This window comes from Hemitrygon akajei, chromosome 31 (assembly GCF_048418815.1).
Source record: "Hemitrygon akajei chromosome 31, sHemAka1.3, whole genome shotgun sequence".
NCBI lineage: Eukaryota > Metazoa > Chordata > Chondrichthyes > Myliobatiformes > Dasyatidae > Hemitrygon > Hemitrygon akajei.
This window is the reverse complement of record NC_133154.1, coordinates 21,462,417-21,603,904: the sequence shown is the minus strand read 5'-3', so window position 1 is coordinate 21,603,904 and position 141,488 is coordinate 21,462,417. Positions and strand designations below refer to the sequence as shown.

Here is a 141,488-nt window from a genome sequence, read left to right as displayed (position 1 = left end):
AATATAACAGCCCAACTCATGTACTCAATATCTCGATCTATGAAGGCCAACGTGCCATCACTTTCTATTCCCAGATCTCTGTTTTACTGCCCTGCTCGGCACCCTCCACTCACCGTGAGCTTGTCTGCATTAAATTCCATCTGCCATTTTTTTTTCAGCCGGTGCAGATCCTGCTCCAAGCTCTGATAGACTGCCTCGCCATCCACTACACAACCAATCTGCAAATGTGCTGATCCAGCTAACCACATTATCATCCACATCATTGATATAGATGACAAACAACAATGGACCCAGCACTGATCCCAGCAGCACACCATTAGTCACAGGCCTCCAGTCAGAGAGGCAAACACTCTCTGGTTTCTCCCACAAAGCCAATGTCTAATCCAATTAACAATCTCATCCTGAATGCCAAATGACGAACCTTCTTGACCAACCTCCAGTGGGGGATTTGTCAACTACATTGTTGACGTTCATGTAGACAACACCCACTGCCTGACCTTCACCAACTTTCCTCGAAAAACTATAAGGTTGGTTAGACACAACCTACCACACACAAAGCATTGCTGACTATCCTTAATCAGTCGCCATTTATCCAAATACTCATATATCCTGCCCCTCAGAATACCTCACAGTAACTTCCCCGCTACTGATATCAGGCTCGTTGGCTTATAATTTCCTGGTTTATTCTTAGAGCCTTTCTTAAACAGTGGCTATCCTCCAGTCTGTCACAAAGAATGATTTAAATATCTCTGCTCGGACTCCTGTAATTTCTGCACTGGCCTCCTACAGGGTCCAAGGGAATATCTTGCCAGGTCCTAGAAATTTGTCCACCCTAATTTGCCACAAGAAACTAGTAGGAAGATATGGCAGAAACTAAAGATGTCCTTACAGAGATAGATGCAACTCTGCCAAAGATGAAGTACTGGAAAATTGGAGTGTGGCTAAAATTGTACACTTATTTAAGAAGAGCAGCAAAGTGTTACGTACCCCGTAACTGGGTGTCTGACCAGCAGAGAAAGAAGAATCCGTTGGAGTCTGGTGATATCAAACTAAAGGTGTTTATTAGTAAACTACACAATACAATATCGAAAATGCAAATATACATATAAAACAAGTTAGCAGTAATAAACCTAAAAGTGTAGGAATAATAATAATCAATAATAAACAAGCTCTCTCGCTGTCTAGGGGTAAATATATTGTCATAAGAAAGTATAGAGTTCAGTTCATAAATGCTGATGTAGTTATGGTTGTATTGAAATCGTTGGAGAGAGAGAGAGAGAGAGTGAGCGAGATGTAACAGCAACAGCAGCCAAACCTTCCATTGCTTTCTTAATCCGTCCTATCGTTGTGGCCATTCAGTTATGACCCTTCTGGTCTTCAGCTAGACCGTTCTTCTGTGGTGGACAGTTACAAGGTTGCCAGAATGGAGCCTAAGAAGAGATTTTGGAGAGCTAGGAGGGGACATGAGAGGCCTTGGTGAGTAGGATCAGGGAAAAAGCCCATGGAGTTCTGCACATAAGTGAAGAGTAGGAAGATGATCAGAGTGAGGCAAGGACAGATCAGGGAATAAAGAGGGAACATGCCTGAATCAGAGGAGTTAGGAGTTAATACTTTGCTTCATTTTCACCAGTCAGAGGGACCTTGATGAATGTGAGGCCAGCATGGATTGGGCTTATATGCTGGAATACATCGGCGTTAAAGAAAGAGGCTAGACAGGATATACCTCAGGTTACTACGGGAAGTGAGAGAAGTGATTGTTGTGCCTTTGGTGATGATCTTTGCATCCTTTCCCTTCCAGATGCTGGGAGAGTCCAGTACCAGAGGGCATGGTTTGAGAATAAGGGGTAGGTCATTTAGGACAGAGTTAAGGAAAAACTTCTTCTCCCAGAGAGTTGTGGGGGTCTGGAATGCACTGCCTCGGAAGGTAGTGGAGGCCAATTCTCTGGATGCTTTCAAGAAAGAGCTAGATAGGTATCTTATGGATAGGGGAATCAAGGGATATGGGGACAAGGCAGGAACCGGGTATTGATAGTAATTGATCAGCCATGATCTCAAAATGGCGGTGCAGGCTCGAAGGGCCGAATGGTCTACTTCTGCACCTATTGTCTATTGTCTATAAGATAGCTTTCTAGAGCAGCTTGTGGTTGAGTCCACTAGGAGGTAGGCAATTCTGGATTGGCTGTTGTGTAATGTACCAGGTTTGATCAGGGAGCTTAAGATAAAGGAACCCTTAGGAGACAGTGATCATAATATGATAGAATTCACACTGCAATTTGAGAGGGAGAAGCTAAAGTCAAATGTATCAGTATTTCAGTGCAGTAAAGAGAACTACAGAGGCATGAGAGAGGATCTGGCCAAAGTTGACTGGAAGGGAACACTAGAAGGGATGATGGCAGAACAGCAGTGGCAAGAGTTTCTGGGGGCAATTGGAAGATGCAGAAAAGATACATCCCAAAGAAGAAGTACCCTAAAGGCAGGACGATGCAAACGTAGCTGACAAGGGAGGTTAATGACAGCATTAAAGTAAAAGTGAGGGTATATAATATTTTTAAAAATCACGAAAAGTTAAAGGACTGGGAAGCTTTTAAAAACCAACGGAAGGCACAACAAGTGTATGGGACATTGGAAAAAAAGTTGAATTTCCCCATGGGGATGAATAAAGCATCTATCTATCTATCTATCTATCTATCTATCTATCTATCTAATAAGAGCTCTAAGGAGAGGAAAGATGAAATATGAAGGTAAGTTAGCCAATAAAAGTTTTTTCAGAGAGGTGAGAGTGGACAGTGGACCACTGGAAAATAATGCATGAAAGGTAGTAATGGGGCACAAAGAAATAGTGAATGAACTTAGTAAGTATTTATTTACTCAGAGATACAGAATGGGATGGGCCCTTCCAGCCCTGTGAGCCATGCCAGCTAGCAACCAACCAATTTAACCCTAGCCTAATCACGGGTCAATTTACAATGACCAATTAACCTACGAAACCTCTTTGGACAGTGGGAGGAAACCAGAGCACCCAGAGGAGACCTACGCACACACAGGAAGGAACATACAAACTTGCTTACTAAGGATGCCAGAATGAACTCTGAAACTCCCGAGCTGTAATAGCGTTGCACTAACCACTACGCTACCGTGGGTGCCCCTATTTTGCATCAGTCTTCACTGTGAAAGACACTAGCAGTGTGTCAGGGGGCAAAAAGGTGTGTAGTTGCTATTACCAAGGAGTAGGTGCTTAGAAGATGGAAGTTCTGAAAGTAGGTGAGTCACACATACTGGATGGACTGCACCTTAGGTTTCTGAAAGAAGTGGCTGAAGAGGTTGTGGAGGTATTAATAATGATCGTTCTAGAAACGCTAGATTCTGGAATGGTTCCTGAGAACTGGAAAATTGAAAATGTGACAAAAGAGGGAGGCAGATGAAAGGAAACGATAGGCCATTTAGCCTGACTTCAGTGGTTGGGAAGATGTTGGAGTCCATTATTAATAATGTGATTTCAGATTACTCAGAAGCATGTGATAAAACAGGCCAATCTACAGGGGCCTCTTTTGGTCATCTGCTGGTGACTAATGGTGACCCGCAGGGGTTGGTGTTGGGACTGCTTCTTTTCACATTATATGTCGATGATTTGGATGAAGGAATTGATGGCTCTGTGGCCAAGTTTGCAGACGATACAAAGATGGGTGGAGGGGCAGGTAATGTTAAGGAAGCAGGGAGTCTTCAGAAGGACTTAGATAGATTGGGAGATTGGGCAAAGAAGTAGCAGATGGAATACAGTGTGGAAAGTATGTGGTCATGCACTTCGGTAGAAGGAATCAATACGTGGACTATTTTCCAAATGGGGAGAAAACTCGAAAGCAGAGGTAAAAAGGGGACTTGGGAGTCCTTGTGCAGGATTCCCTGAAGGTTAACTTGCAGGTTGAGTCGGTGGTGAGGAAGGCAAATGCAATGGAGGACTAGAATATAAAAGGAAGGATGTAATGCTGAGGCTTTATAAGGCATTGGAGTATTGTGACTCAGCATCACAATCTGTAAATGCCTGCTACGCCGCTGGTGTTTAGGGCAGCAATGAAGATCCTCCATCTCTGGCGGTGTTCAGGGCTTCCTTCATCGTGTCAGTAGCTTCCTCTTGGTTTTCACTACTGTCCGTCATGCAAGTCCCGGGTGGGGACTCAGGAATACCATCGCACTCAGATGTAGAAGGATTCTTCATTGCTGCTTCCGTAAGTTTGTTTTTGACTAGTCAGGGTTGTTAGCCCCGAGCTGAACCCTGGAACCTGGAGGACCGGTGGACCACCATTAGTCTGGCCTCTACCCTTTGAACTGTTTGGCATGGGTGACCCTAGTAAAAGCCAAAGCAAAAAGCCCTGACTCCCGTAAATATATGCATGTATATAAAATGTGTGTATGTGTGTGTGAGAGAGAGAGATAAATTAAATAAATAATGCAAAAGAGAAAAAAGTGGTGAAAAATTACAAAAAATTAGCATAAAATTACAAAAAAATTATATTTATCTATTTCCAACTTTATCGGTTAATTGGAAAATAAAATTAAAAGGGCCCATTACAGTTTAACTAGTCCAATGTGCTCATAAACATTGGAGCTCGCCTCTGTAGAAGCTGGGCGTATTGCTGTACTCACGGCGCTGAATTCCCGTCACCAAACACATCTTCCCTCGTGCCCCACTCAGCTGCTCCTGCCAGAAGCCCCCAAAGCAGACCCTCAGAAACCAGCTCTCACCCGGCACTCCAGGATGTTCCACTGGGCAGAAAGTTACAACACGCACCAAATCAACCCTGATTGCCAGGCACCACGTTTCTAAGTTGAACAACGTGGCTCCTTCTCTTTAGCCGAAGCCAAAACACTCTCACCAATAGGACACACTGCCTTTATAGAAAACTTATAAAATAAAAGTACCTCACAGCATAGCAGTAGGAACTTTACCCAAGGTGTTACATTAAAATATTACTATCTTTCCTGTGTCGTCTAGTCTTATCCTTGTTGAAGGCTAAAGATCAGGGAGTTGTGGTCACTTTTTTCCCACCAAGAGATCTCTCACCCGACCAGGTTCATGGCCTTGTACCAAATGCAAGATGGCCTCCCCTCCAGTTGGCCTGTCCACATACTGTGTCAAGAATCCTTCCTGGAGGCATCTAACAAATTCCACCCCGTCTAAACCTTTTGCGCTGAGGAGGAGCCAGTCAATATCAGGGAGTGAGTATCTCTGCTCCTTCACTGTCGCTGGGTCTGAACCTAAGAGCTAAAATGGGACAGAGAGACCCAGACATGGTACCCCGGCATTGGAGTCACACGTACAGCGGTTTGGATATTATGTTATCATATTATTACTGCTTGTTTACGGCAGCAATGAAGCTCCTCCATCTCTGTCTGTTTAGAAGGATTCCTCATTGCTGTTTCTGTAACAGTTTTGTTTACAGTCTGAACCCGGAGGACCGGTGGACCCCTCTCAGTCTGGCCTCTACCCTTTGACCTGCTTGGCACGGGAGACCCCCAGCGAGAACCAAAGCGCAAAGCCCTGACTCCAGCCGACATGGCTCTCCCGGTCACCGAGGCGCGCGAGCCTCCAAACCCGACGGCAAGGCTGTGGTCCTCCTGGAGGGTGATGTTATGTTGCCTCAATGGAGGATGGTGCTCAGTTTCGCCTGCCCTGCTATAGGGGAGCGTGCAGAGGAGATTTACGAGGATATTGCTGGGAATCGAGGCACTGAGCTATTAGAGAGGTTGGGCGGGTTGGGACATTACTCCTTAGGAGACAGGGGTAACCTTACTGAGGTGTATAAAATTAGGAGGGGCAGAGATGTGGTGAGTGCACGCAGTATTTCCCCCAGGGCCGGGGAATTAAGAACCAGAGGGCACCGGTTTAAGGGGAGAAATGAAATTTAATAGGAATTTTTAACCCAGAGTGAGCACTGAGGACAGGAGACCTCAATGTGCAAGGGTAGGACACACACTGTGAATGGTTGGGAGTATCGAAGCAAAGAGGGACCTCAATGTCCAATGGTAGGGCACACACGGTGCACGGTGGGGCGTATTAAGAAGCGGAGGGACTTCGGTGGGCTCCATGCCCTCTCTAGCCACAGGCAAGGTTCTGGAGGATGGGTGAGTGGCTGATGTTATTTAAGAAGGGAACCAGGGAAAACCCTGGGAACTATAGACCGGTGTCTTATGTCAGTTGTATGAAAATTGCTGGAGAAAGCCCTCAGGGATTGGATATATGAGCTTTTGGAAACCCATGTCAGCACGACTTTGTGCATGGCAGGTTGTGCCTTACCAACTCGATTTGAGTTTTTTTTGACAAGGTGACAAGAGAGGTTGGTGAAGGTAGGGAGGTGGATGTTGTCTACGTGGATCTTAGTAAGGCGTTTGACAAAGTCCCTCGTGGGAGGCTCATCCAGAAGATTTAATGCACGGGGTCTGCAGCGAATTGGCTGTTTGGATTCAGAACTGGCTTACACATAGAAGGGTAGTGGGTGAAGGGATTTATTCGAGCTGGAAGTCTGTAATTAGTGGAGTTCCGCAGTGATCTGTGCTGGGACCTCTGTTTGTGATGTTTATAAATAACCTGGATGAAAATGTAGATAGTGGGTTAGTAAATTTGTGGATGATACCAAGATTGGTGGAGTTGTGGATAGTGAAGAAGACCGGCAAAGAATACAGTGCGGTATAGATCAGTTGCAGATATGGGCAGAGAAATGGCAGATGGAGTTTAACCCAGATAACTGTGAGGTGTTGCACCTTGGTAGGGAAAATGCAAGGAGACTGTCTCCTGTTCAGGGCAAGACTCTAAACAGTGTTGCTGAGCAGAGGGATCTTGGGGTCCAAGTTCATAGCTCCTTGAAAGTGGCTACACAGGTCGATTGGGTGGTTAGGAAGGCTTATGGAATGTTTGCTTTTATTAGTTGAGGCATTGAGTTCAAAAGTCAGGAGGTTATGTTGCAACTTTACAAAACCCTGATTAGGCCCCACATCTGGAGTATTGAGTAACGTTCTGGTCACCCCGCAGTAGGAAGGATGTTGAGGCTTTGGAGAGTTTACCAGGATGCTGCCAGGCTTAGAGGCTTGTGCTATCACAGGAGGCTGGATAAACTTGGTTATTTGTTTATGAGTTTGTTTGTTTGCTGAGATACAGCACGGAACAGGCATTCCGGCCTTTCGAACCACTCCACCTGGAAACCCCCGATCTAATCACGGGACAATTTACAATGACCAATTAACCTACCAACCAGTACGTCTGGACTGTGGGAGGAAACCAGAGCGCCCTGTGGAAACCCACATGGCCACAGGGAGACCGTACAAACTCCTTACAGGCTGTGGTAGAAGTTGAACCCAGGTCACCTGTACTGTAAAGTTATGCTAACCACTCATTGTGCCACCTCAGTTTGGAGTGACGGAGGCTGAGGGGGAGATCTGATAGAGGTTTATAAGATTATGAGAGGCATGGATAGAGTGGACAGGGAGTATCTGTTTCCCAGGGTTGAAATGTCTAATACCAGAGGGCATGCATTGAAAGAGAGAGAGGGGCAAGGTTCAAAGGGGATGTGATGGTTGTTTTCCACTCAGAGAGTGGTGGATGTCTGGTATGGTGGTAGGGGCAAATACATTAGAGGCTTTTAAGAGACGTTTGGAGAGGCACATGGATGTGAGTAGGATGGAGGGATAGGGACATAGTGTAGGTAGGAGGGATTAATCTTGTTATTTTAAAAATTTACTTTTCAGCTGGTTCAGCACAACATTGTGGGCCGAAGGGCCTGTTCCTGTGCTATGTTCTGTGAATAGTGGGAAATACCGAGGAGCACAGATCCTCGATCGGGCCTTGGCATACAAGAGAAAGACAGACATTGTGAATGATCGAAAGTGTCGTGGGACGGGGGGAGGGGGATGCGTTCCTGTTTATTGTGTGTGTGTGTGTGTGTCTGTGTGATGAGGGTGAAATTTTGCATACGCACACTCATTTCCCTATTTCCAAGATGATATCAGCAAAGGGCAGGTCAGGGGAACAAAGAGCACTTTATCAGGGTAGGAAAATCGCTCTCAATGACGTTGCGGTGAACAAATCTTTCGATATTTCCTCAGTTACATCCGTCACTCCTTGGAGAAGGTTCCCCGACGAAGGGTTTCGGCCTGAAACATTGACTGTCTGTTCTTTCCCATAGATGCTGCCGGGCCTGCTGAGAAACCTCCAGCATTTTGTGTGTGTTCTGTCAACTCTTCCTCTGAGACGGGCATCGGACACCCCATTGTCTCTCTCTTTCTGGTCTTCCTCCTCTCTGGCTCCCTCTTCCACTCTTTACCCACTCACTCTCCCCTTCCCCCTCTCTCTCCCACCTCTATCCACCTCCACCCCCTCTCTCACTGCATCTCTTGCCCTCTCCCACAGCTTTTGCCTCTCCCCAAATCCTCTCTCTCCCCTCCCCCTTTCTCCCCACCTTCTCTCCCCCTCTATCCCACTCTTCCCTCCTCCACCTCACTCTCAAACCTCCCTCTGTCCCTATACTATTTCTCCCCTCTTTCAGTTCCTCTCTTTCCCTCACAGCTCTCTCTCCTGACTCTTACCACCCCTCTCTACTGCCTTCCTTGCCCCCCTCCCTCCCACATCTTTCCCCTTTTTCTCCCCCTCTCTCCCCGTCTCTCTCCCTCCCACACTCCCCCTTCCACCTGCCTCTCTCCCTCCTTTCGCTCACTCTCCCTCACTCTTTCCCGTTATTTCTCTTTCCCCCCCACCGCCCCCACCCTCTCTTTTCCGGCCCTTTTCTCTCTAAGTCCTCCAGCACTGTTCTTGAGGCGGAAGCTCGTGGTCTGTGGTTTTGGGGCGGGCCTGTTCCTTCACCCTGTGCCCCACGTATTGCATCAGTTTGGTGGGGGGGGGGGAACTTCCTTTAAAAGTTGCCCAGCCCTTCTCTGCCACCTCTTGCTTCGGGGGAAACCCAGCCGGGCCAGGCCTGGGGCCTTGTCTGAGTGCAGCCGCGTCGCCTTCGTCTCTGGACCCACAGAATTGGCCTGCCACCCCCCTCCGAAAATCTACTCCTGGGACCATGGCCTCCATCCAGTTCCGGGATAGCCCCCATCCCTCCCAAACCTTGAAGACCCAGCCCCAGGCTCCCGGTAACATCCAGGCCTCTGGGGCCTAAATCCAGAGGCCTGGCCTTGTTCCACCCTCCACGATCATCTCACCCTTCCCTTCCCCCCCCCCCCCCACTTTAATCCTTAATCTCATTTTAGGACTCCCCCCTGCTTGCTGAAGGGAGGGGTTAGGAAGGTGGCGTTCCTGACCAGTGGGAGGTTGGGATGACGGAGGGAAGATGAGGCCTAGTCTGAGACGGCAAAGGAGGGGCGCAAAGTGGTGAGTTCCCCAGGCTGATGCCTGCCTTCTCCTGCTCTCACCCTCTTCTCTGCCTTCTGCTGTGGTTTTGTTTACTTACGCTCTTTTATTTAACCTTCTGTCTCTCTCCCCCCTCTTCCTCCATCTCCCTCTCCCCCACCCTGACTGTATGTATCCTTCCCTCTCTATTCCTCTCTCCCCAGTACTCTCCCCTTTCCTGGCTCCCCCCACCTTCCCTTCCTTCTCTCACTGCTCTCTTCCCGCCCCTATCCCACTCCCTAACTCACGCCCCTTGTGTGTCTCTCCCTCTCTCTCCCCTTCTTTCCTGCATTTCCACCCATACTTCCCTTTCTGTCTTCCCCCTCCCCCTCTCCTCCCCAGCCCCTCTCTCCTTCCCTCCCCACTCTCCCTCTCCCTACCCCTTTCACTTTCTCTCCTCTCTCTTCTCCCTCCCTCTCCAAGTGAGGTGAATTCATTCCCCATTTCACTAACAAATTGGCTGCCACCCACCTTCCTTCCGAGAGATGTTTTGTGACCCTGGATTGTCCACGCCCTACCCCTCCGTCTCTCCTCACTGCCAGGATCTCTTCACAGTTGCCCCCAGGTCCCACACAGAGATGGGATCAGAGCTCGGAAGGCCCCCATTGTTTCCGGGAACACCAGCAAGGCCTACAGGTTTAAAACAGGCCTGCTTCCAAAAATGGCTACCCTGACAACCATTCTCCATTCTTTGGAGCCCCCCCAGGAGAGGCACAGACTTGGAGATTCCTTGGTGTAGACACAGCAGTTGCTTCCAGAAGTTTTGTTTATACTGAGGGGAGCCATTGCAAAGAGTGGAGGGTTGTGAGGCGAGGGGGCAGAGGTGAGTAGTGACTGGATGGGGAAATAGGATCTGTGCTTTGGGCCTCTTGTCTCTCCATTCCTCCCTCTCTCCCCCAGTTCTCTCTCCCAGTCTCTCTCTCTCCCCTCTCCCCTCACCCTTGCTAACCCCTCCCCCCTCCCCTCTCCATCAACCTCTCTACCCCATCTGTGTGTGAAGGTCCATATGAGGAGAGAATGTGTGAAACAAAGAGAGACTGTGTGACAGAGAGAGTGTGTGTGAGAGATTGTGTGAGTGTGTGTGTGTGTGTGAGAGATATGTGTGAGTGTGTGTGTGTGTGTGTGTGAGGAGAGAGAGTGTGTGAGAGTGAGTGTGTGAGTGCAAGAGAGTGTGTGTGTGAGAGAGAGGGTGTGAGAGTGAGTGTGTGAGAGATTATGTGTGTGTGTGTGAGAGAGTGTATGAGAGATTATGTGTGAGTGTGTGTGTGAGACAGAGAGTGAGAGAAAGTGTGTGTGTGTGTGAGAGGGATTCTGAGAGAGTATGTGTGAGAGTGAGAGAAAGTGTGTGTGTGTGTGTGAGAGAGAGAGTGAGTGTGAGAGCTGCGAATGTATGGGTCTGTGCGATTCCGTCGAGGGACGGGAGGGTGGGGCGGAGGACCAGCGACAGCGCCGGTGGGGTGGGGGACGGAGGATGGGGCGAGGGGACCAGCGACAGCGCCGGTGGGGTGGGGGACGGAGGATGGGGCGGAGACCAGCGACAGCGCCGGTGGGGTGGGGTCGGAGGATGGGGGCGGGGGGACCAGCGACAGCGCCGGTGGGGGTGGGGACGGGAGGTTGGGTCGGGGGGACGGATGGTGTGCAGCGTACCAGAGGCCAGAGTGTGGTCGGGAGGGAGAAGGTGGCGAATGACTCCTGGGGAATCGACGGTGAGGTGGGGGGGGGGGGTGCAGGAGACCATCAAGCAACAGGAAAGCTCGGGTCGGTACAGCGGGTGGTGGGGAGTGGACAGACGGGAAGGAGCGGACGGGCCCGAAGACCGGCGAGGACACAGCTACAGGAACCAACAGTGCACTCTCCCATAAAGTAGCGAGCATTACTCAGTGCCTCTGCCGTTGTAGTGTTTCCTACTTTATGGATGAGTGTACTGTGAACTTCAGATCCGAGCACAGCGGGACTCTCACCCCGGCCCTGCGACCTCCCTCGCTCTCCGCTTGTAACCCGCGGCGGTCACGTTTGAAATAAAGGTCAGTAAAGCGAACCTGGCTGTCTTCGCCGTGTTCTGGAGCTTGGCGCGTTGTCTATCACATTCCATCTTTCAAACACACACACATACACACACTCACTCTCTCTCTCTCTCACACACACACTCACTTTCACACACACACACTCACTCACACACACACACACGTAACTCGCAGACACACACACGTGATACGGAGACACAACTAGTCACACACACTGTTATTCACAGACGGTTAAGTCTGACTCACACTTACAAACACGTTTACAACCGCCAGACCCTCTTGTTTTGCACAGCCTCGGACCTCGACACGCTTGCACACACGTTTTAAAGCTCCGAGCCTTGCACACGCGTCACCACACACACTCACACACACACACACACACACAGAATGCTGGAGGAACTCAGCAGGTCGATGTCTCGGGAAGGTGGGAGGGGGTGGAAGAAGAAAGCGAGGGGAGGGGGGTCGGGGGGTGGTGATAGGTGAGACCAGATGAAGGGTGAGGTGCGGCGGGCGGTCGATGTGAGAGTCTGTTAGGTGATATGTGCAAAAGGCTGAAGAAGGAATTTGAGCGGATCATGGGGAGGAAGGGGGAGGAGGGAGGAGTTCCAGAGGGAGGTGAGGGGCAAGCGAGGAGAAAGGAGTGAGAGGAAAACGGAACGGGGAATGGAAAAAAAGAGAAGGGAAGGGGAGAAAAATCACCGGAAATTAGATAAATCGATGATCAGCTCATCTCTGTCCTAACATCAGACACAACGCACACACAAAATACCAGAAGCTCTAATTGAAACATACACACACAATCTCACACACGAAAGAGTGTCACGTACAATCTCAAAACACTCTCTAATCACGTACTTGGTCACCGAGTCACTACATCGTGTTACACGCACCGTGTACGCTCACACGGGTAGTGAAAAACTCGCGGTAGCGCATCACTTCACGGTTCAATTCCCGGCCGCCGTCCGTGAGGAGTTCGCGCGTTCTTCCCGTGGCCGCACAGGCTTCCTTCCACATGGGGAAGAAACACGTTTAGAGAGGGGAAAAAATGCATTTTAGGGGTGTGCCGGTTGGTTCAAGAACTAAGTGGGTGAAGGGAACTCGCTGTTCTTGAACCTGGTGGTGAGGGACTTCAGGCCGCTGTGTCTCCTGCCCGGTGGTAGCTGCGAGAAGACGGCGTGGTCCGGATCTTTCATGATGGACGTTTCTGTAGACGCTGCCGATGGAGAGGAGGGGTTGAGCCCTGGTCCGCTGCTCTCCGCAGCTTCACGTGTGTTTGAATTGCCGTACCAGACCATGATGCGACCAGATAGGACACTTCCGACAGAGTATCTGTAGAAGTTTGTAGAACACAGCAGGCTAGGCAGGCATCTATTGTTCTGCCAGCATTTTGTGTGTGTTGTTGTTTGAATTTCCAGCATCTGCAGATTTCCTCGTGTTTGATCTGTAGAAGTTTGTTGGTGTTCGGTGATAAACTCATACACATAGGAACAGCTTGACACAGCAACGGCAGTCTCTCTCTCTCTCTCTCTATTTCTCATTCACCCTCACTCACTCGCTTGGATCCACACGGTGCAGTAACTCTATATGGCCACTAGAGGGCGGCGTTGTCCAGCAGCTGCTCAACCTGATGAACGTTCCCAGTGTTTCAGAATCAGAATCAGACTCAGGCTTAATATCATCGGCAGGTCTCATGAAATTTGTTAACAGCGGCAGCGAGACAATGCAATACTTGATAATATAGTAAAAAAAAAAGGTAAATGACAGTAAGTATATTAAATGGTTAAATTAAATATAGTGAAAAACAGAAATAATAAAAGTGAGTTTGTGTTCATAGGTTTAATGTCCATTTAGGAATCGATGGTAGAGGGAAAGAAGCTGTTCCTGAATCGCTGAGTGTGTGCCTTCAGGCTTCTGTACCTCCTTCCTGACGGTAAGAATGAGAAGAGGTCATGCCTGGGTGGTGGGGGTCCTTAATGATGGGCACCGCCTTTCTGAGGCATGGCTCCTTAAAGATGTTTTGGATATTACGGAGGCTAGTACCCAATATGAGTTGACTAATTTTACGACAGTCTGTAATCCACTCCCCCCCCCCCCCCATACCAGACAGTGATGCAGTCTATCAGAAGGCTCTCTATGATACATCTGTAGAGCTTTTCGAGTGTTTTTAGGTGACAAACCAAATCTCCTCAAGTTCAAGTTAAGTCACTTTTATAAACTCCTAAGGAAATATAGCTGATGTCTTGCCTCCTTTGTAGCCGCATCGATATGTTGCAACTAGATTAGATCCTCTGAGATCTTGACACCCAGGAACTTGAAATGGCCCACTCTCTCCACTTCTGATCCCTCCTGTGAGGATTGGTTCTTGTTCCCCTTCTGGTCCACAATCAGCTCTTTGGTCTGACCGACGCTGAGTGAGAGGTTGTTCCTCACGCTCAGCTCTCTTCTCCACTGGGGCTGCCAGTTCAGGGGAAGGGAACCTGCTCTCAGCCCGCAGCGGTGGACCCCAAGCTCCCTTTACAATACATCACAGGCACATCCCTGCCCACCATCTGTGGTATCTACAGGAGGTGCTATCTCAACGAGGCAACGTCCATCTGCAAGGATCCTCGGTACAGCAACACCGCTAATCCTTTGCACTACAATGGACTGTTGTTCCAATTTTGTTCTTTCTTGCATAATGTTGCATGTTCCTTGTTTTTCTCTTCTAAACATTGTGCTTCTACTCTGCTGTTATCAGACTACTGAATGGTTCCCTAGTACGATAAGACAAACTCTTAACCTCACAATCTACACAATGAGGCCCCTGCACCTCACTTGCTCTGTCACAATAACACTATTCTGCATTTTCTGATTGCTTTTCCCTTGTATGACCTCGGTGCATTGATAAGTGGAATACGGCAGTACAGAAAGACGAGATTGTGCTTCGGTACCTGTGACAATAATAAACTAGAGACCCCCGCAGTTCGTCCATCTTTCTCATCCCTCGAACGACAGGGCCGCGCTTGCAGTTTTCAACCCAGAACTTGGCGAGACTTGAAGGCAAGACTTCAGCCGATGGCTCCACCGTCTCCGAAGCCAAGTCTCATAATTCCCGGCAGCTGATCTCGTTGTTAAAGAGTCCAGGCGGACAATAAGGGTCACGGTGAGGAAGATTGAGAGGTCAAGAATCCATCTGTTTGTACTAGGGAACCATTCAATAGTCTGATAACAGCGGGGTAGAAATGGGAAATTCACCGAAATTATGAAATATTATACAAGAATGAAAGAAATGGATTCAACAGTGGCTGGATGGGAGATGCCAGAGAGTAGTGGTGGATAACTGTTTGTCAGGTTGGAGGCCGGTGACTAGTGGTGTGCCTCAGGGATCTGTACTGGGTCCAATGTTGTTCGCCATATACATTAATGATCTGGATGATGGGGTGGTAAATTGGATTAGTAAGTATGCAGATGATACTAAGGTAGGTGGCATTGTGGATGATGAAGTAGGTTTTCAAAGTTTGCGGAGGAGCCGGTTAGAAGCGTGGGCTGAGCGATGGCAGATGGAGTTTAATGCTGATAAGTGTGAGGTGCTACATTTTGGTAGGACTAATCAAAATAGGACATACATGGTAAATGGTAGGGCATTGAGGAATGCAGTAGAACAGAGTGATCTAGGAATTATGGGGCATAGTTCCCTGAAGGTGGAATCTCATGTGGATGGGGTGGTGAAGAAAGCTTTTGGTATGCTGGCCTTTATAAATCAGAGTATTGAGTATAGGAGTTGGGATGTAATGTTAAAATTGTACAAGGCATTGGTGAGGCCAAATTTGGAGTACTGTGTACAGTTCTGGTCACCGAATTATAGGAAAGATGTCAACAAAATAGAGAGAGTTCAGAGGAGATTTACTAGAATGTTACCTGGGTTTCAGCACCTAAGTTACAGAGAAAGGTTGAACAAGTTAGGTCTTTATTCTTTGGAGTGTAGAAGGTTGAGGGAGGCTTGATAGAGGTATTTAAAATTATGAGGGGGATAGATAGAGCTGACATGGATAGGCTTTTTCCATTGAGAGTAGGGGAGATTCAAACTAGAGGACATGAGTTGAGAGTTAAGGGGCAAAAATTTAGGGGTAACACGAGGGGGAACTTCTTTACTCAGAGAGTGGTAGCTGTGTGGAACGAGCTTCCAGTAGAAGTGGTAGAGGCAGGTTCGGTATTGTTATTTAAAGTAAAATTGGATAGGTATATGGACCGGAAAGGAATGGAGGGTTATGGGCTGAGTGCAGGTTGGTGGAACTAGGTGAGAGTTAGCGTTTGGCACGGACTAGAAGGGCCGAGATGGCCTGTTTCCGTGCTGTAATTGTTATACGGTTATAAAGGATAAAGTTTGAATTAAAGAAATGTGCCTGCCCTGCACTTCCTCTGTAGTTGTGACACTACATTTAAACAACAGCAATTTAAAATTCCTCAGTGCAATCATTCCAGAGGGCTGTCCTGAGCCAGCAGATCTGTGTCATTACAAAGAGAGCACAGCAGAGCTTCCACTTCCTTAGGAGTTTGCGAAGATTCGGCCTGACATCTAAAACTTTGTTTAACTTCTATTGATGTGTCTTTACCGTCTGTTACACCGCTGGCGTTTCGGGCAGCAGTGAAAGTCCTCCATCTCCGGCGGAGTTCAGGGCTTCTTTCGTCGTGCCTGTAACTTCCTCTCGGTTTTCATTTCTGTCAGTCATGTAAGTCCCGGGTGGAGACTCAGGAATACCGTCATACTCAGATGTAGAAAGTGTCTTCACTGCTGTTTCTGTAACAATTTTGTTTTACTGGTCAGGGTTGTTAGCCCTGAGCTGAGCCCCCGAACCTGGAGGACCAGTGGACCACTCTTAGTCTGGCCTCTACCCTTTGACCTGTTTGGCGTGGGCGACCCCACCAAGAGCCAAGGCATAAAGCCCTGACTCCAGCCAACATAACTCTCCGGGTCATTGAGGCGCGCAAGCCTCCAAACCCAAAGACAGGGTTGTGGTCTTCTTGAAGGTATAGCTGTGTAATGGAGAGAATATTGACTGCATCGCGGTCTGGTATGGAATCGCCAATATCCTTGAATGGAAATATCCTAAAAATGTAGTGGATATGGCCCAGTCCATCACGGGTAACGCCCTCCCCACCACTGAGCACATCTGCACGGAGTGTTATTGAAGAAAGTAGCATCCATCATCGGGGGCCCCCACCACCCAAAACGTGCTCCCTTCTCACTGCTGTCATCAGGAAGAAGGTACAAGAGCCTCAGGACTCACACCATCAGGTTTTGGAACAGTTATTACCCCTCAACTATCAGACTCTTGAATCAAAGGGGGAAAACTTCACTTGCCCCACCACTGAACTGTTCCCACAACCTACGGACATACTTTCAAGGACTCTTCATCTCACGTTCTTAATATTCATTGCTTATTTATCTATTATTTTCCTTTTGCATTTGCACAGGTAGCTGTCTTTTGCACACTGGTTGAACACCCAGATTGGGTGATCTTTCATTGATTCTGTTATGGTTATTATTCTATGGATTTATTGAGTACGCCCACAAGAAAACGATTCTGAGGGTTGTATATGCTGACATACCGTGTATGTACTTGATAATAAATTTATTTCAAACTTAATTCTGCATTCTGTTATTGATTTACCTTGCACTAATTCAATGTTTCTAAGCTATACTGGCTGGTACGACTCGTCCTCGTTATGCGCCCTGTTGTATGACCTGGGTGATTCCGCTCTTTCCGTGACCGTGATTGATTTTGGCAAACTTCTCTACAGAAGTGGTTTGCCATCGTCTTCTTTCCAAGACGGGCGACCCCGGCCGTTATCAGAGATTGCTCGGCGCCAGTGGTTGGATACCACTAGGGGGCGGAAGAGCTGTGGGGGTAAGAGTAGTCTTTGAGGGATATAAAAGGGCATCATATTGGTGCAAACAGGCATCGTCTCTCAGGGTGCTGAGACAGAGAAAATGGCTCTCGGAAACCGGAAGTTCCCTCTGTTCATTAAATACATTGGCCCATTAATTGGATGAGAATTATTTTGCTTCCTTCTGTATTTACTCTTAAAAGAGCACCTCTTGCTGCTAAATCAGAGAACAAGAAGGAACGAATTTTAAAATACTTCCATTTTAACTACGTGAGGGGCAAGGCTCTGGTATATCTCGACACCTGCTGGCCAGTCATAGATCCCTGAAACTACTTGGTAACACTGACAGACAATGACTGCTTCATCTTGCTTGTGACTTTTCCCCCTGTTTCTTTCCAGTCCAGCCCCAATATCATCTGTTTATTCCTCTCCATAGATGCGACCTGACCTGCTGCGTTCCTCCAGCATTATGTATGTGCTACTCTGAGAGGCACCGGTCAGTGTACAGATCTCCCCCCCTCCCCCCCCCCTCCCCGAGAGGCACCGGTCAGTGTACAGATCTCCCCTGAGAGACACTAGGTCAGTGTACAGATCTCCCCTGAGAGACACTAGGTCAGTGTACAGATCTCCCCGAGACACCGGTCAGTGTACAGATCTCCCCCCTCCCCCCCCCTCCCCGAGAGGCACCGGTCAGTGTACAGATCTCCCCTGAGAGACACTAGGTCAGTGTACAGATCTCCCCTGAGAGACACTAGGTCAGTGTACAGATCTCCCCGAGACACCGGGTCAGTGTACAGATCTCCCCTGAGAGACACTAGGTCAGTGTACAGATCTCCCCCGAGAGGCACCGGTCAGTGTACAGATCTCCCCGAGAGACACTAGGTCAGTGTACAGATCTCCCCGAGACACCGGTCAGTGTACAGATCTCCCCTGAGAGACACTAGGTCAGTGTACAGATCTCCCCCGAGAGACACTAGGTCAGTGTACAGATCTCCCCCGAGAGACACTAGGTCAGTGTACAGATCTCCCCCGAGAGACACTAGGTCAGTGTACAGATCTCCCCCGAGAGACACTAGGTCAGTGTACAGATCTCCCCTGAGAGACACTAGGTCAGTGTACAGATCTCCCCGAGAGACACTAGGTCAGTGTACAGATCTCCCCTGAGAGATACTAGGTCAGTGTACAGATCTCCCCGAGAGACACTAGGTCAGTGTACAGATCTCCCCTGAGAGACACTAGGTCAGTGTACAGATCTCCCCGAGAGACACTAGGTCAGTGTACAGATCTCCCCTGAGAGATACTAGGTCAGTGTACAGATCTCCCGAGAGATACTAGGTCAGTGTACAGATCTCCCCGAGAGACACCGGTCAGTGTACAGATCTCCCCCCGAGAGACACTAGGTCAGTGTACAGATCTCCCCGAGAGACACTAGGTCAGTGTACAGATCTCCCCTGAGAGATACTAGGTCAGTGTACAGATCTCCCGAGAATCACCGGTCAGTGTACAGATCTCCCCGAGAGACACCGGTCAGTGTACAGATCTCCCCCGAGAGACACTAGGTCAGTGTACAGATCTCCCCTGAAAGACATCGGTCAGTGTACAGATCTCCCCCCCCCCCCCCCCCCCGAGAGGCACCGGTCAGTGTACAGATCTCCCCTGAGAGATACTAGGTCAGTGTACAGATCTCCCCTGAGAGACACTAGGTCAGTGTACAGATCTCCCCGAGAGACACTAGGTCAGTGTACAGATCTCCCCTGAGAGATACTAGGTCAGTGTACAGATCTCCCCCGAGAGACACTAGGTCAGTGTACAGATCTCCCCTGAGAGATACTAGGTCAGTGTACAGATCTCCCCTGAAAGACATCGGTCAGTGTACAGATCTCCCCCCCCCCCCCCCCCCCGAGAGGCACCGGTCAGTGTACAGATCTCCCCCCTCCCCCCCCCCCGAGAGGCACCGGTCAGTGTACAGATCTCCCCTGAGAGACACTAGGTCAGTGTACAGATCTCCCCTGAGAGACACTAGGTCAGTGTACAGATCTCCCCGAGAGACACTAGGTCAGTGTACAGATCTCCCCAGAGAGACACCTGTCAGTGTACAGATCTCCCCGAGAGACAGCAGTCAGTGTACAGATCTCCCCTGAAAGACATCAGTCAGTGCACAGATCTCCACCCCCCCCCCCCCCCCCCCGAGAGGCACCGGCCAGTGTACAGATCTCCCCGAGAGACACCGGTCAGTGTACAGATCTCCACCCCCCCCTCCCCGAGAGGCACCGGCCAGTGTACAGATCTCCCCGAGAGACAGCGGTCAGTGTACAGATCTCCCCTGAGAGACACTAGGTCAGTGTACAGATCTCCCCAGAGAGACACCGGTCAGTGTACAGATCTCCCCTGAGAGATACTAGGTCAGTGTACAGATCTCCCCGAGAGACAGCAGTCAGTGTACAGATCTCCCCTGAAAGACATCAGTCAGTGCACAGATCTCCACCCCCCCCCCCCCCCCCCCGAGAGGCACCGGCCAGTGTACAGATCTCCCCGAGAGACACCGGTCAGTGTACAGATCTCCACCCCCCCCTCCCCGAGAGGCACCGGCCAGTGTACAGATCTCCCCGAGAGACAGCGGTCAGTGTACAGATCTCCCCTGAGAGACACTAGGTCAGTGTACAGATCTCCCCAGAGAGACACCGGTCAGTGTACAGATCTCCCCTGAGAGATACTAGGTCAGTGTACAGATCTCCCCCGAGAGACACCGGTCAGTGTACAGATCTCCCCTGAGAGATACTAGGTCAGTGTACAGATCTCCCCTGAGAGACACTAGGTCAGTGTACAGATCTCCCCCGAGAGACACCGGTCAGTGTACAGATCTCCCCTGAGAGATACTAGGTCAGTGTACAGATCTCCCCTGAGAGACATCGGTCAGTGTACAGATCTCCCCTGAGAGATACTAGGTCAGTGTACAGATCTCCCCCGAGAGACATCGGTCAGTGTACAGATCTCCCCTGAGAGATACTAGGTCAGTGTACAGATCTCCCCTGAGAGACACTAGGTCAGTGTACAGATTTCCCCCGAGAGACACCGGTCAGTGTACAGATCTCCCCCGAGAGACACCGGTCAGTGTACAGATCTCCCCTGAGAGATACTAGGTCAGTGTACAGATCTCCCCTGAGAGACACTAGGTCAGTGTACAGATCCCCGAGAGGCACCGGCCAGTGTACAGATCTCCCCGAGAGACAGCGGTCAGTGTACAGATCTCCCCTGAGAGACACTAGGTCAGTGTACAGATCTCCCCAGAGAGATACTAGGTCAGTGTACAGATCTCCCCCGAGAGACACCGGTCAGTGTACAGATCTCCCCTGAGAGATACTAGGTCAGTGTACAGATCTCCCCCGAGAGACACCGGTCAGTGTACAGATCTCCCCTGAGAGATACTAGGTCAGTGTACAGATCTCCCCTGAGAGACACTAGGTCAGTGTACAGATCTCCCCCGAGAGACATCGGTCAGTGTACAGATCTCCCCTGAGAGATACTAGGTCAGTGTACAGATCTCCCCTGAGAGACACTAGGTCAGTATACAGATCTCCCCCGAGAGACACCGGTCAGTGTACAGATCTCCCCCGAGAGACACCGGTCAGTGTACAGATCTCCCCTGAGAGATACTAGGTCAGTGTACAGATCTCCCCTGAGAGACACTAGGTCAGTGTACAAATTCTCCGAGAGGCACTGGTCAGTGTACAGATCTCCCGAGAATCACCGGTCAGTGTACAGATCTCCCCGAGAGACACCGGTCAGTGTACAGATCTCCCCTGAGAGACATTAGGTCAGTGTACAGATCTCCCCTGAGAGACACTAGGTCAGTGTACAGATCTCCCCTGAGAATCACTGGTCACTGTACAGATCTCCCCTCAGGGACACTAGGTCAGTGTACAGATCTCCCCGAGAGGCACCGGTCAGTGTACAGATCTCCCTGAGACACACTGGTCAGTGTTCAGATCTCCCCTGAGACATTAGGTCAATGTTCAGATCTCCCCGAGAGACACCGGTCAGTGTACAGATATTGCGAGAGGAGAGGCGAGGAATGAAACACACACACAGACAATAATTCAATGACTTGACACCACCAACAGACACCTGTTTAAGAAAGCATTGTTCAACCTTTAACTTTTATTTGTCTTTGTGTGGTGAAGGGGGTGTTTCAGTGTTACAGGAAGGGGTAAACAACAAACTGTGGATCATACAAAATCTAAGCAAGACTGGAGCTCGGTTACTGGAGCTCCCTGTGAGGCCAGTGGTGTTTGTTGAAATCCTGCCCTCCAGTACCCACCATGTTTGGGGAGTGGGGTCGTTCGAGTCTTGACTATTCCCTCCACACCAGCCCTGTCATTGTCCACAGAACCTCTTGAATGTCTCAGGGTCTCCGTGCACAGAGGCCAGCATTTAAGAAGACAGGAAAAGGATATCTTATAAAAAATAAACAACGGGGGAAAGAAGTTAACGATACAGGATTTACTTTTCACAGTCTGGAAGGGCAAATAGTCTTTCAGCAGTCCGCCAGCACCTCGGGGCGACGATCTCCATTGCACAGAGGAGCGATTGGAGCCATTTCCCGGCCTAAGGAGACCTGGGAGAGACGACAGGGAGAGGAATCAGAAGGGTGATTGTCTCCATGCATCCCCGGCAGCTTTGTTAATGGAAGGGTCTCTATTCTATGGGCGGCCGCTCACACACACTCTCGTTCACTGTGACGCTTTCTCTCTGAGATACCCTCTTGCCGTGTCTTTGTGTGGTGAGTACACTCTTGTACACAGGTGCACACTCAAACACACGGAGGCAAGCTTCAGAAGCTGCTTCCAAGTAATCGACTTGGAGAGACACCCCTCTTGCGGGTCTCTCCACACAGCAAGGTGGCGCCGGGGCTGGGCAAAGGACCAGAGTATCAGGTTCTGTTGGTACCGGGCATGGAGCTGAAATGAAAGGAAGCAGCACACAAACAGTGTAAGGCCCTTTGTCGGCATCAAGGTACACGGGGTCCAGGTGGCTATACCAGCGGAAGATGTGCAGCCTTTAATCAGGAGGGGTGTTGAGAGTCAGAGTCAGGAAGTCATACTGCCGCTGTAGTCAGATTGCATCTGAGGCACTGCATTCACACCACCACTAACGTATTTGTGAAACACATTCAGAAAAAGTCGCCCACAGGTGATTTTGAATTTGGGTCGGGAGAATAACCAGGGCAGTCAGCTCTTTTATGGCACAGTCTGGGGGTTGGTGCAAACGGCTGGGGAACCTCCAACCCTTCAGTAATAGATGGTTGGCTGTATGGTGAGTGTGAACGGTGGGACGGGGTGGGGTCCCACTGGAAGTGTGGATGGTGGGAGTGAATGGGAAGGGGTGGGGTTCAGTGGGAGTGAATGGGAAGGGGTGGGGTCCCACTGGAAGTGTGGATGGTGGGAGTGAATGGGAAGGGGTGGGGTTCAGTGGGAGTGAATGGGAAGGGGTGGGGTCCCACTGGAAGTGTGGATGGTGGGAGTGAATGGGAAGGGGTGGGGTTCAGTGGGAGTGAAAGGGAAGGGGTGGGGTCCCATTGTAAGTGTGGACAGTGGGAGTGAATGGGAAGGGGTGGGGTCCCACTGCAAGTGTGGATGGTGGGAGTGAATGGGAAGGGGTGGGGTTCAGTGGGAGTGAAAGGGAAGGGGTGGGGTCCCATTGTAAGTGTGGACGGTGGGAGAGAATGGGAAGGGGTGGGGTCCAATGGGAGTGTGGACGGTGGGAGTGAAAGGGAAGGGGTGGGATACCACTGGGAATGAGTGGAGAGGGGAGGGTCGGGACTTGCTGGGACCCAGATCATTATTTACCTCCGGTACCTCCGCCGATCCCGAGGACTTGGGAAATCGTGATGCCTTTTCCTGGCTGGTGACTGGCTGCCCGACCGCCTGTGGCGACGCTCCCGCTCCCTGTGGGGAGAGAGGGAAAGGTGCAATCTAAAGGAGCACCCACAGCTACCTATGAACTTAACTGCCCCATCCTCAGCCCTCAGAACCCCCCTATGCTCAAACGTCCTCTACTCTCACAACACTCAACTCCCATCCTGCCCTCAATCCCCACCCTTACCTTCTGCATTCTGCTTCCAGCTTCCATATCCCATTTAGTCTGATTATCCCCTCCCCACATCTTTCAATATCCTTATTACACCGTCCAATATAAAACACCATACACTACATCTCCAATATCCCATGTCCTCAACTACCCTACCCAGTCTGATCACCATCTCCACACCCCCCAATATCTCACTCCACCCTTACACCCAATACCCCACTCCACAGATATCCTACATCCTCCGATATCCCACCCTCACAACCTCCGATATTCCACCCACACCCCCGATATCCCATCTCCACACACTTACACCCTCAAATATGCGATTCCCTGCACCCAATATCCCACACCCCACAGATAATCCTACATCCTCCGATATCCCACCCTGCGCTTTGCAGTATCCCACACCCAATATCCACAACTCTGCTATCCCACTCAATCCCAGCTCCCGCCGGGGAACCCTACCACTGCCGATGGGATTCCCTGGATGCGTGGACTCGCCCTCGTTCTACTGGTGAGTAACTGAGGGACCGGGAGTCCCTCAGCGAGTCGATGGGCTTCCTCGGGCTGCGTGACCGCCTGTGGTGGGGGAAAGAATACGTTTCCATTTAAATCCGAATGGATGTGAGCACGTCCTGAGGTAGACCCATCCACTCCTTCCCTCATGCTCCCTACCACTCACCGTCCTCGAGGAGGGGAGGGTGTCCTCCTGGGCCACTCCCTGCGCCTCCGCCGCGTCCGCGAGAGGGAGGAGGAGCTGGAGGAGGACGTGCTGCCAGTGCGGTGTCGCCTGGGGTTCCTGCTGCGGGAGCGCCGGGATCCAGCCCGACCCGGGGCCGTGCCGGCCACTCCCCCTCTCCTGGTCCCGCTGCTTGATCTCTGCCTCCCCCTGTCCTGCGACAAGCTGGGTCCCCTGCGGATGTGGTGGTGGTGGGAGTGGGGGGGGGGGGGGGGGGGGGAGAGAAACACATTGTGAAGATCACAGGGAAGTCAACTGTGGCACCCCTTCTCCACCCCTGCCGAAACTCGAGTTAACTTGAATTGTGATCACCATTCCCAAAACATTCCCCCACTGACCCACCAGTCGTCTGTGGGTGGGAATGGAGGGTGGAGTGGGAGAGCTGCTGCCAGCCTATAGTGGAGTTGACCGCTGTACCCAGCTCCCAAAGTCAGCTCGTCAATTAACTTGGGTTATGACTGCTATTCACAAATGCCCCTCCCATATTTAAGGCCAGACACCTATGGATGGGATGGGGAAGGATCAGGGAGGTAGAAACCTGCTATTAGACTGCTGGGAAGCCCATCAAAGCCACCTGCTCTCCTGAAAAATAGTTCATGAATTGACTTGAGTTGTGACTGCTATTCCCAGAATGCTCCCTCTATTGAAAAGGCAGTAAACCTTCCGGGCTCATTTCCCCCCAAAACCAGGCCAGGATTGGTCCCTCCTCTGGGTTGGACAACATACATTACTGTTGCAAGAAACTCTCTTGAATCCATGAAATTCTGCACTGCCCAAGTTTCTTGCACTAAGAAGGCCCGGTTCAATATTGAGGAAGTTAAGATCACCCACAAGGACAACTCTGTAACTTGCATACTTTCCCATAATCTGTCTGCATAACTGTACCTCTCTTCTCTCGCTAATTAGGAAATCAATGGTAATAACCCCACCAAAATGACACCTTTCATTTCTGGAGCTCAATCTTTGAGGCTCTGGAAAGGGCACGGAAGTGTCTAACAAGACGAGGTCTGAATTGACACAGAACAGTATAACAGTTATATATAAACGACCCAGATGAAGATGTGGATGGGTGGGTTAGTAAGTTTGCAGACAATACAAAAGATTGGCAGTGGTGTGGGTAGTGCAGAAGATTGCCAAAGGATACAGTGGGATATAGATCAGATGTACAGTAGATATGGGCGGAGAAATGGCAGACAGTTTAATCTGGGAAAGTATGCATTTCTGCACTGGGGGGTGGGGGGTGAAGTTTAAAGGGAGAGTACACCATTAATGGCAGGACCCTTAACAGTGCTTACAGTGGGATCTTGGGGTCCAAGACCACAAGCCCCTGAAAGTGGCTACACAGGTCAATAAAGAAGGGTAATAAAGGGGTAATAAGGGTAATAGGGTAATAAAGAAGGCCTTGTCTTTATTAGTCGAGGAACTGAGCTCAAGTCAGAAAGTTATGCTGCAGGTTTATAAAACCTTGCTCAGGGTGCATCTGGCACGCTCGCTTTTATCTGTCAAGGCACTGAGCCCAACATTTGGTAAGCCAGCTCACACTCTGAGCAGGCTTCACCTGGCCGCCCATTACAGGAAGGATGTGGGGGCTTTACAGAGGATGCTTCCTGGATCAGAGGTGAGGTCAGACAAACTCAGGTTGTTTTCTCTGGAGTGGTAGATCTGTCTACAAAGCAGCCAATATAATCAAAGACCCCAGCCACCCTGGACATTGTCTATTCTCCCCTCTTGGAAAGGCAGTACAGAAGCCCAAAAGAACATACTGTCAGGTTGAAGGACAACTTCTATCCTCTATTATAGACAGACTCTTGACCTTACAATTTACCTCGTTGTAGCCCATACATCTTGTTTGCACTTCCTCTGTAAATGATAGATAGATAGATATAGATAGATACTTTATTCATCCCCATGGATGACACTTTATTCTGCATTTTATCACTGCTTTTCCCCTGTACCACCTCAATGTACTGACAGAGTGAATGGATCTGCATGTTAACATTGTTGTGAATCTTTCTGACTTAATCCCACGTTCCTATAGTTGGGAGTCCAGAACTGCACACAGCACTCCGAGTGCAATCCCACCCACTTCTAAACGATTTGGATGAGAATGCAGGTAGACTGATTAGGAAGTTGGCAGTGACACCAAGATCGGTGGAGCTGTGGTTTGCGAGGAAGGCTGTCAAAGAGGATACAGCAGAATATGGAACAGTTGTAAATCAGGGTACAGGAATGGCAGATGACGTTTAATTGGTGAAAGTGTGAGGTGTTGCACTTTGGGAGGTTGAATGCAAGGAGAAAGTATACAGTTTATGGAAGGACCCTTAACAGCACTGATGTACAGAGGGATCTTGGGGTCCAAGTCCATAGCTTCCTGTACAAGTAGGTAAGAGTGGTGAAGAAGGCGTGTGGCATGCTTGCTTTCATCAGTCAGTGCGATGACTATGAGTCTGGAAGTCAAGCTGCAGCTGTATAAATCCTCATTCAGTCTGGTGGTCCCTGCTGTAGGGGCTTTGAAGATGGTACACGAGAGGTTGCTGCCTGGATTAGTGTTTATGAGGCTGGCAACGGTCTGTTTTCTCTGGAGCGATGAAGGCTCAGAGGGCATCTGATAGAGGTTTATAAGATTATGAGAGGCAGAGATCTTTTCCTCACATTAATGAGGAGGTAAAGGAGATGTGCGAGGCCAGTACTGTTTGTTTTTACAAAGAGTGGGTGCCTGAAATGTCTTGCCAGTGACGGTGGTGGCAGAACGAGCTACGATAGAGGTGTTTGAGAGAGTTAGATAGGCACGTAGATAGAGAATGGAGGACATGGACGTTGTGTAGGGAGATGGGTTCAGATACATTGACATTGAGGCTGGCACAGGGACAAGGGCCTGATTGCTTGCCCTACATATCACTGTTAGCCGAGAAGAGCTGGTGAGGGGAGTGCAGTGGGGAATTGGGCGTTATGAGAGTACATTACTGGAAGCTGGCAGTGGTTGTGAAATGTTGAATGGCTTCGTTTGATCCTACCTTTTGAAGCTTTAGAACTGTTTCTTTCCTGACCAAATTCATCACCTCTCTGGACATCCAAGGTTGTCTTATTTTTCTATCTCTCTCTTTCCTTCTAACAGGAACACGCCTTTCCTGCACTCTGCGCAATTGATCTTTAAACACCCTTCACATAACTGATGTGGACTTGCCAGAGAAAAGGTGTTCCCAGTTCACGTTTCTTAGTTCCTGCCTTTGGTCCAAGACCTCTGTCAGTCAAAGTTGACCATGAATATTGCATCCTAGCTGTCTAGATATGCAAGCCTGGGCAGAACGATATGGAGAGCGAGCTGTTGCCTATGTGGCAAGCTCCCCCCCCCCCACCCCCACGCATCTGATGAACCCAAATAAAACGGTAAGAGACTGATAGTTTGGCACCAGCAGCATCACAGGAGTTGCCAGTCAGCATCAAGCTCAATGTTGGACTGCCTTAGGGACTCCAGCTCCGGATATTTCCCTGAAGCCTTCTCCATGATTGGGTATAACCGCAAGGCAGCGGACGTTTGAGATCTTGAATTTTCCTTCTCCTAAATGAGCAGCCAACCCCCATCCGCTCGAAGCAGCTAGTTTTAAGGCACCAGTAACTCACCTTTGCCCCTTCTCCTGTTAGTAGAAATGGTTCCACCGGGCTTAGTAGTTATGTTACACGTGAAGGCCAGGAGCTGGACTTGGGCTGTCAGAGGTTATCTGAGGTGCACGCCATTGTGAGCATTTAACTGGTAGTGGGAGCTTGTCCCCTTTACCACCACCAGCTATCACAACTTTTAAGTACATGCCTAATGCCCTCGTAATTCGCTCTACTCCAATTTAAAACTCTTCCACAAGGACCTTATCTATCTATCTACCTTATCTATCTTATCTTATCTATCCTTATCTATATCTATCCTAAAAGTTAAGGAGTAATGGTCAGCGTTCCCTATCAGCTCACTCACTGAAAAGTCAGTCACTAGTCTGGGCTCATTATCCAACACCAGATCCAGTACGGCCTGCATACAGATTTAAGAAATCTTCCTGGATACACTTAACTCTAGATGATAATTAGGGATAGATGATAAATGTTGGCAAGCTCGCACCTAATTGAGGAATGAATTGGGCTGAACGACACTCCCTCCTTTCCCCTGCCCCATGAACTCCCCCCGCTCACCCAACTTACCGCTTCCTGTGTCTGTTGTGATCTCGGTCCCTCCTGGCAGCTGAAGGCGAGCGGCTGCTCCCCGAGGCAGGGGAGCTGGAGGAGGAGGAGGAGGAGGAAGAAGAGGAGGAGGATGAGGAGGAAGTGGAGGAGGTGGTCGTGGACGAGGAGGAAGATCCTCGGCGCTTCCTTTTGGAGGCAGTAACCTGAGGTCTGGAGTTTGGAGGTGAGGAAGGGAGACCCTGGGAGGGGCTCTCTCTGCTTGGGGTGCCATCCTGCCCTCTTCCCCGCCCTGTTGGAGAGACAGTAGGTGGAGGGCCATGGGGAACTGATGGGGATGGGTCCCCTCCTCCGCCTGTCCCTGGCAATACAGGAGGGGGGCTTCTGACAGCCGGACTCTCCCTCCGGGGTTCTGGACACACCGTCAGAGACCAGGGAGTGTCTGCCGGCTGGCTCCGGCCCCCCAGCTCCCTGGATTGTCTGGGAGAAGTGGTCTGTCGTCTGGGAGATGGGACCCATCGTCTCGGGGACTTGCTTTGATGCCTGGGAGAGGGGCTCCGGCGACTGGGAGAGGGGCTCCGGCGTCTGGGAGAGGGGCTCCGGCGACTGGGAGAGGGGCTCCGGCGCCTGGGAGAGGGGCTCCGGCGACTGGGAGAGGGGGTCCGGCGACTGGGAGAGGGGCTCTGGCGCCTGGGAGAGGGGCTCTGGCATCTGGGAGAGGGGCTCTGGCGCCTGGGAGAGGGGGTCTGGCGCCTGGGAGAGGGGGTCTGGCATCTGGGAGAGGGGCTCTGGCGCCTGGGAGAGGGGCTCTGGCGCCTGGGAGAGGAGCTCTGGCGCCTGGGAGAGGGGCTCTGGCGCCTGGGAGAGGGGCTCTGGCGTCTGGGAGAGGAGCTCTGGCGTCTGGGAGAGGAGCTCTGGCGTCTGGGAGAGGGGCTCTGGCGTCTGGGAGAGGGGCTCTGGCGTCTGGGAGAAGGGCTCTGGCGTCTGGGAGAAGGGCTCTGGCGTCTGGGAGAAGGGCTCTGGCGTCTGGCAGAAGGGACCCATTGTCTTGGGGATCTGTTCTGTCTGGGTGAAAGGCTCTGGCGTCTGGGAGAAGGGCTGTGGCGTCTGGGAGAAGGGACCCAACATCTTGGAGATCTACTCTGTCTGGGAGAGTGGCCCCGGAATCTGGGAGATGGGCTCCGATGTGTTGGGGACTTGCTCTGTCTGGAAGACGGGCACTGACGTCTAGGTGATGGGCTGCTGCATCTGGGGGATCTGCTGCGTCTGGGAGATAGGTTCTTGCGTCTGGGAGATGAGCTCTTGCGCCTAGGTGGTCTCTTGCGTCTTGCATCTATGCTCTGCCTGGGAGACTTCTTGCGTCTGGGAGATGGGCTCTTGCGTCTGGGAGATGGGCTCTTGGGTCTGGGAGATGGGCTCAGTCTGGGGTAGGGGCCTTGGCGTCTGGGAGATGGGCTCTTGCGTCTTGGGGACTTGCTCTCCCGCCTCAGAGAGGGGCTCCTGCTCCTCGGGGACTCACTACGTCTCAGTGAGGTTTTAGATTGCCTTGGTGATGACCTCTCGCGCCGTGGCGACTTGCTCTGTCTTGGCAACGACCTCTCTCGCCTCGGGGATGACTTCACTCGTTTTGGTGATGCCTTAGATTGTCTTGGCGACAACCTCTCGTGCCTTGGCGATGACCTTACTCGCCTTGGTGATGCCTTGGACTGCCTTGACGATGACCTCTCGTGCCTTGGTGATGCTTTAGATTGCCTTGGAGATGACTTCTCACGTCTTGGTGATGACTTACTGCGCCTTGGCGATGACTTTTGTCGCCTTGGTGATTCCTTAGACTGCCTTGGTGGTGAACTCTCGGGCCTTGGTGATGACCTCTTGCGCCTTGGTGATGCTCTAGACCACCTTGGCGATGAATTCTCACGTCTCGGCGATGACCTCTCACGCCTTGGCGAGGCTTTAGTTGGCCTGGATGATGACCGCCTGCGCCTCGGTGACAAGTTTTTGCGTCGCGGTGATGACCTCTCCCTCCTTGGCGACACCCGAGACTTCCTTGGTGACGACCTCAGTCGCCGCGGCGACCTTGATGATGATCTCCTGTGCGGGGGTGGCGAGATGCTCCTCCTCGGCGATGACCTCTCCCGTCGCCGCGACGACCCGTTGCTCCTGGGGGCCGGGCTGGGGCTGTGCCGTCGTGGTGACTGGCTCCTCCGGGCAGGGACCCTGGCAAGTGACCCGGCAGCGCTCGGCGATGACCTCTCCCGGCTGGTGGTGACCCCATCAGCCGTAGGGGAGGGGTGTGCCCCACGTGGGGGGCAGCTCCTCTGGCCCCTCACGGGGGAGGAGGAGCCCCGGGGCTCAGCCCAACGGGAGGAGGAAACATCCCCTCTCCTAGCTGGGGAGGGAGAGGGAGAGGGCGAGGGCGACAGGGGCAGTGATCTCCTGGCAGGCGAGAGGTCTGCTGGCTTCTGTAAGACAGAATGGGGTAGGGAGTTTGAAGGGATCAATCGCATTCACTTGGGGACCTCGATACCTCACTGAACCCCCAAATCACCTCCCCTCAGCCCTGTGCTGTCACGTCGGTGATCAACTGAATCCCCTCCTACCCCTCACTGACACTCTCACCCATCACCGACTCTACCCTCATGTACTGAATCCCCTCACAGAAACTCCCTGGAAACCTTCCCCCCCCCCCCCCATCCCACCACAGAACCCCAAACCACAGCCCATGAACACGCGCCCCATCACCAACTCTCCCCGACTGAATTCCCTAAACCGCTCCCACCACCCACTTTCCCTCATCACCGACTCTCCCTACACCCCACCTCTATGGTACCCACCTGCTTGCCCCTGGCTGTCCGGTTACTGGGGCTACGACTCCCGTTCCTTCGCCCTCTCACCGTGGCCTCCCGCTCTCCCCTCCTCGCTGCTTCGGCCCCCCGTGAGTCCCCGCCTGGCCCGGGAGCTGTCCAGGGTGAGGAGCTGCCCCCAGCAACTCTGGCTTCCTTTCGGGGGCTTCGAGACCTGGAAAAGGGAGGGGGGATCAATAAAAAGGGACACAAGTCAGAACATCGTTGGGGGGAATATTCTTTCACCATGTCTATTCTCACTTCCCATCCCACCGACACCACCACCCCCCCCCCCCCCCCAGCCCAGATGGAACCATTGCACCCCAACCCAGGATATTCCAACTCTGTAGAGGTCACATACAAGGTGTGCCCTGGGCGTGAAGCAATTAGGGAAACTGGGAGACAGTATGATCCTGAGGGCTTTGGCAGTCTGCTAAGCGGGGAGAACGAGCGAGCAGTCAGAAAACAGGTCAAAAGAATGCACGACGCTGAACGTTACACTAGAACTTTTCCTGCATTTTGCTGCAGCAACTCCCCCCCCCCCCCCCCCCCCACCACTAGCTCAGTGGATTGCTGAAAGCCTGCAGGATCTTGTCCACTCAGTGGAGAAACACTCGGCAGGTCCTGAGTGAAATCCTCCATAACCCACCAGCCTGTCTCCTCAGAGATGGGGATATGAGAGCAAGAGAACATCGAGCAGGGCAGGGGGAGGGAGCGGAAGAGTGCGTGCGGGAGGGAGGAGAGGGACGCGAGGATGCTGAGGAGATGTGGGAAGATTTGCATACCTGCTCACTGACGGAGAGGAGCTCCGAGACGACGAAGAGCCACGTGACGAGGAAGGGCTTCCTGCTCTGGGCTGCTTGCGGGGTGGGGAACGAGGCTTGCTCCTGTGGAGAAGACAGGAGAACGTGGATGGGGAGCCGACGGGGGCAGGCACTGAGCTCAAACACGGCGAGAGAGAGTATGAAAGACCGAAACAGAGATGAATAGGGATGTAGGGTGGGCAACTTCAGTCTGGGACAGAGTATGAGGGGAGATGAAAAGTCAGTCTGGGGAGAGGGTAAGGGGTGTAATGTCGGTCTGGGATGGAAGTTTAGGCGGTGTAATGTTGGTCTGGAAATGAGGGTGTGTAACATCGGTCTGGGACGGAGGGTGAGGGTGTGTAACACTGGCTTGAGTCAGGAGGGTGAGGTAGGGTGCAAAACTGGTCTGGGACCAAGGGTGGAGGGTGGCTGGTCTGGGATGGAGGGTGTGAGGGTGTAACATCGGTCGGTGATGGAGGGTGTGGGGGTGCATGGTTGTATTGTTGGTCTGGGACACAAGGTAAGGGGTGTGTAACTTTGGGCTGGGATGGAGGCTGAGTGGGGTTGTAATCCTGGTTTGGGATATCAGTGAGGGACAAGGGTGTGAAGTGCAGGGACCTCACCTCTTTCTCCTCTTTTCCTTTGCCCCTCGCTTGCTCTTGGGGCTGCTGGACCTGTGGAGCAGAAGGAGAGGGTTTAGAGCAGTGAGGCAAGGTAATAGCAAGACCTTGAAGGGCAGAGTGGTCTTCACTCTTCACCCTGATTCCATCTTCACTGTCAAGTGAATATTCCCAGCAGGTTCACACACAAAGACAATTCGAGGCTGGTAATCTCTTCGTTCTGTTTCTCACTCAGCCATGCGGCCCATCAATGATCCATTTCTTCCCTCTAACCCACTGTCTTACTCAACTGACCCCCGCTGAACCTGGGATGTGGGAGGGAACCACGGAGCGCCCAGAGGAATCGTACAGGGTCACAGGGAGAATGTGCGAACTCCACACAGATATACAGAGACGTGCATGAGGAGACACACATCACACAGAGAAACTCAAAAACACACACGCAGAGACAAACACAGACTCACGGATGTACACACATAAGCACACACACAGAAAACATGCATGAGAGACATGGAGACACACACACGCACAGGGACAGACAACTGAGCTCCCTCGCCATGTCCCTCTGAGAGGCAACTCTCACCTGTGCTTCTTCTTACTTTTTGACTTCGACTGCGACCTGGGGAGAGAAGAAAGACCATAAGACAAAGGAGTAGAATTCGGCCCATTGAGTTGTCTCTGCCATTAAATCATGGCTGATTTATTGACCCTCTCAACCCCATTCTCCTGCCTTCTCCCCATAATCTTTGACACCCTTGCTAGTCAAGAACCTATGAAACTCTGCTTTAAATATACCCAATGACTTGGCCTCCAGCCTCTGGTGGACTCACCACCCTCTGGCTGAAGAAATTCCTCCTCACCGCTGTTCTAAAGGGACATCCTTGTATTCTGAGGTGTTCCCCCTGTAAGAAACATTCGCTCCATCTCCGCTCTAGTTAGGCCTTTCAATACTTGACAGATTTCCGTGAGATCACCTCCCTCTCCTTCTAAACTCTAGCGAGTACAGTCCCAGACCATCAAACGCTCCTCATACCTCACCCCTTTCATTCCCAGGATAAGTTTCGTGAACCTTCTCTGGATCCTCTCTAATGCCAGCATATCCTTTCTTAGATAAGGGGCCCAAAATTGCTCACAATGCTCCGTGCAGTCTGACTAAGATCTCAATATGACATCCTTGTTTTTATATTGTAGTCCTCTCAAAACAAGCCTTTCATACCCAGGCTCAACCTGCAAGTTAACCTTTAGGGAATCCTGCAAGTAGACCCCCAAGTCTCTTTGCACTTCAAAGTTTTGAATTTGCTCCCTGTTTTAGAAACTTTTTTATGACTTAATTCCTTCTACTAAAGTGCTTGGCCATAGGCTTTCATACAATGTACTCCATTTGCCTCTTCTTTGCCCATTCTCCTAACAGTCTGTCCAATTCCTTCTGTAGACTCCCTGCTTCCTCAACACTGCCTACCCCTCCACCTATCCACAAAACAACTGTCATCCAAATCACTGACATACAAGGTGAGAAGAAGCAATTGTTACCAGCAGCCAACCAAAAGAGGCTCCTTTGTTCCCACTCTTTCCCTCCTGCCTCCTGCCAGTTCACCCTATGTATCTTTCCAGTAATAACATGGGCTTTTATCTTGCTAAGCAGGCCCTTATCAAAGGCCTTCTGAAAATCCAAATATACAACATCCACTGACTCTCCTTTGTCTACCCTTGTCTGTTATTTACTTAAAGAATTCCAACAGATCTGTCAGGCAAGATTTCTCCTTTAGGAAACCATGCTAATTTCAGTCTACTTTATCGTGTGTCTCCAAGGAGGAGTCAGCCCTGGGACATAACTCGCGGGGTTTCTCCGAGCAGCTGCATTCCTCAGCAGCTTCCCTCTGTTTGCCCATCTGCCCAGTGGGACGGGGGTGACAGAAAACCAAGGGGTGAGGAGCAAAAAAATACTCCCCCAGCACACACTGTGATGTCCTACACACACTCCCCATCCTTGCAATGTCCCTCCCCCCCCCTCACTGTCTCCCCCTCCTCTGCAGCTTCATCCGGGACTGCCACCCTGCAGACTGAGGGGGATGTTTGATGTGGGGACGGTTGGGGGGTGGGGGGGTTGTGCTGAGGGGAGTGTGGTGTGTGTGTGTGTGTGGGGGGGGAGAAACAGATTCTGACGTACCTGCTCTTCTTCTTTGAGCTTTTCTTCTTCTTCTCCTTGGACCGTGTGGTCACACTGGAAGACCTGGGCCCCATAAACATACATAACCTGGTTACACCATTAGGCCCCCGCATGCAGGGAGGGGGATCAGCGCGGGAGAGGGTGGGTGGGGAATCGAATTTGGTTGGGAAACACTGGGGAGAAAATCTGTGATTTGGTCAGACTGCACTGGGGAGAATCACGTGCAGCTCTGTCAACCCTGTCACAGGCAGGGTGTGGGGGTTTTGGAGGGGGTGCAGAAGGGATCACCAGGATGCTGCCTGGATTAGAGGGCATGAGCCATACAGAGAGTTGGACAAACTTTGGTTGCTTTCCCTGGAGCGGCGGAAGCTGAGGGGAGATCTGATAGAGTAGACAGGCAGAATGTTTTTCCTTCAGGGTTGAAATGTTGAATGCAAGAGGGCAAGCATTCAAGGTGAGAGGGGGTAAGTTCAAAGGAGATGTGCAGGGCAAGTTTTTTTAAACAAAGAATGCGGGATGTCTGAAAGGGGAGAGAAAGAGAGAGAAGGAGTGAGACAGAGAGAGACAGCAATGTCAGGAAGACACACTGCAACTCTATAAAACCGAGGTACTGCATTTAATTCTGGTCACCCCATTACAGGGTGGGTGTGTAGGCTTTGGAGATGGTACAGACTTGGTTCAACAGGACGGTGCCTGGATTAACACAGACTGGTACAACACAATATAGCTAATACCACCTATTCCTTTTGCCTACAGGGCAGGGGGTAAAGGGGCTGAGGAATGGCAAATGGAGTGATGGAAGGGCTGGTGGACACAAGTCGTGGGGGCTTTGAACACGGGACAAAGGGCTGGCAGCATGAAATGACAGGAGGGATGGGGGGATGGGTGTGATCACGCCGGTTCAGACTCACCGTCCACGGCTTCCTCCCTTCTTTCGCTTTTTCCGCTTGGGGGAGGGGGAACGGGACCGGCTGGGGTCCCGGATGAAGCTGCAGAGGAGGGGGGGAGACGGTGAGAGAGGGAGGGAGGGGGGAATGAAGGAGAGACAAGGGGGAGGGAGAGGGGTGAGAGATAAGAGGGGGAGGGGAGAGAGAGGGTGAGGGATAAAGGGGGATAAACAGTCACAGTAAGATAGGGCAAACTCTGGATTACAACCCATGCCGTGTGTAGCCCCCCCCCCCCCCCCCCTTAGGTTGGCAAGATGGATTGGGTGGTGGGGGAGACATTCCAGGACCTCATCGTCACCAGAACTGTAAGCCAAGGAGGACATCCTGCCTGCACCATCACCATTGCTGGACAAGACCTCAGGTGGTGCAGTGGGGGGGTGGGGGTGGCAGAAGGAGCCAGATCCATAGGTTCGATCTCTTTCCTAGACACAGAACCCAGGGAAGTGGGACGAAGAGCTTTCAGGATCTGTCACTGGGCCTGGTCCCTCAGGGGAGACCTACCCAGAGCCCTGGCTGTTCTTGGGGCTTACAGCCATACCCAACTCATAGACACACCCTTGTAGTCAACAAGAACTTAACTCAGAGTTGCCTGAAGCCTGCAACCCAGAGTCTGTGGCTGAGAGGAGAGGGACTGACTAGAGTCGGAGGTCCTGGGCTGGACCACCCTCCCCACCCAGCAATCTCAACCTCACCTACCCATGTTGCTTCTGTTGCTGAGAGTCAGGGGGAGCCTCGGTACCCTGGCCCCGGCGCCGGGGGTCAAAGGAGCTTCCGTCTACGTAGGCGTCGCTGATGCCAAAGGCGGCCCGGAGCCTCTCATTCTTCTTCTCGTTCGCCTCGGCCAGCTGGTGTGTTTCATTCACCCTGTGAGTGGGGGTCAGGGAGGGAGAGAGGTATCAGTTGGTGGGTCACGCACCCTGTGGGTGGGGGAAGCGGGATCAGGTGGCAGGTCACTTGCTCTGTGGGTGGAGGCAGAGGGGTGGGGGAGAAGGGTATACAAAACTGAGGGTATGAGGAAGGTGAATGCATGCATTCTCCTCAGGCTGGGTGAAACGAACTGAAGGTCATAGGCTCAGGGTGAATGCTGACATATTTAAGTGGAATTTGAAGGGAAACTTTTGCATTCAGAGGGTGGCGTAAGTCTGGAACCAGTTGCCAGTGCACGTGGTGGATGTTGGCTTGATTATAACATTTGAGAAGTCTGGTTCAGTATAAGACAAGAATGGTTTGAGGGGTATGTTCCAGTCTTGAGAAACGCTATGGCCTATGTGCAGGTAAATGGGACGAGGCAGATGATCAGATGGGCCCATTCCTGTGCTGTACTGCTCCAGGACTGGCCTGTCTGTGGGATGAGGTAGCTGGGTAAGTGACAGGGGATGCAATAGAATGGAAGCGGAGGGGACAAGTGCCAGAAAGGACGGGAGGTCTCAGAAAGGACGGTAGGTACTAGACGGGAAGATCCACTCACGTTGTCCGCTGTTTCGGGTCCTCCTTTCCCTGACCACAGTCTTTCTCTACCAGCATTTGTCGAAACGTGGCCACTTTTTGCTGGATTTCCTCAAGGGAATACCTGAAACAGCACATGGAGAATTGTGAGGAGAGATTATTACCCATTCATTTCCAAAGGACCCAAACCCTTCTCGTTCATTCCTGATGAACCCTATCCCTTCTTGTTCATTCACCACCCCTTTCTGTTCATTCCTAATGTACCCCATCCTTTCTCATTCATTCCTAATGACACCACCCCTTCCCATCCACACTTCCAATGGGACCCTACCCCCTTCCATTTCACTCCCACCGTCTGCACCCTCAATGGGACTCCACCCCTTCCTTTTCTATTCACCCCCACCGTCCACACTCGCAAAGGGACCCCTTCCTTTCCCATTCACTCCCACTGACCACACTTCCATTGGGGCCCCACCCCTCCCACAGCCCAGGAACCCTGTCAGATTCCTACCCCTGCTCCTCCATCATGTCCTCGAGCTCTATACAGCGGAGCTCAACACGGCGTTTGCGCTCGTGGTCGAGGATGTCCTGGTTGGGCTTGCGAACAAGGCTGTTCTCCAGTCGCTGCAGCTCCTCCGGTGAGCGATGGTCCGCCTTCTCCCGCCGCTGACGCACCGCCGACAGGTTCCTCTGCACATAACCATTGGTGCCACTGCCCCGCGGTGTGGGCAGTCCGATCCCGTTGTACATGGTGGCTGCTGGGGGTTTTGCCAATCACTGTTCCAGCCATGGGGAGGGAAGGAGGGAGAGCAGAATGAGGAAGGGGGAGGGGACAATGAGAAAGAGGAGAGAGTGAGAGATAGAGATGGAGGGAGGGAGAGAGAAGGGGGTAAGAGTTCAGTTAATCATTTCAGCGGTCGCACAGGCCCTTCAGTCCACCTTGTCTGTGCCGACTACAATACCAATTTAGCTCAACCTATCTCCCTGTTCGTGACCCATATTCCTCCAATCCCTGCCCGTTGCTTTCTAACAGCCTCTTAAATGCCTCTACACTGTCTGCCTCTAGCTACACATTCCTGGCACCCTATATATAACAAAAATCTTGCCCCGCACATCTCCTCTGTACATTTTTCTACTTCAATTTAAACCTTTCTACCTCGGGGAAAAGGACTATTCACTCTACATGCTCTCACATACATGTTTATAAAACCACACTTGGGCTGAATCTGAAGTGCTGCATCTCGTCGCCCTGTTACAGGAATGCTGTGGAGGGCTTTGGAGAGGGTGCAGAAGAAATTCACCAGGATGCCACCTGGATTAGAGGGCATGAGTCATAGGGAGAGGCTGGACAAACTTGCATTATTTTCTCTGGAGTGTAGAGGCTGAATTGTGATAGGCCTGATAGAGGTGTTTAAGATCTTGAGAGGCACAGACAGAGTAGACAGCTGGTATATTCCCCCCCACCAGAGTTTAACTGTCTTCTCTCAGAGGACATGTATTTAAAGTGAGAGGGGGTAAGTTCACCGGAGACATATAGAGCAAGTTTTTTTCCACAGAGGGCGATAGGTGCCTGGAATGTGCCACCAGGATGATGGTGGAAGCACATGTGATAGAGGTGTTTAAGTTTGTCTTAAATAGGCACATGTATGCAGGGAACAGAGGGATGTGGACATGTGTAGGCAGAAGGGATTAATTCGGTTAGGCACTTAATTATTAACCAGCTCAGCAGACATTTTGGGGCGGAAGAGCCTGTTCCAGTGTTCCATGTCTCTCAATGTCATAAACCTCTATCAGATCTCCACTCAGACTCCACTGCTCCAGAGAAAACAACCTAAGTTTGCCCAACCTCTCCTTGTAGCACATTCTCTCTAATCCAGGCAGCATCCCGGTAAACCTCTTCTGCACCCTTCCTGTGGAGGGGACCAGAACTGCACACAATACACCAAGTGTGGCCTGACCAGAGTTTTATACAACTCCATATGACTTCCTAAAATTTATACTCAACGCCTCGACCAATTAAGAAGACAAGCATATCTTCTGTACACCCAGGTACCATGCTAACATCTGTCAGGGAGATGCAGCATGACTTCCTGGCTTTAATACTTGCAGTTCCTGGGCTAATACTGGGCTTCCAAGTACTATTTGATAGTTGGAAATAAACAGAAGAAGAGATATTTTCATCAGCAAGTTTCATTCTGAATGACTGAAATTACAGAGAACTTCACAGCCTAAGCAAAACTACTCCCGTTTACAACCAACACTACAATTCTTTTGCAGGTAATCTTTCTTGGGATGTCTATTTATAAATGGAATTATAAGTTTAAAGATGATAATTTAAAAAAACAGAACATTACAAGACAGGAACAGGCCCTTCAGCCCACGATATCATGTTAAACACAGACTGAATGTTTAACAAAACTAATTCTTTCTACAGTGTCCATATCCCTTCATTCCCTGTGCCTGTCTTAGTCTCTTAAAGACGTCTATCATATTTGACTCTATCACCACCCTCCAGAGACAGCAACCCAAGTTTGTTGTTTTCAAGGAACAACACTACTTTCTGTAACTCGAGACCATTAACTGTTTCCTGAAAACCACTCACAGAAAAACTAAAGCAGGTAAGGAGGTCATTCCACCAGTCAAATCTGTGCTAGATCTATTGAAAAGTCACATACTCCTCTGCTCTCCCCTTTGAGAGTTGCAGTAAGCTCCTTTCTCATCGGAGTAACTGAAAATGTGTCAACTGTCTCCAGGAGCACAGTCCTTCTCCAAACCATTTGCTGGTTCTTCCTCTCCTTTGGTTCTTTCACTGTCTCCGGGGTCTTGACCATCATTTGCCCAACTATAGAGATATAACTGCCATGGTTAAAATCATTATGGCCTAATAATTACAGTGTTGAAGTTATAACGTTATTGTGATATCGTGAACGCAATTTTAACGCTCCAAGATCGTGAACCCAGCTTTAATGCTCTGATATTGTAAACCTGACTTTAATGCCCCCCCCACACCATTAGATTTGAACTGCTCACCAACACTAGCTCTTACACTATTTACTTCCTTATTAATTTTTGCTGCTTACGTTAATTTTACAACTTACACTGTACTACTCCTACAAAACAAATTTTGTGATATATCTGACTGATAACAAACCCGATTTTGTATATAATTCATTTTTATGCTTTTGTTGTGAATGCTGTTTATCTGATGCTCTGTGTCTTTGAGGTTGCTGGAAGTTTTCCATTGACCCTGTGCGTATATGGACTTATGCAAACTTTAACCTCCAATATCGTAAAACCCAACTTTAATCCTCAATGTCCCAAAACCAACGTTAACCCACACCTTGGACCCAGCTTTAAACCCTGACAAGCTGAATTAACCCTATAGAACCAACTGCAACGTGTTGATATTATAAACTGGACTTTAATGTTTCAACATTATAAGCTTCAGTGTTACACATCAATGTAATAAATGGGTTTTTAATCTGACACTGCAGATATGATTATATCCTGCTCTTGAAGAACTGCCATTTAAAACACGCAGCATGATTGATATTAAAGACATAACTCTGGGAAGTTCACACTTTAAACATGATGATAAAGCTGCTGTTAAATTAGATACTTAGAAGGCATTTAATTGGGGATCGATGTGAAATACTGCATGGTTTATATGGTGCATTTATAAGTTTGAAAACTTAATACACCAGCTGTTGAAAGTTTTTTAAAATCTCCCAGGGCTTCAGTAATATTTGATCAATCTTGGGGATTCGATGTTCGGAAGACATTTGACGAAGAACTGGCTGTTAAATACTTTAACTGTCTGAACCATTCAACCTCAGATTCAGTACATTTGGTAATTTACTGTGTAAAACCAGTCCTTTCATAAATCTGACATTCCCAGATATTTGAAGATTGGGACCTGGCTGTTAACATATTTTAACTTCACTATTTGAATCATTAAACCCTGATTATTTATATCTAAGGTTAAAGGTCAGATATTTCCCTGTATACATCCAGAGCATTAATAATCAGAATTAGAAGAATCAGGTTTAATATCACTGGTATACGTCATGAAATTTATTATTATTTTGCGGCAGTGGTACATTATAATACATGATAAAAAACGTAAATTACAAGATATACTATATATATATATAAAATATGTGAGAGAGTGCGTATGTGTAGACACACACACACACACAAAGTGAATTCTGGTTAATTGGGACAAGTCTGTTTTGGCCTAATTAAGAGGCAGCCTCAATTAACCGAAGTTTCATGGAACTAGTTAAAAAGGTATAAAAAGGACACACTACAGAACAAAATGGAACACTTCCAATATTACGATAGTACTATAAAACTCTGTATTCGTTCTAAATGGTTACCAACGGAGGAATTAATCAAGTGTACTGGCATAGGACTTGACTGGTAAAATATCCATTCTTAGCCCCTTAAAGAATGTAGGTTTAACACTTTTCTCATTAACCAACAATTTCTTTTTATCAGTTCCTGACATTTTTGAACACAAGTTATGTGACCCATTGCTTTCTTTAAGCCTGATAGTGTTACGTGTTTGCAACAAAGGAAACCATTTGGTGTGGCATGATAAAAAAAGCCTGTTTCGTTGGCATTGTAGATTTAATCTGCACAAAAATTTTGAAGCAAGTCAGGCAGTTTTGTAGATCTTCAAGTTTCTGCACTTACAGCATCAGCACTACCTTTCTCGCCGTGTGCTTTCTTGAATTTAATGTGTCTACAGTTCCCAAGACAACCAATCATATTTTGCTTTAAAATCTTCATGTCCCACCTTCTTCCCTAGCTCCTCTGATGTTTTTTTAACATTGGTCCACTCTCTCTCTCTCTCTCACACACACACACAAACACACACACCTTGTGCAGTTACAATGGATTGAGGGCCTCTTCAACATCTGGATCCTTACCTTCACGCTCATGTTTTTGGGATGTTCCCTGTTGTCCCTCGAATAATGCCCATTCTTGCTGATGTATCAAGTGTGCAATTGTAGATTTCGGCATGCCAGTTATCTCTGCGGCTGATGATGAGTGATGTTAGGCGGGTAGCTTTTAATTTGGTCCAGTAGGCTAATTTTTTTCCGGTTAGCATCAAATCTTTTCGTGGCAAGGGTCTCAAAAAATTTTTTAAAGTCAAAATAAAATAAAACAAAATTTATCAAAAATCACTCCTTTTTGAATTGCCGTCAGCCAAAACGGATAATGTAATACAAGCAAACAACAACAGAACTGTTTGCTCTAAGCACAGAGTAGCATCCAATGGACGCTCAAGTGGACATGACTGACCATCTCCTGTCCCAATTAACCGGCACAGTGCCCCAAATAAACGAAGGGAATTTCAGCTATGTTCTCGATTTGGTTTTGTTCTTAAGAATTGTCCTAAATAAGCGGCTGCCCCGATTAATCGACAGCCCAATTAACTGGAATCTACTATGTGTGTGTGATATACACACACATAAATAAAATAAGGAATTAGTTAGTTAGTTAGAACTTTATTGCCATCGCTGAGGACAATGTGTTTGCAGTGCTACTGCATTCATTACAAATCAGCCTACTGCCAATTCAATTACTAAAAACACAATGACTACATTTAAAATAATGTCTGAATTTATTTTTACTGGGGTGAGATGAGTCCATCACGATTTTGAGAACCTGCTGCAGACAATGAGAGTTGGAGATGGTTTCCATATCTGGTAGTTGTGTCCCAATGATGTCTGTGTTGTCCTGATCACTTGTGGAAGTGCTTTTCGGTCGACCTTGTTGCAACTAGTGCACCACACTGCCATGCAGTGGGTCAGAATGCTCCCAATTACACATCGATAAAGGTTTACCAGCAGCTTTTGGAACAGATTTGCTCTCTTTAAACTAAGGAAGCATAGGCACTGCTGAGCCTTCCCTACTATCAAGGAGGTATAGGTGTCCAAGAGAGCTCGTCTTGTGATGTTCACTCCCAATGACTTAAGACCCTTTCCACTGCTTCATAAGTAGTAGAGCTTGTTCATAACTTTTTGATTTCCTCTGACATCGATAATCATTTCTTTGGTCCTTTTGATTTTGAATGGAAGGTTATGGTTATTGCCCCATTCAGACCGTTTCTGCATCTCCTCTCTGCATGGTGTTCCGTTGCTAGTTGTTAATTAATCCAGTCACTGTGGTGTCTTCTGCAACTTTGATGATGGGGTTGGTGGCATAGGCAGGGGCACAGTCATGGGTGAAAAGATTGTAAAGGAGTGAGCTCAGTACCTGTCCCTGCTGGGTTCAGGGTCAGGGAGGTTGACGCACACTTGCCTAATCTGTCTAGGTGCGATTGTAAGAAAGTCCAGAATCCAGTTGCAAATTGATACACTGAGTCCCAGATTTTGAGGTTTAATGGTCAGCTTGTTGGGCAGTATGGTGTTGAAGGCCCAACTGTAGTTGACCAAAAGCATTCCGGCCTAAGTATCCTTATGCTCCAGTATGATGAGGAGAGCGATAGAGATGGCATCCTCGGTTGAAACTGGTGCTGGTCTGAGAGTAGAGGAACGGCATTCCTAATGTGGGACATCACCAGTCTTGCCAGGGATTTGGCGGCTATGGAGGTGGGAGCAACTGGTCTGAAGTCATTGAAAGGAGTGCAAAAGTAAAAAATGGTGAGGTAGTGTTCATAGGTTGGTTCATTGTGTGAAATCTAATGAAGAAGGGGGAAGAAGGTGTTCCTAAAATGTTCCTGTACCTCCTCTCTAATGGTAGCAATGAGAAGAGGGCATGTCCTGTGTGATGGAGGAGGGGGTCCTTAATGGAGAATTCCACCTTTCTGAGGCATCTCCTTTTGAAGATGCCCTCAATGCCGGGGAATCTACTGCCCTGGATGGAGTTGGCAGAGTATATTCAACTTTCCCCAATCCTGTGCAGTGGCCCCTCCATACCGGATGGAGATGCAAAGCTCTCCACAGAACATCTGTAGAAATTTGCTAGTCTTTGGTGACCTATCAAATCTCCTCAAACTCCTCATGAAATATAGCTGCTGTCATGCCTTCTTTGATATTGCATCAATATGCTGGGGTCAGGATAGATCTTCAGAGATATTTGACAGCCAGGAATTTGAAACTGCTCACATTTTCCACTGCAGATCTCTCGATGAGGACTGGTGTGTGCTCCCTTGACTTTTCCTCCTGAAGTCCACAATCAATTCCTTGGTCTTACTGATGTTGAGTACAAAGTTGTTGTTGGAGCACCAACCAGCTGATTTATCTCTGTCCCATATGCCTCCCTTTCACCATCTGCAAATTTTACAGAATGCATTTAAGCTGTGCCTAACCACACAGTCACAGGTTTAGAGAAGCGTTTCCCAAACTGGGGTCCATGGCATAAAAAAGGTTGGGAACCTCTGCTTTAGAGAGAGTAGAGTAGTGGAATAAGCACACATCCTCGAGGTACACTGGTGTTGATCGTCAGCGAGGAGGGGAGATTATTTCTGATTTGCACTGATTACCATCTGCTGATGAGGGAGTCAAAGATCCAGTTGTAGAGGGAGGTACAGAGGCCCAGGTTTTGAAGCTTATTGATTAGAACTGAAGGGATGATGGTATTGAACGCTGCGCTGTAATTAATAAACAGCAGCCTGATGTAGGTATCCAGGTGGTCCAAGGCCAAGTGGAGAGCCAGTGAGATTGTATCTGCTGTAGATCTATTGTGGCTTCAGCCAGTAACATTTGATATTTCTCATGAATTTGAGTCTTGAATATCTTAACTTCATTATTTGAATTATCAAACCCATTTTACTATAACCTGAGAGTTAAAAATCCAGCATCTCCTTGTATAAAGTAGCTTTAATAAACTCAAAGACTTGATAGAACATAGATCATTACAGCACACTACAGACCCTTTGCCCATGATGTTGTATCGACCTTTTAATCCACATTAGATCAATCTAACCCTTCTCTCCTACAGGTTTCTATTTTTCTATCATCTACGTGCCTATCTAAGAGTCTCTTAAATGTACCTGATGTATTTGGCTCTCCCACCATTCCTGTCAGTGTGTTCTATGCACCCAGCACTCTCTTTAAAAACTTACCTCCGACTTTCCCCCTATACTACCCTCCAATCACCTTATGTAATGAACTGGTTCATATTTGTTACTCATGCTGTATGTATTTCATTTTGTGCAGCTCTGTAGGAGCTGTTTGTTCTGCTTTCAGTCTGTTTGGGTTATTGTTGAAGATAAGGGATGATGCGGAATGTGTGTCATCCAGTTAGTGGGAGGTTTTCTTGGGGAGGGACAATAAGCTTGGTCTTGGGCTTTTGTTCAAGAGGAGATGAAAAGAGAAAATGCTGGGGAGAACCGGTCGTGGCATATGATCCGGTGGGAGACCCATTTGTTCGAGATGGATTGCGAGCGACATTCAGAAGGTGGTGTGAGCTTTCACGTTGACCTAGGACCCAGTGCATGAGTGACAGGAGTTCAAAATGAGCTCCAACTTTTGCACATTTGACTGTTTAATTAGAACAGGCCCTTTTCTTTTTGTTATTCTTTACTAATCCTTCAGTTAAGGTTTATAAATATAATTCCTTTAATCGTACGCAGTGTACTGTTTGTTATTTTGTGGCATTAATTTGTAACAGGGTAACAAATGACACAGCACCCATACAAACTAAGCTTCAGGGTGGGATCCAGTGTGCCTCAATCTCTAAAGTTTAGTGGACCGGAGGTTGCCTTCCCTAACACAGCTAAAGAAACCAGGGTGTTTCACTTAAAAGTTATGCCCCCTCATTTTAGCCATTTCCGCCCTGAGAAAAGTCTCTGCCTCATCTCTGCCTCTTATACACCTCTATTAAGTCAGCTCTCTTCTTCCTTTGCTCCAAAGAGAAAAGCTTGCTGAATCGTTCCTCACAAGACCTGCTTTCTAATCCAGGCAGCATCCTGGTACATCTCCTCCGTACCCCGCTTCCACGTCCTTCCTGTAATGGGGGGGGATTAGAACTGAACACAACTGTGGTCTAACCGGGTTTTTCTAGAACTGCAACATTACTTCACGGCTCTTGATCTCAATCCCCTGACTAATAAAAGCCAACACACGTATGCCTTAACAACCCTTTAAAAGCGCGGCAATGTTGTGAAATCTTTGGCCATGGATCCCAAGATCTGCTCTGCCTCCATATTGTTAAATCCTGCCATTAACCCTGTACTTTGCCTTCAAGTTCGCTCTTCACACTTTGCCATGTGACCAGCTCTGCATCTTAGCAATGATGCGCTCTGAACTATAGCAACATTCTACATTATCCACAACACCACCACCCTTCCACTTCCTCAAAAGGTCAATTATAAAAAGAAATCACAAAGAGCAGGGACCCCAGAATAGATCCCTGCGGCGCACCACTGGTCACCGACTCCAGGCTGAATACAATCGATCCCTGCCTTCTGTGAGCAAGCCAATTCTGAATCCACACAGTCAATTTCCTCAGTTCCCATGCTTCCTGACTTTCTGAATGAGCCTATCATGGGGAACCTTATCGAATATCTCACTAAAATCCATGTGCGGCACATGTACTGCTCTGCCTTCATCAATACTTTTTTCCCCACTCTCTCAAATAATTCAATCAGGCTCATGAGGCATGACCTGCTCCTCACAAAGCCATGCTGGCTATCTCTAATCGGAATATATTCTCCAAATGCTCAAATCCTGTTTCAAAGAAATCCTCTCCAATAGTTTCCGCACCACTGGTGTACAATTCCAAGGGCTATCTCTATTACTTTCCCTGAACAAAGGAATAACATTTGCCACCCACCTGGGTACTACTCCTGTGGCCAATGAGGACACAAAGAACATCACTAAAGTTGCAGCAGTCTCTTCCCTTGCTTCCTGCAGTAACCTGGTATGTATCCCGTCTGGCCCCAGGGACCTATCTATCCTAATATTTTTCAAACGTTCCAGCACAACTCCGTTCCTAACATTCATGTTTTAGCATATCATTCTGTTTCATGCTGTCGTTACATTCAAGGCCCCTTTCACTGATGAATTCCGACATAAAGGACGTCCTCTGTCTGCAGCCTTGCTTCCTCCTTTATCCCTGATTGGTCCTATCCCCATTCTAGTTATCCTCCTGTTCTTCACAAATGTGTGCCCTTCTCACATCCTCTTCTAGCTCTCCTAAGTCTATTCTTAAGTTTCCTCCTGGCTACCTTATAACTCATCAGAGCTCTATCTACTTTCTAACCTTAAGCGTTCCTTATTCCTCAACTAAATGTTCCACCTACCTTTATCAACAACACTTTCACCCTACCATCCTTTCCCCACCTCAACCTTTCCAGAACCCAATGCAAATGATCACTGTCAATAAACTCCTAATAAACTTACTGCTAAAATTCAGGTATTTCTTTGTATGTTGTCAGTAATATCTGGTAATTCCTGGTGTTTTGGTGCTCAGAAGGTAGTTGAGTGCTATGTATTTTAACTTTATTTGAATCATTAAACTCCTGATTTAATAAATCTGAGACTAAAAGTTTGCTACCTCTGTATAAATCAAGAACTTTAATAGCATATGATTATTCCCAAAGATCTGATGTTCAGTATGCACTTGACTGAGAAATGGTTAAGAATTTTAACTTCACTGTTTGAATCATTAACCCCAGATCTAATAAATCCGAGGTTAAAATTCAGGAATATAGCTTCAATAATGTCTGATTATTCCCATGGATGTTTCGAGTGTTAAGTAAAACAGCTTTACTATTTGAATCATTAAACCTCTGATTCAATATGCCCAAAGCTTCAGCTCCGGTGTCCTTCTGTATGAATCCACTACTTAATAAAAACCCGTTAATTCCAGAGGACCACTAGCCTCCGCGACTCCCCATAGCCCCTTCCTAAATCGAGGCCGAGGTTCTGCCCGCGGCCTAGCGGCCGGGGACAGCAGCACCGCCGCGGCTTCCGCTCGGCACTAACCTGCTCGCCGCTGTCCGTTCGGCAGGTGGTGAGGGACGGGGGTCTGAGAGGTGGTACTGGAAGGGGGGGAGCAGGTCGGCACCGCTTCTCTTTCCTCCCGCTCCCAGCTCCTCACTGCGACACCAACATGGAGGACGCCCACCCGCCCCCCTTCCTTCTCCCTCGGCTCTCCGGCCTGAGCTTTGCGGCCTGCCGGGAATTGTAGTTAAAGCAGCCCGTCCGCCCCTTCCACCACGTTTCGACGTCCTGGTAATATAGACTACATCTCCCATCAGTCGCTGCGGGGATATGTTGGTGGAGACGCCTGCGCGACCTGCCACTTGACGGGAATGGTGAGATGGCGCAACTAGAACTGCATTTCCCGTCAGACATCTAGATGATAACACTACGGTCAACGCCAAATCGGGAGGACCGGCGGTGGCGCTTGCGCACCGTCGTTCGCCGAAAACAGCGGACTTGCAAGGCCTGCTGGGAAATGTAGTCTACACTCTCCAATCGTCATTAGGAATCATCCACTTCGATCGATACTACACTCCCGAAGGCACGGTGTAGAGACTGGAGCAAGCTGACAGAAAATGAAGTTCCACGCTTATTTCGAAACCCAGCGGCAGTTGGCAATCCCCCCCCCCCACTCCGAAAAAAAAACAGCGAAAAATGCGTCTTAGTGGTGTTATCAAACGTGCATAACATAAGATGGATACAGCATTGGACGAATGCAAATATAGTGAATGGGACATGATTAATTTTGCCCTCGAGTTGACGAGCTGGAGTCCGAGTTTACGGCAGTTGAATGGGGTAGTTGCCCAGACTTCCACGGAGCTGTCACACAGTAGAAACACAGTCAAGGGCGACAGGTGTGACTCAGTATGATGAACTGTTACTTCAGGTCTATTAATGGGGTCCAATCTAACCTCTGGCATTGCGTGTGTTTTGTATGTACTCCCTGGATCCTGTGGGCTTCCCTCAGGTACTCTAGATCCCAGGGAGGGCATTTAACCGTCCCCAGTAGAATCATAGAGTACTACACCACAGAAAGGGCCTCTTCAGCCCATCTAATCTATAGTAACCTGGTCTTCTGCTGGTGCCATCTACCTGCACCTGAATCATATTCCTCCCATCCAAACTTCTCTTAAATGTTACAATTGAACCGGTGTCCACCACTTCTGCTGGCAGCTCATTCCACACTTGCATGTGAGTGAAGAAATTGCCCATCAGGTTCCTCTGAAATATTTCACCTTTCACCCTTAACCCATTAGCTAGTTCTAGTATCGAGGGAAGCAATGTCACAGCTGTACGGAATCACACCCACACCATAGTATTTTACCAATCTATACTAATCCCATTTGCCTGGGATTAGTATCTATGCCTTGCCCTATTGACATTTAAATGCAGGAATTGTATCTGATTCTACCACATCCTTTTTCCCAGGGCTGAAGTGGCTGACACGAGAGGGCAGTTTTAAGGTGCTTGGAAGTAGGTACAGAGGGGATGTCGGGTAAGTTTTTTATGCAGAGAGTGGTGAGTGTGTGGAATGGGCTGCTGGTGACGGTGATGGAGGTGGAAGCGATAGGGTCTTTTAAGAGACTCTTGGATGGGTACATGGAGCTTTGAAAAATAGAAGGCTATTTGCACTGGGAGATCCTGCTTTCTCTGGCGGATGAATTAAAATGTGTGGCAGGATCTCCCAGTGGCCACACATATTAATTCCACGTCCCATTCCCATTCTGATATGTCTATCCATGGCCTCCTCTACTGTCAAGATGAAGCCACACTCGGTTGGAAGAACAACACCTTATATACCAGCTGGGTAGCCTCCAACCTGATGGCATGAACATTGACTTCTCTAACTTCCTTTAATGCCCCTCCCCTTCTTACCCCACCCCTGATATATTTTGGGTTTTTTTTTCTCTCTGCCTGTTCTCCATCTCCCTCTGGTACTCCCCTCCCCCCTTTCTTTCTCCTTAGCCCCCCCTCCCGTCCCATGATCCTTTCCCTTCTCTAGCTCTGTATCCCTTTTGCCAATCACCTGTCTGGCTCTCAGCTTCACCCCCCCCCCCCCCAGTCTTCTCATATCATTTCGCATTGTCCCCTCTCCCTCCTACTTTCAAATTTCTTACTATCTTTCCTTTCAGTTAGTCCTGACGAAGGGTCTCAGCCCAAAACGTCGACAGCGCTTCTCCCTATAGATGCTGCCTGGCCTGCTGCGTTCCACCAGCATTTTGTGTGTGTTTCCTACTAGTTTTTAAATACCTCTCCCCTGGGGAGAAAGACAGTTATCTATGTCCATTATGGCCTGACAGGTCACCCCTCAGCCTCCTTCACTTCAGAGAAAATGTTGCAGCCCTCTATGGTCTCCCCTTGTAACTCAAGCCCTCCAGTCCTGCCAGAACAACATCTCCACTTTCCCCCTTCACCCTAGGCTGTTGATGTCAAGAACTGGAAGGGCGTTAGCACATTAAATTCCCAGCACATGGATGTAATCCCAAGGAAGACGCGCCAATATCTTTACTCTCGTAGGACATTGAAGAGGTCCAGCATATTACCAAACACTGACTTTTACAGATGTACTGCTGAAAGTGCATCAGCCTGGTAGAGCAAATTGAAACTGCAGGAATGTAACAAGCTGCAGGGAGTGGTGGACTCAGCTCAATATAATACAGGCATATCCCTCCCCACTATCAACAGTGACTCAAAAGGACAGGATCTTTCATCACAGTCATAACACGTGTCATTACAAAGGCAGCGCAACAGTGTCTCTACTTTCTTAAGTGTTTGCATAGATTTGGCATGTCATAAAATTTTTTTGACAACTTCTATAGATGCACATTGGAGAGTATCCTATCTGGTTGCATCATAGTCTGGTTTAGAAACACCAATGTCCAGGAAAGGAAAAGTGGTGGATACAGTCCAGATCAACACAGGGAAAACCCTCCCCATGATCTGAGAGCAGCACCTACCATCAAAGATCCCCACCATCTAGGCCAAGCCCTCTTCTCACTATCATTGGGAAGGAGGTTCCATACCACCAGGTCCAGTAAACAGTTATTACCCTACAACCATCAGGCTCCTGAACTTGTGTGGATAACTTTATTCATCACTACTCTGAACTGGCTCTATGACAAAAGTAACATCTCCTCCTCACTGACAATCAACACCCGTGCACCTCAAGAATGCATGCTTAGCCCACTGCTCTATTCTCTCTATACCCATGACTGTGTGGCTAAGTACTGTGAAAATAAATTTGCTGATGACACAACGGTTGTCAGCAGAATCTCAGATGGCGATGAGAGAGATCAGCTGGTTGAGTGGTGTCTCAACCACAACTTTGCACTCAATGTCAGTAAGACCAAGGAATTGATTGTGAAGGCAAAGTCGATGAAACACACACCAGTCCTCATTGAGAGATTAGCATTGGAGCAGTTTCAAGTTCCTTGGTGTCAGCATCTCTGAAGGTCAAAACTAGGCCCAACATGTCGATACAATTACGACGAGAGCAAGTCAGTAGCTGCACTTCATTAGTTTGAGATGTGGTATGTCACCAAAGACAGGTAAATTTCTACAGATGTACTGTGGAGGGCATCGCAATTGGTTTCATCACTGTTTGGTATGGAGGGGCCACTGCATAGGATCGGGAAAAAGTTGCAGTTGTAAACTCAGTCAGCTCCATCATGGGCACTAGGCTCCCACCATCAAGAACATCTGTAAAAGGCAGCATCCATCATTACAGACCTCCGCCCCCACCCCACCACTCAGAACATGTCCTCTTCTCAGGAGCCTGAAGCCACAAGCTCAACATGTTAGGAAAGGCTTCTTCCCTTCCATCATCAGTTATCCGAGCAGACAAATAACCTCACTACTTTTGCTCTCTGTTTTCACTAATTTTTTATATAAATCTCATATTTCTCTTTATACTTTATGTATTGCAACTGTACTATTGCCGCAAACAAATTTCACATACATCAGTGATAATAAACTTGAAACTGATCTACAGACTCTTTACAATTCCTGTTCTCATTCTTATTTTTATTTAGTTTGTCTTCTTTTGCACATTGGGGGTTGTCTGCATCTCTTTATGTAGTTTTTCCATAAAATTTTATTGTATTTCTTTTATCCCGTAAATGTCTACAAGAAAGTTATCAAGATAATATATGAAGACTTTGATTGTACGTGATACCCACCATCTGAACCACGTCACCTTCTCTCAGCTCCCTGGGGTAAAAGGTACAGAAGCCCAAAGTCCCACACCACCAGGTTCAGGAACAGCTACTTCCTTCAACCATTTGATTCTTGAAACAGCCTGTACAATCCTAATCACTATCATGGTCCAAGTGGTTTATTGTCATATACACAGGTACATGTACGTACAGAAGCACCAAAAAAAAACTTACTTGCAGCAGCATTCACAAGAAAAGCTAATTTTTCAGGATTTTTACGAGAAAGTACAATTATTACAACAAATTAAAAAATCCACTCGAGGGCAATGTGGTCAAGAGCACTCATAGCTTGTTAAACTATGTGATTAGGGTTGTGTAGGTTGGCTCAAAGCCTGAATGGCTGAAGGGAATTCATTGTTTCTGAACCTGGTGATGTAGGAGGCTTCCGTACCTCCTGCCTGACGGAATTATGAGAAGATGGCATAGCCTGGATGGTGGGGATCTTTGATGGACGTTGACTCCTGTAGAAACTGCTGATGGTGGAATCTGCAGCTTTTTAAGCTCCTGTGCATTTGAATTGCTGTACCAGACCATGAGCCAACCAGTGAGGATACTTCCAGAACTACATCTGTAGAAATTTGTTAGTATTCGATGATCTAAGAAGGGATGTGCTGGCACTGAAGATGGACCACAGGCTTACGAGAATGATCCCAGGAATAAAAGAATTGATTTATGAGAAGCATTTGATAGCTCTGGGCCTGTACTCACCAGAGTTTAGATTGAATGAGGGGAGATCTCATTGAAATCTATTGAATATTGAAAGGACTAGATAGAGTTGATGTGAGGAGGATTTTTCCAATAGTGGGTGAATCTAAGACCAGAGGGCACAGCCTCAGACATCTCTTTAGAACAGGGATCTTCAGCCAGGGGGTGGTGAATCAGTGGAATTCATTGCCACAGAAGGTTGTGGAGGGCAAGCCTTTGGGTATATTTAAAGCAGAGGTTGATAGTTGCTAGATTAGTAAGGCCATGAAAGGTTACAGGAGGAAAGCAGGAGAATGGGGTTGAGAGGGATAATAAATCAGCCATGATGGAATGGCAGGGTAGACTTGATAAACCAAATGGTTTAATTCTGCTCCTTTGTTTTATAAAGAAGATGGGTCTAATATTGTTCTTCCTTGATGCGATGTGCCTGTGATGCTGCTGTAAGCTGGTTTTTCATTGTACCTGCCTGTGACAATATCGACCTTGACTGTGATTTTGATGAAGGTACAACATTCAGACAGTCTGTCCCTGCATGGCTCCAAAGGGCCAGCGGATTTTTATACAGCACAGAGAATGGGGCAGAGGAGGATCACTGTGGTACTATGGGAAGGAATGGAGCGGGATGAGGAAAATCTCAGACTGTGCTGGCTGTCTCGTTAAACTACCTCCTCACCCCCGGTGTAACATTAACCTGGGGCACCAGTCACACAAAATGAGACAAGCCGTTCGGGATGGAGATGAACAATGTAATCTTCTCAGTCCCACTGGATATTCAAGACTTTGAGGTAAAGACAGGAAGGAATGTCAATGAAAGATTCTTTATAGACACAAATTTTTCAATCAGTGTTAATTTTAATAGTCATTTAAATTAAAGTGAAGCTGCCTCCACCCCATCCTGGATCAAACACAGTGAGACTCCCTCTTCCCCATCCTGCCATACACTGGGTTAGACAGTGTGAGGCTCGCTCTGCAAATGCTCCCGGGGTCCAACACAGCGTGAAGCTCCATCTGCACCGTCTCATGAAACATTCCCAGGGTTAGACACAGCATGAAGCTCCCTCTGCACTGTCCCATCAGACACTCCCAAAGTCAGACGCAGGGTAAAGTTCCTGCCGCACCATCCCATCACCCAGTCCTGGGGGTCAGAGGGTGTGGGGTGAAAGACTTCTCTTCCAGAGTTCTGTGTGAACAGACGGTGAGGATCCACTGCTAACTGTGAGATGAGTTTTCCATGCGGCATACTGCATTCGGGTGGAGCCCACATCGTCACTCAGCTACTTCTCGATGGGTTACAGTCCCTCTGTCTGGTTATAGTCAGTGCAGGTGCGCCACAGTTACTGGGGCGGGTCCACCCGGAACACTCCGTGCCATCTTCCGGATATCCCAGGTCAGCACTGACCACCTGTCCCAGACCGTCCCCTCCAGAAGGTGGGCAGCTTGCAACATTTGTTTCCCACCCCTAATCATCCCTCGGGGAGCTCGCCAGCATTTATCCCCAATCGCCTCCTCTCAAGAAGGTGGGAGCGAGTCCCACTCCTTGAATTTTGTAGTCCCTTCTAGTGTTGGGACTACCATGGCACTGTCATGGGAGTGAGTCACAAGATTCAGACCCAGTCCCCATGAAGGGACGAAGGGGGAGGGGGCGATGTATGTCCCAGTCAGAGTAGTTCAGGACACAGGATTGGGTGTGGGTCTGAGGCCTGGTATGCCTCAGTATGTGGCCATTCAGGCTGTCTGATACCTGCTGTCCAACCGGCAGAGGTGGGGGCCACCAGCATGGGACAGTATCTGTGGAGGAGGCCATGCAATGCATGCCATTCAGGCCTATCAACCATACTATCCCAAAAGTCTTAGACAACAGTTAGAGACTGATCAACGGACGTATGGGAGTGGTAGTTTCACCAGCAGCATGACAGGATTTGGGGAGAGTGGATGGGAATTCTCAGTGGGAATATGGAGGGATTCAGGAAAACCAGTTGGAAATTGTCACTGGGAACATGGCGAGATTTGGGGAGACTGAGGCAAATCAGTAGTGAGTCATGGACGTATACAGATTATAGAGGAGGAGGTATTTGCTGTCTTGAGGCAAATTAGGGTGGTTAAATCCCTTATACATTGTGGGAGGTTACTGCCAAAATTGCAGGGACCCTAGCAGAGATACTTAGACATGGGTGAGGTGCTGGAAGATTGGAGGATAGCTGATGTTCTATTGTTTTAGAAAGGCTCCAAGAATAAGATGGGAAATTATAGGCTGGTGAGTCTGATGTCAGTAGCAAGTAATTACTGGAAGGTATTCAAAGGGACCATGAGTATTTGGATACACAGAGCCAGATTCAAGATAGTCAACATGACTTTGTGCATGGTAGGTTGTGTCTAACCAATCTTATGGAGTTTTTTGAGTAAGTTAGCAGGAAAGTTGCTGAAGGTAAGTAAGCGGACGTCATCTTGAAGGACCTTAGCAAGACCTTTGACAAGGTCCCGCATGGGAAGTTGGTCAAGAAGATTAGTTGCTTAGCATTCAGGATGTAATAATAAACTGGATTCAAAATTGGCTTAGTGGGAGACACCAAAGAGTGGTAGTGGAGTACTGCCACTCTGATTGGAGGCCTGTGACTAATGGTGTGCCATAGGGAGTGATGCTGGGTCCATTGCTGTATGTCATAGGATGATAAAGTGTAAACTGGATCAGCAAATTTGTGAATGTCAGAGGAATCTGGGAAAACATATCCATAATTCCTTCAAAGTTCTGTACAGGTAGATGGGGTCTTAAAGGAAGCTTTTAGCACTTAAAGCATTGAGTACAGGAGTTTTAATGTTGAAGTTGTATAAGATACTTGAGGCCAAAAATGGGGTATTGTCTGCAGTTCTGGTCACCTATCTACAGAAACAATATCAATAAGATTTAAAGAGCACAGAGAAAATTTACAAGAATGTTACCAGGACTTGAAGACCTGAATTATAGGGAAAGATTGAAAAGGTCTTTTCCCTGGAGTGTAGGAGAATGAGGAGAGATTTGACAGAGGTATACAAATGAGGTGTGTAAACAAGCTCAAGCAGGCTAACTGAGGTTGGGTGAGAATAGAAATACAGGTCAGAGGTTCTGGGTGCAAAATTAAATATTTAAGGGGAAACTGTGGGGGAACTTCTTTACAGAGTAGGATCTGGGGAGACTAGGTTTGAATGGTGGGGGTGGGGTTGTATATGTGACTGGGTGCATCAATGGATCCTTGGAGACCCTCTCTATATTAAGATCTCTGTTCCCGAGGGAGGGGAGACAGGAGGGTACGAGGCAATGGACAAAATCTGGGCCCTCCCTCCAGGCAACCATTCCAGATCAGGGAAGCCCAGGACAGCAATAGGCCACAGATGGAGCCTGGGGCTTGCTTCCCCCCACCTCCAGGAACGTGGTGGTGGAGAAAAATGGGTTCAGGGTGGGATAAGGATGGAATCAGAGCCCGAGTCCAACATCGGGGGCAAGAGAAAGGAGCCAAGCTGTGACTAAGCCACAGATGGAGCCTGGGCCCCAAGTCTCATATTGGTAAGGGGGAGAGAAAGGCCCGATGGGACCAAGCCACAGACAGACCCTGGTGTTTCTCTCCTGCTCCACCTCCGGGCCCTAAGCAAGTCCCAGGCTCAATCTGCAGCCATTCTTGCCTATAGGATGGGGCCTCTGTCTCCATCCCCAGAGTAAAGGGGGTGGGGGCAGGAGAACTAGATTGTGCCGGGGTGGGGATGGGAGAGAAGTTGGACGGAGGGGTTTTCTGACCAAGATCTATGGGTTGGAGGAGGGGAAGAGGAGAAGTCTAACGAAGGCTGGGTTGCAGTCTCCGCAGCTTCAGACTGGATAAGAGAGCTGAGGAGGGCGAGTTGGAGTCTCCCTCAGGAGGGCGGAACAATACCCGGCCCCGATGGTTGAAAAGGTAGAAGGAGGGGTGGTTCCTCAGGGTCTCAAATGTCCTGGGTGGAGAGGGGAGAGAGGGCAGGAGGGGAAAAGGGGTGTGGGGGGGGGGGAAGGGGTGGGGAGCGAGGAGGAGAATCGGAAGGAAAAAGGATAGATCAGGGGTAGGGAGTAGAGGGGAGAGGAAGCAGGAACAGGGAAGAGGAAGAGTGTGGGGAAGAAAGGAGGGAGGGAGGGAGAGAGAGAGAGAGAAAAAAAAAAGAGAATTACACAGGTTACCCAGCATTGTCCCATACAGGCTGTGCCTCATTTCAATTCCACTCACACCTCCCCTCAACTAAACCCCACCCTACGCCTCATCATCCCAGACACAGAAATAAAAACCCTCAACACCATCCCATCATACACTTCCAGTGAAGCTCCCTCAATATCTTCCCATCACATACGGTTGGAAAGAACAGCAAAGAAAGCTGCATACACTCACTTGTTTTTCAGCTCAGAAGTTGCATCCATGTCTTTGAACTCCCCGGCTATGTGAACTATCCCATAGCAGGTCACCAGGAATGCCAGCAGTGTCTGAAGGACAATCTGTACAGGGAGAAGGGAGAGAAGTTCAGCCGTAGTTTATCGCTTCACCTTTACCTATGGATTTAATAGATACATCCTCAGAGACCCTCGCAAGTTTCTACAGATGTACTGTGGCGAGCATTCTGACTGGTTGTATCACTGCCTGCTATACTGGTATGTGCAGTGGTAACTTTAAAACAAAGCAAAACCGCTCAGAGAGTAAGGACAAGGGTGTGGGGGTGGGGTTGACACGTGTATGACGAGGGTGTGGGGGTGGGGTTGACACATGTATGACGCATTCGCCACAAATAACATTAAGTTCTAAGTCAATGAAAATATGTTTGATCCTTTATTGAGGAATCAGCAAAGATGAATGATCTTGTAACAAATGAAACTAACCATATAATGAAATAAGCAGTCTAGGCGTATTCAAACATACTTAAGCCAAGCGTTCTTAAACATATTTAAATGATAAACAAGGCAGCCAACAAGATCATACCCAGCTGCCTTGAACTCACAACGAGACCAAAACTAAACTAAAGATATATTAACTATACCCTTTGTTAGGGCACATTCTGGACGGGGTGTATAGCAAAATTTTAAACTTGAGCAACCAATCTTTAGATCTGAACATGAACCATAGATTAAAATTAAAATGCTGCCCTGGACAATAGATTCCTAGAGCTGTGAACAGCAGTGAAAGACCAGACAATGTTGATCAACATTAATTTTGGGCGCCTGAAGTGTGGACGCGAAGAAGGAGGTGTGAAAGTTACATGTAATTCAAAGGAAGCATTGTAGATGCGTTCTAAATATAGAATTATCCTTTGATTTTAGCATATAAAGTGTCATGTAATGTTAGGTTGAACAGGCCTTTTCCTCCAAAAGTGCTCAATACTATGTCTCATTTTGTCAAGTATAAGACTACTTTATACCTCCCAGCTGCAGCTCTCCAGTGACTTTGTCCACATGAGAACATTTGGGGCCTCGTCTGGGATGCCCTTGTGACTCATCATATGGCCATCGACATCAGCAGTCAAAGTGAGTGAGTATTTTTAAAATTAACACTCATACTTGGACCTGTTCAGGTAGGTGGCTACGGGATCGCGGAGAGGGCTGAACTGGTAGCTCTAAAAGTAAAGTGGTGTAGGTGCATGCATGTGTGTTTATGTTACATAAACACTTGTGTTAATTTGGTGAGATAGGGCCACCAGCTGTGAAGGGTGGTTACTGATGGTTCAGGATGCCAGAGTTGGGGAGTGTATACTTGTTCCCGTAACCGTATTGTGGCAGACACGTTTGTGTGTGTCTGCGTGTTTTAACAATGTCTGTAACAGTTAACCTTGGTGTAAAAGTCTTAAATGCAAAGAGATACAACAGGTATTATGAATTCAGAAGCACACAAGTGGCAGATTGCAGAGTACATACTTCGTGGTTTTAAGTATGCACTGTTTAATGTGTATCCGTCATTTATATTTTATGTAGCGTGGGAATTAGTGTGGAGTTAATTCAAGGAGAGGTTTTACCCAGATACATCTGTTAGGATGGCACCTTTTGAGGTCAGGCAACATCAGGTTGAGCACCCTGATGACCTGAGCCAGCCCTTGACCTTGATTATAACCATCCATAAGCCCTTCACCCCAAGAAGAAGCAGAGCATTTTGTCAGGGTTGCCCTCACTTAAAAAAAAATCATGTGGAAATTGCAAATACTCTAGGAAATAGTTTAAGTTCACCAGATGCACTCCAAAGATAGATGCGTGGTGGTAAAACCAAAATACTCAAGGAATTACAGCCCAGGGAGTGCAGGATGTTACATGGCAACTACTGAGAATGCCAGCAATGAAGAGATATCACTTCCTTGAATGGAAGTGAGGCAGCGACTGGGGGAGGTGAGAGTAACTGGGGAACGATAATGTCGGTGATTCACAGAGCTGATGAGCCAGCCACGGATTATGCAGAACATAAATAATGAGCGTATGAGAAGTATTTAGGGATGGATAATCCAGGGACACACAACTTAGTCTTCCTGAAATGCTGAAGGAAGGCTTGAGCTCAGCCCAGCAGGAAGTTTTAGATTTGGGGATAGCAGTGGGATTGACCTACTCTGCAACAGTGTCATGGGCTGGTGAGACAGACCAGAGGAGGGGGAAGAGGAGTTGTAAAGGGGCTGTAGTGAATGTAGCTGCCATGACATCACAGAGAACTTGTTTGTGTGCCAGCAGCTGAGGCACATAGCAAGGAATGCCTAGAACAGATGTGGGACGGTAAAGGAGATGACTTGTTGCAGCTGTATCCTCTCAGTCCATGGTAGGAGGCAGTGCTCTGAGAAAGAAGGGAAGTGTGAAAATCACTCACCAAAGCAGGCAGAGTCTGGAGCAGTGCCCTCTCCGATTTGGCTGCTGACCAGATTATAGAGCTGCTGAGGTCAGACAAACGGTTGACAGCCACCTCTATTGCTAGTGGTGGCCATCCATGTAAGTATACAAGAGGTTTACTTGGGGGCCGGCAATGTGAAATGTCATTGGACAAGGGATCATCAGTATTGATAATTGACCTACCCTTACCCATGACTGGAGAGGAGATTTACATTACCAGTGCAAGAGGTGAAACAATGAAGGCAGACAGAAGTCAGCCCCAGGAACTTGAGGTTGAGGGAGTGCAGCTTCCTTTAGATTTCTGGGTGTGCCCAAATAATGAAGGTACTATCCTGGGGATAGACAGAATGAGTAAGGCAAGTGCTATCATAGACTCAAGAAAGGGAGAAATAACATGGACAATATAGGGGCAGTGAACATGTGTGACTTACAAAACAGCTAACATGAGAGACAGCAGCCCCAAGCGGGGAGGAGAGTCAGGGCCATGTGTGGGAATCATGCTAGGAGGTCCCAAGGGGAGGGGCCAAACACAGCCAGGAGCTGTTCGAAGTAGTGCAGCTGTTTGAGGAGGTAGCAGCGATTAAAGGCTCACCAGAAGGGGAACGAGTTGGCAGACATCAGTGCGAGGAGGGCAGCAGAAGGACAAGAAGAAACTACAACTGCCAACTTAGTAAGATTACATGAAGATATGATGGACCTATGTAAAGTGCTGAATGACCGAGCAAAACAGCAGCAGCACATTGCCGATCAGAGAGAGCTGGAGGGAAAGGAGATAGTCCTCCCACAGCCAGGTGACCAAGTCATGGTGAGAATGCTACCTGAAAAAGCAGGGTTTGCTCCCAGATGGATAGGACCACAAGAAGGGTGAAGATAAAGAATATGATTAAACTGTAAATGGCCAACAGGGAAGGAGGCAACAGCCTTACAAATGACAAAGCTGTGTTTTTAAAGACTGTTGGTCAAATTTCTGGGACATCTTGTAGGTAGCCAGTAGGGATGATAGCGTAAGTGTAGTTGCACATAGAGTAATTGGGAGATGTTCAAAAGCAGGGCATTTCTGCTGCTCTATTTGAGCAGATCCTCTTTAAGGTTGGCCTTTCCTGGTACAAATTTATTTTTATCCAGGAACACCAAGAGGGGGGACTGTTAGGGCATATTCTGTGATTAGGGTGTATAGCAATATATTAACTTTAGACCTGAACACGGACTATAGATTAAATTTAAAATGCAGCTCTGAACAATAGGTTCCTAGAGCTGTGAACAGCGGTTAAGTGGAAAAACCAGATCATGTTGATTAACATTCACTTTGAGTGTCTGGAGTGTGGATGCGAAGAAGGAGGTGTGAGAATTATATGTAATTCAGAGGAAGTATTGTAGATACATTATAAACATACAACTGTCCTTTGATCTTTAGCATATAAATGTCATGTAATACTAGGTCGAGCAGGCTCTTCCTCGGAAAGATTCTCAATATGTCTGCTGTGTCTCATTTTGTTGAATAAAAGACTACTTTATATCTAGGGGCTGCATCTCTCAGATGACTTTGTGTACATTACAGCACTTTCTCCAGAGCATGAATACGTAACTACACTCTTCACTTCTACCACACCCCAATCCACATGACAAATTATCCATAGTAAACATGCAACAAATACAGACAGACAGAAAATACATACATGGTTCCTTCATTCCAGCTCTTAATTATTAGACTATAATTACAACTACATACTACTAAAAAATAGGAGCCATGAAATCTTAACATCCATACAAATACCCCTTCTTCTTTCAGACGAGTAAAGCACTAGTCATGTAGGCCAGAGGTTACCAACACTTAAGCCCAGTACAAAGTAATCTTTACCACTACCCTCTGTCAAGTCAAAATCTTGAAGCTTCTAGAGCTGCAGTTTCTCAAACCTCTCTTGTGGAAGACAGAAGATGTATACCTGTTGCACAAATAGTCCTCTCATTGGAAAGACTTGAATGACTCTTATTGATCCACGAGTTTAGAGGCATCGTATCATCAACTACAAGCACAATATCTCCTGGGAGGAAATTGTGTCTTATACCCTATCATTTCTGACATTCCTGTAGCTGTGGTAAATACTCTTTGACCCGTTTCGAAAACAAGTTTGACGTGTTTTAGACTTGTTTCCATCTATGACGTGCATATACATCTTCCTTTTGGAACCCTCCTGCTGGTAAGGATGGGGAGGTCTTCAGAAGCAAAAGATGGTTGGGTGTTAATGCTTCCAAATCATTGGAATTGGAGGATGCCGTAGTAATTGGACAATCCTCGATAATAGCTTCTGCTTTACAAAGGAGTGTGGACAGCTCTTTGTCAAGATTCTGTACCTTCATGGTAGAATTGAGAACCTTTCTTACAGACCTGATCAATCTCTCCTATGTTCCTCCATGATGTGAACCAGCTCCTGGGGGGGAGGGGGGGGGGTTAAAATCCACTTAATTTCTTTCTGATGGACATCAGTGATCTTCTGTGAAAGATTCCACTTCTCAGTGGCTTCTCTGAACTCACGCTCAGCTCCAACAAAGTTTGTCACATTATCAGAACACAGTTCACGAATCTGTCCTCAGCTTGCTATAAAACATGGAAGTGCATCAACAAAGAAATTTGTGTCTAAAGAAGATGCCGCTTTAATGTGAATAGCTGGTATAGCTAGACAGGTAAACATGACCTCATATCTCTTCACTGTACTCCTGCTCTTCACCTCAACATGTCCAAAGTAGTCCACGCGTAAATGGAGGTTCATTTTGAGAGAACCTGCCCAGAAGATCCGCCACGTGCTGGCCTCCTGGAGCTGTGTGCAACTGTCAACACACAACACACTTAGTCAGTATTCTTCTTATAACTGTACTAACACTGGAGATCTGATATCTTTGGCGCAACCTGGATAACATGTGGTTAAGGCCACCGTGTTCCAGCTCTTTATGTACATGCCTCAGAATGAGGTCTGACTTAGGAAGATCCTTCGCCAGTATAACAGGATGTCTAGTCCCTTCAAGCACGGCTGCCTCACTAAACCGTCCACCAACTCTCAAGACACCATCTTCAAGTATTGGATTGAGCTTGAAAATATGATTGTTCTTATTTTCACTTTCTTCCCCTATGCAAGCTCGAGAATTCTTCTGCAAATGCCTTTCTTGAGCAAAAAGCCAACGATCTCCATTTCAGCCTTTCTGAGCTCCTCCATGGAGAAACAATCTCAGCCAATCTGACCCTTAGCCTTCTCAGTCTCTCTCCCGAAAGAATAGCCTTGTTGTTCTTCATTCAAGGCAGACTGAGCAACAACGTTATTCAATTGCTTCCTCTTCCAACTAAGAAACAAGTGCAGTCTCTTAAACCTAAGAATCCAGACTACTGTCTTCCTCAAACAGGTTCAAGACGAGAAATGATGGATTATATATGTTACCACATCTACCTCAAGTTCAACCTGCGTAACATTCATTGTAACAATCCACTAGACTTCTGAATTATCTAACAGAAGTTCTCCAGAACAATCAGGATTCACAGGTCATTAGTTTTCATGCTGAAGAAGATACTGAGGTCCTGACACCCTACTCTTATTCTTCAGAAAAGCCTTCACCTTCAACTCTCTAGAGACCACATCTGCAGGGTTACTTGAAGTGTTGACATACCTCCATTAGATGTTTGTGAAACCTTGAGAATTTCTGAAACACTGTTAGCAACGAGGTTTCGGAACCTGAAAGTTTCATTCTTGATATACTTCAGCACAGAAGTACTATCAGTTTGAAAAACGGAGTCCTGAAGCTGCAGGTGCAACTCCTTCCTCCGCAATATGTTCATAATGCTTGCCGCCATAGCAGAGTGAGCTCCATACGAGGGGTGGAAACTGACTTCAATGGAGCCATACTAGATAAAAGCACTGTGCAGCTGAGAACACGTGCCGTGCAACAATACGTAGGTCACTGCTCCTTAGCCATCTTTGCTTGCAGCAGTAACTTCTCCAAAATCCAATAATTTCAAATATCTAAAACATTAAAAGTCTTCCAGTTCTCTCAACCAGCTTTTTCCACTCATGAGCAACTGATGTTAGTATAGCATCATCCTAGCCAAGCCCTTTCTTCATAGATCTTGTAGGATCTTCTTAGTAGATAACACCAGTGGACTCAAGATTCCTAAGGGATTATAGAAGGAACTATGGGGAGGATTCCTCTTCTGGTAAGTGGTCCATCTTGGATTGTGATCTTAAACTTGAAAGTATCAGACTGAATGCACCATTCCACATCCAGTACTATCTTGACCCTTCTTAAATTTAGAACACACTGTTTAGCAATCTTCCTATTATTAGGCATGTTAACATCTACAAATTTTACAGAATTTGCAACCAACTCGATGAATGTGGTTTTTGCTTGACAAACCAGGTTGTTCAACCTTACTGAATTCAGGGAAGTCTGCCTTGAACTGTTGCTACCAAAGCTAATTCAAGTTCAATACTGAGATCCTATTCACTGTCAGTCCAGGCTGAGCACAGGCTCTTCCACTACCAAAGTCACCTTTCAGTGGTCCAATCACAGTCCAATCACAGTCCAACATTGTCCTGATTGCATAGGGTCCATCATTAGCACTGTGAACCACTTGAAACGGCTCCTCTGCTTTAGGCACATCTGTCCCTATCAGCAGCTCAATTTCTGAATCAGTCTCCAGCAAACAGACACGTTTCAGGCGAGACCATTCCTGGAGATTCCACTGATGAGGAATATTCCTTTTCAGGACAGCCCTTCTTTCCTGCTTGTAGATGTTAGGCAGTTCATGATAGTTTTCACTATCTGAGCCAGCTACTTCCAATCCTGAAGCGATATACTGTAGCTACTCATGACCTTCTCTTGGTCTATGATGCACAGGAGAATGCGTGCCCTTTTTCCTGTTAGGTTGAGCTTGTACATTAGGCTCTCTGTGCAGTACACCACTGTACTTCCTTAAGTAACCACTGACTTGTTACCTTTTTAGACTTCGCCTGTACAGGAATTAGGGGAAGTTTACAATCATGATCGCCAGCACCCATAAGGACATTAGACACCAGGGCATTACTCACTGCTGTGTCTGATTCTTTCACGACTTGTTTCGAATCTGCACCCTTCTCATCAGTGCTAATATGAAGTATGCAGCATGCCTCGCATGAAAGATGCTTCTTACAATCCTTGCCGAGGTGCCCCGCACACAAACAGCCAAAGCAGACACCATTTTCCTTTAGGAAGTCAATCCTCTCACCAGGAGCCCTTTTCTCCAACTGAGGGCCTGAATCCAATGTGTGTTCACCCTCACAGAACAGACAAATGCTTTTGGATGATGAGAACATTTCCCTTCCACTAGTTCCAGGTTCAGTTTTAGCTTTACTTCTCACAGTGGCCACAGTACTGGCAAGGCTGCTTCCTTTGGTCTTAGAACATAATTGTCACTTAGTTTCGTTCACACCTTTGCTTATTGCAGGTGATGTAGCACCCTGTATATTCTCAAACACCAGGTATGTAGTCATCTTTGTTTTTTCAATAAAATCAACAAAGTTGGCAAAAATAGCTACACGGTTGTGCTTAGCTTGCAGTTTACAGACCACTCTTCTCCACAGATCCCCATTGGCAGGCACATCCAGTTCTTGCATGTGCTGTACTTCTCTCATGGCATTACAACAGCCATTAAGAAAAAAACTGTAGTCTTGAAGAGCTTTCACGTCTTCAGATTTGATAGGTGGCCAAGAAAGCAGGTGGCCTTTTGCACGTAGGCTGCTGAAGTTTTCTGTTTATTACCAAAATGTTCTGTAGTAAAACCTTGGCCTTTAGATTTCCTTCCTCAGGGTCAACATGCTGGAAAATTCTGACAAGCCCTCTGGGGTGACCTCCAATGTACTGTTCAAGGAAATAGAAGTGGTCACCATAGTTACCAGTCTCGCCTTCAACACTATTTTTAAAAGCCTTCATGAATGCATGATACTGCAATGGATCGTCATCGAAGATTTGAATCTCTTCTTTAGGCAGAGATGCACTGCGTTTAATTTTTGCATCCTGATAGCCTCCACAGTACCATTCAGACCTCTATCAACTAAAACAAGTGTTTCCATGCAGCAAGTTAATGTTCCCATGAGCAGATTGAGCAGTAGGATAAGATATCAGTTCAGAGTGCTTCCTTGATGCAGGCTGAGAGTGAACACCTTGAACTACCACTTGGGCACTAACTCGTGTTTCACAGACACTTGTGGAACAAATGAATCAACACTGCCATTGAGCACGTTGGGTTTTCTCCATGTTTTATCAATACAGGAACTCACACTTTGGGACTGTCCTGCTGGAGCCTTGCCAACAATGTAGCACCCACCTCACTGGAAGCCCTTCGCATTTTAACTTTGGCCAGCTGTGCTGCAATTTCTTCCTGCAACTTAAGATGGGTGGGTTAGTAAGTTTGTGGATGATACCAAGATTGGTGGAGTTGTAGACTGTGTAAAAGACTGGCAAAGAATACAGCTCAATATATCAGTTGCCGATATGGGCAGAGAAGTGGCAGATGCAGTTTAACCCAGGTAATTGTGAGGGAGACAATACATTATTAAGGGCAAGGTCTCGATCTCACCCTATCAGCTCTGCACTTGGAGCAATTTAACCTCGCACCTAGGTTAGGCAGACAGGCATCAAAACTCTTCTGCATCGACTCCTCTCCAAATCACTCACTCCAGCTCTATCTCCGACCACGATACCAACTCTGCCCGCTTCAGCTTTGCAATGCACCAGTACGGCTCATTCTACGAACCAGCTTCGCCTCCACTTGCTTCTCCGTGGTTTGTATTGATAGTTTACCACAATTTACCTCAGAAAAAGTGTTATCAGTAATGGTTTTAGTCATCATTTCTTGCCATCTGAACTACTAATGAACAGATGCACAACTTCAGTAGCGCCATCTTACCCTCCGTCCAAATCAAAGATACAGACAACATCTGAATTATTGAATGTTAACTGTACTTATATTTTACAAGGCAAGGAGGGAAAGAGACCGTGCAAGGTGGAACTTTAGTGTAGAAGCAAAGACATAATCAAAAAAATGTGGTCGTGTAAGAGGTGATGAAGGTTGTGTAGATCGGTTCAAGAATCTGACGGTTGAAGGGAAGTTACTGTTCCTGAACCTGGTAGTGTGGGACTTCAGGCTTCTGTTCCTCCTGCCCGATGGGAGATGTGAAAAGATGGTACAGGCCAGACGGTGGGGATCATTGATGATGGATATTGCCTTCTTAAGGCAACGCCTCCTGTGGGTACTACCGATGGTTGGGAGAGATGTGCTCATGTTGTTTGAGGCCGAGCGCACCCTCTCTCTGGACTGAGACACCACATCACTTCCTCCTCCCTCCCTCCACCCTCTTAGTACTCACATCTACAGGAAGCGTCTCATTCTCCTTCTCAGTCAACCTCATGTACGATCGATCTGGGAAGAGAAGTGAGGGAGTGAGTTAGATCTGTTAAGGATAATAACACAGGCAAGTGCTTCGGCTGAGAGGCGAGAGAGATCCTTGGGGAGGAGATAAGAAACACGGGAAATATCAGGGAGTAAGAGGGCCCTACTCATTCACCCCATTTCCCCTCCCCCAGGGTACCTCTCTCTTCATGTTCCAAGATCCCATCCTCCTACGCCTCCCCACCAGCACCTCATCTACATACACCCCTTAAATCCACCTCTACTCACTGAGACTGCAACTTGGGCATCCTCATTTCACTCCACACCCACCCTGCAAAATCTCTTATTACTCACCCCACCACCCCTCTCCCCATCCTGGACCCTCCCTCCCCCTCCCCTGGGGCACAACCTCTCCTGCCACTCCCTCCATACCATTCCTGTCCAAACGACCCCCCTTTCCCACATCCTCCCCTCAACTCCCCCCATCCCATACTCACGCTGAGCCGCAGAGAAGGCGGCATGTGCCAGAGCGAAGAGCCCCATCCCCACCAGCCCCTTCCATACTGCCGATGCCATTTTCTCCCAACAGGGGCACTCTAGGGGTGCAGGATAAAAGAGGGCAACAAGTCACAACCCATCCCATTAGAGAATACCCCACCTCACTCTCACCAAGAAACCCTTCCATCCCTCTTGTTCAATTATAAATTCCTGTCCCTTCTTCCTCCTTCCCTTTGAATGCATTCACTCAGCATGCAAAGTGCCACCCCCTGTCCTGTCCACGTCTAAGTTCTCATCCCTCCATCCTCACACTCCCTCCCTGGACCAGGAAGTTGCACAGCCAATCTTATTTATCTGCATGCTCCCTCCTCCTCCACCTTCCCTCACTTCGTCCCTACCCCTGGGAAAGTCCCACCCTCCATCCCATCCATCTATACGCTCTTCTCCTTCCATCCTCCACCACCACCATCACCACCACTGGAAAATTCCCAACCATTATGTCCATCTCTGCATTTCCCTCCCTCCTCTATCAGGAACCCCACACTCATCCTGTCCATCTGCTCTCCCATCCCCGATCTTTATTCCCACCCTCTATCCACCCTTAGGAACAGAGACCTCTCAACCCTAAACCCAATCCCTTTCCTCACTCCCCCGATACAACAGCCCCTTTCCACGTCTCCTCCCACCTCTCCCCGTACTTATCCGCCTTATGACACCCGCTCACCCACCCCAGTTCCCCTCCTTTCCAACTCCCGACCCCAAACTCCCTCTTCCCCTCCTCACTCACCGCAACTCCTTCAGCTGGATTCCAAGATGGTCACCTCTCACGCGAGCGGCGCAGGACCCTAAATGCCGGGAGATGTAGTCCGACTTATAGCGTCATCACCGCGGTTAGCGACGCCTGACCCGTGATGGACTACATTCCCCAGCGTGCATCGTCATCAGCAAGCCGGGTTCAGAGGGCGCCGCCGCCTCGCCATAGCAACCAAAGGCGTTTTCTCTGCTCTCTTTAACCTCCCCCAACCTCCGGGTAAAAAAGATGATATGTTTTGCCCCGACACGGCACAGAAACTTTATTGTGACAAGTGTTGAATTTATTCTGTTATTTCTGTTATTTCTACGCTTCGAAGTGAAAGGAGTCTGCACTCCCAGAATGCTCCGCAGGGCACAGCCGCTCTCCGCTGGCGATAATTGTTTTATTTTACATACGTTTTCAGGTTCCGAATTCGGCCAACAAGTATTTTTTAAAATCTTTAAACTAGAGGAAATTGTTTGGCTTCTTTTTGATGCCGGGCGCCGGTTCGAGCGGAGAGCGGCGGCGCGCATGCGCTCCGGTGATGGCGGCAGTGGTAAATGTTGTAGGTGTCCGGGTCTGGGGAGCGGACAAGGGGCAAAAGGGTGACCAGGATCGGGGGGTAACGGGAGGTTCTGGTACAATGAGGAGGGGCAGGGGAGTCGGGGAAATGAAGATGGTGTCGGGGGTACGAGAGGCTCAGGGCTGAGAGGTAATGGGGGTCTGGCACTCAGTGGTCGGGGACATCGGGGGAACCGGGGTAATAAAGGGGGCTGAGCGGTAATTGGGGTCGGGGATGCTGGTGATGGCCTGGAGGAAGTTAAGGGGCCGGGCGTTACGAGTAACGGAGCGGTTAGCGGATTGAACCCGAGTTTTGAAAAGCTGTAGTGTAAATTTCCAAACTCATGAACTCATTGCGTCAAATTATAAAGGGAAGCGTGCTGCACGCCTTCGTTACCACCCGATCCACTTTTAGAGAGCTGTGGACTTGGATTCCTTTGCACAACAACGCTCTTAAGGGTTCTACCATGGCTTTTTACTATCGCTTTACGCTGACCTCCCAAAGTGCAGAATCTTAAAATCTATCTGCTATTTCCCTGCCCGTATTTGCCTAATCTTTTACATCGCCCAAGACTGCCCCAATCTGAAGGGAATGAAAGGATAGGGATGATATAGAGAAAAGGATATTTAGCATGAATTGGCAACAAGACCGGCACATTAGAATCAGGTTTATTATCAGTCACATATGTTGTGAAATTTGTTGTTCTGTAGCAGCACTACAATGCAAGACATATAAATTATTAAGTGTTACGAAAGAATTGCAGAAGAGGAATACCAAGGTAGTGTTCCTGGACCGTTCAGAAATCTGATGGCAGAGGGGGAAGAGCTGTTCCTAAAATGTTTTGTGCACCTTCAGGCTCCTGTACCTCCTCCCTGTGTGGCCGTAACAAGACGAGGGCTTGTCTGTGGTGGAGAGGGTCCAAAACGATGGATGCTGCCTTCTTGAGGCATCATCTCTTCAAATTATCGATAGTGGGGAAGGTTGAGCCTGTGACAGAACTGGCTGAACCTACAATTCTCTGAAGCCTCTTTTGATCTTACATTGGTCAGCATGCTACAGGAAGGATTGCACTGGTGAGGGCCGAGCAGACTTACTGTCCCATTAAATGGATTTGGAGGGGTTTAGATCTGGGGTGAGTTTGGAGAGGCTGGGACTGATTTCCCTGGAATGCTGGAGGCTGAGGGAGGTTTGTCTAAGTGGCATAGTATGGTGAATTGGGTAACACACACAAAATGCTGGAGGAAATCAACAGGTCAGGCCACATTTATGGATGGGAATAAACAGTCAATGTTTTGGGCCAAGACCCTTCGTCAGTATTGGAAAGGGAGGGGTAGAGGCTAGAATTGGTTTATTATTGTCTTGCATACTGTTCAAACAGATCAATTCATTACACAGTGCATTGAGGTAGGATCAGATAAAACTAACAGAATCCAGAATAAAGGGTCACAACCACAGAGAAAGTGCAGTGAATGACAGGATCGCCCTTACAGTTTTCAACCCAGAACTTGGCGAGACTTAAAGACAAGACTTCAGCCAATGGCTCCACTGTCTCCGAAGCCAAGTCCCTTAATTCCCGGCATCTGATCTCGGGAAGGTCATCATTAAAGAGTTCACTGTCACGCATGCAAGTATATGTATGTACGTGTGCAGTGAAAAACTTACCTGCAGCAGCAACAGATATTGCAGTTGGGTTTGGTAAATTGGTTTACCATTGTCACATGTACTGGGGTACAGTGAAAGTCTTGTCCCACGTGCCATCCATGCAAATAATTTCATCACAATCAGTGCATCAAGGTCGTACGAGGAAAAGGCAATAACAATGCAGAATAAAATGTTACGGTTTCAGAGAAAGTGCAGTGAAGGCAGAAAATACGGTGTAAGGCCATAACAAGGTAGATTGTGAGTTCAAGACTCTGAATTTAGCATCTGAGTTGTCTGTTCAAAAATCTGTCCCTCTCCCTCCACCCTTCCCCTCTCTCCCTCTCCCTCCACCCTTCCCCTCTCTCTCCCTCCCTCCCTCTCTCTCCTTCCCTCTCTCCGTCTCCCTCTTTATCTCTCGCTTGCTCTCTAGATAGAGATGTAAATAAGGTGGGTGGTTATGTCTGTGCCTCGCAGGGTAAGGGGGTCTAAAACTAGAGTGCACGGTTTTAAGGTATAAGTGGAGAGGTTTAACATGAACCTGATTGACTACTTGATGGCTATCGTGTGGATAGCCCGAGGCTTTTTCCCAGGGTTGAAATTGCTAACACAAGGGGGCATAGTTTTAATGTGCTTGGAAGTAGGTACAAAGGGGATGTCAGAGGAAGGTTTTTCCACACAGACTGGTGGGTGCGTGGAATGCACTGCCAGCGATGGTGGTAGAGAGGGGATACACTAGAGACTTTTAAGAAGTACATGGAGCTTAGAAGAATAGAGGGCTATGCAGTAGGGAAATTCTAGGCAGTTTCTAGAGTAGGTTACATGGTCGGCACAATTTTGTGGGCCGAAGGGCCTGTAATGTGCTGTAGATTTCTATGTTTCTAGGTACTTCTTCACCCAGAGGGTGGTCTGTTGAGGTGGCAGAGGAACTGGTTGAGGCAGATACATTCACAACATTTAAGAGATGGACAGCAAAGATTTAGAGAGTTATTGGCCGGGTGCAGGATTAGCTTGGATGGGCTGGCAGGGGTCAGTTGGGCCTAACTGCTGTTGGCCTCAGGCTCTGTCCCATCGATGACTGTGACTCTCTCCCGTTGCAGGCAGAGGTTCAGCACCGGCTGGAGCTGCTGCATTTGACCGTCTTCTCCCTCAGCTTCTCACCTTGTGGTCGGTACCTGGCCGCTGGCAACAACTATGGGCAGATTGGAATCTTCAGGTAGCTGTGCACCGGTGTTGAGCTGGCCCCGCCATTCGTCCCTACCATCCCACATGGCCATTCTTTCCCTGTGATCCTGGCCGTGCCCACCTTCTGCTTTGACCCCAATCAGGCTGACCTTTGCCTCTTAACCACAATCCTACAGAGAATTGATGATAGCCCTGCTGACCCTTGTCCCTTGACCAGAGTCCCATTGCTCCTTCCCCACCTTTGACTCCAGCCCCACTGACACTTCCCCTTTGACCTCCTGCTGCCCCACCCTGACCTTGCCGTGTCGCACCTTTGCCCTTTCACCTCGGCTTGTCACTTTAATCCTGTGCACCAATCTTTCCCCTTGATCCTCCAACAACCCTCTGACCAGCCTAGGACCCTCTCTATGATCCTCTCCCCCCCTTACCCTCATGTATTTGTACATGACCCCTGACCCCTACCTACCCTGTGATGTCGTCCTAGGACCCTTGACCCCAGCTCGCGAGCTGCTGTCCCCACCTTCCCTCTAATGGATGACCTGCAGTGACACCTTCTCTCTTTCTCCTCCAGCCTCTCAGCCGCCCTGAGTATAGAAGCAACAGAAGAAAATCAGAAACCTATCTTCATATTCCAAGGTAGGAAAGAAAAACTCAATGTCTGGCTTTTTTTTTTTTACAAAATACGTTTATTACAAATTCATACCACTACGGTACAATCACATTGCAAACAAAACCCAGAGAAATCATGACGAACACAGACTAAACTAACACATTCCCATGTTCATCAGGGATGGTATTTATCTCCTGGGGTGCTCAATGCTTTTGAAGCACCTTTATGTTACCTGTGGATGCCGCATGTTCTTTTTCCACAGCTACCCAGGCACAGACGTGTTCCCTGAACATTGCCAGGCAGTTAGCGTGGGCAGAACCCTCCGCTGCCCATCTCTAGGACCCACAGATAATTATCCTAGCCAGCCCGAGAAGCAGGTTAACTAGGACATCCTCCTCCCTCCTGGATGACCAAAGGTGAAGAGGGTGGGGCTAAAATACAGCTAGAAAGCGAGAAATAACCCCCTCAGACATGCAAATAAAGGCTTCAGCCTGATGGCATGAACATCAATTTTTCGAACTTCTGGTAATGCCCCCCCATTCCCTCTCTCACCTTGTTTCCTTGCTCGCCAACCACCTCCCTCTGGTGCTCCTCCCTCTTTTCTTTCTTCATGGCCTCTGTCCTCTCTATCAGACTCCCCCTTCTCCAGCCTGTATTTCTTTCACCAATCAGCTTCCCAGCTCTTTACTTCATCCCTCCCCCTCCTGATTTCACCAATCACATTGTGCTTCTCTCTCCTCTCCCCCACCTTTAAAATCTACTCCTCGGCAATTTTTCTCCAGTCCTGCTGAAGGGTCTCAGCTCAAAGCGTCGACTGTACTCTTCTCCGTTGATGCTGCCTGGCCTGCTGAGTTCCTCCAGCATTTTGTGTGTGTTGCTCCTGACTCCACTACCTGCTTTCAGACTCCCCGACATTTTTCCAAAAGTAGAAGGGTGCAAATCCTGCAGGATTTGGATCTGTGACCTCACATAAGTACCTTGGAAGTGCCGGAGCTGCAGATCCTTGAGTGCATCCTTCTCCTGGTATCCTTCTCCAGGATACAGCTGAGGATACCGGATGGTGGGACGAAGATGGGACTCCGAAGTCGAGCAGCTCTCTCTCATGCTGTTTGATCTCAGAGCCCCACCTCTTGTCAAACCCTTAGTGTACTCCCAACATAGAAACCGGACATGCAGCTCACCAAAACCATAGGAAACAGAAATCCTCCTGTCTCCCAAGTGGCCCAGAACATCCGGTTGTTAAAATGCCAGTACTTGAACCCCAAGTGCAAATGCAGAGGAGTGAACTCTAACCATATGAGGTGTTGTCTGGGCATGGTTCTGTCCGCATGGAGGCGCCTGATATTACTTTATTGTCACCAAGCAATTGGTACTAGAGTGTACAATCATCACAGCGATATTTGATTCTGTGCTTCACGCTCCCTGGAGTACAAATAATTAGTAAATATAATAAAAATTCAGATTAAATTATAAATCATAAATAAAACCGAGAGACAGGTCCAGACAGTTGGAAGGTACGGCCCAGATCCGGGTCAGGATCCATTCAGCAGTCTTACCACAGTTGGAAAGAAGCTGTTCCCAAATCTGGCCGTATGAGTCTTCAAGCTCCTGAACCTTCTCCCAGAGGGAAGAGGGATAAAAAGTGTGTTGGCTGGGTGGGTCGTGTCCTTGATTATCCTGGCAGCACTGCTTCGACAGCGTGCGGTGTAAAGTGAGTCCAAGGACATAAGATTGGTTTGTGTGATATGCTGGGCTGTGGATACATGGGAGATGTATGCCTGAGAAATATAGAGGCAGTCAACGCAGGAAGCTCCCCCACTCCAGAACTTGTCGAGATGGCGCTAGTGTTGGGATGAAGGTTCCACCAGGTGTACCAAATCAAAGGAGCCCACTAGCCCACTGACGCTGGAGACCAGAGTGGTCCTCTCCTCGAGGGTACAGTTGAAATCTCTCCCAAGGGTGACGCAGTCCCCAGGGTCGATGGAGCTCAGCAGGGTGGGACACCTAATGGAACGGGTGCATCTGCAAAACACCTCGCGCCTGTGGACATATGAGTTGACAAGGAGCAGTGGTATGCCATCCAGGCACACAGCAAGGTGGAGTAGACGTATGGGAACAATATCCTGGACTTTATTTATTTCTGGCCGGGAAGTCAGGGCCAGCAAGGTCACCACCCACCAGAGATGGAGCTGAGGTGGCTCATGTAGACCCTTCCCTGCCACTCCAGGAGCCAAGTGGACTCATCTCCTGGAATGGTATGAGTTTTGTGCGGGAAAATCACCGATGAACTCCCATCCCTGAGAGATTGTTAAATCTGCGGAGAGAACCCCTGCTGTTGTTCACGTTGAGACCAGCCATGGTGAGCTTCATAAGCCTCAGCACCAGCTCCCTTCCCAGTGAGAGCAGAGCTGCTGTTCACCAAAAACCCCCAGAAGGAGTGAGAATACTCTTTCACTCCTGTGTCCTGTGGTGGCAGAGCCACCTTGTGTCCTGCTATCCCCTGAAGGCTTTTCACCCTGCTGTCCCTCACCTTCCTGGCAAGTTGTCAGTGGCCATAGCGAGAAGCTACATAGTTAGCAGCTGCCAACAAATGCAGTCCAAACCGGTGGAAAAGCTCACAACAGAAGCCTACACATGGAAACAGCCACTCACTCCAACAATGTATCTGGAAAACTTCATCCTCAATATCTTGCAGCTCAATCAGAACTGTGGCTGACCCTGGGAGCGTGGAGGGAGCCTCACTCTGCCTGACCTCGGGACTGTGCGTTGGGACGGTGTGAGGGATGTCTCATTGACCTGCTTCTGCCCCCACAGCTCACGAAGGCCCTGTGTACAGCCTGGTCTCCACCAGCCGCCACCTGCTAAGCTCTGGAACAGGAGATGTCAAGGCCTGGAACTGGAATGACCTCATCAAAAAGGTGAGTGGGGATGGGAGTGGTGTCACAGCCTAGTCTACCGATTAGGTATCCCATACTGAACCTGGGGAGCAGAGGACAATGTGTCTGACACCCAGAGGGGAAAGGATGGTGTGCCTGATGCCCAGGGCGGGGTGAGAACAGTGTCGCTTGGTCCCAGAGGGGGAGGATGATGTGTCTGACACCTGGAGGGGAAAGGATGGTGTGCCTGACACCAGGTCCCAGGGGAGGTAGGAGAGGATGATGTGTCTTGATACCTTATCTCGGGGAGGTGGGAGGGGGGAGAGGGCAGAGTATTCGACACCTGATCCCACAATGTGTCTAACAAGGTAATGATTTTTTTTTCAGAGCTGCAAGGAAGTTTGGTGTCGACGACCTGCATTTGGGTAAGTGTTTACCTCCTGATTACCAATTCCATCCCATTCTCTCCCAATGGGACCCTACCCCTTTCCCATCATCTGCACACCCGATAAGACCCCACCTTTTCCCAATCAGAATCAGGTTTAATATCACTGGAATATGTTGTGAAATTTGTTGTTTTACGACGGCAGTACATTGCAATATATAACAGGAAAAATGACTATAAGTGAGTAAGAAATAAATATATATAGTATTTTCTCATTTCTTATATACAGTGTATTCCTGTTAATTGGGGCAGCCACTTATTTGGAACCACCCTTTAAAAAAACTCATTGATAAAATTGCTGGGTGTCCTTCATTTATTTGGGACACTATGCTGCGTAATTGGGGTGGGAGACAGTTGCTGAACAGGTTCTAACTAGCGTCAGTCGCGCGCACAGAAATGAGCAGCAGGACGATTCTGAACTGTTTGGCTCCCAGCACTTTCAAGCATTCAGGCATGGAGATGCCAGAAACAGCCGGGAGTGAAAAATCAAACCACTTTTACTACTTCAACAAGTTAGGAACGACAAAGAATTTGAAGGTATCGTCAATCATGTTGAATGTTGCAATGAAAATGAAGATTTGGAGGATCCAGTCATCGATAGCATTGTATGAAGGCAGTCCATTATCTGCACTAGGTGTCTGCGCTGATTTTGTTTATTGCATAGAATGGATTAATTCCTCCGTCAGTAACTATTAGGAACTAATACGCAGTTTTATAGTACTGTAGTACTATTGCAGTGTTCTAATTTGTTCTGTAATTCATTTAAATGCATAATTTGTGTCTCAGTTTGTCTTTTTTATACCTTTTTAACTATTTCCATGAAACTGACTAATTGGAGCAGCCGCTTAAAATGTACTGGACCCGATGTGTCCCAATTAACCGGAAAAAAAAAAAATATATATATGTGTATGTGTGTGTGTGCGTGTGCGTGTGCGCGTGTGTGTGTGTGTAAAAAACAATTCGTACTGTATATAAATTGGTGCACTCTCAATAGGACTCCACCCCATCTCGTTCATGCTCACCATCCACATCCCCAATTGGACCATGCCCCATCTCGTTCGCTCCCCATCATCCATCCGTGCTCCTCTTTTTGAGTCTAATATCCTGCAGGAGGCCACTGCAGAGTTGTCCTTTATCCTCACTTGCAGGAGGCTCCCGGGATTTTGAATTCGACAGGCGTTTCCTTTCTGTGCAGTGCCATGGTCCAGGTGAACCTCTGAGGGCAAATCTACACCTCTCTCTTCTCCAGCCCTTGGTGCTTCATTACCCATGCCTGGCCTTAAAGAGACACGTGTACTGTGGAAACTGTCCAGGACTAGTTGTGGCTGTTTTACAACCCCATTGACTCACAGTTCTGTTCCTCCACAGGACACGTTTGGACATCCCAGAGATAAACAGCTTGATTCTCAACCAAGAGGTAAGGCTGCTAGAACGTGTTCTAGGGTTAACACGGGGTGAGGCTCCCTCTGTGCAGTTCCATCACCCACTCATGGGTTTCATGCACAGAATGAAACTGTCTTTGCACCGTCCTGTTACACTCCTGCAGTCAGATGCAGAGTGAAGCTCCCTTTGCACCGTTCTATCACACACACCTGGGGTCAGACACTGAGGTTTCCTCTGCACCATCCGTCATGTACTCCCGGGATCAAATACAGAGTGAAGCTCCCTCTGCACTGTTCCATCACACATTCTCAGGGTCAGACACTGAGGTTTCCTCTGCACCATCCGTCACGTACTCCCGGGATCAAATACAGAGTGAAGCTCCCTCTGCACTGTTCCATCACACATTCTCAGGGTCAGACACTGAGGTTTCCTCTGCACCATCTGTCACGTACTCCCGGGATCAAATACAGAGTGAAGCTCCCTCTGCACTGTTCCATCACACATTCCCAGGGTCAGAACAGGGTGAAACTCCTTCCGTACTATCCTATCACATGCCCTCGGGGTCAGACATGGAGTGAATCTCCCTCCGCATTGTCCCATCACATACTCAGGGTGAATCTCCCTCTGCATTGTCCCATCACACACTCCTGGGGTCAGACACAGGACGAATCTCTCTCCTCGTTGTCGCATCACATAATCCCGGGTTTAGATAGAGTGCAGCTGTTCGTGTGAAGGTGGGAGAGAGTGAAAGGAAACCATTGGATAAGGTTATCTTGAGACATCGAGGGAGGTGTGGATGTTCCAGTGTAGGGGCTTCTTTTGGAGTTTTGGCAGCTGCTAACTGCACGGTGTCTCATTGCAGCAAATGGCAGCTTGCCAGGAAGACATTTTACATTGAAGGGAAAGAATTATTGTTTGTTTTTCAATTTACATCAGAACAAACGTATTCCCTCCTGCCTTGTCATGTATCTTGGTCGGTGTGGGTAGAGGAGTCTTCTCTGGACATCTTAACCCTTTGATGCCTGTGGAGTTTCTGGGACTGGCAGAGCCTTTCCTGGCGTAGGAAACTGTTGGTGTCTTCCAAAGCGGACTACTGAGACAGACATATTTTTCTACTGCCTCAGCAACAAAAGATTTCCAATATATCTTGCTATCTAAATGCAAAGGTTCATCTTGGGTCGCCAGTGTTTTTTTTCTCAGCTTTCCGTGGGATTTGAGGTGGCCAAGTAGGCAGGAACTGCTGATGCCACAGGAATGGCTGAACTGTGAGTAGTTCCAAACTTTTCCTTCTAGGAACACAACCCGTTTCAGTGACTACTGGGGACTAACAGTGACTGAGTGACTTTCAGTGACTAGCTGCTGCCTATACTTCAGCAGCATTCATTCTATTCATTTTTGCTTTGTTTCGGACTGCAGTGCCACCACGTTGGACTGGTCTCCTGTGAGACTCAGACCTCCGGGGAACCATGCAAAGGTGGCTGCCTTTAGGTCCTGTTTCAGATGGTGGAGGATGATTGCAGAGTGCAATGCACGATATGCTCTGAAATGAACCTTGAGGTGTGCTCGGAGGCCATAGTTGGTGTAGATGACATTCGGGTTTTGAAAAGAAGTTTGGGAAGGGCTTTCTTCTACCTGAGGACCGACAAGTTGTGCGTCGGTCCCTCAGTAGGGGGATCTCAGTAAAAGGGAATGTTCCATGATTGGAGGTGGTGACCACTCCCACATGGCGGATCGTCCTCAGCCACGTCCAGTCTTTGTTTACTAATGAGCTCCTCCTTCCTCATCTTGCTGTCTTGGGACAAATAAAATCCAAACTCACAAATTTGAGAGGTGTCTCCTTTGCAGTGTAATCTTTTTCTGGCACCTGCTGTTTGTGCTGTGGGTGAGGGAGGAGGGTACTGATGACTAATTTATGGTGAGGTATAAAAGGCGAACACTACCAGGTGTCCTGGAGCTCTGAGCACCCGTGGTGTCATGCATGAATGGAAGAGGGCAGTTTTGGAGGGATTCTTCCAACATCCAGCCCAGGGATTCCACCTCTGGGTGGGGTAAAGGGCGAGGCAAAACTGTTGGGAACAGTGGCACCAAAACCGAGACCCTCTCATCTCGAGCTGGCGTTGCAGTTCCCAGCAGGCCATATGCACAGGCTCCTTTGACCGAGTGGGAGCAGGAGCTTGCGGCAGTTCTTGAGTACCCGATGGCTAAGATCTTAGAGCTGGCTAATAACACAGCCCTTGACGACAAGAGGAGGATCATCCCTGCCACCTGCTGCTCGCCTTCCACAATGATGAGAAGCTCGACAAGTTGTGTGGTGTCACTGTTGCCCAGGGCAGGGTCCTGCCCAACTTCCAGGTCCATCCCCTCCCTCCATCTCCCCTCCCCCCTCCCTGTGTCTCTCCTCCCCCCCTTGCCATCTGTTCTCCCGTTTCTCCTTCATACCCCCTCCCTCTGTCTCTCCTGCCCTACCACCTCAACCACTCGCTCACCACAGTCTCTTCTGTTCTCTCCAACTCTCATGTTCACCGTTTCTTTTGCCTTGCCTCCCCCTCACCCACAAACAACGTTCCCTCTAAGGTGCGCGCGCACACAGCTTTTGCTACTAGTGCACAAAGGAATTTAAACTGCGCACAAAAGGTTGCCACCCTCTACCCCGTTGGCATGTTAAGTATATTTCACTATCATACACAATCACGTTTCCTTTTTGGTTTCTGATGCGGACGGTGTTGACAATGTGGAGTTTGTGATGATTTGTCTACAGATTTTAGACCAGGCTTATTTGCACTGTTCTTAATTGAAGAAATTATTCAGTGCACACATGTTGTTGTTACTGGACAAAAAAATTGTACAGCACACTGGTCATTAGAAATTAGAGGGAACATTGTCCACTAATGATTCCTCAGTCACCCCCTTGCACTTCCCCTCCCACCAGACAGCCCTCAGTAATACCTCTTCCTCCTCCTCACACTCTCTCTTTCCCTCTTCCTTCCAGGACAACAGTCTGCTAATGGCCTGTGGTGACAACACTGTCTATATCATGGACCTGGAGCACGGGGCCTTCACGGTGAGTCTCCCCCAGGTCGTGGGTGTGCACTGAGAGCGGGGACAGTGCTGGGTGACCCACCCGCTCTCTGGCTGATCCAGCTGTGGAGAGGGGCAGCATCATTCCTCACGTCCGAGCCAGCTCTCCAGTCCCATAATACCATAAGGCATACAAGCCTCTTAACCCCATTCTCCTGCCATCTCCTTGTAATCTTTGCCACCCTTACTAATCAAAAGCCTATAAAATCCCCACTGTAAATATATCCAATGACCATACCAATAAGGCACACATTTCACCACCCTCTGGCTGAAGAAATTCCTCCAATCCCAGTGAGATAATGCCATCAGAAGCAAGGGACCACAATGGAGAGTGGGTGAGGTGAATGGCACAGGTGGTAAGGCAGCAGACACATAGAACACCCTTCTGCCCACGATGTGCTGTGCCTACACCATCAATCTAGACTCACAAAGCACAAAAGCACAGACACTGGCCCTACGGCCCTTCTCCCATACTTATCCTTAGCTACGTTTATATGAAATCTCAAGGGTTTGGGATCACCATTCCCCACTGAAATGCCAGTCACCTTGCCAGGCTCATTACCCAACACCAGGTCCAGTACAACGTGGACTATTTACGTATTGGTTTAGGAAAAATCTCTTAGAGGCACCTAACAAATTCTGCCACATCTACATTAGTCTATATTAGGGAAGTTGAAGTCACTCATTACAGCAACCACATTGTTTTCACACCTTTCCCAAACCTGCCTGTATATCTGTTCCTCAATGTTCCAGAGGGCATTGGGGCTTCTCTAGTACAATCCAATTGTAGAGTGATTGCACCTTTCTTATTTTTGAGTTCCACCCGTATGGATCCACCGTGTTCCCTCTGAGCGATGTGCACAATTTCACCCATCTCCTTTTACCTGCTTCTCTATACTTTCTGAAGCATTGAAACACCACAACATTAAGCACCCATTCCTGTTCCTGCCTCAGCCAGGTCTCTTAATGACCACAGCATTATAGTTTCACGTACTGACTCTAAAATGATTGCCAAAAGCGAATTGTACAGGGATGTGGAGAGTCTGCAGAGAGATATAGATAGGTTGAGTGAGTGGGGAAGGGTCTGGCAGATGGTAAATGTAGGGTTATCCACTGAGTCTGTAGACGATCAGATGATTATTTAAATGATGAAGGACTGCAGCATGCTGATGTGCAGAGGGTCTTGGGAGTGCCTGTGCATGAATCACAAAAGGTTGGTTTGCAGGTGCAACAGGTTATCAAGAAAGCCACTGGTCTTCAATGCTTGTGGGATTCAACTGAAGAGCAGGGAGGTTATGCTGCAACTGTACAGGGTACTGGCGAGGCCGCGCCCGGAGTACTGTTTGCAGTTTCTTGTCTCCTTACTTGAGGAAAAATGTACTGGCAGTGCAGAGGAGGTTCACCGGGTTGATTCTGGAAATGAGGGGATTAACCTGAGGAGAGATTGAGTTACCTGGGATTATAGTCACTGGAATTCAGAATGAGAGGGGATCTCATAGAATCATAAAATTATGAAAGAGATAGATAAGATAGAGGCAGGAAAGTTGTTTCCACTGGCGGATGAGACTAGAACTAGGGGACAGAGCCTCAAGCTTCAGGAGAATAGATTTATGACGGAGCTGAGAATGAACTGCTTTTCCTAAGGAGTAGTGAATCTATGGAATTCTCTGCAGGGAAGCAGTAGAAGCTAGCTCATTAAATATATTTAAGACACAGTTAGATTTTTGCGTAGCAGGGGAACTAAGGGTTATGGGGAAAGGCAGGTAGGTGAAGTTGAGTCCACAGCCAGATCAGCTGTGATCTTACTGAATGGCAGAGCAGGGTTAGATGGGGTGGGCCAGATGACTGACTCCTGTTCCTATTTCTATTGTACTGATCTAAGCTTTAAATTCATCACCTTTATCCAAAACACTCCTAGGGTTAAGATGCACACACTTCAACCCATCTGTCCCATCGTGTCAATTACTTGCTGCTTCCCACTGGTCATGGCATTAACAGACCGGAACCGTGGCCGGTTCAAACCACAGTCCCAATTTGTCCCCCCATTTGGCGCTGCCTGTAGGGCTTCAGAGCACCGTAACCTCAGTGTACGAGACCTTCCTGGTGCCCTGACCAGTTCTCCATCTTCCCGCAGCGCACGTTGAAGGGACACAGCGACTACGTCCACTGCCTGACCCTGAGAGACCCCAACGAGTGCATCTCCGGCAGCGAGGATGGTTCAGTGAGACTCTGGGGTGAGCGGGTCCCCAGCGTGGGGTGGGGGGGGGAGAGGTAGAGCTGGGCTTGGTTCAACGGCTTATGCGTGCTCACTTGCAGTCGGAGAGAACACTTGGAAATCTGGGAGTGAATAGGAAGGGGTGGGATCCCAATGGGAGTGTGGATGGTGGGGGTGAATGGGAAGGGTGGGGGTCCCAATGGGAGTGTGGATGTTGGGAGTGAATGGGAAGGGATGGGGTCCCATTGGGAGTGTGGGTGGTGGGGGTGAATGGAAAGGGGTGGGGTCCCTTTGGGAGTGCGGATGGTAGGAATGAATGGTGTGGGGCCCACTCTCTACCCCTGACCCAGCCTCCTCTCTCCTACTGCCCTGCAGATTTACGGATTGCCAGCCAGGTGCAGATGATCGAGCCTCACAAGTACGAGGTAGGTGGACCCTTAAGGAGGAAGTCCCTCAACACTCCCCTCCCATAACTTCCTCTCATCCATTTTTTTATGTTTTCCTCCTCCCTCCTCCTCTCAACTCTCTCCTTTATTCCTCCCCTCACCCTTCCCCTCCTCCTTCCCTCTATCCTTGCATCCCTCCATCATTTCCTCCCCCTCACACCCCCCACCCCACCATCCTGGAGCGAGATGGTAGTAACAGGGCCTGTCCCCGTCTCCCAGCAGTGCTCCAGACCCCAATACGGCAAGTGGATCGGCTGCCTGACCACCACCGACTCCGACTGGATGGTGAGTGCTCTCCCACGTCACCTCTCACGGTGGGGGGAGGATGGGCCGGGGAGTGGGGGGTTTGCCCTGCCCAGGGAGGGAGGTACGGGTTGCCCTGGGCAGGGAGGTAGGGAATTGGCCGGGGCTGGGGAGGAGGAATTGAAGAGGGCTGGCAACGAGGGGTGATGGTTTGAGATGTTCTAGTGCAATCTGTGTGTCGCTGTCTGTCCCTCTCTCAGGTGTGTGGTGGTGGGCCGGCACTGACACTGTGGCACCTTCGCTCCGTGACGCCAACCACAGTGTACCAGCTGCAGGGATGCCAGCAACAGGTCACCCTCCATCAGGACCTGGTATGGCTGGGAGGGGGGGGGGGGGGGGAAGTGAGGGGAAGGGAGGGTGATGGGGGAAGGGAGTGAGGGGAAGGGAGGGTGATGGGGAGAGGGAGTGAGGGGAAGGGAGGGTGATGGGGAAAAGGGAGGGTGATGGGGAGAGGGAGTGAGGGGAAGGGAGGGTGATGGGGAGAGGGAGGGTAATGGGGAAGGGAGTGAGGGGAAGGGAGGGGTGATGGGGAGAGGGAGTGAGGGGGAAGGGAGGGTAATGGGGAGAGGGAGTGAGGGGGAAGGGGAGTGGGGGAAGGGAGGGTGATGGGGAAAGGGAGTGAGGGGAAGGGAGGGTGATGGGGAAAGGGAGTGGGGGAAGGGAGGGTGATGGGGAAGGGAGGGTAATGGGGAGAGGGAGTGAGGGGAAGGGAGGGTAATGGGGAGAGGGAGTGAGGGGAAGGGAGGGTGATGGGGAGAAAGCGAGTGAGGGGGCAGGAGAAGGGAATGAAGAAAGTGAGTGAGGAGTATAGAGTTAGACGAGAGTGATGTGAGGAGGGTCAGGTGGGAGGGAAAGAGGGAGTGAAGGTCTGGAGTAGGGGAGGGAGTGAGGTGATGCTGGGTGGTCAAATAGGTTCTGAGGACAACTCACGCTCTCTCCCTGTGGCCTAGATCCTGGCAGCGGGGGGAAGGAGGCCTCATCAGCCACTGTCAGATCACCGGGGAGGTGAAGAGCCAGGTGCCCTGCACTCCCCCCACCGTCTACTCCCTGTTGGTCAACGAGCAGTCCCTCGAGCACAAGGTTAGGGAACGCCGCCGCGGGGGAAGGGGGAACAGTGTGTCCGTCACCAGGTCCTGAGGTGGGAGAGGGGTAGGAGTGTCATTATGACCCGGGGGTGGTAATGTTGCGACGCTGTGTCCCGGTAGGGGTTGGGGCTGTAGCTCTGTCCTGGGGGTGGTGAGGGTTGAGGACAGTTTGTCACTGTGTCTTGCTCTCACCCCCACAGGTCCTGGCTGCTGCTGGTAGCAGCAGCTCCATCGACATCTTCACCAACTTCGGATACCGTGCCTTCTCGCTGAGGTTCTCCTGACCTGTGGTGGGGAGGCTGTGTGCCGGCTCGGATCCTGGCTCCTTCCCTCTCCTGCCCATTCTCCGGGATCTGCCTTGGGCTACAGAGATCCTCTCCAGCCCCTCCCTCCCCTGCGGGACGGCTGAACCAGTCCCATCGCCCTCCCAAGGGAACAGAGCTGCAGGAATGCAGGAGTGGGCCGGCTCTCTCTTCCTGGACCATTCTCTAAATTTACCCTTTGTTGAAGGAGTGTGAGGAGTGTCCTCTTCTGACCTCAGGATCGGGAGTCTCCCGTTCCCAGTTCTCCATCCGCAGTCTCGCACTCAGGGAATCCCATGGATGGGAATCTGTCTGATCCTGAGGGGTGGGAATCTCCCTTCCCTGGACCCCACACAGACTGGAATCTCCCTCTCCCAGATGCCGAGGTGAGGGCACTATGGAACTGTATGCTTGAGCTCTCCAGTCTGGGAATAAAAATGTCAATTTCTCTCAGCACCGTCGTGTCTCTGAGTTCAGTCGCTCTCAGGACAATCTCAGTCACTCATCTGTCCACAACCATGGCGGCAGAGGGGGGAGGAGGGAGAGATGAACGGAGGCAATCAACGATCAGAGGCGTGAGAAGACGTAGCTCACTCAGGTTTGCCAATTACATAAGGCATCAATTCATGGCAGTTTGGTGTTTGAACAGTGGCCAATCCGCCATGAGGATTGGTTGGCAAGAGTAATTGAAAATAAAGCGGGAGCAAGTGGACTGGCCTTTATTGAAGCGGGCAGTGTTAGAGTGGTTATTTGTGGCTCCAGCTCTTCTAAGCTTCAGTGCAGAAAGGCTCACGTGAGAGAAGGCGATTTTTTTTCAGTTTATTTATTGTTTCCTTCTTTATATTTGCACAGTTAGAACAGTAGAGTGCCAGCCAGGATAGTGGAATGCTCCTCTTGCAGGATGCGGGAAGACAGGAAGACCTTCAGTGTTCCTGACAACCCTGCCTGCTGCAGCTTCTAACAATCTGTGTTAAGTAGTTAGAGTTCGAACTTGATGAACCTCAGATCATTTGGGAGCCTGAGGGGATGATAGATAGGATACAGAGAGAGAGGTAGTTACATCCAAGGTGCAGGACACATGAGACTGTGTGGCTGTTAGGAAGGAGAAAGGATTAAACAGCCAGTGCAAAGTGGCCAACCCCCTCAATAACAGGTGTACCACTTTGGATACTGTCGTGGGGGTAATGACCTAGCAGAGGAAAATCACAGTGGTCAGGTCTCTGGCACTGAGTCTGGCTCTGTGACTCAGTTAGGAAGGGGGCAAAAGAGGCGAGCTGTGGTGATAGGGGGTTCGTTCGGGGAACAAAGAGGAGCTTCTGTGGACAAGAACGAGATTCCTCCCGGTTGCCAGAGTCTGGGACTTCTCAGCTCACGTCCTCAGCATTCGAGGGTGAACACCCAGAGGTCGTGGTCCATGTAGGTACCAATGACTTAGGTAGAAAGAGTGACGAGGTTCTGCAAAGTGAGTTGAGAGAGTTAGGTGCTAAGTTAAAGGACAGGACCTCCAGGGTTGTGATCTCAAGATTGCTACCTATGCTATGTGCTAGTGAGGCCAGAGAAAGGAAGATTATACAGTTTAATACGTGACTAAGGAGTTGGTGTAGGAGGGAGGGCATTTGATTTTGGATCATTAGGCTGTCTTCCAGAGAAGGTGGGACCTGCACAGAAGGGCAGAAGAGATGGGTTGCACCTGAACTGGAGAGGGACTAGCAATCCTATTGGGAAGGGTTGCTACTGCTGCACGGTGGGGGTTGGAGGAGGGGTGTTTATACTGGAGTTGCAGAGGATGGGATCCAGAGTGCTAGAACTGATGGTGGAGAGGTTGTGGAGGCAGATGTTGTTAAGACCTCAGGAATCAAAAGGTTGAGCACAGAGGGACTAAGGTTGAGATGCGTATATTTCAATGCAAGGAGTGTCGTAGGAAAGGCGGATGAGCTCAGAGCATGGATCAGCACGTGGATTAATGATATTGTAGCCATTAGTGACACTTGGTTACAGGAGGAGTGGGACTGGCAGCTTGGAGTTGAGTTGTTTTTGACACAACAGAGCAGGAGGGTGGCATTACTAGTCAGGGAAAATGTCATGGCAGTGCTCTGTCAGGAGAGACTGGAGAAGTTGTCTAGTGAGGCTTTATGGGGAACTGAGGAATAAGAAAGGTATGACCATGTTGGTGACATCCGTTAGTCTCACGAGACCATGGATCTGCACCTGGAAAGTCCTCTCCAGGGTGCAGGCCTGGGAAGGTTGTATGGAAGACTGGCAGTTGCCCATTCAGGGTCTCCCCTCTCCACGTCACCGAGGTTGTCCAAGGGAAGGGCAAGGGCCGATACAGCTTGGCACCAGTGTCGTCGCAGGAGTTGCCAGAACGAGGTTGAAGGCAACGTCGGACTGCCTTAGGGACTCCAGCTCCGGATTTGTCCTCAGGGTTTACTCCCGAAGCCTTTCCCATGAGTGGGTATGGCAGCGGAAGTTTGAAATCAGAGGTTTCCCTCTCTTAGATAGACTGCCTTCCCATGCTGACGAGCTCCATCTACCCGAAGGATAGACGACCACGTTAATGGGGCTATATTATAGTCCATGGGATTTAGGGAAAGAAATCTGTAGAGATCACAGACTGTTGCAAGAAACAAATTTATTATAGTTTAACTTTCCACATATTGACTGGGACTCCCATGCTGTAAAAGAACTAGATGGGATAGTTTGTCAATGTATTCAGGAAAGTTTCCTTAATCAGTATGCAGAAGTCTGAACTGGGGAGAGTGTGGTACTAGGTCTGCTATTAGGGCAGGTGACAGAAGCTTGCGTATGGGAACACTTTGCATCTAGTGACCGTGTTGCCTTTAGTTTCAAAGTAAATATGCAAAAAGATAGGTCTGGTCTGGTCTGCAGGTCGAGATTCTAAATTGGAGAAAGGTCAATTTTGATTGTATCAGAAAGGATCAGGCAGTGTGGATTGGGTCAGGCTGTTTTCTGGCAAAGGGGAAATTTTGAGAGTACAAGGGTTGTATGTGCCTGTCAGAATAAAAGGTAAAGAATACAGGTTTAGGGAACCTTGGTTTTCGAGAGATGTTGAGGCCCTGGTAAAGGAACAAAAGGAGGTGGAGAGCAGGTATAGGTAGGGAGGAAGAAATGAGGTGGAGAGCCTGTATAGGTAGGGAGGAAGAAATGAGGTGGAGAGCCTGTATAGGTAAGGAGGAAGAAATGAGGTGGAGAGCAGGTATAGGTAGGGAGGAAGAAATGAGGTGGAGAGCAGGTATAGGTAGGGAGGAAGAAATGAGGTGGAGAGCAGGTATAGATAGGGAGGAAGAAATGAGGTGGAGAGCAGGTATAGGTAGGGAGGAAGAAATGAGGTGGAGAGCCTGTATAGGTAGGGAGGAAGAAATGAGGTGGAGAGCAGGTATAGGTAGGGAGGAAGAAATGAGGTGGAGAGCAGGTATAGATAGGGAGGAAGAAATGAGGTGGAGAGCAGGTATAGGTAGGGAGGAAGAAATGAGGTGCTTAATGGAGTATATGAAATGCAAGGGAACACTAAAGAAACAAATCAGGAGGGCTAAAAGAAGGCATGAGGTTGCCCTACAGAGAAGGTGAAGGAGAATCCTAAGGGATTCTACAGATGTGTTAAAAGGATTGCAAGGGACAAAATTGGTCCTCTGGAAGATCAGAATGTTAACCCATGTGCAGATCCAAAAGAGATGGGGGAGATCTTAACTGGATTTTTATTGCATCTGTGTTCACTCAGGAGACGGACACAGGGTCTATAGAAGTGAGGCAAAGTAGCAGTGAGGTCATGGACAGAGTACAGAGGACGAGGTGGTTGCTGTCTTGGGGCAAATTAGGGTGGATAAATCCCTAGGACCTTATAAGGTGTTCCCTCAGACCCTGTGGGAGGCAAGTGCAGAAACACTTGGGCCTCAGCAGAGATATTTAAATCATCTTTAGTGACAGATAAGGTACTGGAGGATCATTGGCTAGCTAATGTTCCACTGTTTATGAAAGGCTCTAAAAATAAACCAGGAAATTATAGGGCAGTGAGCCTGACGTCATTGGGAAAGTTATTGGAAGATATTCTAAGGGACCGGATGTGAGTATTCAGATAGACAGGGATTATTTAGGGATGGTCAGTATGGCTTTGTGTATGTTAGGTTGTGTCTAACCAATCTTGTAGAGTTTTTCAAGGAAATTACCAAGAAAGTTGATTATTGAAAGGCAGTGGATATTGTCCACATGAATATTCACAAGGCATTTGACAAGGTCCCGCATGGAAGGTTCAGTAGCTCGGCATTCAAGACGAGATGGTAAATTGGATTAGACATTGACTTTGTGGTGAAGCCAGACGGGTAGTAGATGGTTGCCTCTCTGAATGGAGGCCTGTGACTAGAGGAGTGTCGCAGGGATCGGTGCTGGGTCTGTCATATAAACGATTTAGATGATAATGTGGTTAACTGGATCAACAAATTTGCAGATAACACCAGGATTGGGGGTGTAGTGGACAGCCGGGAAGACTGTACCAGCTGGAGAAACGGGCTGAAAGATGGCAGATGGAATTTAATACAGACAAGTGTGAGCTGTTGCACTTTGATTGGACCAACCAGCACAAGTCTTACACAGTGAACATTAGGGCACTGAGGGGGTGTGGTAGAACAAAGGGACCTGGGAATACAAGTCCGTAAGTCTTGAAAGTGCTGTCAAAGGTAGATAGGGTCGAATGAAAGCTTTTGGCACATTGGCCTTCATAAATCAATGTATTGAGTACAGGAGATGGGACGTTATGTTGAAGTTGTATAAGATGTTGGTGAGGCCTAATGTGGAGTATTGTGTGCAGTTTTGGTCACCTACCTACAAGAAAGATGTAAATAAGGTTGAAAGAGTGCAGAGAAAATTTACAAAGATGTTGCTGGGATCTGAGGACCTGAGTTATAGGGAAAGGTTGAATAGGTTAGGACTTTATTCTTTAGAACGTAGAAGATTGAGGGAAGATTTGATAGAGGTATGCAAAATTATGAGGGGTTTTGATAGGGTAAATGCAAGCAGGAATTTTCCACTGTGGTTATGTTGGATGACGTGGAGATCATGGGCTAAGGGTGAAAGGTGAATAAGGGGGAACATGAGGAGAAACACCTTCACTGAGAAGGTGGTGCATATGTGGGACAAGCTGCCAGGGTAAGTGGTGCATGCAAGCTCGATTTCAACGCTTAAGAGGTTTGGATAGGTATGTAGATGGCAGGAGTATGGTCCTAGGCAGTTTAAATGGTTAGGCATGGACTAGATGGGCTGAAGGGTCTGCTTCTGTGCTGTACTTTTCAATGGGGGGGAGGAGGCAAAGATAAATTAGTGAGGAAGAAATGAGAGATTGTGGGGAGAAGGGAGGGGAAAGGGGAGGAGGCATCAAGGAGGTGGTGGGTATCAGGGAAGGGGAAGGATATCAAGGAAGAGAGGGTATGGGAGGAGTGGTGGGTGCATGTGTGTGTGGGGTTCATTCAGGATGGTGAATGAGGGAGTGGAATGAGGGAGGAGAGGGGCGATGCTGAGTGGGGAGGAACCACTGTCGGGAAGGGATCGGTCACTGTCATGGGGCAGGAACTCCAGGACTGCACTGGTCTCCCCTCCCTCTTTCCACAGCTGTTTCCACCATGTCTGCGAGACTCAACTGCAGGTCTCCCTCCTCACCCACCCTTCTTCTGCCTACCACCCCAATTCATGCAGTTTTCCACCCCTCTCCCCCCCCCCCCCCGTCCTTTCTGGCATCTACCCCTCTCTACTCTTATATTTCCTGTTCCCTCCACTACCCATATCTCTTCTCCCCCTTCCTTCCCCTTCATATCTCACCAAGGACTGGCACATTTCCCCAGATGTACAGCAGAAAGCATCACTGTCTGTGATGAGGATTGGAAAAAGCCGTAGAGTGTTGTAGATGCAGCCAGTTCCAACACGGACACAACGTGTCCACCATTGAGGACATCTTCAAGAGAATGTGCTGCGAGGTGGCATCCATCACATTGGACCCTCACCTTCTGGGACGGAATCGGCGAGGCCTGAAGACCGATTCTCAACGTTTTAGGAACAACTTCCTCTCTACCATCAGATTTCTAAATGGTCCCAGAATTCATGAACACCACCTCGCTTTTCCTCTTTCGCACTTTTTGTTTAATTTTGTAACTTAGTCATTTTTTGTGTTTTGTACTGTACTGCTGCCACAAAACAACACATTTCAGGACCTATGTCAGTGACCATAAACTTGGATCTGATCCCCCCCCCCCAAATCCTCGTCCCATCTCCTTATCTTTCCTCAACGCCTCAGGTGTCGCTGCAGTTGGAGTCAGCTTGTGGGATGCTTCCAGCCGCCATGTGGCACTGTCGCAGGAGGTCCGCCCTCGGCGAGGCGAGCGCAAGATGGGCGGCGCCGGCGACGAGTCGCCAACGACGGCGGGGCAAGATGGTCGGCTGGGAGGAGGTCTCGGTCCTCCCAGGTCCGTGAGGGCGGCGTGGGAGGGGGGAGGGCGAAGGGAGGGGTAGATGGAGGAAAGGGGTTTGATGGGGAAGGGAAGAAGGATGGGGAGTGGTGGGTGGGAGGGACGGAAGGAAGCTAGAGTGCAAGAGAACCAGGGAGTTGGGAATGGGAGAGATGGGGACTGCTCCAGAAACCCCTCCAGCTCCTCCGATCTTTGTAACCCCTCCCCTCCCTCTTCCAGCTGCGGACATTGGGATGAACAGCAACAATGTCCAGTCTTCCTGTTCATGAGATTTGTCCAAACTAGGCAGTCACCACTGTGCAGAAGGAATTGCGCTCTGTTCGAATCCGCGAGCTTGATAGGAGTGAAAGGAGCTCCCCTCTGTGTCTGACCCCGGGAGTGTGTGATGGGACGGTGCAGAGGGAGCTCCCCTCTGTGTCTGACCCCTGGAGTGTGTGATGGGACGGTGTGGAGGGAGATTCACTCTGTGTCTGACCCCGGGAGTGTGTGATGGGACGGTGTGGAGGGAGCTTCACTCTGTGTCTGACTCCGGAAGTGTGTGATGGGACGGTGCAGAGGGAGCTCCCCTCTGTGTCTGACCCCTGGAGTGTGGGACGGGATGGTGCAGAGGGAGCTTCACTCTGTGTCTGACCCCTGGAGTGTGGGACGGGATGGTGTGAAGGGAGCTCCCCTCTGTGTCTGACCCCTGGAGTGTGTGATGGGATGGTGCAGAGGGAGCTTCACTCTGTGTCTGACTCTGGGAGTGTATTTTGGGATGCTGTGGGGGGAGCTTCACTCTGTGTCTGACCCCAGGAGTGTGTGATGGGACGGTGTGGAGGGAGATTCACTCTGTGTCTGACCCTGGGAATGTGTGATGGGACGGTGTGGAGGGAGATTCACTCTGTGTCTGACCCTGGGAGTGTGTGATGGGACAGTGTGGAGGGAGCTTCACTCTGTGTATGACTCCGGAAGTGTGTGATGGGACAGTGTGGAGGGAGCTTCACTCTGTGTCTGACTCCGGGAGTGTGTGATGGGACGGTGTGGAGGGAGCTCCCCTCTGTGTCTGACCCCGGGAGTGTGTGATGGGACGGTGTGGAGGGAGCTTCACTCTGTGTCTGACTCCGGGAGTGTGTGATGGGACGGTGTGGAGGGAGCTCCCCTCTGTGTCTGACTCCGGGATGGTGCAGAGGGAGCTTCACTCTGTGTCTGACCCGGGAGTGTGTGATGGGACGGTTTGGAGGGAGCTCCCCTCTGTGTCTGACTCTGGGATGGTGCAGAGGGAGCTTCACTCTGTGTCTGACCCGGGAGTGTGTGATGGGACGGTGTGGAGGGAGCTTCACTCTGTGTCTGACTCCGGGAGTGTGTGATGGGACGGTGTGGAGGGAGCTCCCCTCTGTGTCTGACCTTGGGAGTGTGTGATGGGACAGTGTGAAGGGAGCTCCCCTCTGTGTCTGACTCCGGGAGTGTGTGATGGGATGGTGTGAAGGGAGCTCCCCTCTGTGTCTGACCCCTGGAGTGTGTGATGGGATGGTGCAGAGGGAGCTTCACTCTGTGTCTGACCCTGGGAGTGTGTGATGGGACGGTGTGGAGGGAGCTCCCCTCTGTGTCTGACCTCGGGAGTGTGTGATGGGATGGTGCAGAGGGAGCTTCACTCTGTGTCTGACCCCAGGAATGTGTGATGGGATGGTGCAGAGGGAGCTTCACTCTGTGTCTGACCCTGGGAGTGTGTGATGGGACGGTGTGGAGGGAGCTTCACTCTGTGTCTGACCCCGGGAGTGTGTGATGGGACGGTGTGGAGGGAGATTCACTCTGTGTCTGACCCTGGGAATGTGTGATGGGACGGTGTGGAGGGAGCTTCACTCTGTGTCTGACCCTGGGAATGTGTGATGGGACGGTGTGGAGGGAGATTCACTCTGTGTCTGACCTTGGGAGTGTGTGGAGGGAGATTCACTCTGAGTCTGACCCCGGGAGTGTGTGATGGGACGGTGTGGAGGGAGCTTCACTCTGTGTCTGACCCCGGGAGTGTGTGATGGGACGGTGTGGAGGGAGCTTCACTCTGTGTCTGACCCTGGGAGTGTGTGATGGGACCGTGTGGAGGGAGATTCACTCTGTGTCCGACCCTGGGAGGGTGTGATGGGACCGTGTGGAGGGAGATTCACTCTGTGTCTGACCCTGGGAGGGGTGTGATGGGACAGTGTGGAGGGAGATTCACTCTGTGTCTGACCCCGGGAGTGTGTGATGGGACAGTGTGGAGGGAGATTCACTCTGTGTCTGACCCCGGGAGTGTGTGATGGGACGGTGTGGAGGGAGCTTCACTCTGTGTCTGACCCCGGGAGTGTGTGATGGGACAGTGTGGAGGGAGATTCACTCTGTGTCTGACTCCGAGAGTGTGTGATGGGACGGTGCAGGTGGGTTTGACTATCTCTCCGATTCCCTCTGACAGGAGGATCGAATGCCCAAGGACGATGAAGGTTAAGCGACACTTTGAAAAGGAAGCTGAGTAAGTGACAAATGCGTTTCTGAAATACCCCCAGTGTTCAATGCCAAGTCCCAACCCCTTGAGAAGTTGGGGGTGCATCCCTTCCTGGTGTTAGAGCTCCCAGGCCGGGAACTGTGCACACTGCTCCTGGTGTGAGTCTGACCAGAGGAATCCGGAGACAAGAACTGTATACGGTGCTTCTGGAGTGGTATTAACCTATGGGATAGAGATGGGAATTGTGCATAGTGCTCCTCTTGCAGGTCTAAAGGATACAGAGAAGGGAACTGAAATCGTATTTCCCCTTTTGATATCCATCCAGGGGCCCTTCACCCAAACACTTCTTATCGGAGGAAGCCATGGCAGAACGATTCACCTGCCTGAGTCTGGGTACGACCACGTTTACAGTACCAACGGTTTTCCTATGTCCCGGAACCGAGCAACGGCAGGGAGGCCCGGCCGGCTACCAGGACTCAGAGGACAGGTAAGCTCTGGGAGTGTGTGATGGGACAATATGGAAGGAGCTTCACTCTGTGTCTGACCCCGGGAGTGTGTGATGGGACGGTGTGGAAGGAGCTTCACCCCATGTCTGACCTGGGAGTGTGTGATGGGATGGTGTGGAGGGAGCTTTACTGTGTCTGTCCCCGGGAGTGGTGTGAGAGAACAGTGTGGAGGGAGCTTTACTGTGTCTGACCCCGGAGTATGTTTTGGGATGCTGTGGAGGGAGCTTCACCCTGTGTCCGACCCTGGGAGTGTGTGATGGGACGGTGTGGAGGGAGCTTTACTGTGTCTGACCCCGGGAGTATGTTTTGGGATGCTGTGGAGGGAGCTTCACCCTGTGTCTGACCCCAGGAGTGTGTGATGGGACAGTGTGGAAGGAGCTTTACTGTGTCTGACCCCAGGAGTGTGTGATGGGACACTGTGGAGGGAGCTTCACCCTGTGTCTGATCTGGGAATGTGTGATGGGATGCAGTAGGGGGGCTTCTCATTCTGTGTCTGCACTCCATCAACCCCCCAGGCTCGGGACAGAGCTGGAGGACGACGCGCTGGACAAGGACGTGGAGCTGGATGGGATGTTTGACATGAGTGACAGTCGGGTCCTCGTTCTCTCCCCTGATCTACAGCTCGAGCTGAGCCGTCCTGTGGAAATCCTCCCCCAGAGGTTCTGCATTCCCTGTGAGTGACTCCCACCTTCCCCGACCCCAGGGTCAGTGAGGGAGCAGTCGAGGAGGGGAGCGAGGGATATTGTTAGAGGTAGAGGGGCAATGAGGGGATGGGGAGAGAGGGGGAAGGGGATAGAGATACAAGGAGAGAAATTGAGAGAGACTAGGCAAGACAGAGACAGGCCTCCCACCCCTTCCTTTCCCTACACCTACGATAAACTGAGTGAGAGGTGGGAGGGGCTGGGCTAGCGAAAATGGAGGCAGGTGGGAGGGACAGAAGGGGGTGGACTATCAGGAGCAAGGGGAAGGAGGGGTTACACGAGGGCGAGAGGCAGCAAGGAGCGAGGGAAGGAAAGGCCAATGAGGAGGGATTGATCCAGAGCCCGCTGACCCCCGTGTCTTCACTCCACCAGGAACCACCCCTGTATGGAGCTGTTGCTGTGGCAGCCCCCGGGACACTCGGTCCATCGAGCAATACGGTCCCTCAGCCTCGGTCTGTCTGACAGCGAGACAGGGGTCGCCACTCCCACCACCCCGAGGAACCAGGAGAGAAGGGCAGCCGAGGAGGAGGAGATGGACGTCTGACCAGAGGGTGGCAGGGTTGGGGGCTGACCCACGTCAGAAATAAACTCTCAATGATCATCTGGTTGTGTATCTGCCACCTGGTCACGGGGCGGGGGGGAGAGGACTGTGAACCCGAAGCCCAGTTCTCAGTTGGGGAGGGGACTGTGTGTCTGAAATCTGGTCCCAGAAGGTGGGGGCAGGTGATGTGTTCCTCTCCTGCTCCCCAAGGGTGGGTGGGGAGGACGAGGACAAATTACTGAAATCTTGGCGATGTTTTATCTCAATTTAAATTTTACTTCATACATTATTTGATTCCATGATCGGTTACATTCCCAGCGACAAAAAAAAATTTATACAAATATTACAGAGAGGTTATAAATTTCAGAGAAACCATAATTAGCATTAGTGCAAAATCATCTGGGGTGGCGTTAGTTAATTCGCAATATCGGAGCGTTGACAGAGAGCGGGATAGGGTCTAGGGGAAGGAAATTTGGGCGGGGGGGAGGGAGTTTGGTCCGAATGTGGGAGGGAGGCAGGACCATTCCTTCCTGCAATAAGCAGTGTAGTAGGAGTCATCAGAATCCCACTGAAACTGAGAGGGCAGGTCAAAATCACCATGAGTGGGAAATCAGGTACCCGGGTTACGGTGAGTGGTGTGGGTGGGCATTAGTGTTCTGGTGAGGGGTGGGGGGGGTACCAGTGTTAGGTGTGTGTCAGTGACAAAGTGAGTGTTACGGGGAGTATCAGTGTTACAGTCAGTGTAGGGAGTATCGACGTTACAGTGAGGGGTGGGGGGGAACGGTTACAGTGGGGGGGATATCGGCGTTATGATCAGGGGTGCAGGGAGTATCGGTGTTACAGTGAGGGGTGAGGGAGAGTGTTAGTGTTATAGTGAGAGGTACAGGGAATCTGTGTTGGTGTGGGGAGGGGTATCAGTTTTACAGTGAGGAGTGAGGTGGTGTCGGTGTCACAGTGAGTGTTATGGGGAGTATTAGTGTTATAATGAGGGGTGTGTGTTTAGTGTTTGAGGCCACACACACTGTGTCATCTCATTCACCCTCCCAGTGCCTGGTGGGTGGGATTTAGTGAGACCCTACACTGACTCACCCTTCTCACCTAAAGTCAGACCAGTGCAACGCCAGCCCGATGACTAAAAACCTTGTTCCCTCCCGTTCTGCAGCCATGGAGAAAGGTGAAACCTCTGGGTCTCATCAACTTTCCCCACTATCCGGAATTGGTCCGGCACCCACCCACCTATATTCATCAGGCAGAGGAATTCCGATTAGGAATGACTGCCTCGCTCCACTACTGCTGGGAAGGGGTGGGGTGGAATGGGGCGCACTCTCAGACCCTGGGGAGCCCACCGAATGCTAAGGCGTAGGGCATTAGGACCTCGGGGTGCCTAACGAATGCAAGTGATGTGGGCGTTTGGCCCCTGGGAGGAAACTCAAGGAATGCTACAATGCCTTTTATGCCAGGGAAGCCTCGCCAGATGGAACATTTGTGGGCATTAGGATCCCCTGGAATTCACAGGGGGTACCGGGACTCCACCAAGCACAATACTGCAGACATTTGGACCCAGCAGAACTAATGCAGCAAAATATTTCACTCGTTTGGGGAGCCCACTGAATACACCCATGTGGGCACAGAAGAAAATACTGCAAGAATTTAGACCTTAGGAATGTTGGACCCTGAGGAAGCCACCCAGCACAATGCTGCAGACATCTAACAGGACCCCGGGAAACCTGCTGAACGTGCTCATTTGGGTCCTAGTGCCCATACTGGGAAAATACTGAAAGCATCTGGACCCTACGCTGTGGACATTTGAATCATGGGGATCCCAGTAAGCTCAACGCTGTGGCAGAACGTCCAAAAGCAAACCCCCAGAGAATCCACTTAACACATCGCAGACCAACAGGATCCAGAGAAATCGCTAAACACACAATCATCCAATAAAATCTCAATAGATCCACACATCACTGGCCAATGTAACCTGTGGGATCCAGTTAATACAGATCAATAGGAATGAAGGGATCCAGTAATTACAGGACTAGCCAATAGGATCCAGGAAAATCCAGTAATTACAGTACTTTAAGTAGAGAACCCACCTGGGAATACAGCAGTAATTACAGAACTAGCCAATGGGATTTGGGGAGGTCTAGTAATTACATCACTGAGCTAGAGATCTGAGGATCCAGTCACTGATTGATAGGACCCAGGAAAGGATCCAGTGCAAATGCACACACGCATCAGTACGAGCATTAGGACCTGGTGGAGGTGGGCAGGCCTGGACGCTCCCCCTGCCTGTTGGGTGAGCTGCAGAGGGCCGGGGTCAGGCTCCCCTGGGTCCACCCGCTGCCACCTCAACCCCATGCCACTCCCCACCCACCCCCGGACACTTGGATCAGCAGCATTTCTTGACAGCAGGCTTCTTCTTGGGTTTGTTGATCTTCACCACCTCGTTCTGCTGCTGCAGGCGCGCCAGGTTGTCCTTCTTGCACTTTAGCACCATGAAGGTGACCGCATTAAACATCTGGGGGGGGGGGGGGGGGGAGAGGATGTGTGGTTAGAGCAGGGAGGAGAGAATAGCTTAATTTTCCCATGGTAACTGTGACCCCCCCCCCCTCGTAGCCTATCACCATTCCCTCCCTCAATAAATGCCCCCCTCTCCCCCCACCCCAAAACACGATCCATCCTCCAATGCCAACCATCTCAAGCTCAGTAAAACCCACCCTGCTGGACTAACCGGCTGTGGGTCACTACCCATGGGAGAGGCATCACGAGGACTTTGGAGGGTGAGACAAGAGTCACAGAGGGGGTCTCGGAGGAAAGGGGAGAGGGTCTCAGGGAGAAAGGGGGGTGGGGGACATGTAGGGGAGAGGGGGGAGACATTGGGAGAGAATGTAGAAGGAGAAGAAAGGATCTGTTTGGGGAGGGGGAGAACCCAATAGGGGAAGAAAGGGTCCTGGGTAGGGGAGGAAGGGGGGGAAAGGAGGGAGAGAGGAAGGTGGGGAGGGAGAGAGGAAGGGGAAGTGGGGGAGAGAGGGATGGAGTGGTGAAAGAATCCCGGGGGGGGAGTGAGAGGGTCCTGAGAAAATGTATGATGTGAACCTTCACTTCCCCCCTCCCAAACTGTCCCCTCCAGCCCCCCCGTCCCACACACCTCCTCCACGTTGGTGTTCTCCTTGGCGCTGGTCTCGAAGAGACGGATCCCCACCTGGTCGCAGAAACGCTTCGCGTCAGCATATTCCACCTGCCGTGCTGAGGGGTCCTCGTTCTTGTTCCCCACTGAGGGTCCGAGGGGGAGAGAGAGAGAGAGTCAGAGAATGGAGGAGCCCAGCGCGGTGGGGAGGGTGGGAGGGAATGCGGTGTGGGGGGGGGGGGGGGGGGGGAAGAAGAAGAGCGTTGGAGAGGGAGGCACAAGGGATTAAGGTGGGAGAGGTACAAGATGGGGGGTGAGGGAGAGGAGCTCCAGAGAACCAACCCCCTTTCCCCCACCTCTGTAAGCCCACAGAATTCCCTTACCTAGGATCTTGGAGACGGTATCGCAGTTCTGACTGATCTCGTGGAGCCACCTCTTGACGTTGACGAAGGACTCGGGGTTGGTGACATCGTAAACTATGATCACCCCATGGGTGTTGCGGTAATACCTGAAAGAGTGGTGTTTGTGGGGTGGGGAGTAGTCAGCAGCCTGTCAGACACGTCGTCACACAAACCCCACCAACCCTCACCTGCCTCTTCACCCCCTGCCCCCGCCCCCGCCATTATTCCATCCCACTCTCCCTCGCTCATGCCAGGAGATCATTCCCACACGTTCGATCATGCACTCCACCTCTTTTCAGTCCAGGGGCTTTGAGCTGGGACGTGGAGCCAACCTGGACAGGAACATTTCAGATCCCGAGCAACTTTGAGTCTAGTAAGTGGGAACACAATTAACCAGGAAAGCTTGGGATAAAGATCTAATATCACAAGTTGCGTTGACAGTCTAATAAGTAGGAGAGCAGGTGATCACAGAAGCTCAAACAGGGCTCCCAATCTTTTTTAATGCCTTGGACCCCAAACATTAACCAAGGGGTCCAAGGACCCAGGTTGGGAACCCTGCTTGAGAGAAACGTTAACAATCGTGAGGGGTTTCGACAGTCTAGGAAACGGGGAGATAACTGATCTAAGATCACTAGATAGTAGCATACGCAAAATGCTGGAGGAACTCAGCAGGTCATGTAGCATCGATGGATGTGTATAAAGAGTCTACGTTTCGGGCTGAAGCCCTTCTTCAGGACTGGAAACAAAGGGATAAGACACCAGAATTAAAAGGTGCAGGGAGGGCATGGAGAAGACTAGCTAGAAGATGATAGGTGAAGTCAGGTGAGTGGGAAAGGGTTGGAGAAGAAGGAAGTTGGAAGTTGGAACGGGAATGGGGATAGGAATTAAAATGGTTGGTCACCAGGAAATTCCACTTTTGGCAGATGAAGCGGATTTGCTCGACAAAGAGGTCTGCCATCTTACATCGGGTTTCACCAACGTAGAGGAGCACCGGATGCAATCCCAACTGATTTGCAGGTGCCTCACCTGGAAGAATTGTTTGGGGCTCTGAATAGAGGTAAGGGGAGGAAGTAAATAGGTAGCTGTAGCTTTTTGGTTGCTTGCAGGGGTATGTGCCAGAAGGGAGATTAGTGGGGAGGGATGAACAGAAAGAAATCACAGCACCTTAGATTTTCTGTGAAAAGCATGGAGTGAGGAGGAGGTAAAGATGTGTTTGGTGATAGGATCCCATTGAAGGCGGTGGGAGTTGTGGAGAATGATGTGTTGGATGCGGAGGCTCATGGGGTGGTAGGTAAGGACAAGAGAAATTCTATCCATGTTAAGGTGGTGGGAAGATGGGTGAGTGCAAATGTCCAGGAAATGGAGGGAATGCATCAATGGTGGAGGAAGGGAAATCCTGTTCTTTGAAGAAAAAACGGACATCTCCGATGTCTTGGAAAGGAAAACTACATCCTGGGAACAGATGCGGCTGAGAGATAAACTGGGAGAAGGAAAAAGCATTTTTACAGGAGACAGGGTGGGAAAAGGTATAGTCAAGATAGTCTTGGGAATCGGTAGGTTTATAGATGTTGGTAGACAGTTTGTTTCTAGAGATGGAGACAGGGAAATCGAGAAAGAGGAGGGGGTATCAGAAATGGACCATGAATTTAAGGGCATGGCGGAAGTTAGAGGTAAAGTTGATGAAATTAACGAGCTCTGCGTGGGTGCATGAAGCAGCATAAATCAATGGTCAATGTGGCAGAGGAAGAGTTGGAGAGTACGACTGGGAAAAGCTTGGAGCATGGGCTGTTCTACGTGGCCAACGAAAAGGCAGGCGCAGCTGGGGCCCACACAGGTGCCCATGGCTACCCCTTGAATCTGGAGGAGTCAAAGGAGAAATTGTTGAGGGTGAGGAACAGATCTGCCAGATGGTGGAAGGGAGCTGGTTGGGTCTATTGTCGAGAAGGAATCAGAGGGCCTTTCAGGCCTTTTGATTGGGGAGAGAATTGTACAGGGACTGGACATCTGTGGTGAAAATGAGGGAGTCAGGGCCAGGGAACTGAAAGCTGTTGAAGAGATCGAGAGCATGGTGAAATGTTGCAGATGTAGGTGGGATGGGACTGAACTCTTCCCACTTACATCTGAAGGCAGTACACTGGGAGAGCAAGCCATCAGGAAGCTGGAGTGAGAGATCGACAATGGGGTGTGGGGTGACGGCATGGTAAGTGGGGAACAGCAAATAACCAGGAAACTGCAGTGAGACATCAGAGATCCTGAGGGGTTTCTGCCATCTAGTAAACTGGGAGAGCAAGTCATCAAGGTACAAAGTGAGACATCCAAGATATGAGAGGTTTTGACAGTCTAGTAGGCAGGAAGTGCAAGTAACTAGGAAAGACTGGGGGAAACATTACAAGATTGGGAGGGGGACTGAATCCTAAGGCTGGGAAGTCACGTCTCAGCTTTACAGAGCTCTGGTGAGAGCACACCTGGGGAACAGGAGTGCAGTCCTACTCTCCTTATTCAAGGGGTATTAATGCCTTGGGAGGGGTTTTGGAGGAGGGAATGGTGCAGTTACCAGACCCTATGGAGCATCATGGCACTGGGAAGGCTCTTCAGCCCAACCTGCCTGTGGTGACCCATTTTACCCCACCTACACCAATCTCACTTTTCCACCAGTCTGTATAATTCTCTGCCTGACCAATTTAACCCTTACATATTGTTCGGGTCAAATTTGACCTGTTTTGACATTTGACAGCAGGAAAAACACCCTAAATGCCATTTTTTTAAGCCGAAATTTGATTACTTTTCCTAGTGACCCAAAATGCGCAAAAATTAAAATACTTAAAAATTTTACACTTTTGTACTGGTGCTACAAATTTTTGTACATTGAGGCTGCTCCGGGTCAAATTTGACCCGTATCTATTGAAATGGATTTTAGATCTCTGAAACATTAATTAAGGATTAATCACCCATTTATTAATGTCAGATAGGCTATTTATACATTCTAAATATATCTGTGGTTCAAAATTTGGTATAGACACTTGTTATGAGGGGATTCTTGGGCCGAGTCAAAATTAACCCGGACCATACAGTGAAGGTACAGAATATGAACAGTATGTAAGGGTTAAGTATCTAAATGTCTCACAAGTAGTGATCATCTCTTATTCCGCCGAGTTCCAAACATCTCTGGTCTTTGTGTGACCCTTCCCAACCTTTCTTCTATCTCTCTTAATCAGCCTCTGCCTTCTAGTTTCAGACTTCTCTATCTTGGGGGAGTGGGGGGGGGGGGAAGGACCACCCATCCTGTCTACAACCCATCAGACCAACACACAAAGCACTGGAGGGACTCAGCAGGTCAGGCAGCATCTATGGAGGAAGTGTGTAGTCAGCATTTCAGGCCAAGACCTCTCCACCCAGTCTCTCGTATCTTGTCTGCTCCTGTTGGCTTTCCCCTCTGCCCCTTTCCGCTCTGGGGAAAACAGTCTCAGCCACTCCAATTCCTGCCAAGATCGAAGGTGCTTGAAAGCCGAGTAACATCCTGGTGAATTCCTCTGCCACCAGTCAGCTCAAATGGCCAAGGTTCCCATCTAAGCTTGTCCCATTTTCCCGTGTTTGGCCCATGATCTTCCAAAGGGTGAGCAGCTTCAAGTCCCTGGGCATCAACATCTCAAAGGATCTATCCCAACACTTTGATGCAATCGTGAAGACCCTACTTCGTTAGGAGTTTGAGGAGATTTGGTACGACTGTAGCAAATTTCTACAGAGGTAAGCTGAAGAGCATTCTGTCTCGTCGTTTCACCGTCTGTTACGGAGGCTGCGGAGGATTGTAGACACATCACTGGCACAACCCTTCCCAAAGGACATTTGCAAAAGGCAGTGCCTCAAGGCAACATCACCTTCTGGGATGATGCCTTCCCCCTCACCGTCTGGGACATGCCTCTCCTCGTTGAAACCCACACTCAATATCTCCATCTGGTTCTGGAAACACAAGACGGGACGGTGTGGAGGGAGCTTCATTCTGTCTGACCCAGAAGTGTGTGATGTGATTTAGAAGGAACTTGAGAGGCAACCTTTTCACCCAGAGTTGCCAGACAGGTACATTATCAACACTGGAAAAAAAAACCTTGGACAGATACATGGATATGAAAGGTTTAACCACAGGACACAGGTTTAAATTAGCAACTTTAACTAATTGTATAGGTAGAGCAACTCCTAATAATGAAATTAAATAAAACTGTTTCACAGCTCTCAGTTCCAAGTCTACCCAAATTGGCCGATCATTCCTATCACCCCAATATAACCAAAAGGACATATACTGCAAATTAACAGCCCAATAATACATTCTTAGATTAGGCAAAGAGACACCTCTGACCTTTTTCAACTTTTGCAAATGACATTTACCAATTCTTGGTCTTTTATTATCCCAAATAAAAGATAGAATAATGGATTCTATTAGATTGGTAAAGATAGAAAGGTTTAGAGAGATAATGGCCAAACATGGGCAATGGGTCTAGCTTAGGAGAGAACCTTAGTTGGCATGGGCCTGTCTCCCTGCTTTGTGACTCTGTGGCTCAGTACAATGGAGCTCGAGCTCTCCCTGCTCATCGAGGTTCCTCCACACCACCCCCCTGCAGACAACCGAGTTGGATCTGAAGTCCCCTCATGACTGTTATCGCAGAGCCTCAGATTTGAGGAGAGAGGCTGGGGGGGGGGGGGGGGGGGGGGTGGAACTTACGTGGAAGTGATTGTCCGGAACCGCTCCTGGCCGGCTGTGTCCCAGATCTGCAGCTTCACCTTCTCCCCGTTCACGTCCACCGTCCGGATCTTGAAATCCACTCCGATTGTAGTGATGTAGCTGCCTGGTGAGGAGAGGGTTCAGACAGGGATGGAGTTATTGGCGAACAAGACACAGTGCCCCCACTTCACACCCTCCTCTGGGACCAGACACACTGTCCTCTCCTCCTACCCTCCTCGCCCCTCCAGGACCTGGTATTGGACCACCATTCTCTTCCCTTATTCTGGGAGTGGGCATCAGGACACTGTCCTCTCCCTCCTTAGGGACTGGGCGTTGGACACACTGGTCTCTCCCTCTCTGGAAGTGGGCATCAGGACACTGTCCTCTCCCTCCTTAGGGACTGGGCGTTGGACACACTGGTCTCTCCCTCTCTGGGACTGGGCGTTGGACACACTGGTCTCTCCCTCTCTGGGAGTGGGCATTAGGACACTGTCCTCTCCCTCCTTAGGGACTGGGCATCGGACACACTGGTTTCTCCCTCTCTGGGACTGGGCATCAGGACACTGTCCTCTCCCTCCTTAGGGACTGGGCGTTGGACACACTGGTCTTTCCCTCTCTGGGACTGGGCGTTGGACACACTGGTCTCTCCCTCTCTGGGACCAGACTTCGGTCTCACTGCCCCCTTCCCCCCCCCATGGGGCAATTTCCCCAGGCCGTCCTACCTGAGAAAGTGTTGTCAGCAAAGCGAAGCAGCAGACTGCTCTTTCCCACTCCTGTTGAGAAAGACAACAAAGTAAATGGATTTCTGTCACACGATACCCGGCAGTGTGAACGAGCTTCACACTGTATCTGACCCTGAGAGTGTGTCACGGGACGATATGGACGAGTTTCAGCCTGTGACCCCAGGAGTGTGTGATGGGACAGTGCAGAAGGAGCTTCATTCTGTGCCCAACTCCAGTAATCTGTGATGGGACGGTGCGGAGGCTCTGTGTGTGTGTGTGTGTGAATGTGTGTGTTTACGTGCTGTTTCTGAGCTCTGTGTGTGTGTGTGTGTGTGTGTTTACGTGCTGTTTCTGAGCTCTGTGTGTGTGTGTGTGTGTGTGTGTGTTTACGTGCTGTTTCTGAGCTGTGTGTGTGTGTGTGTTTACGTGCTGTTTCTGAGCTCTGTGTGTGTGTGTGTGTTTACGTGCTGTTTCTGAGCTGTGTGTGTGTGTGTGTTTACGTGCTGTTTCTGAGCTGTGTGTGTGTGTGTGTTTACGTGCTGTTTCTGAGCTGTGTGTGTGTGTGTGTTTACGTGCTGTTTCTGAGCTCTGTGTGTGTGTGTGTTTACGTGCTGTTTCTGAGCTGTGTGTGTGTGTGTGTTTACGTGCTGTTTCTGAGCTGTGTGTGTGTGTGTGTTTACGTGCTGTTTCTGAGCTGTGTGTGTGTTTACGTGCTGTTTCTGAGCTGTGTGTGTGTGTGTGTTTACGTGCTGTTTCTGAGCTGTGTGTGTGTGTGTGTTTACGTGCTGTTTCTGAGCTGTGTGTGTGTTTACGTGCTGTTTCTGAGCTCTGTGTGTGTGTGTGTGTTTACGTGCTGTTTCTGAGGTGTGTGTGTGTGTGTTTACGTGCTGTTTCTGAGCTCTGTGTGTGTGTGTGTGTTTACGTGCTGTTTCTGAGCTCTGTGTGTGTGTGTGTGTTTACGTGCTGTTTCTGAGGTGTGTGTGTGTGTGTGTTTACGTGCTGTTTCTGAGCTGTGTGTGTGTTTACGTGCTGTTTCTGAGCTCTGTGTGTGTGTGTGTGTTTACGTGCTGTTTCTGAGGTGTGTGTGTGTGTGTTTACGTGCTGTTTCTGAGCTCTGTGTGTGTGTGTGTTTACGTGCTGTTTCTGAGCTCTGTGTGTGTGTGTGTGTTTACGTGCTGTTTCTGAGCTCTGTGTGTGTGTGTGTGTGTTTACGTGCTGTTTCTGAGCTCTGTGTGTGTGTGTGTGTGTTTACGTGCTGTTTCTGAGCTCTGTGTGTGTGTGTGTTTACGTGCTGTTTCTGAGCTCTGTGTGTGTGTGTGTGTTTACGTGCTGTTTCTGAGCTGTGTGTGTGTGTGTGTTTACGTGCTGTTTCTGAGGTGTGTGGGTGTGTGTTTACGTGCTGTTTCTGAGCTGTGTGTGTGTTTACGTGCTGTTTCTGAGCTCTGTGTGTGTGTGTGTGTTTACGTGCTGTTTCTGAGCTCTGTGTGTGTGTGTGTGTTTACGTGCTGTTTCTGAGGTGTGTGTGTGTGTGTTTACGTGCTGTTTCTGAGGTGTGTGGGTGTGTGTTTACGTGCTGTTTCTGAGCTGTGTGTGTGTTTACGTGCTGTTTCTGAGCTCTGTGTGTGTGTGTGTGTTTACGTGCTGTTTCTGAGCTGTGTGTGTGTTTACGTGCTGTTTCTGAGCTCTGTGTGTGTGTGTGTGTTTACGTGCTGTTTCTGAGCTCTGTGTGTGTGTGTGTTTACGTGCTGTTTCTGAGCTCTGTGTGTGTGTGTGTGTTTACGTGCTGTTTCTGAGCTCTGTGTGTGTGTGTGTGTTTACGTGCTGTTTCTGAGCTGTGTGTGTGTTTACGTGCTGTTTCTGAGCTCTGTGTGTGTGTGTGTGTTTACGTGCTGTTTCTGAGCTCTGTGTGTGTGTGTGTGTTTACGTGCTGTTTCTGAGCTCTGTGTGTGTGTGTGTGTTTACGTGCTGTTTCTGAGGTGTGTGTGTGTGTGTGTTTACGTGCTGTTTCTGAGCTGTGTGTGTGTTTACGTGCTGTTTCTGAGCTCTGTGTGTGTGTGTGTGTTTACGTGCTGTTTCTGAGCTCTGTGTGTGTGTGTGTTTACGTGCTGTTTCTGAGCTCTGTGTGTGTGTGTGTGTGTTTACGTGCTGTTTCTGAGCTCTGTGTGTGTGTGTGTGTTTACGTGCTGTTTCTGAGCTCTGTGTGTGTGTGTGTTTACGTGCTGTTTCTGAGCTCTGTGTGTGTGTGTGTGTTTACGTGCTGTTTCTGAGGTGTGTGTGTGTGCACGTTCTCCCTGTGAACTGGGTGCTCACGTTCTCCCTGTGAACTGGGTGCTCACGTTCTCCCTGTGAACTGGGTGCTCACGTTCTCCCTGTGAACTGGGTGCTCACGTTCTCCCTGTGAACTGGGTGCTCACGTTTACGCACTCTGGCACAGTGGGGCGCATTGGGTGCTGTGGATTGTTCTGTCTATGTACAACGGGAGGGAGGAAAGACAGAAGCCAGCAATGACAGTTTGGAGTTGATTGGGGATTTACAAGGGTACTCCCCCCCCCCCCCCCACCCCCCCAACCAGCCTCAGTGTCTGATACAACTCAGAGCTGTCAGCTCTTCCTGATTTCCCACCCTCCCTTCTCATAGAAACTTCCCGTTTACCCACCAATTGCCTAGGCACAGTCCGTGCCTGCCCGCAGAGTCTGACGCACAATTCACCAACACCTGAACACACACGAGGTACAAATCCAATTGGAGAGTCACCAATCCTGTTCACTTCCAATGAACCCCACCCCCTCCCAAACAAAAGAAAATCTGCAGGTGCTGAAAATCCGAGCAACGCACACAAAATGCTGGAGGAACTGAGCAGGCCGGGCAGCACCTGAGGATAAAGATCACAGTGGACGTTTCAGGCCGAGACCCTTCATCAGGACTGGAGGAGTCAGAGTGAAAAAGGAGGAAGGGCGGAAAAACCACAAGGTGATAGGTGAAACTCGGAGGGAGGAGGGGTGAAATAAAGAGCTGGGAAGTCGACTGGAGAAGGAGGGATCTGGTAGGAGAGGACAGAAGGACATGGAAGAAAGAAAAGGGGGAGGAGCACCAGAGGGAGGTGAGATAAGGTGAGAGAGGAAATGGGAACGGGTAATGGTGAAAAGGTGCGGGGGGCATTATCGAAGTTCAAGAGATCAATGTTCAAGCCATCAGGTTGCAGGCTAGTCATACGGTGTTGTTCCTCAAACCTGAGGGTGGCCTCATTGAGGAGTAGAGGAGGCCATGGACTGACATGTCTGAATGGGAATGGGAAGTGGAATTAAAATTGGGTCCCATTCACCCCCACTGTCCGCACTCCCAATGGGACCTCACCCCCTTCCCATTTACTCCCAGCATCCGTACACAGCAGGAGTTTGACCCTGGACAGTCTCAAGCCCAACTGCGAAAGGAGGAGGGCTGGGCTCAGGGCTGGTAACCCCACCCCGTAGAAAGCCAGAGCTACAGACACAGAAGCACCACAGACCTCATTGCCGGGATAGAAAGGACGGTGTGGTCAAACCGGAAGCCACAGGGCCAATCAACCTTCTTATTGGCCCAGGAAAGTGGTCTCTGGTGAACTGCTGACCCAGTAGGGGTGATGGGCTGAAGCAGTACAGTGCAGGCAGAACAAATCACTGTAAAAAGAAATAACTAAATTGGGCAAAAGAGGAATAGTTCATGGATCATTCAGAAATATTGATGTCAGGTGAACAAGATGGTCTTCACCAGCCAGGGCACCAAAAATTTACGTCACAGTGGTGTTTTGGGTAGCAGAATGGCATTACAGCACCAATAACCGGGGTTCAATTCCGCCACTGTGTCAGGAGTTTGTACGTTCTCCCTGTGGGCTTCCTCCGGGTGCTCCAGTTCCCTTCCACATTCCAAAGAGAAACTGGGTACGGTTAGGAAGTTGTGGGCATGCTATTTCGGTGTCAAAAGCATGGCGTCCCTTGCTAACTACCCTGGCATACCCTCGGACTGTGTTGGTCATTGACGCAAATGATGTTTCGATGTAGATAAAACTGATCTTTGCCTTTGTTGTACAAGGTCCTGAAGGAGCCCCATTTGGAGCACTGTTTTCAGTTTTGGCACCCTGTTGCAGGAAAGATGTTACTGAACAGAAAGCATGCTGAAAAGATTTTCAAGGACGTTGACTGGATTTGGGGGTGCGGGGGGGGGGGGCTGATTTGTAGGGAGAGATTGCAGAGACTCCACCTGGAATGCAGGAGATTGGGAAATGACCTGATACAAGATCACGAGGGGCAGAGACAGGGTGAAGGTACAATCACTTTCCCGAGAAGCAGTTTCGAAACACAATGCAGAAGAGCAGAGGTGAGAAATTCCAAGGAAACAGTCAGCAATGGGACTAACCTACTGGGAAACAGTCAGCAATGGGACTAACCTACTGGGAAACAGTCAGCAATGGGACTAACCTACTGGGAAACAGTCAGCAATGGGACTAACCTACTGGGAAACAGTCAGCAATGGGACTAACCTACTGGGAAACAGTCAGCAATGGGACTAACCTACTGGGAAACAGTCAGCAATGGGACTAACCTACTGGGAAACAGTCAGCAATGGGACTAACCTACGGGAAACAGTCAGCAATGGGACTAACCTACTGGGAAACAGTCAGCAGATGAGACTAACTCACTGGAAAACAGTCAGAAGATGGGACTAAGCTCATTTGGAAACACAGTCGGCAGAAGGGACGAACTCACTGGGAAACACATTCAGCAAATGGGACCAATTCAATGGGAAACAGAGTCAGCCAATAGGACTGACTCACTGGGAAACACAGTCAGATGGGACAAACTCACTGGGAAACACAGTCATATGCAACTAGCACTGTGAAATACAGTCAGTAGATCGGAAGAACTCACTGGGAAGCTGTGAGCAGACGGGACTAACTCGCTGGGAAACTGTCTGCAGAGGGACTAACACACTGAGCCGATGGGACAGACTCAGTAGGAAACTCAGTCACAGACAAGACTGACTCACTGGTAAACAGAGTCTGGAGAAGGAACTAACTCACTGTACAGTCACTGATTTCGCAGTGCCAGTCTGATCTGACTGAGTTTCCCAGTGAATCAGTCCCACCTGCTGTGTGTTTCCCAGTGAGCTAGTTCCTTTACCAGACTCTGTTATCCAGTGAGTCAGTCTCATCGGTGACTGAATTTCCTGGTGAGTCTGTCCCATCGGCTCAATGTGTTTCCCAGTGAGTTCATCCCGTCTGCTGCCATTTTTCAGTGAGCTCTTCCTGTCTGCAGACAGATCCCCAGTGATTTAGTCACGTTTGTTTACTGTTTCACAGTGAGTTCGTCTGATCTGCTGACTGTGTTTCTAACTCACTAATACAGTCAGCAGATGGGACAGATTCACCGCGAAATACAGTCAGCAAATCAGACGAACTCACTGCGAAGCACAGTCAGCAATGGGATGTACTCACTGGGAAACGGACAGCAGATGGGATTAACTCTCAGGGAAACAGTCAGCATATGAGACTAATTAACTGGGAAAGAGTCTTCAGATTGGACAAACCCACTGGAAACAGTCTGAAAATGACACTAACTCACTGGCAGCACGCAGGACGAACTCACTGGGAAACCAGCAGTTGAAACTGACTCACTGGGAAACACAGATGGGACCAAATCACTAGGAAACAGTGTGGAGATGGGATGAACTCACTGGGAAACATTCAGTAGATGGGACAAACTCACTGGAGAAATGTGTGCAGATGAAACTAATTCATTGGGAAACAGAGTCAGCAGACGGGACTAACTCAGTGGGAAACACTGTTAGCAATGTGACAAATTCACTGGGAAACAGGAGATGGGATGAACTCACTGGGAAACACACTGAGCCGATGGGATAGACTCACTGGGAAACAGTCAGCAGATCAGACGAACTCACTGTGAAACACAGTCAGCAGATGGGATGAACTCACTGCAGATGAAACTCCGTCGTCGTTGTGGCTATCCCTTCAGGTCGAGGATGATGGTCTTCGCTCTGTTGATCTATTTATGGGCTCTCAAGTGGCCTTCGAGTCCAATCTTGGCTTTGAAAGTTCTTCCACATTCAGCACAGGTGGTTCCAGACTGCAGATCGGGCTTTGGTTGTTGCTGCCTCTCTTTCCATTTTCTTCTCTTTTCTTCTAATTCTGCACATCTGTTGGCTTAGAAAGTTGCTGTTCCTTCTCGGATGATGGATGCCAGAGTTTCCTGTCCTTGGCATTGGTTTCCCAATTGTTGATGTCGATGTTACATTTCTTCATGTTGGCTTTTAAGACATCTTTGAATCTCTTCTGTTGTCCACCTCACAGATAAAACTAATTCACTGGGAAACAGTCAGGAGATGAGACTAACTCACTGCGAAAACATGCCAGCAGACTAGACTAATTCAATGGGAAACACCGTCCGCAGACGAGACTAACATAGTCTCACAGTATATGCATTCACTCACTGGGAAACAGTCTAAAAATGGGACAAACTCACTGGGAAATAGTCAGCCCATGGGCCAAAGGGCCTTTTCCCCTCCTGTGAGACTTGTCCACATAAGTCCCCTGTGCACTCTTTCCATTTTAGGAACATCTTTTTTACAGTATGCGACCAAAACTGAACACAATATTCCAACACCTTTTACAACTGTCCTATGACCCCAAACTCCTGTACTCAGTGGCTGGACTGACAAAGACCACAGGGCTCCTTATTCACCACCCTGTGTCTACCTGTGATGCCTGGGTCCCTCTCTTCTGCAACAATCCCCAGGGCCCTGGCATTCACTATGAAAGTCCTGCCCTGGTCGGCTCTTCCAACGTGTAACACCTCAAACTTCATTGAATGAAGCTGAATTTGCCATTCCTCCGTCCACTTCCCCAGCTGATTTGGATTCCCTGTAAATCCTCATAACATTCCTCACTAAAGCAGCACCAGTTTTAACGTTGTGTTTAAATTGCTAAGCATGCCTTGTACAGGTATACATGACAGAGGAAGTGCCCAGCATCGAGCTTTGGAAAACACCGCCAAGCACTGGCCTCCATTCCGAGAAACACCCTTCCCATCCTGCCTCCTACCATTCAGTCGGTTGTGAGTCCTGTTTGCCAGACCCGGTGTGATCGAGGATGATTCCCTCACACTTCCTCGTCTCGCACTCTCCTCCCTCTTTACCCAAGATGATCCATCAGTCTACACCTCTCTAAACCCTCCCACTGCTCCAGCACTTTCAGTTTCCCTCGCACCCTCCCTTCCTCTCTCACCTCTTCCCTCTCTAATTTCACTATCCTACCCTCTAATCTCGCTATCCCACCTCCATCTCCCTCTCATCACTCCCCCCTCCTCACATCTCCCTCCACCCTCCCTCTCCCCTTCCACACTCTCCCTTGCCACCTCCCACCCTCTCCCTTTCCCCTAATCATCCCCACTCCGCCCCCCAACCATTACCCCCTTCCCCAAACCCTCCCCTCCTTCTTCTCTCACCGCTGTCTCCGATGATGAGCAGTTTGAACAGATGGTCATAGTCCCTGCCCGCCATAGGGTGACCCCCGGGGCCGCAGGCCCGGGCCTCCCCTCCCTCCCTCAGCAGGTGCCGCCACCGACTCCGCTGTCCCGCCGTCCGAGGCCCGTCTGTCCCTCCGCCCTCCGCCGGGCGCTGACGTCAACGCGCCGTGTCACCATCCGCCGCGGGGCCCTGACGTCTACGCGTCGTCCGCTCAGTCCACTGACGTCATGGCGCTGCCTTCCGTCAGCCGCTGGCCCCCAGCACTGAGGGGCAAACAGACGGCGCTTGGCTTCGAGGGTTACCATGGAAACAGTGTCTCGGTCCTCCACGATGGGATGGAGAGAGGAGGGTTGCCAGGCGGAGGGATGTGGGCTGAAGGACGGAGGGGTGTGAGAGGTGAGATGGGAAGGCTAGGGAGGGAGGGAGGGAGTGAACGATGAGGAAGGAGAGAGGAAGAATCCAAATCAGTTTTTTTTTACCATTGACATAACTTGTGAATTTTGTTGTTTTGTGGCAGTAGTACAGAACCTGCCTAACAAATCATTTAAAGTTAAAAATCGAGAAAAAGTTAATAAATACTGCAAAAGACGAATAACGAGGCAGTGTTCATGAGCAGTTCAGAAATGTGATGGCAGAGGGGAAGAAGCAGTTTATGAATTGTTGAGTGTGGGTCTTCAGGCTCCTGTACCTCCTCCCTGAAGAGGGAATGCCCCAAATGGTGAGGGACATACCTAATGATGGAAGCCACCTTCTTCAGACATCACTTTGTGAAGGTATCCTTGATCCTTGGGAAGGATTGTGCCCGTGATGGAGCTGGCTCAGACTACAGCCCCCACAAACCTCTTGTGATCCCGTGCGTTGACCCTTTCCCTATCAGTCTGTGATGCAGCCTACCGAGATGCTTCTACAGAAATTTGCTGGAGTTTTTGGTGACATACCGGATCTCCTCAAACTCCTGATAAAGTTGAGCTGCTGGCATGCCTTCTTCACGATGGCATCGATTTTTTGGCCCCCCAATAGATCCTCTGAGATATTGACGCCCAGAATTTAAACCTGCCCACCCCCTGACCCCTCCATGGGGACTGATGGGTCTTCTAAATTGAGATTCTTGATATTTACAAGGATGTTGCCTGGATTGGGGAGCATGCCTTATGGGAATAGGTTGAGTGAACTTGACCTCTTCTCCTTTGAGCGACGGAGGATGAGAGGTGACCTGATAGAGGTGTATAAGACGATGAAGGGCATTGATCGTGTGGATAGCCAGAGGCTTTTTCCCAGGGCTAAAATGGCTGACACAAGGGGGCATAGTTTTAAGGTGCTTGGAAGTAGGTACAGAGGGGATGTCAGGGGTAAGTTTTTCACCCAGAGAGTGGCAGGTGCATGGAATGCATGGCCAGTGGCAGTGGAAGAGGCAGATGCAATAGGGACTTTTATGAGACTCTTAGATAGGTACATGGAGCTTAGAGAAATAGAGGGCTATGCTGTAGGGGAATTCTAGGCAGTTTCTAGAGTAGGTTACATGGTCGGCACAACATTGTGGGCCGAAGGGCCTGTAATGAGCTGTAGATTTCTATGGTCTATGTTCTAAATTCCCAACGAAGTTCAGACTTCATTCCTTGATTTAGCAGACACACCGTTTGTTCTGCGACACTACTCGACCAGCCAATCTATCTTATTCCTCTATGACTCCTTATCGCCGGCTGAGGTTCTGCCAACGACAGTGTCAAATTTACGCTTGAGCTGTGCCTGGCCACACAGTGACAAGCGTGGGGAGAGTAGTGCAGCCAGCTAAGAGCGCCTCCTTGAGATGGGCGAGTGTTGAAAGTCAGTGAGGGGGGAGATGTTATTACTGATCCACGCTGTCTGTGATCTCCCGAGGAGGACGTCAAGGATTCACTTGCAGAGGCCCAGGTTTTGGAGTTTGCTGATTATTACTGAGGGGATGAATGTGTTGAACGCTGAGCTGTAATTAATAAACAGCAGCCTGATGTAGGTATTGCTAAAGTCCAGATGATCCAAGGCTGAGTAGAGAGACAGTCAGATTGCATCTGCTGTAGACCTATCGTGGCAATCGGCAAATTGCAGCAGGTCCAGTTCCTGGCTTAGGCGGGAGTTAATTCTAACCCCTCAAAACACTTCATCACAGTGGTTGTGAACGCCACTGGGTGATAGTCATTGAGGCAGATCACCTTGTTCTTCTGGTGTGATTGTCGCCCTTTTTAAGCAGGTGGGGACCTCAAACCACTGTGGTGTGAGAGATTGAAGATGTCTCTGAATGCTCCCTCCAGCTGGTTGGCGCAAGTTTTCAGTGCACTGTCCTACCAGGTACACCATCAGGGCCTGACGCCGTGTGAGGGAGGGAAAGAAGAGGGAGAGGGAGGGAAGATGGGAAGGAACGTGGGAGATAAGGGAGGAAGGGATTGGAGAACAAGGGAGGTGGCTGAGGAACATAGGAGAGAGGAGGAGTTGGTTGGGGGGAAAGAAAAGGGAGGGTGAGAAGGGATGTGTGAGATGGGGAGAGAAAGGTTGGAGAATGAAGGAGATGGCTGTGGGAGGCAGGAGGAAGGTAGGGAAAGGAAGGAGAGGGGAAGAGGGAAGGAAGGGAAGTGATAGATTGAGAGTTGCAGGAGAAAGAAGGTGATGAGAGGGAGGTATGAGGGGTTCGGAGTGACGGGGAGGAAGCTGAGGTTGCAGAGGACAGGGAACATTGAGGCATATTCCCCGGTGGGACAGTGCCTGCACATCATGGTCCCCCCACCCCTCAGGTGCGACGTGCCTTAGTGGGGTAGTGTGGAGGGCGTTGTTTGTGAGGAGTCATCTAGCTAACCCAGATCTGTGTGGAGATCGAGGGTCTTGCAGCCCTGAAACAAGCCCTTCGGTCCAGCTGCTCCCTGCTTACCCACCCACACACCATCCTGTTCCGTACCCCGCTCTACCTTGGAGATTCACTCTGGCTCCACCACCCCCTTCAGTCAGTTCGTTCCAGGTTCCAACACCCACTCTAGGGGAAAATATTCCCCACCCCTCCTCTAAACTTCTCCCCCTCAAACCCTCTGGGTTTAGATGCCAACTGATCACCCCTCCCACACCCAAGCTGAGATGCTGTGTATAACCCGGATGTGCAGAGAGGCTGATAGGCTGTTTCTGGGCACCATCCGTCCCACTGACTCACTCCATCACAAGACAAAGGTAAAATAATTTTATTGAGATAACTGCTTATTAAAGAACTATGTGTCTGTGTATAAATAACAGCAGGAGCTGCATAATCCAGTGGATTGAATCCAATCCATCAATAATATGGACAATAACCACATTGGTACATAACATCCAAGGTGAGTTTGGGACTCCTTCCCAATCCCTCCCACTGTCCACACTCCCAATGGGACCCCACCCCTTCCCAATCCCTCCCACCGTTCGCACTCCCTATGGGATTCCATCACTTCAAATTCACTCCCACTGTCTACACTCCCAAATGACCCCACCTCTTCCCATTCACCCCCACCATCCACACTCCCAATGGGACCCCACACCTTCCTTCCCATTCACCCCCACCATCCACACTCCCAATGGACCTCACCCCTTCCTATTCACTCCCACTGTCCACACTCCCAATGGGACCCTACCCCTTCCCATTCACTTCCACTGTCCACACTCCCAATGGGATCCCACCCCTTCCCATTCATTCCCACTGTCCACACGCCCAGTGGAACCCCACCCCTTCCCATTCACTCCCACTGTCCACACTCCCAATGGGACCCCACCCCTTCCCAACCCCTCCCACTGTCCACACTCCCAATGGGACCCCACCCCTTCCCAATCCCTCCCACTGTCCACACTCCCAATGGGACCCCACCCCTTCCCAATCTCTCCCACCGTTCGCACTCCCTATGGGATTCCATCACTTCAAATTCACTCCCACTGTCTACACTCCCAAATGACCCCACCTCTTCCCATTCACCCCCACCATCCACACTCCCAATGGGACCCCACACTTTCCTTCCCATTCACCCCCACCATCCACACTCCCAATGGGACCCTACCCCTTCCCATTCACTTCCACTGTCCACACTCCCAATGCGACCCCACCCCTTCCCATTCACTCCCACTATCCACACTCCCAATGGGACCCCACCCCTTCCCATTCACTCCCACTGTCCACACTCCCAATGGGACCCCACCCCTTCCCATTCACTCCCACCGTTCGCACTCCCTATGGGATTCCATCACTTCAAATTCACTCCCACTGTCCACACTCCCTATGGGACCCCACACCTTCCTTCCCATTCACCCCCACCATCCACACTCCCAATGGACCCTACCCCTTCCCATTCACTTCCACTGTCCACACTCCCAATGTGAGCCCACCCCTTCCCATTCATTCCCACTATCCACACTCCCAATGGGACCCCACCCCTTCCCATTCACTCCCACTGTCCACACTCCCAATGGGACCCCACCCCTTCCCAACCCCTCCCACTGTCCACACTCCCAATGGGACCCCACCCCTTCCCAATCCCTCCCACTGTCCACACTCCCAATGGGACCCCACCCCTTCCCAATCTCTCCCACCGTTCGCACTCCCTATGGGATTCCATCACTTCAAATTCACTCCCACTGTCTACACTCCCAAATGACCCCACCTCTTCCCATTCACCCCCACCATCCACACTCCCAATGGGACCCCACACCTTCCTTCCAATTCACCCCCACCATCCACACTCCCAATGGACCTCACCCCTTCCTTCCCATTCACCCCCACCATCCACACTCCCAATGGACCTCACCCCTTCCTTCCCATTCACCCCCACCATCCACACTCCCAATGGAACCCCACCTCTTCCCATTCACCCCCACCATCCACACTCCCAATGGGACCCCATCCCTTCCCTTTCACTCCCACCGTCCACACTCCCAATGGGTCCCCACTCCTTCCCATTCACTCCCACTGTCCACACTCCCAATGGGTCCCCACCCCTTCCCATTCACTCCCACTGTCCACACTCCCAATGGGACCCCACCCCTTCCCAATCCCTCCCACTGTCCACACTCCCAATGGACCTCACCCCTTCCTTCCCATTCACCCCCACCATCCACACTCCCAATGGAACCCCACCTCTTCCCATTCACCCCCACCATCCACACTCCCAATGGGACCCCATCCCTTCCCTTTCACTCCCACCGTCCAGACTCCCAATGGGTCCCCACTCCTTCCCATTCACTCCCACTGTCCACACTCCCAATCGGTCCCCACCCCTTCCCATTCACCCCCACCATCCACACTCCCAATGGGACCCCCATCCCTTCCCTTTCACTCCCACCGTCCACACTCCCAATGGGTCCCCACTCCTTCCCATTCACTCCCACTGTCTACACTCCCAATGGGTCCCCACCCCTTCCCATTCACTCCCAGTGTCCACACTCCCTATGGGATTCCATCACTTCAAATTCACTCCCACTGTCCACACTCCCAATGGGTCCCTACCCCTTCCCATTCACTCCCAATGGGTCCCCACTCCTTCTTCCCATTCACTCTCACTGTCCACACTCCCAATGGGACCCCGCCCCTTCCCATTCACTCCCACTGTCTGCACTCCCAATGGGACCCCACCCCTTCCCATTCACAACCGTCAGAACACCCTCTTTCCACCCACAGACGGAAGCTCACCCTGAAAGTAGCCGCGCAGGTTGATACCGCGGTGAAGAAGGCAGTCGGGGCAATGAGTCTAAGAGCCAGGAAGTCATTTTCTGTAGCTTTATAAAACTGAGATCTGACAAGCCCCATCACGCGCAGACGCCCTCCCAGGTCGGGAGGTGTCAATATGCCCCTGGACCCAGACATGCAGTACCAGCTCTGACCAGACGGTGGTGCTGTGGCGCCGCTTTTAAAACCCCTCTTAAAGAGATTTAACTTTCATGGCTGGAGTTGGAGATGGGTCCAAATTGAGGAACCATCCTCGCCTATGTCCACGAAGCCTCATGTAACTGGGATCCACAGTAAATTAGCCACTCGGATTCAGAATCAGCTTGCCCTTAAAAGACATTGGGGTGGTTGATGAGACCATTGCCATCTCCCAGAGGGATCTCAGGGTCCCTGAAAGTAGTCACACAGCTCGACGGTGTTAAAGAAGGAAAATGAGGCAAGAGGAACTCTAAGTGAAAGTCATTATTTGCATCTTTATAAACCTTTGGTCAGTATTGTGTGTAGTTCTAGTCGCCCTGTCACAGGAAGGATGTGGAGAGGGTGCAGAAGAGATTCACCAGGATGCTGTCTAGATTAGAGGGCATCAGCTAAATTTGGTTTGTTTTCTCTGGAGTGGTGGAGGCTGAAGTGGAGTTTTATAAGATTATGAGAGACATAGTTTAAAGAGAGCCAGTATCTTTTCCCCGTAGTGTCAAACTGTCCAATACCAGAGGGCATGCATTGAAAGAGAGTGGAGGGAGGGGAATATGCATTTTTACAGAGAGGGGCAGAGAGAAAGAGGGGACACAGAGAGGGAGGGGGCAAAGGGAGAAAGAGAGAGAAGGGGATGGACAGGAAGGGGGGCAGAATGAGAGAGGGGGAAGAGAGAGAGGGGACAGAGAGAGGGGGTACAGAGAGGGGGAACAGAGAGAGGGGGCAGTAAGATGGGGCAGAGAGAGAGGGGTACAGAGAGAGGGAGATAGGGGGAGAAAAAAGGGGAGAGGGAGAGAGGGGGGACAGAGAGAGAGGAGGGGTACAGAGAGAGGCTGATACAGATGGAGAGAGGGGTACAGAGAATGAGGGTGAACAGAAGGGTGGCAGAGAGGGAACAGAAAGACAGTGCAGAATTGGTCTGCTCTCTGGTGATGTGGTGTTTAAAAAGCTGTCAAGACAAATTGATGTGCAGGGAATGGAGGGATTTGGACCACGTGCAGGGCAGAAGGGGTGAAGTTTATTTTAGCATTGTGTTTGGCAGAGACGGACCCTGTGCTGCACTATTCTACATTCTCTGAGGCCATTCACTGATTCCTTGTGCTCCACCCAGTCCCGGGGGTGGAGGGGGGGTGCGTATGCTCTGAGATAGTGGGAGCTTATTGTCCTAGAGAGGCTGCCTCAAGGGCTTGTGATGCCCCCCTCAGTCAGCCTGCCTGGGCAGACCAGCGACAGCGACTGTGACTTTTCCCACTGCTCCTCCAGCGGAAGAGAGTTTAATGCAGGAAGCAAGTTAATGGATTATCGGTGGCTGGCCTCTGGTTTGGGAGTCTCTCTCTCTCTCTCTCTGCCCCCATCTAGTCCCAGATTCCATCTCGTGTGTGAGGGAGTGGGCGCCTCCCACTCCTCCTATCACCATCAGCTCCTGCGGAAGAGGGAGAGGAATCGGTGGGGGTCCCAGGTCAGGCTAGGGTTGGGAGCCAGGAGACTTCTCCCACCCCTGGGGGGCTCCGACCCCACCTCCTGCTGCTGCTGGGCCTCCAACTGCTGTGTGAGGATCACCTGTAGGTCTTCCTGTGGGGAGGAAGATGGGGAGAAGAGGGAAGGTGAGAGGGGTGGGGGAGCGAATAGGGGTAGGGGTAAGGGATGGGGAGGAGGAAGAGAGGTGAGAGTTAACAGGGAGAAATGGAGGAGTGTGGCCGAATTCGGGGAGAATGGGGAGGGGAAAGGTGAGTGAGGGTGATAGATGTGGTGGAGGAGAATCAGATGAGAAACATTTTCGTTACTCCCTTCTCAACCATAGCCCCCTGGCCCTGACCCCTGGGACAATCACCTCATTTCAAATGAGGGCCCCACCCTCAGTTTTTTCCTCCCACTCTCCACCACAACCACTCAGGGGTTGCAACCCCTACGGGACCCCACCCCAGACCTGGGATCTCACCCAAACACCCCCCACCTTTAACTTGGGGCACAGTAAGGGATGGATTGAGGGAGGGGGAAGGGTTGGGGGTGAGGTAGAGAGGTGGGATGGGGAGGGATTGAGGTGGGAGGGACAGGGTCAGGCAGATGGAGGGAAGTGGGGAGACGGCGCACACTCGCCTGCCAAGCCACCAGCTCCTGGGTGGGGAAATGCTTTGGCAGGGGAGCGGAGGGGAGGGGAGGAGGTAGGATAGGTGTGTAAGGTAGGAGGTCTGCACCCACCTGCCAGGCCACCAGCTCATGAGCGAAGGGGGATACAGATGGGGGGGGGTGCAGAGTGGAGGTCAGGGAAGGACAGAGAGGTGAGGAGGGGTTCCACACTCACCTGCCAGGCCTCCAGCTCCTGACTGAGCTCTACCTTCTGCCGCAGGGTTTGGAGAAGCTCCCGGCTCAGGGAATCTCTCTCTGTCTGAACCAGTCGCAGTTCCCGTTCCACCTCCTGTTTCCTGTCCACAAGGCCAGGGAGAGGGGGGGAGAGGGGGGAGAGGGGGAGGGGTTAGACGAAGTGGGGATTATTGCCACACGCACAGATCATGAATGTACAGGTGTAATGACAAATGACCAGCAGTTCATCGACACAGAGACGCAGCATTTGGGAGGGGAGGGGAGGGGAGATAGAGGTGTGAGGTGAGAAGAAAGTGAACGAGGCAGAGAGAAGGAAGAGGGGACGAGGAGGGGAGAAGGAAAGGAAAAGGAAGAGAGGGGGAGGAGGAGGAGTTGGGGCAAAAGGAGTGGGGGGGAGGATTGGGGGTTGGGGCAGGGTCATGATTGGGAGTGGTGGGGTGGGGTTGAGGAGAGGAGGAAGGGTTCAGTTGGCCCAGCCGGATCTACACTCACTTGTGAATGGCCTCGTCACGGGAGTGGATGGCCTGCTGTAAGGCCTGGTCAGGGTTGCTGGCACAGATTGCCTGCCTCAGCCCTCGGGCTTCCTCCTCCTCCTCTCCCCGAGGGGACAGCTCCTCTGCCTGTGGTCAGTGGGGAGAAGACAAGGTCAGTATGCTCAATAACCGTCCACCATTCATTCATTCCTTCCTTCCCACCTCCGGCTTCTTCACCGCCCCCCCCCCCCCCCCACTCCGCGTCAATATTCCAGAGCAGAGTGAGGTCAGTGTGCTCAGCAACTAACCCCCTCCCCATTCATCTTCCTCTCTCTCATCTTTGTTCACCCTCCCCACTCGGTCCCTTTAATCTGCTCCCAAACTCCACACTCCTGTCACTATCTCCTCTCCATTTTCTCTCTCTCTCCCTCCATCAATATCTCCCTTTCTGTCTCTCTTTCTCTCTCCTTCACCTCTCTCCCAAATGCCTTCACATTTACCCCCTTTCTCCCCACTCCTTCATGCCCCTCCCTTTCTTCCTTGCTCCCCATCTGCCTCTCTCTCTCTTTCCTCTTCCCCTCTACCTCTCACCCTCTCACTCTTCCCCCTCTACCCCATCCTTTCTCCCTCTCTCACCCTTTCCCCATTCTCTATTTACCCTCCCCTACCTCCATCTGCCCCTTGACCCTCTCCCTCTCCTGCCACCAGCCTACCACCAACATCAGTATCTCCTCCCACTGAGAATGAGTGACACTCACAACTACTCCCTCTCTACCTCCATCCCCCCTCATCCCCAAGTTTCCCTCGCCACCCCCAGGAGGGCGGGCCAGAAGGGAACAGCAAAATCCCATACTTCAGCCCCGGGAGGTTTTTGAGGGGAAGGAGAATGAGGAAAGGAGAATGAGGGGAAGGAGAATGAGGAAAGGAGATTGTGGGTGAAGTATAACAGGGTGGGGAGGGGGGAGAGAGGGAGGTGGGAGGGGGATGTTAGGGAGGGAGAGGAGAATGGGAGTAAAAGGGGGAGGGAAAGGAGAGGGGGAGGGGTTGGTAGGGAGAGCCGATTGATGAGAATGCAGAGGGAGGGAGGATGGCTCCTCAACGAGGGAGTGTGTAGTTGGATTCTGCTGCTTTGTACATTTTCCAGGAGAGTGCACCAAGGTAGCCGGGTCAAAGCTGAACAGGACAAACAGCTCCGCCACTCAGTCAGATCACGGTTGATCCAGACTTGGACTCCAGTTCACCCACCTGCCTTTTGCCCAGAATCCTCAATTCCCATGCTAACTGTGTGCTAAACAGAATTAACTGTGTCCCTGGGCAGAGAAGATATTTCATGCCACAAGCTGGTGCATTGATTTACCCCTGTACAGGGTTGCTCAGGCCATGTGTCAGAATCCCGGGTGGGGAAACAGAGTGTCCGATACTCGGACTGGGTGGGGGACGGTTGTTGGGTGTTGAGGACAGTATGTCCGATGCCCAGATGCAGAGGTGGAGCCGCAGAGGGTTGTAAATTCAGCCAGCTCTATCATGGGCACAACTCTTCCCACCATCGAGAACATCTTCTAAAGGCGATACCTCAAAACGTTGGCATCCATCATGAGGGCCCTCATCACCCAAGACATGCCCTCTTCTCATTGCTACCGTCAAGGAGGAGATACAGGAGCCTGAAGACACTTTATAAACAGCTTCTTCCCCTCCGCCATCAGATTTCTGAACCGACAATGAACACTACCTCACTATTTTCTCTCTCTTTTTTATATATATAATATATTTCTTATTGTAATTTGTAGTATATTTTACTACGTTGAGTTCAACGCTGGCTGGCAACTCCTGCTGGTGCCAATCTGTATCGGTCTCTGCCATTCCTTTGGTTTCATCAGCTGTGTAGTGAGGGGGAGCTTGCTACAATGGCGACAGCTCGCTCTCCACATCGTACTGCCCCGGCTCGCGTGCCGATGGATGGGGCTGCACCAACACCATAAACACAGAAAACGCAATACTGTACTGGCTTGCGTATCGACGCAACACCCAGGGTTGGCCGTGACCAACCAAGGGCTCGCTATGTATTGGACTGTAACTACTGCCAAGAAACAACAAGTTTCATAACCTGAGTCAGTGATAGTAAACCCGATTCTGATCCGGAGGACAGGGGTGCTGGACGCCCAGCCTAGGTTAAAGAAAGTACTTTGCAAAGGGCTCAGTTTGACAACAATATTTACACCATCTGCCAGATAGTTTCAGAGTAAGGAAATGCAAATTTAAAGGCGATTAACCAGCTAATCTGGAGAAATATATCGGATTAACTGCCAGCCTGTCCCCTGTGAAAGAGATGTGGTCACTGGTTAATAGATTATCTGTGCAGACAGTTTACTGATTAGGTACTGTCAGCTCCTTTCCCCAGCCGGTCTCTGCTAATTCAGCTCCCTGAGCCTGAAAATCAATCTATATCTCTATATTCATATTCATATTCATGTCCCCTGCTCTACTCACTTTACCCTTAAGACTGTGAGGCTAAGCACAGCTCCAATGGCATATTTAGGTTTGCTGATGTTGCCACCATTGTTGTCTGAATCAAAGGTGGTGGTGAATCAGCATATAGGAAGGAGATTGAAAATCTGGCTGAATGGTCCTACAACAACAACTCCTCATTCAACAAAACCAAAGAGCTGATTATTGACTACATGAGGAGGGAACTGGAGCTCATGAGCCAGTCCTCATCAAGGGATCAGAGGTGGAGAGGGTCAGCAACTTCAAATTCCTTGGCTTTATCATTTCAGAGGATCTGTCCTGGGTTCAGCATGTAAGTGCCATACGCCTCTACTTTCTCAGAAGCTTGTGAGGGTTCAGCATGTCATCTAAAACTTTGACAGACTTCTGTAGATTTGCGGTGAAGAGTATACCAGCTGGCCGCATCATGGCCTCCTCTGGAAACACCAATGCTCTTCAACAGAGAAGTCTACTAAAGGCAGTAGGTACAGCCTAGTCCATCACAGATAAAGCCCTCCCCACCATTGAGCACATCTGTAAGGAGCTTCACAGGAAAGCAGTATCCTTCATCAAGGACCAACCATCCAAGACACGCTCTCTTCTCGCTGCTGCCATCAGGAAGGAGGTACAGAAGCCTTAAGTCCAACACCAGCAAGTTCAGGAACAGATATCACTGTTGAGCATCAGGCTCTTGCACCAAAAGGATAAGTTCCCTATGCTGAACTGATTCCACAACTTATGGACTCACTTTCAAAGACTCTACATCTCATGCTCTCGATATTTATTGCTTATTTATAATTATTATTAGTAGTATTTAGTTTTTTTTTCCTGTATTTGCACAATTTGTTGTCTTTTACACTTTGTCTTGTTTTGCACGATTTTTCATTGATTCTATTGTGTTTCTTTGTACTTTGTACAGCGAATGCCCACAAGAAAATTAATCTCAGGGTGACATATACTGTGTGTACTTTGATAATAAATTTACTTTGAAGTTTGCAGGTCTATAAAACGCTGGTCAGGCCACATCTGGAGTATTGCATTCACTTCTGGTCGCTCCCTTAGAGGCAAGACATGGAGGCTTTGGAAAGGATGCAAAAGAGGTTCACCAGAATGCTGCCTGGATTAGAGAGCACATGCTATAACTTGGGGTGCTTTCTCTGGAGTGATGGAGACTGAGAGGAGACCTGACAGAGTTTTATAAGATTGTTAGAGCAATAGGAATAGCAGAGATTTCTCCACAGGTTTGAGATGTCCAATACTCGAGGAAGTGGTTGAGGCAGGTACATTAACAACATTTCAAAGACGTTTGTAAAGATACAGTACATGGATAGGAAAGGTTTGGAGGGAATTGGGCCAAACAAGGGGAAATGAAACCAGGTTAGATGGCGATGTTGGTTAGTATGGACTGGTTGGGCCTAAGGGCCTGTTTCTGCACTGTATGACCCTGTGTTGGGACATCCAAACCCTGAACCTGTAATGGTCTGGACCCTGTCACAAACCGGTGGGTTATTGGACACCGAGGGAAGAAGGCCCCCAGGAACCTACCTGTACATGGGAGAGAGAGAGGGTGTCTGGCTCCACGGCTGCCCAGATCTCAGAGTGTAGCGAGTCTTCAAGTTGAGGCCTGTGCCGGACCCTTGCCTCCTCCCGCAGCTCTCGCAGGGCCTCCTTCAAACTCTCATTGGACGACTTGAACTCCTCCAGGTCTCTCTGGGCCTGACGTACCTGGGATGGAGAGCGGACAGGAGACCCCAGTAGTGAGTTGTATCTCAAATAGCAATGAGATGGAGTACAGAGAGCTTAGTGTCGTGACCTTCCACTCGGTGTCAGCAAAACAGAAGAGTTGGTCTTCGACACCAGGAAGAGCAGGGCGGTGCACAGGTTCCTGTCTACATCAACGGGGCAGGGGCCGAGAAGGTGAAAGCTTCTATTTCCTGGGAGTGACCATCACAAACAGCCTGTCCTGGTCCAGCCACTGAAACATCACAGCCAAAGAAGGTCATCTCTACTTCCTCAGAAGGCTAAAGAAATTCGGCATGTCCGCCTGGACCCTCATCTACCATAGAAAGCATCCTATCCAAGTGCACCACTGCTGGGTACAGCAACTGTGACCGTGAGAAACCGTAAGGTTGTGGACACAGTTTAGCACATCATGGGAACCAGCCTCCCCTCCATGGACTCGACTATGCTTCTCGGTAAAGCAGCCAGTTTAATCAAAGACCCCATCCACCCCAAACATTCTCTCTTCACCCCTCTCCCACCAGGCAGAAGATACAGAAGCCCCTGTATCACCAGGCTCAAGGACAGCTTCAATCCCACTGTTATCAGACTCTTGAATGGACTCATGACCTCACAATCTACCATGTGTTGATCTTGCACCTTAATGTTTACTTCCAGTGCACTTTCTCTGTAGCTGTTACACTTTAATCCGCAGTGTTATTGTTCTACCTCAATGTACGCTAATCTAATCTGTGGGAAGGCAAGCTGTTTGCCATATCTCAGTACATGCCACGATACGGCACAGTCCTGTAGCAGTTAGCTTGACACAATTACAGCTCGGGGCATTCCGGAGCTTGCAGTTCAATTCCGGCACCGTTCTGGAAGGATTCTCAGTAGGCCCTCTCTGCGGGACGTGTGGGTTTCCTCCTGCTTCCTCCCACGGTCCAAAGACATACCGGGTGGTCCCATGATGAGGTCATGGTGAATCGGGGTTTTGGGGTTGCTGGGGCAGCACGGCTCAAAGAGCCGACCCTATCCCTAAATAAATAAATAACCCCGTTGCAGTTCCCCGTGCCCGTCCCGCCCCTCACCTGCTGCTGCTGTCCCTGGCTGATCCTCTCCAGAGTGCTGAGCTGGTCCTGGAGAGCCTCCTGCTGTCTGCGCAACTCCACGTTCTCCTGCGCCAGGCTCCGCGTCTGGTCCTGGGACTGTCGCACCTGTCCCGCCAGCTCCTGGTTCTGCCGCAGGGAGGGGAGAGGAGAGAGCTGAGTACCAGGGTCGGCGGGGGCGAAGGAGACCCGTGCCCTCCCCACACCCCATCCACCTCCCACCCCTCCAGCATTGCCTGGAGGGGTGCAGACAGACAGTGGAATGCAGATAAACAGAAAGACAGACTGATAGATGAGGAGACACAGACAGACACACATTCAGACATCACCCTAACCCTGAAAACCCCCACTAACCCCACCCTCACCCTCTGTTCCCCCAGGGTTCAGAAACCGGCCTGTATTTTGGGGAGAGTGCGGTGTCTACGGACGGTGTTTGGACCGTGCACTGAGGGCCATCATGGGCTCCATTTTTGGTAACTGGTGTTTGGGCAGGCGTCTGTATATTGGGGAGAAGATGCTGCCTCACATTCTGGAAGCCATGTTTCTCCTGTGTACTTTGGGGTCTGTACAAGTAGATTATGTATCGAAGGGAGGGGGCCATCTAGTGTTTTGGGGGCTGCATTTGCTCTGTGTAATTTGGGGGGCACAGTCTGGGCAGGTTGTATATTGGGAAGAAGATGCTGACTCACGTTTTAAGGGCCAGTGTTTGTCCTGTGTGTTTTGGGGTCTGTATGAGCAGGTAGAGTATTGGGGAGAAGGTGTTGGCTCGCGTTTTAAGGGCCAGTGTTTGTCCTGTGTGTTTTGGGGTCTGTATGAGCAGGTAGAGTATTGGGGAGAAGGTGTTGGCTCGCGTTTTAAGGGCCAGTGTTTGTCCTGTGTGTTTTGGGGTCTGTATGAGCAGGTAGAGTATTGGGGAGAAGGTGTTGGCTCGCGTTTGGGGAGCCGCGTTTCGGATCGCAGGCTCATTCAAGTGCCCGACCACTGGCCCCGGGAGTGTCGGGGCACTTCGGACGCAGAATACGAGCTGCAATGCAAGCTGACCTCACTGGTGGGATCACGGGCAATAGGATTACACAGACACAGACAGAGCTAATGCTTGTGGCTGCTCACAGACGTCTCAGCTTCTCCCGAGCCCCTACTGGTGATCTCGCCACCCCAGCATGCTGGGTAACATGGGAGAGGGTGAACACCTCACCTTCGTCCACTGTCCTGTCCCGCCCGCTCAGGGGGAGGGTGAGAGGGAGGGAGGTAAAAGGGAGCAAGGTGAGGAGAGGGAAGGAGGGGTGGAGAGTGGGAGAGAATGGGTGGAGGGGAGGGGGAAGATGGTGGGGTAGGGAGAGGGAGGGGTAGAGGGGGGGAGTTGGTGTAGGGAAGAGGAGGGGGAAAGAAAGGGATGGGTGAAAGGTAGGGAGAGAGAGAGGAGGGGATAGAGGGGACAGGGGGAGGAGAGAGTGGAGGGGGAAGAGACACACACAGATGCAGAGTCTCAGGCAGACGCAGACAGCCACATAGAAACAGACAGATACAATCTGGGCGGGTGGGGAAGGTCACCCATCTCTACCCCATCCTGATCTGCTCACCTCTGCCTGCAGGCTCTTTATCTGGGCCAGCTGCTCAGAGTGCAGAGTCCGATCCTGCGAGGCTTCGTCCCGGGCCTGGAGCTGGTTCCGCAGACACTGCAGCTCCCCGTTTGTCTGCCGGGGGTTAGTGGGAGAGAGCAAGAGAATCTCGGTGTCAATGGGAGGTCTAACTCCACCCCGTAAACAGTCTGCTGACCTTCCCCCCAGCACAGACATCTCACCCTGTCCGGTCCAACTGAGCTGTGCTGGGACGTCCCAACCTGTTTGATCCAATCCCACTGACCTCATCAAACAAGGGGCTGGGCTCGAGTCTCCCTGCGATGAGGGTCTTCAGTTATGAGGGAGGAGAGAGAGAGAGACTTCCCTTCGACCATCGGACCCAGGGCCAGCCGGCACAAACCTAATCGCTGCAGTTTAGCAACACTTTGCGCTAAAATGGACCTTGTTTTTGATCTAATTGTGCTCTTTCTTGTAAGAATTGTGCCCAATTTCTGTTTATTTGATTTTTCCCCGCTTGCAAATGAGTATGGAGGGCAGAGAGAGGGGGAAGGAGAAAGACAAAAGGAAAAGGGGAAGATGGATTTGGAGGGAGAGGGGTGGTGGAGAGAGGAGAGCAGAGGGGAGAGGGTAGGGTAGAGAGGGGAGGGTGGAGAGAGGAGGGGGAGAGGAAGGGCAGGGGAAGGGGAGGGGGAAGGGGAGGGGAGAGGAAGGGGAGGGGGAGATTGGGGAGAGTGGAGGGGGAGGGGGTGGAGAGGGGATATTGGGGAGGGAGGGAGAGAGATGAGGGAGAGTGGTAGGGTAAGAGAAAGGCAGAGAGAGCAGGATCGGAGAGAGGGAAGGATGAAAGAGATGGGGAGTCAGCACAATACCCAGGGCTGGAGGTATTGTGTGGTGGGGTGTAATGTCCCTGTAAAGTCAGCCTCCCCTCAGAGTGGGAAATACCTGTGTCCTTGGTCTTCCTCACAGAGGGAGGGGGAGGTGGAGGAAGGAATACGTATGTGTCCCAGGCAGGGGTGTGTCCTTCACCTCCGTTGGGGCAAGAATCCTGCAGTACAGGTGGAGTGACATTCCTTGGAGAGCATCTCTCCTCCCTTCTCACCCTCGACAAGGAGACTCAGGACAGCACAGCTCACGAGTGTGTGGGGGTGGGGGAGAAAGCATGTCAGACAGAGAGAGCATGATAGAGAGAGGGAAAGAGTGAGTGAAGGAGACAGTGAAAGAGAGAGTGTGACAGGGAGCAAGAGAGGGAAAGAGTGAAAGACAGAAGGTGTGAATGAGAGGGGGGAGGGAGAGAGAGAGGGGGAGGGAGAGAGAGAGGGAGAGAGAGAGAGAGAGAGAGAGAGAGAGAGAGAGAGAGAGAGAGAGAGAGAGAGAGAGAGAGAGAGAGAGATCTGAGCACTGTGTCTATGGACCTTTACCCTTCTCCTAGGGCTCTCAGTCCATCAGGAACTGAAGAAACTCCACCTCCTCCCTTTCCTCTACCCACTCCTCTCTCCCTCCTCCTCCCCACTCCTTCTCTTACTACCTCCTTCCTCAACTCCCTCCTATTCCCCATCCCCACACACTCCCCCTCCCACATCCCCAGCCGCCCCCCCCCCCATGCCGCTCCCCAATCCTCCCCACCTGGCCGAGCTGCTCCTCGAGCCACTGTTTGTGCTGGGCCAGCTCCCTCGCCTCCCTCCACTCTGCTTCTTGGCGCTTCCTCAGGGTGGCCCCCTGCTCCCTCAGTTCCCTCTCCAGCTCTGCCAGTCGCTCCTCCCACTCGATCTCCCGAGCCTCCAGCCTCCGCCTCTGTTCCACTCGCTCCTGATGTAGCCGCTGGGGGTCGGGGGTCGAGGGACAGAAGGGGAACATATGTCAGCTTGCCAAGCTCCTGACCTGCTCCTGGGCCTGCAAGGCCATGGGATATAGGAGCAGAGCAAGGCCATTTAGCCTATCTAGGCTGCTCCCCACCCAATTGTGCTGGATTTAAAACCCCAATGCTTAACTCCCCTCACTAATCAAGAACCCATCAATCTCTGCCCTAAATACACTCAATGACGTGGCCTCCAAAGCCATCCGTGACAGTGAATTCCACAGATTCACCATGTTCCCACTGAAGAAACTCCTCCTCATCTCTGTTCTAAAAGGACATTCTTCCACCTTGAGGCTGCGCCCTCGGGTCCCAGACTCTCCCGCTGATGGAGGCATCCTCTGCACGTCCACTCTATCCATCCCTTCCAGTATCTGGGAAACTTCCAACAGAATCACCTCTCCTTATCCTTCTGAATTCCACTGAGTAAAGGCCCAGAGCCATCAAATGCTCCTTAACCCATCCTGTGAACCCCTTACGGGGCCAACACATCCTTCCTTAGATACGGGGCCAAATCCTGCTCACAATACTCCAAACGTGATCTGACCAATGTCTCACAAAGCCTCGGCAACACATCCTTGTTTTTACAGGGTCACACTGCAAGGAGACGGGCTCCTTGGCCCTCCTGATCAGAATTTCCATCTAAGTTGGTCCCATTGGCTCACATTTGGCCCACATCCCTCCAAACCTTTCCTAACCACGTATCTGTCCAAGTACCTTTTAATGTACCTGCCTCAACCACTTCTCTGGCAGCTGGTTCCATATCCCGACCGCTGGGTGAGTAGGTCACACCTTAGAATCCTTTTCAATCTCGTCCTTCTCACCTTAAACCTGTGCTCTCTGGTTCTTGATTCCCCAACCCCAGGGAAAACACTATGTTCATTAACTCTATCTATGTCCCTCATGATGAGATACACCTCAATAAGTTCACATCTCAATCTCTTATTCTCCAAGGAATAAAATCCCAAACTCTCTCCATAACTTAGACCCTTGAGTCGCTGAAACAGTCTCCTAGATCTCCTCTGTACTGCTTCCAGCTCGGACCAAGACTAAGCACAATACTCCAACTGCAGCCTCACCAACATCCTGTACAACTACAACATAACATCCTAACTTTTATACTCGTTGTATTGACTGATAAAGACCAGCCTACCAAATGCTTCTCACCCCCTGTCTCTCTGCCTCCATTTTCAGGGACTCATGTACTTGTACCCCTGGGTCTCTCTGTTCCCCCAAACCCTGCCGCTCACAGTGCAAGTCCTGTACCCTAGGGTCTCTCTGTTCCCCCAAACCCTGCCGCTCACAGTGCAAGTCCTGTACCCTAGGGTCTCTCTGTTCCCCCAAACCCTGCCGCTCACAGTGCAAGTCCTGTACCCTAGGGTCTCTCTGTTCCCCCGGACCCTGCTGCTCACTTCGCAGGTCCCACCCACCCTCATTTCTCTTCCAAAAATGTAACACCTTGCACTTATCCAAACAAAACTCCATTTGCCATTCCACGGTCTGCTTCCCCACTTGATTGAGATTGTCCCAGCAACCACCTTCACTGTCTACAAAGCCGTCTATTTTGATGGTGTCTGAGCACCCACATCCCTTGTATATTCTCAACCAAATCATCAACAAAGATCTCAGAGTGAGCCCCTGGTGAATGCCTCTGGTCACAGGCACCCAGTCGAAAAATAACCGTAAGGCATGGGAGCAGTATTAGGCCATTCGGCCTGTCGAGTCTGCTCCGTTATTCCATCATGGCTGATTTATTATTCCTCTCAACCCCATTCTCCTGATTTCTCCCCATAACCTTTGATGTCCTTACTAATCAAGAAACTATTGTCCTCTACTTTAAATACAGCCAATGACTTGGCCTCCATAGCTGTCTGTGGCAATTAATTCTGCAGATTCGCCACCCTCTGGCTAAAGAAATTTCTTCTCATCTCTGTTCCAAAGGGTCATCGCCCTGGTCCTGAACTCACCCACTATAGGAAACATCCTCCTCACGTCCACTCCATCTAGGCCTTTCAATATTCAGTAGGTTTTAATGAGATCACCCCACAATGTTCTAAACTCCAGTGGAGTACAGGCAGAGAGCCATCAAACATTCCTCGTATGTTAGCCCTTTCATTCCTGACAACATTCTCGTGAACCTTCTCTCGACTGTCTGCAATGCCAGCACATTTTTCTTAGATAAGGGGCCCAAGAGTGCTCACAATACCCTGTGCAGTCTGACCGCTGCCTTATAAAGCCTCAGCTCTTGTATTCTAATCCTTTTGAAATAAAATGCCAATGTTTGCCTTCCTTACTGTTGACTCATCGTGCAGGTTAATCTTTAGGGAATCCTGCACATTAACTCCCAAGTCACTTCGCACCTCTAATTTCTGAATTTTCTTCCTGTTTAGAAAATAGTCCTGTTCAGAAAAGAGGACATGATTTGAGAGTTAGGAGGCAAAAGTTTAGGGGTAACACGAGGGGGAACTTCTTTACTCAGAGAGTGGTAGCTGTGTGGAACGAGCTTCCAGTAGAAGTGGTAGAGGCAGGTTCGATTTTGTCATTTAAAGTAAAATTGGATAGGTATATGGACAGGAAAGTAATGGAGGGTTATGGGCTGAGTGCAGGTCGGTGGGACTAGGTGAGAGTAAGCGTTCGGCACGGACTAGAAGGGCCGAGATGGCCTGTTTCCGTGCTGTAATTGTTATATGGTTATATAGTCTACACCTTTATTCTTTTACCAAAGTACATGACCATGCACTTCCCTACTGTGTATTCCATCTGCCACTTCTTTGCCCATTCTCCTAATCTGTCTAAGACTTTCTGTAGACTCCCTGCTTCTCAATACTGCCTGCCCCTCCACCTATCTTTGTGTCATCCACAAACTTGGCCACAAAACCATCAATTCCGTCATCCAAATCATTGACATCTAACGTGACCCCCGTACAACACCACTAGTCACTGACAACCAACCAGAAAAGGTCCCCTTTGTTCCAGAATCAGGTTTGACATCACTGGTACACGGCATGAAATTTACTGTTTTGTGGCAGCAGCACATTGCAATACATAATAAAAACTATAAGCTACAATTAGATGTAAAATATAGTCGTGCAAAAAGCAGAGGGAAAATAATGAGGTAGTGTTCATGGATTCATTGTCCATTCAGAAATCTGATGGCAGAAGGGAATAAGCTGTTCCTGAAACATAGAGTGTGTGTCTTCAGGCTCCTGTATGTCCTACTTGATGGTAGAAGAGGGCATGTCCTGGGTGATGAGGGTCCTTAATGATGGATGCTGCCTTTTTGAGGCATCGCCTTTTGATGCTGGGGAGGCTGGTGCCCATGATGGAGCTGGCAGAGTTTACAACTTTCTGCAGCATTTCCCACCCGTTCCCTCCCGCCAGTCAGCCAATCTTCTTTCCACGCTGGTATCTTTCCAGCAACACCATGGGCTCTTATCCTGTCTAGCAGCCTCATGTGCAGCACTTAGTCAAAGAACTTCTGAAAATCCAAGTAAACAATGTCAGCTGTCACAAGAGAGTCTGCAGATGCTGGAAATCCGGAGTAACACACACAAAATGCTGGCGGAACTCAGCAGGTCAGGCAGTATCTATGGAAAGGAATATAGAGTCAACATTTCAGGCTGAGACCCTTCATCGGGACTAGAGAAGGTTCCTGATGAAGAGTCTCAGCTTGAAACATCAACTCTTTTTTCCTTTATTCCCTTCAGGAAAAGGAAGTTGAAGGAACACACACCAGTGCTTATCAGAGATCTGCAGTGGAAAGGGTGAGCAGTTTCAAATTCCTGGGTGTCAACCTCTCTGAGGATTTACCCTAGAACCAATTCATTCACAAAGAAGCAGAACAGTAGCTATGTTTTATTAGGAGTTTCAGGAGACCTGGTATGTCACCAAAGACACCAGCAAATTTCTACAGGAGTATCGTGGAGAGAATTCTAATTCGTGGCATCACCATCTGGTATGGAGGGGCAATTGCACAGGTTCAGAAAAAGCTGCAGAGAGTTGTAAACTCAGCCAGCTCCATCATGGGCTCTAGCCTCCCCAGCACTGAGGACATCTTCAAAAGGCGATGAATAACAGATTGTGGGAGTGGGTTACAGGCTGGGATCTGATCTCTGGGTTAAGGGGGTTTATATATAGAATAATAGATTCCCGAGGAGTAGGTTACAGGCTGGGACCTAGTCCAGGGGTTCGGTGATGTATATATTGAATAACAGATCCCCTGGTGCATGTTACAGGCCTGGGTGTAGTCCAGGTTCAGTGATTTATTTATTAAATAACAGATCTCGCGGTGTGCATTGCAGGCTGGGACCTAGTCCAGGGGTTAACAGTATTTATACATAGAAAAATAGATCCCCAACAGTGAGTTACAGACTGGGATCTAATCCAGGGGCTTAGGGTGCTGGTGGGGATTATATATCAGATAACAAATCCTTGGAAGTGGGTTACAGATCAAGATTTATTAAAGGGGTTCAGGGGGAGGGTGGTTATATGTAGATAATAGATCCCCTCTCCCTTGTTCCAGCCCTGTTGCAGGGTCCTGGACTGATTTGTTGATGAATCTCCTCCCTCTCAAACCACACCCTCCCACGTGCCACAACAGCACTGTTCCGGCCACTGGGTCCTCCCTGTCACTGTCACCAGTGTCCTTCCGTCCATAACCTTCTCCATACCCAGTCCTTAGGCCATTCGGCCCCCTACTGACCTGCAATGCCTCTTCTAGCTCCTGCTCCAGGATCTCCTTCTGGTGGCCCAGTTCCTGGCTCCTCTCCAGCAGGGCCTTGCCCAGCTCGGCCGCCAGGTACAGGTCCTGCTCTCGCTGCCTCAGCGCCGCCCTCAGCTCTTCCTCCTCGCCCTCTACCTCGGTGCTGGGCCTGGGCATGTATGGGCCCATCCGGCTCAGTGGGAAGGGGTACAGCCCCTCTTCCAGGCTGGGCGAGGGGTCCGGAGCCTGGGGCAGATCCATCGTCCGCAGTTACTGGCTCTCCGTGCTCCCCCCCCCCACCAACTGGGTCAGGCAGAGGGACAAGGGTGGGGTTATCAGTGAGGCTCCAGTGTTTAGGGAGAGGGGTTACAGATGGATCCTTTTCTTAGTCCTCTTCCTCCCTCACTCCCTTCCTCCCCTCATTTATGCTCTCTTCCTCTTTCCCTCCACTTACTCCTTCATTCACTCTCTCCTTCCCTCTTCCCTCCTTCCTTCACTCTCCTTCACGTTCACTCTCTTCCTCCCCCTGTCAACCTCCTCCCTCCCCCTTGTTCTTTCTACCTTACTCTCCCTCGTTCACTCTGCCTCCATCCTCATCTCTAAACCGTTCTCCCTCTCCCACCTTCTTCCCTCTCTTTCAACTGCCTGACACCTTCTGTCTCCTTTTCCTTAATCTCTCTCTCTTACCTCCTCCCTCTCTTCCACACCCCTTTCCTCTCACCTTGCACACTCAACCTCTCCCTCTCTCTCACCTCTCTCTTTCTCTCTCACACAACCCCCCCTTCACTCTCTCTTTTTCCCCTTTCCCTCCCTTCCCTCTGTCCCCTCCCTCTCTCCACTGGGACCTTCAACGGACAAATACCTGAAACATAAACAGCGTAGAGAAAATGACAGATCTTCTCCCCAATGGCAACCCAGAGCACACTAACTGTGGGATGGGGCAGCAAGGAGGGTGAGGGGAATTGCTGTGGGATGGAGTAGTGAGGAGGGAGGGGGGATTGATGTGGGATGAGGTAGTGAGGAGGGAGGGGGATTGTTGTGGGATGAGGTAGTGAGGAGGGAGGGATGGGGTAGTGAGGAGGGAGGGGGATTGTTGTTGGATGAGGTAGTGAGGAGGGAGGGATGGAGTTGTGAGGAGGGAGGGGATTGTTGTGGGATGAGGTAGTGAGGAGGGAGGGATGGGGTAGTGAGGAGGGAGGGGGGATTGTTGTGGGATGAGGTAGTGAGGAGGGAGGGATGGGGTAGTGAGGAGGGAGGGGGGATTGTTGTGGGATGAGGTAGTAAGGAGGGAGGGATAGGGTAGTGAGGAGGGAGGGGGATTGTTGTTGGATGAGGTAGTGAGGAGGGAGGGATGGAGTGCCAAGGGAAGTTGCTTCAAAGGATGGAGATCATGGGAGGGGCGGTGAGAGATGGAGTGTCATGGGAGCGGATGATGAGGGACGGCGTTTCATGGGAGGTGATAGTGAGGGACGGTAGGATGGGGTGTAATGGGAGGGATGGTGAGGGATGGAGTGTCATGGGAGGGGGCAGCGAGGTGGGAGGAGCACGATCCCTTCTCATTCTCCACACTCTCTATCACACACTCTCCCTCTCCATCAAGGTCTATCGCTCTCTCTTGCACTTCCACTTATCCCCTCTCTCGTACACTTTCTCTCTCTCTTACACACTCTCCCAATCTCTCTCTATTGTACTTTCTCTCTCCCTTTAACACTGTATTTAACTCTTCCTCCCTCAGTCGTGCTTTCTCTTTCACTCTTCCTCTTCTGCGCTCTCTTCCCCTTGAAAGCTTTCTCTATCACACTCTCTCTTTCCCTCCACTCACTCACTGCATAGCTTTCTCTCTCTCATCCTCCTCACTCCTACTTCCTCTCTCCTTCACTCTTTCTGCCCCTCTCTCACTCTCTGTCATGCCCTCTCTCTCACTCTCTCCTGCACTCACTCTCTCTCCCTCTCTCTATCAGACTTCTTCTCATTCACTCTCTTTCTCTCTCTGACTGCTGTTGCTGTTTACTCACAGGTCGGTCAGACAGTTCCACCCTCAATCCCTCAGTCCGCTTGGCTCCCTCGCCACTACACACTGTGGCATCGTTCAGATACCTGTCCCACTGATGTCGGTGGCAGCCTCTCCGCTCCCGGCTGTCTCCTAGCTTAAAGGGTCAGGGCACAGGTGAGAACTCTTAAAGGGGTGGGCACTTCTGCCTGTCTACCAGGGAATGTCGCCACCTGCTGTTCGGACCAACACGAACACTTGCAGAGTCCATTCTGTCCCTCACTCCTACAACTCTTCCCCCAACCTCAATTCCCCGTCCTATCTCCACATCCCTCTACTCCCAGTATCCAGGAATCTCTGTGTCTCAGAGTTTCTTGGTCTACCATTGTCACGCGTACCCCATACAGTGAAGCACTTTGTCCAAGATCACTTCACCGCATCAAAGCATTTAGGTATCGCAAGGGAAAAACAGCAACAGCACGCAGAGTCATGACGAGGTAGACAGTGAGGTTGAAAGCTCACTTTCTGGAACCAGGGGATCATTCAACAGTGGCTGTCCTTCAGCCCACTGGGACGTGCTTTCAGGTTTTTGTACCTCCTGCCTGATGAGAGAGAAGAGTAGAGATATGTCCAGGGTCTTTGATTATGCTAGCTGCTTTACTGAGGTAGCCGCAAGTGTAGACAGAATCCATGGAAGGGAGGCTAGTTTCCACGACGTGCTGGGCTGTGTCCACAACCCTCTGCGGTTTCTCGTGGTCACGGGCCGAGCCGTTGTCGTACCAGGTGGTGATGCATCCGGATCGGACACTCTTGGTGGTGCATTGGTAAAAGTTGGTAAGGGTTAATTTCTTTAGCCTCTCGAGGAAATAGAAGCACTGGTGAGTTTTCTTGGCTGTGGCACCTACGTGACTGGACCAGGACGGATAGTTAGCGATGTTCGCTCCGGGGAGCTTAAAGCTCTCAACCCGCTTGAGCTCAGCACCGTTAGTACAGATGGGTGGACTGAGCCTTGGAGGAGAGGGAATTACAAAAATCTCCCTCCCTCTGGGCAAGGAACACCCTTCCCGTCCCTCCTTCTGAGACTCCTCAGCTCTAGGATGATACCCTCCCCACACTGCAGGCCATCTGGCCCTGTACGATCCTTCCAGGATCTTTGGGGAGTCCAGTCCCGGTCTGCTCCATCTCTCCCCACACGGTAACCCCAGGGTCTCCAGATCTGGCCTGGAGAACCTGCAGAAACTCTTTTGGTCACAGACACAAGGGATTGTGCAGATGCAAGAAATCTGGAGAAACACACACAAAGTGTTGGAGGAACTCAGATTCAGACCTGCCTCTGACGCTTCCCCTAAACTTTCTTCCACTTAAAAACATGTCCTCTGGTATTGGTCAGTGTTACCCCGGGAAGTAGCACTAGCTGTCTTCTGGTTACACCTCTCATAATCTTATACACCTCTATCAAGCCGCCACTCATTCTTCTTCAGAGAAACAGAAGCCCTGGCTCTCTCAACTATTCCTCATAAGACATTCTCTCTAATCCAGGCAGCATCCTGGTAAATCTCCTCTGCACCCTCTCTAAAACTTCCACAACCTTCTTATGATGAGGTGACCAGAACTGTACGCAATACTCCAAGTGTGGTGTAACCAAGGTTTTGCACAGCTACATCGCCTCACGGTTCTTGAACTCATCCCGCCAGTGAAAGTCAACGCACCTTAGAATGTAAAATAATACAGTTCAGTTCAGGCCCTTCGGCCCACGATGTTGTGCCAACCTTTTAACCAAGATCAATCTAACCCTCCCACATTGTCCTCCATTTTTTTCTTTTAACCATGTGCTTATTTAAGAGTCTCTTACATGTCGCTAAGGTATCTACCTCTGCCACCAACCCTGGAAGTATCTTCCACACATCTCCAACTCTATGTAAACAAACCTATCTCTGACAACTTCCAACTCCAACCTCCTTCCTCCAACCACTTCAAAATTATGCCCCCTTAATATTCCCACCTGGGAGGAAGCCTCTGGCTGTCCACTCGGTTTATGCCTCCTATCATCTTGTACACCACTATCAAGTCACCAAATCTTCAAATCCTCCTTTTCTCCAATGAGAAAAGCTCCAGCTTGCCTAACCTATCCTCATAAGACACGCTTTCTTATCGGGGCAGAATCCAGGTAGATCTCCTCTGAAGCTTCCATATCCTTCCTATAATCCAGTGAACTGAACTCAACACAATACCCCAACTGTGGTCTAACCAGAGTTTTAACAAGACGCAACATTACATCACAACTCTTGAACTGAACAACTCTGTCTAATGAAGGCCAACACACCATACACCTTCTTGACCACTCTAATAGCTTGCACAGGAACTTTGAGGGATCTGTGGATATGGACTTCACGATCCCTCTGTTCCTCCACACAGCCATTAACTCTGACCTCTGCCTTCAAATTCGGCCTTCCAAAATGAATCACTTCACATGCTTCCAGATCAAATTCCATCTGCCACTTCTCAACCCAGCTCTATGTCCTATCAGTGACCTACTGTGAGCAATGACAGCATTTTTCAAATCCCCCAACCTTTGTGCCATCTGCAAACTTGTTAACTCACCCTTCCACTTCCACATCCATTTATAAAAATCACAAAGAGCAGGGGTCCCAGAACAAACCTCTGTGGAACACCACTGGTCACTGACCTCCAGCAGAATGGGCTCCACCTACTATCACCCTCTGCCTTCTGTGGGCAAGCCAATTCTGAATCCACGTGGCCAAATTTCCCTGGATCCCACAGCTCATAGCTTTCTGAATGACCACAGAAAATCTTGTCAAATGTCTTACTGAAATCCATGTACACCATATCCACTACTCTGCCTTCATTGATGTGCTTTGTTACTTCCTCAGAGTATTCAATCAGGCTTGTAGGGTATGGCCTGCTCCTCACAAAGCCATGTTGACTACTCCAATATGCTTTTCCAAATGCTCGTAAATCCAGTTTCTAAGAATCCTCTCCAATTGTTTGCCAACCACTGACATAAGACTCAGTGGTCTATGATTCCCAGGATTATCTTTCTTGAACGAAGCAATGACATTTGCAACCATCCAGTCTTTTCGCTACGCCTCTTATCAACCTGTACACCTCAATCAAATCTCAGGAATCCTGTCTCTAAGAATCTTCTCCAGTAATCTGACCACCACTAAAGTAAGACTCACAGGTCTAGAATACCCAGGGTTATCCTTACTCACAAACAAGAGGAAATCTGCAGATGCTGGACATCAAGGTAACACACACAAAATGCTGGAGGAACTCAGCAGGCCAGGCAGCATCCATGGAAAGGAGTAAACAGTCGACGTTTCTGACCAAGACCCTTGAGTCTGCCAGAAGAAGTGGGATCTCCCGGTGGCCAACCATTTCAATTCTACTTCCCATTTCCATTCCAGCACATCAGTCCATGGCCTCCTTTACTGCCGCGATGAATCCACACTCAGGTTGGAAGAGCAACATCTTATATTCCATCTGTGTAGCCTCCAACTTGACTGCATGAACATCGATTCCTCAAACTTTGTCCCCACCCCTTCTCTATTCCCTATTCCCATTTTCCTCTCATGGTATCTTCTTACCTGCCCATCATCTCCCTCTGGTGGTTTCCTCTGGTACTGCAATTGCCCCCTTCTCTATTCCCCATTCCAATTTCCCTCTCATCGTATCTCCTCACTTTCCTCTAGTTCTCCTTTCCCTTCCATTTCTTCCATGATTTTCCAAACTCTCCATCAGTTTCCCCATTGTCCACCTCTTTATCTCTTTCACCAATCAACTCCCAGCTCTTTACTTCATCCCTTCCCCTCTCTAGGTTTCGCCTATCACCTACTACCATAAACTTCTTACTCCCCTCCCCCACCTTCTGACTCTGACTTCTCATCTCTTCTTTCCAGTCCTGCCGAAGGGTCTCGGCCCGAAACGTCGACTCTTTACTCTTTTCCATAGATGCTGCCTGGCCTGCTGAGTTCCTCCAGCGATTTGTGTGCCTTGCTTCAGTGAGTCTGATCCTGGCTCTATGATCAACTTGAGGTGAATTATTTTTCTCTCAGGTTACCGAGGCTCAAGGTTAGTCAGACTGGGTGCGATTTTATTCAGTACTGAAGCCAGTTTCAAAGGCCTGGTAACTGAAGCCTGATTCCATGCCTAAGTTTGCATGTACCTTTATAATTTCATAGCTTATCTCCTCCTGTGCTCTGGGGACGGCACCCTCCCCCCTAAACCATCATAAAAACAATAAAGTTGGGCCTTTTCAGCCAGCAACAACTGCGGGAAGCAAGAGGTTAAAATCCATCCGGTATGATCAGGTCGTTGTTGAGGTGCTGACCTTGTCATGGACGGAGCAGACAGGCCTCTCCATAAAGGGCAGAAGTTGCAATGCCTTTCACTTGATCCAGGCAACAGTCTCTGTATAGTCGGCACTTTTTCCAATGGCTGAAGATCTCTGTGAATACTTTAAAAAGCCTCTTCCCAATGTGTGAAACCAGCGCTGGATGCCTTCCCAGAATTCCCAGAAGCACCAGTGGTTGGCACAACCCTTCCCACGGTTTCAGTACCCAGTTGCAGAGAACCCCTGACCCCTGCCCGCTGTACCAATACGAAGGACTCTCCCCTAAGTCTAGTGGCCCGTATGGTGTTCACTTACGTAGGTCGATGAGCGTTGGACTCCGCTCCCGCACCAAGCACAGGTCTGTTCCAAGATCATGGGGTTCGCATTAACCTTTGAACCCAGACACTCCACTGTCTGCCAGGCCAAGCCCCTTATTCTGTAATAAATCTGCACAGGACAGAAACAGGCCTTTTGGCCCATTCATTCTGTGCTGACCATTGTGCACCAACCTAAACTAATCCTCCTTTCTTCTCTTCCCACTCTCATTGACTGTCCCCAGATTCTTCCCCTCCTCAATACCCACGGGGTGGGTTACAGAGGCCAATTAACCCATCAAGACACACGCCTTTGGGACATCCTGTGGAAGGATGATTCCACTGATGTCACTCCCTCCCTCCACCTTCATCATTTACCCCAGCCCCTTCCCAGTGAATCTCCTTTCACTGCCCATTTGGGCAGTGTGCTCCATTTCACAACTCTCTGTTTGAAAACTTCCTTTCCCGGCCTCAGTAACTTGTCCTCTGTCACTGGAAATAATTTATCTGTATTCTTCTTGCACATTTCAGAATGTGGTGCCTCTGTAAATCTCCTTCACTGTTCAAAGAACAAGCCCAACTTTCCCAGACTCTACACAGTCCTGTAAATCATCTTCCCAGCCCTACCTGTCTTCCTGTGTAATCCCTCGCTCAGTCACATCACCCTGCTAACTCTGTCCTTCCACTTTCCCCCTTCTCTGACCTACATCCAATGGCCTCACTTTCTTGCCCCCATTCTTACCTCTCCTCCCTTATTGTTACCTCCCTCTTGCCCTAATCCAGCCCCTCCTTGACTTCCCATTCCTCTGTCACACTCCTCCATTCCCAATGTGAATCCCCAACCGCTGACCCACTGCCCACACCCTCCTCTGCTGGGCCCCCCCATTCTACCTGCACCCCAGTACACACAGAGGGCTGTGGGTTGGA

At 49.8% G+C, this 141,488-nt stretch overlaps 5 protein-coding genes across 9 annotated transcripts; 1 reads left to right on the top strand and 4 right to left on the bottom strand.

Moving 5' to 3' along the window:
* Positions 1-21,409: 21,409 nt before the first annotated feature.
* Positions 21,410-48,214, bottom strand: srrm2 (serine/arginine repetitive matrix 2). The gene is made up of 15 exons (XM_073033364.1): positions 48,031-48,214; positions 37,599-37,864; positions 37,110-37,211; positions 36,338-36,505; positions 35,606-35,683; positions 34,695-34,757; positions 33,111-33,146; positions 32,531-32,581; positions 31,890-31,991; positions 31,096-31,279; positions 28,283-30,723; positions 24,041-24,271; positions 23,824-23,937; positions 23,118-23,216; positions 21,410-21,886 (listed from the first exon to the last, which is right to left on the bottom strand). Exons 2-15 carry the CDS (start codon positions 37,835-37,837, stop codon positions 21,877-21,879), a joined length of 3,918 nt encoding a protein of 1,305 aa, XP_072889465.1. The 5' UTR covers positions 37,838-37,864; positions 48,031-48,214; the 3' UTR covers positions 21,410-21,876.
* Positions 48,215-53,781: 5,567 nt separating this feature from the next.
* mmgt1 (membrane magnesium transporter 1) lies at positions 53,782-68,614 on the bottom strand. The gene is made up of 5 exons (XM_073033694.1): positions 68,487-68,614; positions 67,699-67,797; positions 67,179-67,231; positions 57,332-57,435; positions 53,782-56,906 (listed from the first exon to the last, which is right to left on the bottom strand). Exons 2-5 carry the CDS (start codon positions 67,775-67,777, stop codon positions 56,753-56,755), a joined length of 390 nt encoding a protein of 129 aa, XP_072889795.1. The 5' UTR covers positions 67,778-67,797; positions 68,487-68,614; the 3' UTR covers positions 53,782-56,752.
* Positions 68,615-68,945: 331 nt separating this feature from the next.
* On the top strand, positions 68,946-85,074 carry thoc6 (THO complex 6). Of its 3 annotated transcripts, none has more exons than XM_073034019.1 (13): positions 68,946-69,057; positions 71,793-71,908; positions 72,449-72,513; positions 75,302-75,405; positions 75,751-75,788; positions 77,177-77,225; positions 80,181-80,252; positions 82,404-82,503; positions 82,860-82,909; positions 83,150-83,215; positions 83,434-83,544; positions 84,194-84,313; positions 84,519-85,074. In XM_073034019.1, exons 1-13 carry the CDS (start codon positions 68,986-68,988, stop codon positions 84,600-84,602), a joined length of 1,047 nt encoding a protein of 348 aa, XP_072890120.1. In that variant the 5' UTR covers positions 68,946-68,985; the 3' UTR covers positions 84,603-85,074. The 3 variants fall into 3 exon arrangements, with proteins under 3 accessions (XP_072890120.1, XP_072890118.1, XP_072890119.1); XM_073034017.1 differs by having other exon boundaries at positions 68,948-69,057; positions 84,184-84,313; XM_073034018.1 differs by having other exon boundaries at positions 68,953-69,048; positions 84,184-84,313.
* Positions 85,075-97,345: 12,271 nt separating this feature from the next.
* LOC140719103 (ras-related protein Rab-35-like) lies at positions 97,346-111,917 on the bottom strand. Its single transcript, XM_073033482.1, has 6 exons — positions 111,748-111,917; positions 104,252-104,302; positions 103,530-103,653; positions 98,798-98,922; positions 98,436-98,560; positions 97,346-97,805 (listed from the first exon to the last, which is right to left on the bottom strand). The coding sequence occupies exons 1-6, from the start codon at positions 111,800-111,802 to the stop codon at positions 97,677-97,679; spliced, it is 609 nt and encodes a 202-aa protein (XP_072889583.1). The 5' UTR covers positions 111,803-111,917; the 3' UTR covers positions 97,346-97,676.
* Positions 111,918-117,400: 5,483 nt separating this feature from the next.
* LOC140719405 (BICD family-like cargo adapter 2) lies at positions 117,401-134,883 on the bottom strand. Of its 3 annotated transcripts, none has more exons than XM_073034036.1 (8): positions 133,904-134,883; positions 128,973-129,167; positions 127,350-127,463; positions 125,752-125,898; positions 124,487-124,666; positions 120,477-120,604; positions 119,965-120,085; positions 117,401-119,234 (listed from the first exon to the last, which is right to left on the bottom strand). In XM_073034036.1, the coding sequence occupies exons 1-8, from the start codon at positions 134,162-134,164 to the stop codon at positions 119,079-119,081; spliced, it is 1,302 nt and encodes a 433-aa protein (XP_072890137.1). In that variant the 5' UTR covers positions 134,165-134,883; the 3' UTR covers positions 117,401-119,078. The 3 variants fall into 3 exon arrangements, 2 of the variants coding, with proteins under 2 accessions (XP_072890137.1, XP_072890138.1); XR_012096904.1 differs by having other exon boundaries at positions 119,100-119,234; positions 119,965-120,078; XM_073034037.1 differs by lacking the exon at positions 128,973-129,167.
* Between the last annotated feature and the right edge of the window lie 6,605 nt (positions 134,884-141,488).

Coding starts and splice junctions, on each gene's coding strand:
- srrm2 (XM_073033364.1), bottom strand. CDS start 37,837: ATGTACAACGGGATCGGACTGCCCACACCGCGGGGCAGTGGCACCAAT. Junction 32,582..33,110: donor AAAAGTAAGAAGAAGCACAG/GTGAGAGTTGCC, acceptor TCTGCTCCACAG/GTCCAGCAGCCCCAAGAGCA. Junction 31,992..32,530: donor AAGGAAAAGAGGAGAAAGAG/GTGAGGTCCCTG, acceptor TCTTCTCCACAG/GAGCAAGCCTCGTTCCCCAC.
- mmgt1 (XM_073033694.1), bottom strand. CDS start 67,777: ATGGCATCGGCAGTATGGAAGGGGCTGGTGGGGATGGGGCTCTTCGCT. Junction 57,436..67,178: donor ATGAGACGCTTCCTGTAGAT/GTGAGTACTAAG, acceptor CTCCCTGTACAG/ATTGTCCTTCAGACACTGCT. Junction 56,907..57,331: donor ACTTCTGAGCTGAAAAACAA/GTGAGTGTATGC, acceptor CTCTCCACCCAG/GACATTTGAGACCCTGAGGA.
- LOC140719405 (XM_073034036.1), bottom strand. CDS start 134,164: ATGGATCTGCCCCAGGCTCCGGACCCCTCGCCCAGCCTGGAAGAGGGG. Junction 127,464..128,972: donor TCGAGGAGCAGCTCGGCCAG/GTGGGGAGGATT, acceptor AACCCCCGGCAG/ACAAACGGGGAGCTGCAGTG. Junction 125,899..127,349: donor TAAAGAGCCTGCAGGCAGAG/GTGAGCAGATCA, acceptor TCCCTGCGGCAG/AACCAGGAGCTGGCGGGACA.
- LOC140719103 (XM_073033482.1), bottom strand. CDS start 111,802: ATGGCGGGCAGGGACTATGACCATCTGTTCAAACTGCTCATCATCGGA. Junction 104,303..111,747: donor GCTCATCATCGGAGACAGCG/GTGAGAGAAGAA, acceptor CTTTCTCAACAG/GAGTGGGAAAGAGCAGTCTG. Junction 98,561..98,797: donor TACCGTCTCCAAGATCCTAG/GTAAGGGAATTC, acceptor TCGGACCCTCAG/TGGGGAACAAGAACGAGGAC.
- thoc6 (XM_073034019.1), top strand. CDS start 68,986: ATGCCGGGCGCCGGTTCGAGCGGAGAGCGGCGGCGCGCATGCGCTCCG. Junction 71,909..72,448: donor GGGCAGATTGGAATCTTCAG/GTAGCTGTGCAC, acceptor TTTCTCCTCCAG/CCTCTCAGCCGCCCTGAGTA. Junction 77,226..80,180: donor GCTTGATTCTCAACCAAGAG/GTAAGGCTGCTA, acceptor TCTTCCTTCCAG/GACAACAGTCTGCTAATGGC.